The 144,179-nt window shown below is 38.1% G+C and overlaps 1 protein-coding gene, 1 long non-coding RNA gene and 1 pseudogene across 5 annotated transcripts in view; all 3 read right to left on the bottom strand.

Annotated features, from left to right (window-relative positions):
* Positions 1 to 12,709, bottom strand: part of LOC138806281 (uncharacterized) — a 14,993-nt gene extending 2,284 nt beyond the window's left edge. The window contains exons 1-3 of one of the 3 annotated variants that reach the window (XR_011365763.1): positions 12,549 to 12,709; positions 11,749 to 11,823; positions 1,467 to 1,882 (exon numbers count right to left, since the gene is read on the bottom strand). This is a non-coding gene — a long non-coding RNA (uncharacterized lncRNA). Of the gene's footprint in view, positions 1 to 1,201; positions 1,883 to 11,748; positions 11,870 to 12,548 lie in introns of those variants that run through there. The other 2 variants (XR_011365762.1, XR_011365761.1) reach the window with 2 other exon arrangements.
* Positions 12,710 to 50,323: 37,614 nt separating this feature from the next.
* Ripk2 (receptor interacting serine/threonine kinase 2) lies at positions 50,324 to 83,365 on the bottom strand. Of its 2 annotated transcripts, none has more exons than XM_069991022.1 (11): positions 82,913 to 83,365; positions 75,346 to 75,499; positions 72,644 to 72,799; positions 69,260 to 69,417; positions 67,100 to 67,149; positions 66,166 to 66,327; positions 63,108 to 63,193; positions 55,940 to 56,017; positions 54,517 to 54,610; positions 51,786 to 51,947; positions 50,324 to 50,851 (listed from the first exon to the last, which is right to left on the bottom strand). In XM_069991022.1, the coding sequence occupies exons 1-11, from the start codon at positions 83,083 to 83,085 to the stop codon at positions 50,514 to 50,516; spliced, it is 1,611 nt and encodes a 536-aa protein (XP_069847123.1). In that variant the 5' UTR covers positions 83,086 to 83,365; the 3' UTR covers positions 50,324 to 50,513. The 2 variants fall into 2 exon arrangements, with proteins under 2 accessions (XP_069847123.1, XP_069847124.1); XM_069991023.1 differs by lacking the exon at positions 82,913 to 83,365 and adding an exon at positions 74,504 to 74,580 and having other exon boundaries at positions 75,346 to 75,424.
* On the bottom strand, positions 83,323 to 86,728 carry LOC138806147 (survival motor neuron protein-like; annotated as a pseudogene).
* Between the last annotated feature and the right edge of the window lie 57,451 nt (positions 86,729 to 144,179).

The raw sequence follows: 144,179 nt of genomic DNA, 5'->3' as shown, positions 1-144,179 counted from the left end.
TGCCACATCATGGGCAGTTGTAATGCAAATATCTCAGTTTAGGATCATTTGAGCTAAACAGAATGAATTCAGACTCCATTTAAGAACCTAGATAGAGCTGGGTGCCAGTGGCTCACGCCTGTAATCCTAGCTACTCAGGAGGCTGAGATCTGAGGATCAGGGTTCAAAGCCAGCCTGGGCAGAAAAGTCCGTGAGACTCTGATCTCCAATAAACCACTAGAAAACCGGAAGTGGCGCTGTGGCTCGAGGTAGAGCGCTCCTTGAGCTGAAGAGCTGAGGAACAACGTCCAGGCCCAGAGTTCAAGCCCCACGACTGACAAAACAAAAAACAAACAAACAAAAAACCCCAGATAAAAGACAACCTTCCTTGTTTCCTAGGCAGAGCTTTTTCAATTTCATGGAATGATAAGCCCCTTATTACTTCTGCTCCCTTTTTTTTTTTTAAAGGATAATTAGACCTTTTGGATAGGACATTCTTTGTCCACATTTATTAGTATTCAGACCTCCTACTACTAAGCAAAATATCTGATTTTCAAAGGTCCAGTAATTAGGAGGCTGTTATAATTTATCATTGAAATCGGGGAACTGGAGTAGCAAGTTCACTGAAGACCCTCCTATGTCAGCTATTTCAATTTTGGTTCTTCCTCATTCATTGCTGCACACTATTTTCTGTTCCTTCTTTATTTCTGTGGTCTAGAAATTGTCCTATCAGTTTTCAGTTCGACAGGAAGGATTTCCCAATATTCTACTGTCATGTGTGTTCTGTGTGTTTGTCTTTCAAAAAGGAAGATTTCATCATCCTTTTCTCATTTGTTAATTTAAAATGTATTGATTTCTTTAAGATATGTCTTTAAGTCATTATTTCAATGCTTCTTAAATTGGGCGTAATTATTTCCTTATCATTATAATTCCATTTATAGCAAAAAAAAAAGAAAAGAAATTTTCATTTCTTTTCACCTTGAGACAACTGACTAAATTTTGTCTAATGGTATGTGATTTCTAAAGTTTTATCATATCTAGATAGTTCCTATGAAGGCAAGTCACAACAATGTAAAATCTTTTCTCTCTGGACTTTAATTCACTTCTGATATGTATAATACTTAACATTTTATTATTGCGTGGTGTCTAATTACAGCTATTAAAACTACTTTGGTAATAGAACATACAACTAATTTTTGCTATTCAAAATCAGGATTCTATTGCATAAGATGTAGAACCAGCAAAAGTGTAGATGGTTATAGAATGAAGTATCAGAAAACTGCAAATGACATTGACACATGGAATAAAATATCTGCTTTTAAATCTGACTTAGATCAATAAGTACAGTTTGGGCCTGCAATAGAAACTTATTGCCAGAATTAGAACACAAGGTGGACAAGCTGAATGTGCTAAGTATGCCACAAATGAAGTGGGTTATAAGCTCAGAAAAGAAATTACAACCTATTGGAGCCAATTCATTGTCTTACAGTTAGTCTTCCATCCCTTCATCGTTGTTGATTCCTTTACACGAAGATCCTATCCTTCTGCTATGATTGGGTCCTCTAGTTCTCTGGAGAAACTTGATTTAAAAAGAGACACTAGTTGTTGTATTGTGTTGTATTGTTGTATCCTGCTTTCATTGGAACTTTGTCTTGACTGCACCTTTTCTCTCCTCTGTTTTTTTTTTGCTTCCAAAAATGTCCTGATGACCATGTGTTTCTTCCTACTTTATATTTCTATCTGGGCCCTTGTAGGACAAAGCGTCTTGATAGGCTTTGTTCAATAAGGATTTTCCTTTTCCTTTTTCTTTAATGTATTGAAGAATAGTTTATAAACACTTGGGCTTATTTAAGTGATACATTTCTTGGCTTCTTCTTATGAAGATATACAGTAGAGCCAACACCTGGAGTAAAATAGAATTAAAATGTATTTATCCTGTTGATAGAAGAAAATTTTGTGCTCTTTTATCCTTTCATCACTTGAAAGAGTATTATACTTTTTATAATAATGTCAAGATAATCACTTCTTCTTTGGCTTTGATAATATGCTCATCTGGAACTGTAACGTCGCATGCAAATACACAGAAATTACTTAGCAACAATCTTGTGCCTTTCATCTGTCCTATATGTTTAAATCACATACCCTGCATAATTTTAATAAATAAAACTGTTCATTTCCCTGTTTTAACCTCCTGCATAGGTTATAATACCTTGAGACTATACCATTTCATCTATACCATTTCATTATGAACACATATTTCCCATTTAGTTTATCTCAGTACCTGTTGGACTTTTCTAGCCTAAATCTAATTGTAGAAAATGAATTCACTGAGAATCTAAATCTTAAGTCTCAGTGTAGTATACAAAATGTATAATTTGCCTGATAACAAAATCATCAAGATACACTCTCCCATGCCCCCCAACCCACTCCAAATACCAGTAATTACATCAATACATCAAGCTATTTCTTATCTTGAACCTTGGTGTTTGTTATTTTCTCTCTGGGATGACCTTTCATTTGTTAGAGGAGAATGCCATTATATGGACTAATATAATTTATTAACAGTTAGTAGGTATTAGAGTTGAGATTGCATGAGTAAAAATTTAAAAACAAAACTCTGAATGTACAGTACTTTGTATAGGCATGTTTTAATTTACTTGAGGAAATACCTAGTAATGGAATTGTTGAACCATAAGGCAAGAGTAGACTTATAAGACACATCCAACCTCTACTTTTGGTATCCCTATATGAAATGCACGAGAGTTTTGGTTGCTCATTTTCCTCACCAACACTTAGTGTTGCCAATCTTTTAAATTTTAGATAACCGGTGCTATGTAACGGCATCTCATTGTGGTTTTAAGTCTTTTCATGATACAGTTGAATGACATTTTGATGGCTTGCACTTATTATCTTCTTTAGTTAAGTACTTTTTCAAACCTTTTGCCCATTACTTTATCAGAGTTTTTGCTTTCATATCATTAAATTATGAGTTATTTCCTTTTTGGTTCTGAATATAAATTTTTTTATCAGAATGGGATTCCCTATATAAGGGTCCATTCAACTCATTCCTCTTATTAGTCACCAATACAATAAAAATAGAACAAGTTTGTACAGTCATAATACCAGTTCTTGAAACAGAGAATCATACCTTTAAATATAACCACCATTAATATTTTATTTATTCCTTTCTATAATAAATATGCTTACCTATATAAATATATAAATAGTATGAATATATTTAGTATGAATATATATATTTATACCTTAAAATTCTTCTTTCATTAATTTTTTTTGTCAGTTGTGGGGCTTGAACTCTGGGCCTGGGTCCTGTCCCTGAGCTCTTCAGCTCAAGGCAAGTGTTCTACCAATTGAGCCACAGCTCTATTTCCTCATTAAGTATTCTTTAAAAAACTATTTTGTTTCCTATGAGTACACATGCATTTTTGTATTTTAACATATTTAACTACCTTCTTGTTGAACATTAGGTGCAAAACATAAGATTTAGTAATTTAAATATTTAAATAAATGAAACTCATTTTTACACTGGTGTGTGTGTTATCAATTTAGAGACTATACCATATCAGCAATGAAGTCTTTTTGTATCAAATCCTGTTTTCTGTGGAGAAAGCTAGAAGATCATGCATGCATGGCCTTATTTCTTTGACAGCTCTTTCCTCTCCATGGTCTAGCAGAAAAATTTTCAGAAAAATGTACTGTATTCTAGTGGATACCACACATTCACATTCTAATAAACATTGGGCTGGATACTGTTCCAAGTAGGGAGTTCATGTAAGGTAATTGGCTTCTTACTAGAACAGGAAATTCTTTATCTAGAATCAATCAACTTGAAATAAGTTAAAGAACTTCAGATTGTGAAGTTATCTTACTTTTTACAGAGGATTTGTTAAGAAAAGCTGATTTGAAAATGTAGATTATAGAAACACCAGATAGAAAAAAATTGAGAGAGTATTTAAGAACCATATTTGTTGCTTGCAAGGGTTTTAGAACCAATTCCTCATTCATATGTATGGCAAAAGTATATAGCTCAGGATATAATGTGGGGAAATAACATAATTTACTCAAGATCACATAGCTCATAAAGGTTTAAATGTAGACTCCAGCTTCCAAGGACTACCCTCTAAGCTTCTGTATACTAAAAAACATTGGTTTTAGTCTTGCCCAGTCATATATGGCAGAACTACTTTTTGTTATCTCAATTCACCTGTTTTTCTTCTCTTAACTCACATATTTTAGAAAGTTGATTGTGAGAAATAACACGAGACAACAAATCTTGTGTGTTTTAAGTAGCAGGCTCTTCAGTTTTGAGATGACCTTTGAAAGATGACAAGTCAATATTTTTGCTAGTAATGGAACTCAGTGTTGAATTTTTTCCCTGCCTTTTTAGAGTTCATGTTTTAGGATTAAACTGGAGAGATGAACACTGAGCTGGACATCCTTTACTGTATGGTCCTGGTCTAAGCTGGACTTAAAAAAAAGTGACTGAGGTGCTGTAATAAAAGTTTAGCTGTTTTGGGTTTATGATCTGCCTCTCTGCTTTTGTTTGTTTTTGTTGTAGTTGTTTGAAGTCAATGACTGCTATTACAGTTTCTCTGGCTATTACATTTTCACTGCTAGGCTCCCTCCTGGGCCATGGATTAAGCCTAAATGTGGTGGTAAATTGTGGAAGCAAGAAAGGAAGGAGGAATAGAAGCAATGTATACACATAAAAGTAATGTCACAGCAGTAAAGATGTAAAATAGTAAATAGTAAAAAAAATTACTTTGATTCCTTCAAATATTTACTGAAAGCTGGGCACTGGTGGCTCACACTTGTAATCCTAGCTACTCAGGAGGCTCAGATATGAGGATGGTGGCTCAAAGCCAGCCCAGACAGGAAAGTCTGTGAGACTTTTACCTCCAATTAACCACCAAAAAGCCAGAAATGGAGCTGTGGCTCAAGTGGTTGAGGACTAGCTTTGATCTAAAACAGTTCAGGGACAGTGAGCAGACCCTTAGTTCAAGCCCCCTCCCCTCATGCCACCCACTCACCCACCCACACACATAAAATGTCTATTTACAGTAATACTATGTTGGAGATTTGCAGTTTATTCTAAGAGGTTATGCTGGAGTAGAAAATGCAAATACCAATGAACTATGCAAAGCTGAATACTGTAGAATTGCACCAAGGCAACACAACAAACAAAAAAGAGAGTTTATAGATTAACTAAGATTGAAAGGAGCCAAGTAAGTTATTAAGCAAAGGTTACTGAAATCAAGACACCTGAGCACAGAGAATTGGCATGCGCAATTAAATTGGGAACCAGTAGGCGGGAGATGAATGGGAATTCCAGTAGATAATTTATTTTCTGGAATCTGGGTATAAGTGTAGATTGTGGAGGCTGACTCATTCATGCTTATCTTGCTTTCATGAGTGACAAGGGCATAGCACAGGGGAAGTTATGTTTATATAAAATGCTGTGATAGCAGTAGAAACATAATAAGAAATTGAATTTGCTAAGTATTTTATCTCTTTAGTATAGCACATTTGAACAGACTTCTATTAAAGTGTACATATGCCTGAAAGGATGATCAGCTCTTGATCTCATAAGTTGAGCCTTAAAACAAAATGTTTGTTGTTGTGTCCACAGCTTGTAAAAACTTGTTGCATTTAAAACCAGTTTAATTTTGCTATAAGTATATCATGATTCAATGATTCTGATTAAAATTGAGTAAGTAAAAGGTAGCATACTTCCAGTTTTATATTGGGTTTTCATTTACAAAATAACTGGATTTGAATCGTTTCCAATTATGCTTAATTTGTACATCTCCTTGATATTTTCTTGTATCAAATTGTCTTAGGAATATTCTTCTGTCACATTAAGAATGTTTATCACCTTTTGACTTAAAATATTTTTAATTTAAGCCTGTAATTGTAGCACTCAGGAGGCTGAGGCAGGAAGATTTCAAATTCAAGGTCAACTTTGTTACATAGTGAATTCCAGACTGATCTGGACTATTTAAAAATCATTCCATTGAAAAAGTTGGAAATTATCAAATCTACTGAATGAAATTTGTGTTTCTTCGTCTATTTTGTGCTGAAACTTTACCTTCTTAGATGTTATCATATTGAATAATTTATCCTATCCTATTGCACATCTGTTTGTACTACAGACATATTTCTTCTAAAAAAAACTGTATCATGATTGACACAATATCTGCAACTTGCTTAAATTCAATGATACCTAACACAGATATCCTTCTACTACTTATATGTTTACTTCATGATTTTAAAAGTCTGAGTTGTATGCTGTTGAAACAATGTACCATAACTTATTTAATCAGTCCTCAGTTGTTCTGATGTGAATTTGCTCTAATTCTTTATGATTTCAAAAATACTATTAGAAATATTCTGAGCTAGTAATTGAGGAGCATGCCTGTATCCCAGCTTCTCAGGAGATTAAACTAGTAGGGCTGCCAGATTGAGACAATGGATTCAATACCAACCATGATCCCCTTCTCCCCCCCACCCCAAATCCCCATTTTCTTCAACATACATATCCTTACCCATTTAGGTGACTCTATTGGAGGGATTCTAAGATATGGACCTGCTATGTGAAAGGGTATGGAGATTTTTATTTTTTCTTTTAATAGATAATATATTACCTATCATTAAATGGCGTTAAAGGAGCATTCATTTCTGTCTTGTGATGTTTTCCTTTTTTCCTGTCTAAAAAGTAAAAATTATAGTTTGCTTTAAATCTAGTTTCCCATTCATTAATAAGGTTATATACTTTTAAATATGTTTATTGGCCATAGAAACATGTTTTTAGACTTGCCTAGACATATCTGTGACTATGAATGAAGTTGTAAGAGCAAATGCAATTTTTTTTCTGGATTTTTGTCTGTATTGCTGGAGGTCAAACCGAGGCCTCATGAATGCTAGGCAACCACTCTGCCACTGAGCCACATATGTTACCAGCCATTATTCTGTATCTCCATTTATCCTATTCTCCAGAACTTCCAAGTATGGCTTTCTCTTTTCTGTTGCTGTTATTGTTTTGTTTGTTTGAGACAATGTCTTGCTATAACCTAGGCTAGCCTCAAACTTAGGATCCTCTGATTTCTATCATGTGTGGTGGGATTGCAAGCATGTATCATCATGCCTGGTTATGGCTTATCTTCATTTGAATCAACTACTATTGCTTTGACAGTTAAAGAAGAATAATTTTAGAAAAACTGGGATGGATTAATGATAAAGAATGAAAAAGTACATCTATTTGATGTTTTCCTTTAAATTTTTAAAGAAGACTATTTTAAGTGTTAAAATAACTAAATGTTAAAATATTAATATAGTAGTACTGTATTCTAAATTACTCTCGGGGCAATAAGAAGTATATTATTATCAACAAATATTTACTGAATACCTTTTTGGATAAGGTGAAAGATATGTGAACATTAATCTTCAAGTAGTTTTTATAAATGTTAATGTTTTCATAAAGCTTATGTTGTGAACTACTCAGTATTTTGCTTCTTTTCGTTGTTGTTGCTCTTTGTGACAGATTTTACTACGTAGTTCAAATGTTAAATTCACCATCCTCCTGCTCCAGCCTCTGTGCACTGAGATTACAGGTACATAAGAACTACATTCAGCTTATTATTTTGTCTTTAAGATATTTTGTCTTTAATATTTTTTTAAATTTTTTTTTTGGTCCGGTCGTGGGGCCTGAACTCTGGCCCTGGGCGCTGTCCCTGAGCTCTTCAGCTCAAGGCTAGCGCTCTACCACTTGAGCCACAGCGCCACTTCTGGCTTTTTTCTTTTTGCTTATGTGGTGCTGAGGAATCGAACCCAGGGCCTCAGGCATGCAAGGCAAGCGCTCTACCACTGAGCCACCTTCCCAGCCCCTGTCTTTAATATTTTTGTCTTTAATAGATTTTTAAAACAAATTTTTAACTGGATACTATCACACATTGCTGGTTTGTAAACTGATAGAATACCTTTGAAAAGTACTTTAGCAAGCTAGGTAAGCAATGGTGGCTCATGGCTGTAATCTAGCTACCCAGGCTGAGGTCTGAGGATCCCGGTTTGAAGCCAACTTGAAGCCAGCCATACAGGAAAGTTTATGAGACTGTTATCTCCAATTAACCTGAAAAAAAAATTAAAAGCCAGAAGTGCAGCTGTGGCTAGGTAGTAGAGAGTCAGCCTTGAACAAAAAAGATAAGGAATAATACCCAGGCCCTGAGTTTAAGCCTCAGTACCAGCATAAACAAACAAACAAATTCAAAAAATAGCACATGATGAGCTTTTATTAACTTAAAAAATCTGTCCTGGTTACTTCTACCTCTGTCACCATAAATAAAATTGATGGAGAGATGAATAGGAGAAAGTCATATAAATGTATTTAATACAGGGTTTTGTGGCAATGAAATCTTCATAAAGGACAGTCCAAAGAGGCAGATAGAGTCAGTTGCTTTTATACCAAATTAGACAAAGAAAAATCAGTTGTGAAGAGGAGCAAATAAATTATGTGCAGAGGTTTAAAAGATATGGGTATTTTTGTGGCATGATTTCGGAATAGAATTCTCTTGGCCTTGGGTTGTCCTTGAGGATAAAGATATTGTGTCTTTCACATGAGAATCCTATCTTTTCCTTTGAAGCAAGCAACAAGATCAGAGTGAACTTTTGCACCTGTTGTTTTTCAAATGCCTTAAGCAATAATCAGATTAGTGTATTTTTAATCTTTCAACCTTAAGATGTACCTTCATTTTCTTTGTCACTAAGGAAGAAAAAAGAACTACCATTTATTTTGATACAATGATGAGTGACCATTTAAAATAATGTTTAGATTTTTTTCCAGATACAGATTATTATTATTTGTACTTCTAGTGCATGTATGAAAAGCAAAATACAAACAAACATCGTTATACTGAGAATCCAACTCTGTAGTTATAACTTTGAATTATGTTCATGTATTTTTTTTTTTTTTTTTGGTTCATCATGGGGCTGCAACTCAGGGGCCTAGGTACTGTTTTCAGATCTCAGAGTCCTGAGTAGCAAGGATTACAGGCTTGAGCCACCAGTGAGTGCTTGGCCCATGTTTTTCTATGCAATTCAATTTCTTCTATTGCGTATAAGTATTATTTTCCTTCCTCCAAACCCATTATACTTGAATTAAATTTTAAAACGTGAATTAAAAAAAAAATCATTCCAGGGCTGGGGAGGTGGCTTATTGGTAGAGTGTTTGCCTTGCATGAATGAGGCCCTGGGTTCAATTCCTCAGTACCACATAAGCAGAAAAAGCTGGATGTGGTGCTGTGGCTCAAGTGGTAGAGTGCTAGCCTTGAGTTGAAGAGCTCAGGGACAGCGTCCAGGCCCAGAGTCCCAGAGTTCAGGCTCCATGACTGATCGCCTTCCCCCACCTGCAAATTATCATTTCAAAAGGTATCATTAGAAGGTTTTCAGAGCACAATAAAGTCTTATTTCTTCTTGAGGACTGACTGAAATTTGGAGGGTTACAGTAATCCCCTTATTGTCACTAGGTGAGCCCTGAGTTTACATGGACACGGTCAACAACAGTTACTTCTTGGGATATAGTTGTTTCTGAGTCCATGAATTACATATCATGGTTGTGCTCCAATTTCAGAGCTGTAAAAATATTTTTAGTGTATTACAGAACATGAACTATGGCTATGATAAGAAAAGATTTACATGACACATACCTTGTATGTGTGTGTGTGTGTGTGTGTGTGTGTGTGTATGTGTGTGTGTATGTGTATGTTTGAACTAGGACCTTTAATTGAGAGATTGGATTTGTCTTTTTTATTTCTCAAGGATGGTGTTCTACCACTCATGGCACAGCTCCACTTCTGACTTTTTAGTGGTTAATTGGGAATAAAAGTCCTATAGACTTTCCTGCCTGGAGTGGATTCTCAGATCTCAGCCTCTTGAGTGGCTAGGATTACAGGTCTGAGCCATCAGTGCCTGGCTTCATGTGTAGCTTTTGGTCTTCTTGTTAACAATAATCCAGTTGCCAGAAATCATCCCTGAATAAATAACAATAAATGTAAAAATTCCATAAACAAAAAGGTTCACAACACTGATACTTATAATCATAAAATTAAAATATGATCTACTTCTGTCTATATTTAAAGCATCATAAGCTCTCACACAATGCAAAACAAGTGTAAGGTAGGATTTCAATTATATAGGTAAAAATGGCAAAATGTTTGGAAATGCGGTAGGAATAAAATGCAAAAACGTACAAAATGTTATTATTAGTGCTTGGAGACTCAATTTTGCTGTTTCCTTTTCAGTAAAGAGCAAAAGTAAATTTAATTTTAATTAAAAAATTATTTTAGATTCTCTACATGTATGTGTTGCTTTATTGCTGATTCAATATTTCATTGCCTTATTAATGAAAACCACATGTTGGACAAAATAGCTTCAATTATTCACCTTTTCCACTGTTACCACATGCTGTGGCCATGTTAGTAATTTTGAAACCCTACAGATAGAAAATATTTGTCAGAATATTAAATATATCTATTCTATTCCAAGATCACTAGCTGACTACTAAGAATATAACGTTTCAGGCTGAAAACACCACTGCAAATTAACTCAGCTGCTTTTTCATTTATAAGCTTTTTTTTTTCCCCGTCTCCTCGGTGATCTAGAATTAGCAGGACATGTTATCACTAAAATGCCACCTGCTCACTGCTGGGAATGAAGGATACAGACTTATCTAAAATAGATTTTGCCTTTAATTTTCCCCTGAAATTTTCAGTTGCTAAATTCTAGTGGTCTCTCTGGAGTCGTTAACTTTGCTATGTATACCCTTGAGTTATATTTTGCAGTGAAAGTAACTGTTTCTGACAACTCTGATTTTAAATCTGTTCTTTTAGTCTCAAAAATGTTTGCACTTTGTTTTGTGATTTGGAAATTTTGAACACCAAAGTCATTAAAAGGGAAAGAGTTGGGCACTAGTGGCTCATGCCTGTAATCTTCCCTACTTAGAAGCCTGAGATCTGAGGATTGTGATTCAAAGCCAGCCTGGACAGGAAGTCTGTCAAACTCTTATCTCCAATTAATCATTAGAAAACCAGAAGTGGAACTGTGGCTCAAAGTGGTAGAGCACTAGCCTTGGGCAAAAGAGCTCAGGGACAATGCCCAGGCCCCGAGTTCAAGTCCCATGACTGATGAAAAAAAAAAGGGGGGGGGAAACAAATAGGAATTTTGCTTCAAAATCTAGATAGCTAATTACTTTTGGCTTTAGTAGACAAGGTTGTATTATGCATCTTCAGATTCTTAACCCTTGTTCAAAAATGGATATGAAAAACCCCAAAGTTTAAGGAAACTTCTTCTATTTTCACTCTGTATTGTATATAGTAATATTGATTCCACACTCTGAAATAAGTAGTATTTTTCACATATATTCAAGTTAGAGTGTGATGATGTTTAATGTGGTTATTACTGAGTTTACCACTTTTGACTAGCTGATTTCAGAGAGGTACTTAAATATTCTGAATGTATTATTTCCTCATTTCTATAAAGGCCCCAAAGCTTCTTGATGAAACATTATCTTCATAGTCTTATCAGTCCATATTTCTTTGTTATTCTACCTCTGACCTAGAAATACAATAGGGTATAATCTTTCTGGTCTGGCAAATTATCACAATGCACATGCACTGTTATGAAAGGAAAACATGCCCCATGAGTAAGGCAAAGGCTTTCAGAGCTGTCTTTCAAAGCACGTGGGGAAGATTGGTTTGTTACCTGTGCTTGCAGATCTTGCAAAATCGAAACACTTGTTGGATGGTGACCAGGGCACTGCCTTGACTCTGAGAGTGTCTGTGGGAAGATTTTCGTTATTTCATAGCCCAGCATAGCGTGCTGCCTTTAAATGTGAACAAAGAGATTATAATCTACTGGCAATTAACCTTTTACATTGAGTTTCAAGTGTGAAACTTCTGTATAGCTTGTTAAGTTTGGTCAGTGGAAATATATAGTCACATTTCCTTTGTAATAGGTACTGTCATTACTTATACCTCTAGGTTTAACTTCTTTTCATGTTAACTTGTGTTTGCCTTTTTCTCAAATGTACCAATGTCAACAGCACATTAAAACAAAAGTAGCTTTAAATAAGTTACTACTGAATAAATTGTGTTCATGGTCAGAGTGTCTGAAACACCCTCTTATCTCTAACACCTGAAACAATATTTTTTCTTTCTTTTTTTCATTTTTTATTGTCAAGGTGATGTACAGAGGGGTCACAGTTGCATAAGTAAGGTAATAAGTACATTTCTTGACAATATTTTTTCAAGCCTATTTCTCTTCCCAGTAGAAAATATTTTAGGTGAGGATAAAAGAAAATATTTGGCTTTGCAGAGTTGTTTAATTTTGAAATCTTATTTTGGTTGTCTATATACACTGGCTTCCTGGTTCACATGAATCTTCTTTTATTTCAGTCTATGAACAGAGCAATGAATCTTCTTTTATTTCAGTCTATGAACAGAGCAGCACTTCCCCCCACACACACACCCAAAAAGAGAGGAAAATGAAAAGTGAAGGAATACCAGTCAGCGTGAATAGAGGTCCTGTTTGACTCTGGGAGTTGGTCCTCCAAGTCAGCAGAACCAAGGTCAATTATCTGGAAACGTTGCTGCCAGTGTTGGCAGCCTGAACGGAGAGGCCTGGACAAACTTCAGACTGATTATACCAAACACAAAGCCTATTTGGCATCATCAAATCCCTGAGCAAGCAACAAGTGGGCATTCCATTCCAGGGTGGAACTCGGTGACCTCATAAGCCCTTCTTCAACTGTGAGAAAGTTACATTGAGCTCAGCTGTTAGGAAACAAAAGAAGATTTATATTTTGGGTGAAGTGGAGCTTGACAAACATTCCTTTCTTTTGAGGCATTCTGTTGATTGAGAAAAACTAAATGTGTTTTAAAGTATGCTTTGTTTGGAATTTCATATTTCTTTTTTTACAGTTTTTTTTTTTATTGTACAGAGGGGTTACAGTTACATGAGCAAGGGAATGAGTACATTTCCTATCAAGCATTGTTATCCCCTCCTTTGTTTTTCCCCTACCATCCCTTCCTTCCCACCTCCACAACTACAATTCCCCACTTCTACCCCCCCCCAAGTTGTAAAGTTTATTTTTCAACACAATGTGTCAACCTATATCCCTATTTAAACATTTTGTTTTTTCCCTTCCCTTCCCCAAATTAAAAAAGTGTATATATAAGATGCAGAGCACCGACATCAAATACAGTGAAAACAGGGGTTTTACTGTGTGGGAGGGACATACTTGGCACAAAAAAAATTCACATGGTATGTTATAAATACGTTAGAAACAATAGCAGGAAAGAAAAAAACCTTGTGTCCCCATCTTGGGGTTCATTTCCCTTAACATCATCTTATATGGTCATATGTACATAGCTTTTGACCTTTTCTGCTTATCCCAGACATATACTAGTTATTGCAAATAAGGGAAACCATGGGACCTATGTTTCTTTGGGCCTGGATTACTTCACTTAATATAATTTTTTTCCAAGTCTTTCCATTTTCTAACAAATGGGCGATATCATTCTATGGAGGCATAGAATTCCATTGTGTGTATATATATGCATATACATATGCATATATATATCTCACATTTTCTTGATCCATTCATCTACTGAGGGGGCATCTGGGTTGGTTCCATATCTTAGCTATAGTAAATAATGCTGCAATAAACATAGTTGTGCTGGTAGCTTTAGTGTGGTCTTGTTTGTGATCATTTGGGTAAATGCCCAGAAGTGGGATTGCTGGGTCATGGGGGAGCTCTACGTGGAGTCTTTTGAGGAACCTCCATATTGCTTTCCAAAGTGGTTGAACAGTTTACACTCCCACCAACAATGCAGTAGGGTTCCCTTCTGGCCACATCCCCTCCAGCATCTGTTGTTATTAGAGTTCTTGATTATAGCCATTCTAACTGGGGTGAGGTGGCATCTCAATATTGTTTTGATTTGCGTTTCTTTTATGGCTAGTTAGGTTGAGCATTTCTTCATGTGTCTATGGGCCATTCTTATTTCCTCTTCACAGAAGTCTCTCTTTAAGTCTTTAGCCCACTTATTTATTGGGCAGTTGTTTCTTTGAGGATTTGTTGTTGGGAGATTTAATTTTTTGAGTTCTAAGTATATTTTAGATATGAGACCCTTCTCTGTTATATGGCTAGTGAAGATCTTCTTCCAATCTGTTGGCTTTCTATTGATCTTGCTAGCTATGACCTTTGTCATGCAGAAGCTCTGCAGCTTCATGCAATCCCATTTGTCCAAACTTTTCTTGATTTGTTGTGTTTCTCTCTTTATTAAGAAAATTTTGGCCTGTGCCCAGGAGACCTAGGGTTTCTCCTAATCCTTCCTGTGATGTTTTCAGGGTGTCTGCTTTGACTCGAAGTCTTTGATCCATTTGGAGTTGATTCTGGTGCAGGTTGATATATAAGGATCTAGTTTTAGTTTTCCAAAGGTGATTAACCAATTTTGCCAGCACCATTTACTGAAGAGGCTGTCTTCCTTCCATTCTATATTTTTAGCTCCTTTATTGAAGATTAGGTGGCTATAGGTCTGTGGGTTCATTTCTGTGTTTTCAATTGTGTTCTATTGGTCCTCAGGTCTGTTCTTGTGCCAGTACCAAGCTGTTTGGATTACTATGGCTTTGTAGTAGAGTTTGAAATTTGGTATTGATATTCCTCCAACATTGATCTTTCTGTTAAGGATTGCTTTTGCTATTCAGGGTCTTTTATAGTTCCATATGAATTTTTGGATTGCTTCTTCTATTGCATTGAAGAATAAGGTTGGAATATTGATAGATATCACATTGAATTTGTAGGTAGCCTTGGGCAGTATTGCCATTTTCACGATGTTGATTATTCCAATCCTGGAGCATGGGAGGTTTTTCTACTTCTTAAGTTCTGCTTTGATGTCCTTTTTCAGGTTTTTAAAGTTTTCATCATAGAGGTCCTTCACTTCTTTAGTTAAGTCATGGAATTTCATATTTTTATAAACTCAATACAATGAGAATAATTCTTTATTAAACATTTAATGAGGTCTCTCTATGTCAGGAGTTTTGTGTAGCATGAAAGCTCTAAGAGTGAATAAGGCCTGCTGTCATCAAGAAACATAGCATTTTTGTGGATGAGCACATATGTATTGTAGGTAAGGGACCTATTTAGTCTCATCAAGTCGGTAATGATGTCTAGATCCAGTATGCCAAGTGTACAGGACAACTCTCCTGGGCTTCCTGTTCTAAGTAGTAACTGTGAGAGTGGATTATGTAAACCTAACAAATTATTTAATCTAAATCCAAGTGTCTCATGTATAAAATAAAGATCCATCTGTGTATCTATAAGGAATAGAAATATGTAAAAGGTGTACATGGAACTAAACATCAGTAAACTTAATCTTGCATTAATATATGGCTTAGAAACCTGACACCAATATCTCATACTTGCAATTTTAGCAACTTGAGGGGCTGAGATCTGAGAGTCATGGTTGGAAGCCAGCCTGGGCAGGAAAGTCTGTGAGACTCCTATCTTCAATTAAACAACAAAAAGACAGAAGTGGCACTGTGGCTCAATTGGTAGAATGCTATCTTGAGTACAAAAAGCTCATGAACAGTGCCCAGGACCTATGTTCAAATCCCAGGACTGGTGTTCATGCACACACACACACACACACACACACACAAAACATAGCTTAGAACTAATACAAATGATATTAATTAAGGACTCCTACTATGGGAAAAGGTCTAGAATAAAAAATTCTTTAGCATTTAATTAAATACCCTTTTTTTAAAGAATGCATTACTTTCTTGATAAAGGCATAATATTACATGAAAAGATGTCAATAGACATGTGTTAAAAAATCCAAAAACAAACCTAGTGTCAATATGAGGCATTAATGGTCAAAGTGGTGGACCAGGAGTCCTGACTCTGGCTAGAATTCTGCAGCTAGTGACTAAGAGAAGCTGAGCAAATCCTGTTATGGGCTACAGTAAAGGTATAAGGTATAAACATCTTGATGGTGAACTGAGCAGTCTCAAACCACATTCAGTCTAAGTAAAATTAATGTCTCCACTCATGGAGACAATCAGCAGTGATCTTACTTTTAAAGTATATTAACTTCCTTTTAAAGTAACCAGTCAGACTGGTTTTCAGAAGAGATACAATTATTCATCTGCAGCTACTCATAAAAACAGCACCCTTTCCTCATAGATCTCAACTCCTAACCTACCTGGATCTACATTGCTGGACAGATGCCTGTAGAGCAGATTTCCGGGCCTACTCTAGGCCTTCTATCTTTGAATATCTGAGGATGAAGCCTGGCCTGCCACATGATTTTTATACCCACTGAGTTGGAGAAGTTTGTATTATTCTAATATATCATATAGTTATTGAACTATTGGCTTACCCATTGGGAAGGGAATATCTTCAGATCCTAAGTTTGAAAATTGCGAATGATCTTCCCAAGATGATGTACTATCTGGTGGATACAGAACTCTAAAAAATTGAACTCCCTTCATGAAGCATCAAGTTGCTTCTTGTAATAGGATTATATGAATGAGAAACTTTCTTCTTTTTCTTAGTGAGAAATTCTATGTCAAAAAATCAACATTCTAGCTAGGTGCTGGTGGCTCACTCCTATAATTCTAGCTACTCAGAGGCTGAGATCTGAGGATCTTGGTTTGAAGCCAGCCCCAGTAGAAAAGTCTCTGTGAAACTTTTTTTTTTAAATTTAATTTAATTTTATTTGTGAACATACTGTACAGAGGAGTTACAATTACATGGGCAGGATAATGTGTACATTTCTTACCAAGCATTGCAGCCTCCTCCTTTGTTTACCCTTCACATCCCTTCCCAGCCTCCCCCCTTCCCCCCAATCCCAATCAAACAAAATTCTTTTTTTTTTTTTTTGCCGGTCGTGGACCTGAACTCTGGGCCTAGGCGCTGTCTCTCAGCCCTTCAGCTCAAGGCAAGCACTCTATCACTTGAGCCACAGCGCCACTTCTGGCTTTTTCTGTTTATGTGGTGCTGAGGAATCGAACCCAGGGCCTCATGCATGCAAGGCAAGCACTCTACCACTGAGCCACCTTCCCAGCCCCTCTGTGAAACTTTTATCTCCAATGAACCACTCAAAAACCTGAAGTGGTACTGTGGCTCAAGTGGTAGAGCGCTAGTCTTGAGCACAAAGAGGCTCAGGGTCAGCACCCAGGTCCTGAGTTCAAGACCCATACCTGACATTCCCCCCCCTCCCCAACCAAAAAAAAATCAACATTCTGGGGTAAGAGATAGTGTTTCTGTTCTATGGAGTTGCCTGGGTAGATGCTAGAAAGTGGTGGATTCTGTAAGGTGCTGATCAAAAGAACAGCAGAGGTGAATCTTAGCATCTGGCTGCCATTCCAACCAGAGCCAGACAGGTTTTTCTGAAAAGAAAGTGGGAAGGAGCTTCCAGTTGACTTACTCTCTGAGAGTTAAAATTCTTGGCAGAAAAGGGATAATCTTACTGAAACTTTAAATTTCCTGCCACAAGTTTATTCAGACAAAAAGGTCTTCATTTGTTCAAGCCAATAAATTGATGACTAGACATTCAAGGTCCTCTGGGCTATGACAGAACTAAATAGGGCCACAAAACAGAGGTATTTCTTGTGTTATTTAAAAATGTTATCCATCACAAGAAGTGTACTTATGGGTGGCTCACATAAAATATGAATATAGATAGAAAGGTAGACATTTTTCTGAGGCCAGATCTTGTCCCTGTGGTTACTGGGCTGCTGGCACAGCATCATGTCAGATCTTTATCCCTACTTTGCATTTTGGATCACAGAGCCTGCGACATTTTGTAGCTTCAATCAAAGAAGCATTATGTTATTTTGACTGTGGCGCCACAGAGACCAAGGCGTTTATATTTGCCCCAAGTACCATGAAAAGCACAAGAGGCTAGTCCATTCAATCTCTTTTATTTTGTGGGAAAAAATAATGGTGTCAGTTTTATTTGGAGCCCCTGACACACAAGGAAATGTGATGCGGACTGCTCTGTGGATTGCCAGTGTACTGGACTCTTTCAGAATGCAAATTAAATGTTGAGCTCCCTCTAGTGACCATCACATAGATTTGAAAACTCAAGTCCTAAATAATTTTGCAATAAATATTTATTGAGAATATGTAATTTTTGATTGTTGGTCTGGACATTAGGAATAGGCTAAATGTAACAAGAAAACACAAGATATTACTATCTCATAGATATTTACAACTTTGAGAGAAAAGACAATTTTAAGTTTGTATACTACTTGTAGATTTCTATTAGTCTATGCTATCACTAAGTAGTGGGCTAGAATTTGTTTTCAGAGTATAATGTTCCAGAATAACTGCTTTAATTGCTTTCTGCAGACCAAATACATTAGCCAATTTGTGTTCCAGATCTACCAGGCTACTGACCTCTCAGAAAAAGAAATGCAGTTACTGAAGCATGACTTTTGCTTCAGGAGTTCATGCTGGCTTCAAGTGATCATTGCTTTCCTTTTTCATATTTTTGTTCCGACTATTTATTTATTAAGTGAATTGGTTGAACCCAGGGTCATGTAGACATGTGTTCTAAATCTGTGCTATATCCCTAGCCCGAGTATTAAAAAAAACTTAAGTGATCTTATTAATGTTTACTATTCATATTTCTTTTTTCTTTTCTGTTTTTTTTTTTTTTTCTGGTGCCGGTCCTGGGGCTTGAACTTAGAGCCTGGACGCTGTCCCTTTTGTGTTCTAGGCTAGGACTTCCAACTTTTTCATGATTAATTGGGAGTTTAAGAGTCTCATAGACTTTCCTGCCCAAGCTGGCTTTGAACCACAATCCTCAGATTCAGCCTCCAGAGTAGCTAGGAGTATAGGCATGAACCCCCAGCCATATTTCATTTTTGAGAAATTCAGAACTCTCTTTAAGAATCTCTTTATTTGGGGGCTGGGAAGGTGGCTCAGTGCTAGAGGGCTTGCCTTGCATGCCTGAGGCCCTGGGTTCGATTCCTCAGCACCACATAAGCAAAAAGAAAAAAGCTGGAAGTGGCTCTGTGGCTCAAGTGTTAGAGCACTAGCCTTGAGCTGAAGAGCTGAGGGACAGCACCCAAGCCCAGAGTTCAGGCCCCATGACTGGACCCTCCCCCCCAAAAAAATCTCTTTATTTGGTACATTAATTTGTGCATTTTTCAGGTTTTAATTCTACTTTATATTGTTTTTGTGCTTCTCTTTTTGTCTTGTGGTTGGTTGATGGCTCTTGATTAGTCATATTTGTAGACAAGGTATTAATTTGAATAGTGTTAATGAATGGAAAGTGTAAGGATTCTTGTTCACATGGCTATTAGCTCAAGTTTGGATTATATCAGCTCAAGTAATGGTGCTGTAGAGACTGGGTGGACTTTATACATACATACATACATACATGTATACATCTATCTATCTATCTATCTATCTATCTATCTATCTATCTATCTATCTATCTTCATGGTTTTACACAGCGCACTTGCTTGTGACAAGTCAATAGTTTTTTAAGTCAATATCTATTTCGAGTATATCTATGAGCATCATGTGCTGGTGTGAAATACAGCTCTGATTTTATTACTTATCTGGCCCCTGACCAAGGCTTGTGCCTTCTAACCAGACCCTGCTCATTTTGATTATGAGACAGTTGCAGATTTCTTCTGGGAATACTTTCATTTTCAGAAATTTCCTTCAGAGTCTGGATTTGTGCATCACTCATCTCTTACATTTTCTCATCAATGTATTTTGGAAATATCTCGCCACATTCCAAAAGCCCCTTAGAGTTTTGTTTTCACTCTTCTGACATATCTATAAAATTCTGACATTTTTGTAAGAGGATTGGTGAATGCATTTATTCAGTCAGCCAACTTTAGTAGGAATCCATGCACTCCTTTCTTTCTTTTAAATAAGTTTTTTATTGTGAAATGCTGAACAGAAGAGAGGTTACAGTTAGTTACATGAGCAAGGTAATGAGTACGTTTCTTATCAAGCATTGTTGTCTCCTCCTTTGTTTTTCCCCTACCATCAAGCATTGTTATCAAGCATTGTTGTCTCCTCCTTTGTTTTTCCCCTACCATCCCTTCCCTCCCATCTCCACAACTATACTCTCCCCCCACCCCCCCCACCCCCCCACCTCTCGTTTTTTGACATAGCGTCTTGTACATCTCATTGTTGCAATGGGTCAACCTGTATGGGGCCACAAGCTGAGTGCACGGCGTCATTCTGTCCCATGTCCCTGGGGAAAGTCTGAAACTAGGGCCAAGCGCAGACCCAACAGGTCTCTCCCTGACCCCAGAGAGCGGGTCTCCATTCAAGTGCACTCCTTTCTTATTGTAACCATTATTACTAAGTTCTACTGGGGATCTTGACAACTTTAAGGCAAGGTAGATAGATAGACTTGGAAATTTACATATGTATATAAACTTACATAAATACAAATATATGTATTTAAATTTACACACACACACACACACACACACACACACACACACACACACACACACACACACACACACAGAGCAGATTCAGGAATTAAGACCATTTGGAAGTAAAGGTGAAAATCACTAGGAAAGTAAGCATTCCTGCAATCACCTTTCTTGTTAGAGGTCAGTGAATTGTAATCTCATGAATAAGGAGACCCAAGAAAAGAAGGCATTTTTGGTGAACGGATTCTCTGACTGAGAAGAAACGTCCTGATTGTTACACCAGATTTGGAACAAGCACAGGTCATGCTAAGTCCCTTTCTCTGTGCTTTGAGTGATAGTAAGACTGCCCAAGTGAGGCCCATGTTCTTCATGTTTTAGTAACAACAAAATAAGCAAATAACAAAAAAAAAAAGCCACTAGAACTGATTGATAGTTTCTACTATCAATCTAGGTGGACCTATCAGGTGAGAATCCCTCTGCTTGGAGGGAGTGAACATACTTTAAGCCTAAATTGTAGCTCACTTCCTTTGTTCTATTTTAGCCCCTGTATTCCCACCTCTCACACGCTGTTTTCTGTTTGTCTGTACATTATCTGGCTTCACTAAATAAATCTCACTGAACTTCCTTTTGTGAGTTTCCTTTTTCTAAAGCCTCTCAAAATTCTTTTTATTGTGGATTTCAGGATGGTGTGATTTATGTGGAAATTGGGATTGTGAGCTGAGGATATTCCTTCTTCTTTCAGGAATCTTCCTCATTCTTTTCCTTTTTCCATTGACGTGTCCCACACAGTTGTCAGGAGAGAGAATTTTTTTTGTGTGTTCTTAAATTGGTGCTCTGTATGTGTGTTTCTCTTACATTTTTACAGTTATCTACTATTTTTCAAAGATTATGGACACCAGTCTAAATATTTCAACTGATCAGTGAAAATATCTAAGCCACCTTATCATTTTTGCTTATCCAGACTTGAATTCCTTTTTAAATGTACTTACTTATTTTATCTTTTGAAGTGTCTGAACTTGATGCTGAAGATCTCTTTCTTGATTAAAAGAGAAGTATTTTAACCAAGTGATAGCAGCTCATTACCTGTAATCCTAGCTCCTCAGGATGCTGAGATCTGAGGATTGGGGTTTGAAGCCAGTCTGGAAGAAAGTCCATGAGACTCTTAACTACAATTAAGCACCAGTTCAAGTGGTAGAGAGTGCTAGCTTTGAGCAACAAACCTTGGGTACAGTGCTCAGGCCCTGAGTTCAAGTCCTAGAATCAGTAGTAAAAATGAAAAAGTATTTTAGTAGTATTTCTTTCTTTCTTTCTTTCTTTCTTTCTTTCTTTCTTTCTTTCTTTCTTTCTTTCTTTCTTTCTTTCTTTCTTTCTTTCTTTCTTTCTTTCTTTCTTTCTTTCTTTCTTTCTTTCTTTCTTTCTTTTTGGGGGGGGGGTCCAGTCATGGACTCTGGGCCTGGGCGCTGTCCCTCAGCTCTTCAGCTCAAGGCTAGCGCTCTACCACTTGAGCCACAGTGCCACTTCCAGCTTTTTTCTTTTTGCTTATGTGGTGCTGAGGGTTAGAACCTAGGGCCTCAGGAATGCAAGGCAAGCGCTCTAGCACTGAGCTACCTTCCCAGCCCCTTTTAGCAGTATTTCTTTATTTTCTTCTGTTAAGCCACCATCATTCATGACAAGTGATCCTTTTGCTTAACATCTCTCAAAGGAGGAGGCTACAATGCTTGATAAGAAATGTACTCATTATCTTGCCCATGTAATTGTAACCCCTCTGTACAGTATTTTCACAATAAAAAATAAAATTAAATTAAAAAAATCTCTAACCTTTAATTGGTCTTCTGAAATCTAAATTCACATAATCTTCTAGCATTCCTTACATTATTCATAGTGGTATGGCCAGGACCCTAAACTTGTGCTTTTATTCTTTAAAAAAAATTTTTTTTGCCAGTCGTGGGGATTGAACTCAGGGCCTGGGTGAAGTCCTTGAGCTTGTTTGTGCTCAATGCTAGCACTATTCCATTTGAGCCACAGCACCACTTCCCTAAACTTATTTTTGGTTGTATTCCTCTGTTACTAATCTGTTTCCTGTCTTTTGAAAGTCTGAATCCCAAAGTACCTTGTTTGTAGCTTAGCCACATTAACACAGAAGGAGGAAACTAAAGGGCAGAGCATAAGGAGTGAATCAGTAATAATGAAATATAGGCAGTATGCTACAAATTCTGAAAATTTTCTGGTGAAGCTTCTCCATACAATGGCTCCTCCTGCTGAGGTCATCACTGACAGTGGTGGAGTTGTAACATTTGAGAAGGCACATCTGGGGAGAATTTTCTACCCATTTTTCATCAAATAAACAGTGTTTTACTGATCCCAAATCTCCTTCAGATATTCTGCTACACTTAAACTGCCTTCTCTCTGTCAGCATGTTTTGGAAGATACAAGGGAGTTAAGTAGCTAGGAGAAGTGTACTGTGTTTGGGGGAATAGAGGAAGCATCTAGAAGAGCTGGAGAGAATTACGTCATTGGGTGGGAACATACAAACAACAAACAAACAAACAAAGAAAAAACCCTCTCTTATTTTTCCATTTGTATGAAATGTCCCCAGTAGGAAAATCTGTGAGATAGGATGCACTGTGATAGTTACCAGGGACTGAGAGATAGAAGGATAGAGAACATTTTCTTAGATTGCTTTTGGGGCTGGGAATGTAGCTTAGTGTTAGAGCGTTTGCCTCATATGCATGAAGCCCTGGGTTCAATTCCCCAGTACCACATACACAGAAAAAGCAAGAGGTGGCCTTGTGGCTCAAGTGGTAGAGTGCTAGCCTTGAGCAAAAGAAGCTCAGGGACAGGCCCAGAGTTCAAGCCTCAGGACTGGCAAATAAATAAAGTTTGCTTTTTGGGGTGAGGAAAAGCTTCTCTGCCTCTACTTTGTATCTGTCTGTGTTTCTGGTGTGTGTGTGTGTGTGTGTGTGTGTGTGTGTGTGTGTGTGTGTGTGTGTGTGTGTGTGTTGGTCCTGGGACTTGAACTCAGAGCCTGGGCACTGTCCTTGGGCTTCTTTTGCTCAGGGTTAGCACTCTACCACTTGAGCCACAGCTCCACTTCCAGATTTTTGGGTAGTTGAGTGGGGAAAAGAATCTCAAAGACAGAGTACTCGCCTTGAGCTGAAATGCTGAGGGACAGTGCCCAGGCCCGGAGTTCAAGCCCCATGAGTGACCAAAAAGAAAAAAAGTTTGAAGCAAAAGGGTTGCAAGACAACAAAAATGAAAACTAATGCTTGTATAGCACCGTAATTTACAAATAATGTGACGTATATTTTATTGGTACTCTGGGTAATAATGCTATGATGTATGCGAATATTTTCCTGTTTTCTGATGTAGAAATTAAAAATATCAAGAGCCTAAAAAAAAAAAAAAAGAATCTCATGGACTTTCCTGCCTGGTCTGGCTCAAACTGTGAACCTCGGATCTCACCGTGCTGGGTAGCTAGGACTGGAGGGGCGAGTCAGCAGCTTAACTGGCTAGTGTGAGTAACATAGCATTAAGTTTCTTTGCCTCAAAACAGGATTAAGTGAAAATAGTGCATAAACGCACACAGATTTTTAAAATTTTTATTTAAAATTTAGTTTTTCATAAGAAGGCAAAAGTCTAACTGGTATGAAATTAAAACTGGGTTTTTATACCTTATGTCAAATCCAGGAGTCTCAATTTAGGTCCAGTCATTGACCTTCATATGCCAAATAAAGAGACATGACCAAGAGCAGACAAAGTAGATTTATTACATGGCAATCATAAGAAGATGATGCGCTAGTACATCTATGGCTGTTTTCCAGGGTGCAGATAATAATCTTAGGCTAAATAGGAAGAACTGGAGGCAGAGAATAAGAAAGATAGGCACAATTAAAACAGTCCCACATCAACAGTGTTTCTGGTTGATTGAAAGGTTGTTGCCATAGAACTTGAAAAGCAAAGAGACCCCATGTCTACATGACAATTTTTACTAAACCTAAATACTGATAAAAAAATTTTGAGTAAGACTGTTTTTAAAAATGTATATATTTGTGTATAGCTTACATATAAAAAGCTTGTCATAAAAGGCAAAGAAATGTTATTGGTAACTCTTTTTGTGCTTAATCTGCGAGCGTATTTTGTGATTATTTAAGCCTCTTAAAAATTGTGCTTTAAACTTTTTAATTATATATATATATATATATATATATATATATATATATACTTAATAAATATGCCGATGTCCATGATTCAGTATCTAACCTTCTTCTTGGTCATAGTCATCACATTCAAACTTTATTGAAGGTATCAGGGCAAGGACTTCCCACTACTTTCCTGGTGACACTCTGGGCACTTGTCTGCTTTTCAGTAATTCAGAATGTGTTCTTAAGCCAGCAGTGTGACACAGGCACCTTAGCAACCTGTGTGTGCTCTTGGGGAAAAGAGTAACAATGAAATAAGGACTCCAGGCCAGCCCATCACATTTCTCCCTTCATTAGCATATGCTTTTGTGTCTACTTTTGCACAGTGAAGTTTCCTGCTTATTCCTGACCCAGGCAATTCAAACTGATGTCTTCATATGAAGGAATTGTTCCTTTCTAAAGAATATATTTGGTTTTAAGATGTGTTAACTTTAATACTCCATATCTCTAAAGGTAGAAATTTGGGGTAATTTCAGAGTAAGACCTTGTGAATTAAGAAAAATTGTACAAAGTCACATCATTGAACAAAGTTGCATCCAGAACCCAGATTCTAATTCTGTTATTTATTTTTCTGTACCCCAATGCCATGCATATAAAGCCAAATTTGGGAACAATCTCTATGGTATACTTTTGATTTAGTAAGAGAAGTAAGGAAACACAACAATGCTCATGCCAGTTGTTCTATTTTGATGTACTGAGTTCCTCATTTTAAAGCGAATACTGGATGACAGCTAATAGTCAGGTGGTATGAATCACAAGATGATTTACAATGTTTTTACTGGGGAATTTTATAGAAATTTCTACTGTCCTGAAAGTCTTTTATTTCATCATCCGTTTGCTAAAATAAATGTTTAAGTCTCTTCATAAGAGAGAAGGAAGGCTCCAACTCTCCTTAAGGGTATTTGGCTAGAAGTTAAGCATTTAAAACATTTTTATTATTAAAATATTTTTATTATCTTTACGTAGTTGTACAAGGGAGTTGCCATTCCTCAAAGTGGTTTATGGATACAGTGCATCTTGATCCATGTCAACCTTATCACTATTCTCATCCATCTCTCCCAATTCACCTCTTCCCTCACATTTCTTAATTTTGTAGGACATGCATTGAATTTTTTTTACTACATCCTCTTCTCCTTTTTCTTTTCATTCTTTTTTTTTTTTGTCAGTCATGGGGCTTGAACTCAGCCTGGGTGCTGTTCCTCAGTTCTTCATCTCAAGGCTATTGCTCTACCCCTTAAGCCACAGCACCACTTTTGGTTTTCTGGTGGTTAATTGGAGATAAAAGTCTCATAGACTTTCCTGCCTGGGCTGGCTTTGAACTGTGATCCTCAGCTCTTGGCCTCCTGAGAAGCTAGGATTACAGGCATGAGCCACCAGCACCTGACCTCTTATTGCTTAAGCATTTTGAAATACAGTTAATGTAAATTTTCAGAGTAGGTCTTGATTACAAGCATCTTTTAATGTTTACTTTTCCTTCATATAAACTAATCTGCTGGGGACCAGGTTGATTTAACTTTTTGATTTACAGTTGTCAGCCTTCATTCATTTGTGCCCACTTGAATAGGGAGCTGCTAAGTAAAGCAAGCCTTCTGGTGGCTAGTTGGACTGTCATTACCGCAGTCTGGCTACTTGGAACACTTTTCAGATAGTTGAGGAAACTACTCCAGCTGTGAGCAGTACTTCAACCTGGCTTTGGAGACCCAAATCATCAGCTACAGGAGATTTTTGCAACCATTACTGTCATTCCACACAATCCACCACAGCCTTGGATGGTAATCCCAAAAGAAGCATGGGGGCCTAGATATGACTCTGCTCATTCTGTAACTATTTATTATCCCTAAGGCCAGGTGAGGTAGCAATTTGTAACAGAAAGCTTGCCAGTACTGTAGTGTGAGGCTTCTCGGACTGGCCCTTATGCAAGGCCAGTGATTGGTAAAATCGGGAGCTGTGAGGTGACTGGTGGGAATTTCAAGCCTCCATAATTATGCTGTGCACATTTTCTATCTATATAAGCGGTTTGCTTGCCACTTTTTGGGTTAGTATTGAAGGTCTCTCTCCCATGCATTACTCTACACACCCCTGTGTTGCAACAATTAGGTCTAAACATAGCCTTTGTCTAAGTGGTATTTCCCCCTTTTTATCCTTCCTTCCTTCCTTCCTTCCTTCCTTCCTTCCTTCCTTCCTTCCTTCCTTCCTTCCTTCCTTCCTTCCTTCCTTCTTTTTCTCTTTTTTTTCTGCATCCTGGTCTTATTGTACAAAGAATTGGCAAGACCTTGGGCTTTAAATCCTAGAGTTCTAGATCAGCAGCAGCATCTGTCGCCAAATGTTCTTAAGAGTCATAGCTTGCTGTGGTCTACAGTACTCAAAACTCAAAAACTTATCACCTAAAAGATGGCTAAGAGTTGCAAAGAAGAACCATCAAGATCTAAGCACCCTGATACTCAAGGATCAGGGTTGTAATGACAGGAGGCAGGGAGCTAGGGACTCGAACACCTGAAGCTCTGAGGGGTGACTGAAGAGTTCTGGAGATGGTCTGAGGTCAGCAGCTACAAGAAGATAGTAGATAGCCAAAGTACTTAGATGACAAGAGGTACTGGAGAAGCTGAAGCTACAAAAAATGGGAGAGGACATGAGGAACAAAAGGCAAAAACCAAGACTGTAAATGCTCTAAGCCATTGGTAGTTCAAAGAGCTCAAGAGAGAGACAATGAAAAAAGCCAAGAAACTTAGATACCCAGAACTCAGAAGCTGTACCAGTAGCTGCTGGGTGTTGGCACTCCATATTAGAGAAACAAGTCTCTTGTTTGAGCACTTAGAACAATAGGCTCTAAAATCTTGTCATAAGCCTCTAATTCTCAAGGATTAGAGTCATAAGACTCTGAGTTTGGAAACTTGGCCTGTGAGCCTCAGTAATATAGGGTGTACAATGCTGAGAGCTGCCCCTTGCCTGAATATCACTTTTTAAATTTTTTGTGCTTTTTTTAATAGTAAAAATGCTGTGCAGAGGGGTGATAGTTACGTGAGCAAGGTAATGAGTGCATTTCCTATTGAGCATTGTTGCCTCCTCCTTTGTTTTCCCCCTACCATCCCTTCCCTCCCATCTCTATACACTCCTCCCCCCCTCCCCGGCCAAAGCTGTAAAGTTCATTTTCAACATAGTGTTTGGTACATCTCATTGTTACAATGGGTCAACCTGTATCCTTATTCAAGCATTTACTTTTTTCCCTTCCCCTCTCCGAATTAGAGAAATGTATATAGAAGATACAGGGCACCGACATCAAATACATTGAAAACAGGGGTTATACTATGGGGGGGGAACATACAAAGAAACAAAAAAAATCACACGGTACATTATAAATACATTAGAAATAATGGAAAGAAAGAAAAAAGATATTTGTGTCCCTATCTTGGGGTTTATTTCACTTAGCATCATCTTATCTGGTCATATGTACATAGCTTTTGGCCTTTTCTGCTTGTCCTACACATGTACTAGTTGTTGCAAATAAGGGAAATCATGGGACCTATATTTCCTTGGGCCTGGATTACTTCACTTAATACCTTTTTTCCAAGTCTTTCCATTTCCTAGCAAATGGGGTAATGTCATTTTTTCTGATGGAGGCATAGAATTCCATTATGTATATATACCACATTTTCTTGATCCATTCATCTACTGAGGAGCATCTGGGTTGCTTCCATATCTTAGCTATGGCAAATAATTCTGCAATGAACATAGTTGTGCTGGTAGCTTCAGTATGGCCTTGTTTGTGATCATTTGGGTAAATGCTTAAAAGTGGGATTGCTGGGTCATAGGGGAGCTCTATGTGGAGTCTTTTGAGGAAACTCCATACTGCTTTCCAAAGTGGTTGAACAGTTTACACTCCCACCAAAAATGCAGTAGGGTTCCTTTCTGGCCACATCTCCTCTAGCATCTGTTGTTATTAGAGTTCTTGATTATAGCCATTCTAATTGGGGTGAGGTGGAATCTCAATGTTGTTTTGATTTGCATTTCTCTTATGGCTAGAGAGGTTGAACATTTCTTCATGTGTCTATGGGCCATTCTTATTTCCTCTTCACAGAAGTCTCTCTGTAAGTCTTTAGCCCACTTATTTATTGGGCAGTTGTTTCTTTGAGGATTTGTTGTTGGGAGATTTAATTTTTTGAGTTCTAAGTATATTTTAGATATGAGACCCTTGTGTGTTGTATGGCTAGTGAAGATCTTCTTCCAATCCATGGGCTTTCTATTGATCTTGCTAACTATGTCTTTTGCCATGCAGAAGCTCTGTAGCTTCATGCAATCCCATCTGTCCAACCTTTCTTTGATTTGTTGTGTTTCTGGGTCTCTATTAAGAAAATTTCAGCCTATGCCAAGGAGATCTAGGGTTGCTCCTATTCCTTCCTGTAATGTTTTCAGGGTCTGATTATGATTTTTTTTCTGGATAAAACCAATGGAACCCCTAAAGCCAGCCATCTGGAACAATCTTCCTTTCAGCACATTAGCAGCATATACTGAAGGGATAGTTAAATGGGAAGTGTCATAGTTGATAGGAATCAAGAAATTACCAAAGTAAGAACCAATGGAACAATTTCTTTATTGTTAATTTAGAGAATCCTAGCAAAAGAAAATGATGGCTTACTATAAGTAACATCACTTCATGGTACAGCTGTGCTTTAATTTACTTATTTCTTTTCATATGATATCAATTACTGACTTTTCTTTATTGGGCCCAGTAAGATCATAAGTGAGTACAGATGGTGTTAGGTATGAGTCTTGCAGCTCAAACTACAAACACCAGTTGAGCCTTCACTTGAGATAAAATACAACAGATACTGATCCAAAATATTTAAGAAATTTCAGTGAGCCAACTCCAACAGAAAAATGGTTATCTTAATGTAAGAAAAGAATCATATAAAAAACGAGGCTACAAAGAAGTTTGAATATTTTAGAATACTGCAAATGATGGGAACTATCCAATTAACTATACTTAAAATGTTCTTGTCTTTTGTTGCTAACCATCCCAATAAATTAGGTACGCCTATCAGAGTAAGTGAATGTACTTTGTGAGTGAAGCTATGGCATAGAAACATGGAGTCACAGGACTAAAAAAATGAGGAAATGTCAATTCTAAGTGTTGTAAACCATGACATTCAAATGGACATTTTCCACATCACTGTTTGAGTTACAAATACCCTATACTTAGAAGTTCCCATAGCTGGGCACTGATGGCTCACATCTTAATCCTAGCTACTTAGAAGGTTGAGATCTGAGGCTCACAGTTTAAAGCCAGCCCAGGCAAGAAAGTCCATAAGTAATCTTTAATTAGCTAGCAAAAACTCAGAAGCAGAGGTGGAGCTCAAGAGGTAGAGGATTAACTTTGAGCAAAAATGCTCAACGATAGCACCTAGGCCCTAAGCTCAAGCCCCAGAACTGGCAAGAAAAAAAAAAAAAGAAAAGAAAAGAAAAAGAAAAAAAAGAAAAGAAAAGAAAAAGAAAAAAAAACTTCCATGAAAAAAATTACTGTTTCCTTTTGAGAAAGAAAATTCATGATCATAGCAACCTTATTAGAAAGTTTTCTATTCTCTATTTTGCATCATGAAATTTCCTTCATCGTAAAATAATTTTATTACCTTTTGTAAATACAATATTTAAGATTGTCATTCAAAAGGAGGAAAAGAATGAATAGTATCACGTTCTTGAACTGTGATTCAAGGTATTTGTTCTTTAAAAACATTTAATTGTTTCCTTGTGTATATGAACCTTTTATTTATTACCTTTCATGCTCAAGGGGTAAGGATAAGTATCACATTTGCGTTTTGAAAATACAAATCATCTATCACTTTCCTGCACTGAATTAATACTGACATTCAAAAACAAGACTAACAATAGGTATCAAAAGAGTAATCAATATACTTGATGACTAGGAATGTAGAAGTTACTGCTTTTCCTTGTTGTGGTCTTAGCTAAAGTTTACTTATTTACAGAAATTATAAGTAATATATATATATGTATATTGAGATTCATATGATGTAAAGAACATTTCAAACATGGTATCTTGTGTTAATTTTTAAAGCATCTCTGTGAGAAAAGCATGATCATCCTTATAGGTACGGTTGAATAAAGTCATGGTTAGAGAGGATAATCAAATAGTAGAAAGAGGATTTGAATCCTCATCTTGATCCAGACTATTAGCTTTGTCACAACGCCTTCTTCTATCTTCCCCTCCTTCCTAAGTTTTATTTCCTTCCTTTCATTTCTTATTCTAATTTGGAGGCAAAGCATTTACACAAATACATTCACAATTGTTTTCCATGACAGATTGCTCAACTCTATTTTTTTTTTTTTTTTTGCTAGTCCTGGGGCTTGAACTCAGGGCCTGGGCACTGTCCCTGAGCCTCTCTGTGCTGGAGGCTAGTGCTCTGCCACTTGAGACACAGTGCTACTTCAGGTATTTTATGTGCTACTGAGGCTTCATACATGCTCATATATGTTAGTTAAGCACTCTACCACTAAAGCACATTCCTAGCCCCTCAACTCTCTTCTTTTGAAAACCCTTACTGATGAAAGAGAAAAGTGCTACAGATCAGCTTTTTCTACCTATTCGCAGATTTCCTCCTCTCTCCTTTTAAGGAACTATCAACAGAAACTAGTTCCTGGCTTTCTGTATCTCTCTTTTCAGTTTTCATTCTGGCTGTACAAAAGAACTGGAGCAAATATTCTTATAGCTTTCAACATTTTTAAAATTTCTCTATTAAAAATGTGATAAAACACTAACACTATATACACTGTTACCTATTTTGTAAAAGTTAGTAGTGTTAACTATATTCACATTATTGTGCAATTACTAGAAGTAATTCATGTTGCAAAACTGAAGCTCTTTACCCATCAATCAACGACTTTTCAGTTTACCCTTCCCCAAACCACAAGGAAACCACTACTCTGCTTTCAGCTTCCATTATATTGACAACTTGTTTTTGTATGTGTAGAATCAAATGATGTTTTTCCTTTTCTGACTGATTTAACAAAGTATTTTCTAGGTTCAGCATGTTACAGCACATGATAAAATTGACTACTATTTTAGAGGGCTGAATACTATTCCATCATATACATATGTCACATTCCCCTTCCTCATTTATTTGTCAGTAGGCCTTTGGGTTGCTTCCTGGCTATTGTGAATAAATCTGCAATAAACAAAAATACACAATTATCTCTGTGAGATCTTGCTTATATTCTTATTTTTTTTGGGTCTGGTCGTGGGGCCTGAACTCTGGGTCTGGGCGCTGTCCCTCAGCTCTTCAGCTCAAGGCTAGCGCTCTACCACTTGAGCCACAGCGCCACATCGGCTTTTTTTTCTTTTTGCTTATGTGGTGCTGAGGAATCGAACCCAGGGCCTCAGGCATGCAAGGCAAACGCTCTACCACTGAGCCACCTTCCCAGCCCCTTATATTCTTTTAAATACCGATCTAGAAGTGTGATGCTGAGTCATGTGGAGATCTCATTTTTAGTCTTTGTGGAATGCCCATAGGTTTTCTGTCACAGCTGCATAAACTTTATACTTGTACCACTACTGTACAGGATTTAGTTCTACCACATCCTCACGAACACATGTTATTTGAACACATGTTGTTTGTACCTGTATGTGCATGTTCATGGTGTTTATTCTAATGGATACAAGGGGATAGCAATCGTGGTTTTGATTTTCATTTTTTTAAATGATTTGTGAGAACACCCTTTAAAAATTTGAAAATAAATATTATATTTTAGGTACCATGTTAAATACTTTTCATGCACTAACTCATTACTTTGTCATTTATTTTTATCAGTTGCTAGAATTCAGGGCCTGGCACTATCCCTGAACTTTTTGCTCAGGGTTAGTGTTCACCACTTTGAGACACAGCTATACTTCTGGCTTTCTGGTGGCTAATAGGAGGTAAGACTCTCATAGACTTTCCTGCCGGGGTTAGCTTTGAACTGCCATCCTCAGATTTCAGCTTCCTGAGTTGCTAGGATTACAGGCATGAGCTTCGCTGTTACTGATTTTTTTTTTGAGACAATGTTGCTATAAAGCTCATACTGGCCTAGAGTTATCTCTCTGACTCTTCTCCCTTTCTTCTCTGCCTTTGTGTCTGTCTCTCCCTTTCTCTCTGCCTGTCTCTGTCTCTCTATTTCTTTCTCTGTCTTTTCTGAGACTGGATTTCCCTAAGTAACACAAGCTGACCTAGAATTCATTATGTAGCCAAGGCTGACTTTGAACTTATGATCATCCTATCTCAGTCTCCTGAGTGCAGTACTCCCTGCACTCAGGAGACTGAGATAGGATGATCATATTAACTGTCCTATGACCTAAGTGGTATTACCCTTACTTTAATCAAGGAACTTGACAATCAGGGTTTAAGAAATTTTTTTTTAAAGGAAATCTGGCTAGATGGCTGTTGCTTGTGCCTTAATCCTAGCAACTCAGGAGGCTGAGATACATGGATCGTGGTTCAAAGCCAACCTGTCAGGAAAATCTGTGAGACTGATCTACAATTGACTACCAAAAGGCCGAAAGTGGAGCTTGGCTCAAGTGGTAGAGTGCTATGTAGCCTTGAGTACAAAAGCTTAGGGGCAGTAGCTGAGCACAGAACCTGACAGGATCTGAGCTAAGCCCCAGGATTGATACAGATAAGTAAATACACAAATAAACAAACAAAAATAAAGAAGATATCTGCCAAATGGTAAAGCTCAGGGAGAATACAGAATTCAATTTATATACTATAAAATTGTACAGCTACTTAAAGATAACAAAATATTTAAGAAAATGGTAAAGCTGGCATTCAACTCCAATCTGATACCAAAGCTCTTATTTCTAACTACTAGAATGTTATTTGATGGCTAACACACTGTCCTGCCCAAAGCAGTGTAAATAGCAGTCAGTTTTGGACACATTGCTAAATGCTTTTGGATGTATGTAATCATGAGTTTTAAAGAGAAGTGAAAGTGTAAAATGTGAAATCAGAAACAGAACAAAATTATTGATTATTAAAAATAGGGCAAACTTTTCTCTAAAGAGAAAAACTTCAGGTTAATTATTAAAGGGAGATTCCAGAGGTAGAGATTCAAAGTAAATTAGGGAATGAAATAATAAACAAGTTAAACACCAGGTTACTGGAAGGCAGTAGCAGAACTCAGGAAGAGCCCAGAAACTCAGGAGGTGGTCTGGTCTTAGATTTGATAAATGGGAAGCTTGGAATGTGTTTTGTAAATATCAATTAAACCCTTATTAGGAATCAAAGGGAGAATCCAGAGTATGGTCTTTGCTTCCAGCTTACTGCTTTGTTTATTGGAAATTGCTATTTGCGATTATTGACTGCTGATTCTACTTCTATAAGACCTGCTTGCTATCCTGTATACCAGTTGCTGTACTCTAGTACCCGATGAGTGGAGTTGCTGAACAGCTAATAAAGACTCATTGTCCTTTTATTCTAAGTCAGTGGTCATATTTACAGGAACTGGGATTTTACAAAAGGGGGATACTTTTGATTGGCATATACAAGCATTTACTCCATTTGCATGCTTACCATTATAAGTTAGACAGTGCAATAGGAAAAAAGGTGAGCTTGGATTTATTACCACACAATCTTTGTAAACTTGTTTTTTCTTTTTTGAATTATAGATATACCCAAGAAGCATCCAGGAATTTCACATGGAGAACTTCTAATTCCAAGTAAGAAGTTAATTTTTTTTTTTTTTTGGTCCGGTCGTGGGGCCTGAACTCTGGGCCTGGGCGCTGTCCCTCAGCTCTTCAGCTCAAGGCTAGCGCTCTACCACTTGAGCCACAGCACCACTTCCGGCTTTTTTCTTTTTGCTTATGTGGTGCTGAGGAATCGAACCCAGGGCCTCAGGCATGCAAGGCAAGCGCTCTACCACTGAGCCAACTTCCCAGCCCCAAGAAGTTAATTTTTAACTGTGTGAAGACAGAATAAATAACACCAAGAGAAGTGTACCCAAGCAGTTAACACAGGAATAAAAAATTCCAGCTAAGGATAAGATGTAATAGTCAATTACATAAACAGGAGAGCTTCCTGATGGTCTGTTCTGTCAAGCTTTGCTCTAGAAAGGCCACACACTTATTTCATTAGCTTTAACTTTTAATTCAATATCAAATACTTACTGTGGTTAGTCATTTTACTCTTGCTGAGGTAGTGAGAGAATTTAGCTGATTATAATAATTGTGATGACGCTAAATCCAGGAAAATTGGGGCAATGGGAAGACATGATTACTGTCTGTGGGAGCGTTCTAACACTGACATTTTATCCTGCTCTCTACTTTGTCCTGGAAAGTAATCACTCAATGTGAAAATAACGATTTTATGTCTGACAACTAAAAATGTATCTACTCCACTTCTCAGTTACCTGGATGACAATAACGAGGATATATAACTTCATTTTTTTCTACTTTTTGCATCAATTGTAAGGAAAATCATCTCTGGGTAAAAGAATATAAATAACCTAACAAAATAATGGACATGAACATTGACATAGTATCCACTGAGGGTTACAAACGATGCCAGAACAAGTCCATGTTGTAGTCAGAGGTGCTATCATCCGCGGCTACTCTCACCAAAGCATTAAATACTAAATAGCATAGGAAGCTTGATAATATACTGTGTCATGTCCTTCACTGTCAAAACTGTGAGCCCGAGACAGCAGGTCGTAAGTATTTCTAAATTTTGTGGATTTAGAATTGCTGAACTGAACGAAAACTGTTGAGGTTATTAAATGCTGCTCACAAATACATCTGGAGTTACAGCCATCTGCAAGAAGTTGCTCACAAGCTGGGTGCTGATGTTTCACGCCTGTAATCCTAGCTATTCAGGAGGCTGAGATCTGAGGATCACATGGTTCAAAGCCCAGGCAGGAAAATATGTAAGACTCTTTTTGTTGTGGTGGTGGTTGTCGTTGTTGTTGCTCGTGGGGTCTGAACCCTGGGTGTCAGTAAGCACTGTCCCTGAGCTCTTTAGCTCAAGGCTAGTGCCCTACCACTTGAGCCACAGCGCCACTTCCGGCTCTTTTTTTGCTTATGTGGTGCTGAGGAATCGAACCCAGGGCCTCATGCATGCAAGGCAAGCACTTTACCACTGAGCCATCTTCCCTCTTATATCCAATAAACCACTAGAAAATCGGAAGTGGCACTGTGTCTCTAAGTGATAGAGCGCTCGCCTTGAGCTGAAGAGTGCAGGGACAGAGCCCAGGCCCAAAAAAGTTGCTCACAAGTCTGCTATTTAATTTCATCAACCCATTTTAGTGGTTTTCTTCACACTCACTCATTCACTGTATTTCTCCTCACCCCTTTAAAGGATATTTTTAGTATTTTCTTCATTCATATATTATAAATGATTTAACTTTTCTTTTGTATTATCTTTAAGTTATTGTACAAAGGGGTTTCAATGCAACTTGTCAGTTTGGTGAGTACAGTGCATCTTGATGAATATCATCCTCCTCCGACTCTCCCAACCCCACTCATCCTCTCAATTTACCTGGTTCCATTTTTACATATGCACATTGAATATTAGGACTGCCTTTACCCACGCTTCCTGTATTTGTTTACTCCCCTCCCCATGACCTCTGCCTCCCACACCTTGACAGCACATGTTCTAGCTTCCTGGTATTCATTTTGTTTAGTTGTTCAAAGGAGTTACACCATTGAAATCCACTGCCTGCAAGTTTCTTAGAGAGATTTCATTTGAGTCTTAAGAAAAATGGTTATGATGGTAAGCAATGAACCCAAGGCAAGAAAACAGAATGAGAGCTCTAACTTGCTTAAATGATGAACACTTCATTTTTAATTATCTAGTCTTAATTCTGAATTATTGTTCAACAGAGAGAATGTACAATTATCTAGATCTGCCTGCAAAACACCTACCATGAAAGTGGGTTTTAACAGTTACTTAAATTGTGACATATAAAAGTTAAATCTAAATTTTAAAGTGTGGCACAAAGAAAGTGACAGTTTTTTATTATGAAATGTATTTTTATTATCTTTAAATAGTTGTACGAAGGAGTTTCCATTCTACATGTCTATGAGTACAATGCATTTTGAACAGTGAAGGTGACAGTTTTGACAGTAAATGATTTCACCTGATTGTTAAGCTTTTTTTGGTTGTTTTAAATCTTATTTTAAGTAGCTTTTGAAATAGGGTTTCAACTCAACAAGTCAGATTACTAGTACAATGTATCTTGATCAGTATCACCCCTTCTATCACATGGTTGTTTTAATGGGGATAATCCAGTGAAACTCTTACAGCAAATAAATTATGTGATATGGAATTAATGTGATTTTTCTAGTTTACAAAGAAGAAAACGTATGTTTAATGAAGTTAAGGGACATGCTCAAGATCCTACAGTTCATAAGGAACTAAATGTGACTTGGATAAAAACTATTATATTCCAAAGTCTTTTGTTCACCCCCCTTACTCGCCCCCCCCCCCCCCCGCCGCCCGCTGGTCTTGGGGCTTGAACTCAGGGCTGGGCTCTGTCCCTGAGCTTCTTTTGCTCAAGGCTAATGCTCTACCACTTGAGCTCCAGCACCACTTCTGTCTTTTTCTGAGTAGTTTATTGGAGAGAAGAGTCTCATGGACTTTTCTGCCCATGCTGGCTTTGAACTGTGATCCTCAGATCTCAGCTTCCTGAGTAGCTAGAATTATAGACTCAAAGTCAATTTTTAACCTGACATAATATATACTAGTCTTCTCCAGATTTTTTCCAGATTTCAGTTACCAGTAGTTTGAAAATATTAAATAAAAATTCTAGACTAAAGATTTCCTAAGTTTTAAACGGTGTACTGTTCTGAGTAGCATTCTCTGAGAAGTTCCCCTGTTTCTTACACTCTTTCCCTCCCTCATTCTCTCCTACCTTAACAAAAAATTTGTTATCCTGAAATAGAAACAACTGATGTGGGCAAGCATAATTATGGCTACAGAAGATTCACTGAGCTCCCTGGTGCAGAGAAGGTATTTTCTGCTCTGTTTGTGAGAAAGGAAGGAATTTTGAGGCATTGACATTGCAATAGGCAGGATTTAGCCCACATCATATCCCCTATTTTTGTGTTCACAACAAGTCCTTAAATGAATGAACTGAGGTTGCAGGGAGACCTGTGAGTGCTTATCAGCCGACTTGGAAATAGTTTGATTATCTTACGGAAGAGGCAAAGTGATGGAAAGTGTGAAAGGAATTCTCTCTGCTCTTTCTGGCTTGGACCCTGGAGGTCTGGGGCTAGATGACAGCAATGTGGGCAGCCTTTACAAGTAGGGGTTCCCACTCAGCTGGCAGCAGTAGGAAAGAGGGGCCTCTAACCAGGACTGCAAGGAACTGAATCTTGGTCATAACCACAATGACCAAGGGAGAAGGATTCTCCCTTGAACTTCTATGAATCCCTGGCATACCTGAAGTTTAGCTTGGGAGACTTGTGCCAGACTTCTGACCTGCAGAAATGGGACATAACAAGTATGTGCTGTTTGAAGCTCGTGACACACTGTTAACTAGTGGCATCACCACAGGCAGCCTCCACCTGTGGGTTCCAGGCCCCCTCACTACATGTTTCCTGGCAGAGACATCAATGCATGCCTTAACCCTGAAAACGGCCTGCCATCTGCTCTCACCAGACCTGCACTGAATTCTTTCAGAAAATACTGAGGAATTTGTGACAGTGTAGCTGTGGGCTCTCGGTCTTGAAACAATGAGTCAGAGATAATTGGGGTTTACAGTTAAATGAACCTCAGTTCAACAGCACAAACATTTTATGACATAATAGAGGTAATGCCCAATTCTACAAGATTGTAGGAGAGTGGTTTGGATTGCTTCAAGATGTGGGCCTAGGAAATGCTCGCTGGATTAAGTAAAACCTGAACAACGAGTAGGAGAGTTAGTTACAGGCAGTGGGGTAGGTGGATACAGACAGTGGACATAGTGTGTGGGGTAGGTGGATACAGACAGTGGACATAGTGTGTGTGTAAGAGGCATGGGACACCTGTAGCCTCTCCCTGTTGCTCAGACACATAAAGCACACCATTTCTCACTTAACTCTATCCGGTGACTTCCATAACACATGGCACGAAAGTCTATCTCTACTATTTCATTCTGGCCTCTGGATACTATTCTGGCTTTTGTTCTTCTGTGCCCTCATTTTGTTCCTCTGTGCCTTCATTTACTACGTTTAAGAACACCAGTTTCCTTTGTGTATATAAACGTAGAGCACTCATTTCCCCTTTATAAAGGTTATTGACTCTTTTTCCAACTACGGGGCTCTCTTCCTTTTCAGCCTTCAGCTGGCTAGCTCCGTCTCTTTGGTTAAAGAATCTCCGTACAAAAGGACCTTCCCCTAACCATTTTGTAATCTTGCCATCATCCTTCTGAAGTTCATGATTTCACTTTAGTTTGTTACATGTCTAATGGGACCTTATCCTTTTAAATATATCCTTCCATTCCTTTCTAGTTTGGGTATTCTTTCTCACACTGAATATAAACACCTTGAAGACAAGAAATTAATCTTTTCATTGTTGAAGTCTTATTCTGTGAAATGATGTCTGATATGTGATCTGGTTTCACTAGCAACTTCTAAAATGAATGAACAGTATTTTGCCATCACATTCCTTGTAAGGCAAGGGGCATAACCCTTTTTGGTTGGCAGGAAATCACGACACCTAATAACATAGATAATGTCAACTAAGGAAATTGTGTATAGTCTATCTTATTTTTCCACAATGATGTTGGTGAAGCTACTCCTTCTGTTATCTTTTGGGATATTTCTGCAATGTTTTCTATTATTTCAAAGGATTGATTGGGTTTTGGAATAATTGTAAGACATCCTTTGGTGACTGAAAGTTTCCTGTGAGTTGCTAAATTCTAAATAATAGGTGAATAAATAAGTTTTTAAATTATTTTGCAGTTAAAAGACTATTTAGAGAAACATTTTTGTATACTTGCCATTGAATGTAAGTATAATTATGACAAAATGTAAATTCATCTGCGATTAAACATTTTAAACTTTTATCTGAGCCAGGCACAGTAGTTGCTCATAATTGTAATCCCAGCAACCTGGGGGGTAGAATCATAGTTCAGAAGAACCATTGTTCAAGGCCACCAGTCACAAAATGTTAGCAAGATACCATCTTGTTCTGGCATGCATCTGCCCTCTTAGCAATTTGGCCTGCTTAAATAGGATTGCAGTTTAGGCTAGCCCCAGAAAAGGCTCCAAACCTAATACATAATATCTGGAGAAAAAAAGAAAAGACTGGAGTATAGCTTAAGTAGAGAAGGGCAGACCAGACCAAGTCAGATAAAACTGTATGAGTTACTGCAGCAAACTCAATGAGCAGATAGTTAATGGAAGTCAATTGAAACACTGAGAGAAATTTCAAAGCAGTTATAGAAATGAAAAAGAAAGTGGTATATTTCATACTGTACTTTATGAAGCTAGAAGAGAGCCTTAATAAAACAGAATTGTTCTTGTGAAAAATCCAGAGCATGTAGTTGCTCTATTTTATCTTAATAAACCATATAAAATATACAAAGTCTACAAAAAGGAATATTATTTCTGATTGCTATAGTAGCAGAAAATATATTACATCTGATCTATTTATATCTTTATTGAACAATCAAAACATCTGACCATTTAAGCCACTTCCTTACTCTTCAACCATATCATTAATCAGTAGATGAAAGGTGACCAAATACAAATATGTTAGATATTCAACTTGACTTTTAAAGAGAAGCTTTTAGGTATTCCAAGAAAGAAAAGGTAGATTCTTGTACATTTCCTCTTTGTGCAAATGTTTGAGGCGTTACTGTGGTTGGTAACTAATAGATGCAAATTTCCTTCTGGGGAAATCCCAGTCCTGCCCCATTTAGTTGGAATGGGCTGACTCATATGGCAGTCTGTGTTCACAATAGAGATCTATGAATAGCTGAAGTGGACTGGTGTTCTTAGGTTTGATCCAAGAATATCACCAGGTCTGCTCCTGATGTGTTGTAAGATTTAAAAAATGTACAAAAGCGACAACATTGAGATATCACCTCACTCCAGTTAGAACAGCAAAAATCAAGAACTCTAACAACAACAGATGCTGGAGGGGATGTGGCAGAAAGGAACCTTACTTCATTGTTGGTGGGAATGTAAACTTGTTCAACCACTTTGGAAAGCAGTATGGAGGTTCCTCAAAAGACTTCACATAGATCTCCCCTATGATCCAGCAATCCCACTTTTGGGCATTTACCCAAATGTTTACAAACAAGACCACACTAAGGCTACCAGCACAACTATGTTTATTGCAGCATTATTTACCATAGCTAAGATATGGAACCAACCCAGATGCCCCTCACTAGATGAATGGATCAAGAAAATGTGGTATATATACACAATGGAATTCTATGCCTCCATCAGAAAGAATGACATTTCCCCATTTGTTAGGAAATGGAAAGGTTTGGAAAAAATTATATTAAGTGAAGTAAGCCAGGCCCAAAGAAGCATAGGTCCCATAGTTTCCCTTATTTGCAATATCTAGTATAGGTATGAGTCAAGTGGAAAAGGTCAGATAATGTGATGTTAGGAAAATGAACCCTTAAATATGTATTTTAATGTTTTCGTTTCTTTCATGCATGTGTTTCTAACGCATTTATAAGATTATTTCTTTGTTGCTTTGTATGTCCCTCCCCCACAATGTAACCCCCGCTTTCACTATATTTGATGTCAGTATAACATGTGGAGGAGATGGGGACAAACAAGTTGTTTAAGGATTCAGGTGGACCTGTTGCAACAATGAGAGGTACAAAATGTCATGTCAAAACCAACTTTACAATGTCGGTGTGGGGGGGAGGGGGGTATAATTGGGTGGGGGGAGGGGGGAGGCTAGGAAGGGAGGTGAAGGGTAAACAAAGGAGGAGGCTGCAATGCTTGGTAAGAAATGTATGCATTATCCTGCCCATGTAATTGTAGCCCCTCTATACAGTATGTTCTCAAATAAAATAAAATTTAAAAAAATGTACAAAAGCATATCCATCTATATACCTATCATCTATTAACAAAAATAATTAAAGTATCTATCAATAAGAAAAAAGTTTGCACATTGGTACATCTATATAATGAAATAACATATAATGGTTTAAAATTAAAGTGTAATTTATATGTTCCAACACATGAATGTCAAAGTAGCAAGTTACCAAGTTGCATGTGTAAATATTTTATGGAAAAACAAAATTTGCAAACCTAACCACCAAACTGCTATGAAGCGTGATTGTTTTGGTAAAGATTCATTTCACTTTGTATATTGCATATAAGTGTTATTTAACATTTCTACATTTATATTTTAGAAAGGAGAGGCAAGGGAAAAGGGAGAAAAGAAATCTGGCTGCAATGGAAATGAAGGAAAGAGAGAGAGATGGAAAGAGAAATGATGATGATAATGATGATGGGGAAGTCTCACATACTTCCAGCTCCTTTGGGAGGAGGTTGTGTGTTTCTAAGGAACCTGTGGTTGAAGTAAAGTGAGAAGCATTGCAACAGAAAGAAGAGAAAGGATTATCCTTAGAAGGAAAAGAAGTACCTCTGCCTACCCACCAGATTGAGGAGAAAAAATACTGGTCTTGATTCAGTTAATAGTTGTGGGGCTTCTCACTTATCAGTCTAGAGGGTAGTTTGATGATAGCACAATATATTTGAAATATTTTTTTTGGTTTCTTTGGTGTTTTAAGCTAGAGTTTCCAAAAGTATCACCCAGAGACTCCATGTGACTTTTTAAGGAGTTCATGAGGTCAAACTTATTTTCATAGCAATTATGTTAGTGTATTTCTCATGCTCATCCTTTCACAGTTGAACAACGGTATTTCCCATGAGTTATATGATGTGATTTTTTCTACATATGACAACACAACTTTATTTTCTACTTCTCCAAAGAGATCTGCTAAAATATGAAACAATGCTGTGTTCACCAATCTTTTTTCATTTGGAAAAATTTGGTTGTTTTTCACAAATATGTATTAACATGTAATGAGTCTCCCCCTGTTCCCCCCTCCTTCCCCGCCCTGCTCCTCTGTCTTATCAGTATTAATGCTTGAACTCAGGGCCTGGTGCTCCACTCAGCTTTTTTGGTTATGGCTGGTACTCTACCACTTGAACCATACTTTCAGTCCAGATATTTTGCTGGTTAATTGGAGATAGAGTCTCATGGCAGACAAATGTTCTAAAACATTGGGAAAACAATGTATTTCCTCTTTTAAGGCTTAACTTTCTAGAAAACAGTTGACTGGAAAACAAAAACAATCATAGACCGATCTTAAAAATACATTTTAAAAGTAAAGATGCCTTGCCTCTCCACAGATTCTCTTTTTTTGTTTCTTAGAGGTTGGAAATATAAATGCATCTAGACTGAGGAATTTAATCTAAATTTTATTATGATGTAAATTTTTTTTTAAATTTAATTTTATTTTATTTGAGAACATACTGTACAGAGGGGCTACAATTACATGGGCAGGATAATGCATACATTTCTTACCAAGCATTTCAGCCTCCTCCCTTGTTTACCCTTCACCTCCCTTCCCTGCCTCCCCCCTCCCCCCACCCAATTATACCCCCGCCCCCCCCCCCACTCCGACATTGTAAAGTTGGTTTTGACATGACATTTTGTACTTCTCACTGTTGCAACAGGTCCACCTGAATCCTTAAACGACTTGTTTGTCCCCATCTCCTCCACATGTTATACTGACATCAAATATAGTGAAAGCGGGGGTTACATTGTGGGGGAGGGACATACAAAGCAACAAAGAAATAATCTTATAAATGCGTTAGAAACAATTATTTGCACATTTTCTAATAAGCAAATTGGATAGTTGTTCAATGCATGAAAGAAACGAAAACATTAAAATACATATTTAAGGGTTCATTTTCCTAACTTCACATTATCTGACCTTTTCCGCTTGACTCATACCTATACTAGATATTGCAAATAAGGGAAACCATGGGACCTATGCTTCTTTGGGCCTGGCTTACTTCACTTAATATAATTTTTTCCAAACCTTTCCATTTCCTAACAAATGGGGAAATGTCATTCTTTCTGATGGAGGCATAGAATTCCATTGTGTATATATACCACATTTTCTTGATCCATTTATGATGTAAATTTACTGGGCTTTCTAAAGAAGTGCTTAAACTGTTTTTGGTTGGAAAACATTGATTTCTTACTAGAGTCCATGAGTAAATCAGGAGCAAGATGAAGGCTATGTACCTCAGACACCTACATTTTTATCTATGTCCTTTGTTCTGAGCCTCCCACAGTCACTTTGTAGCCCTACTGGGACCCAGGAAGGAACATGACTGAGACAATGGATTGTCTGACTACCACTGATACCATTTCTTACCATCTCAGAAAACACCTGTGGGTTGAGATTGTTTTAGTTATTCAGTCTTTACATATCCTCTGACCCAAATTCTTCCTATTTAATCCAAGGCAAATGACAGTACCCTGGAAGATGAGTGAAGATGTACTGAAGAGACTCAAGTGCTTTCTTCTGTGGCTGTCATGTAATAATCTTCCTTTCTCTGCCCTTCACATAGGTGGTCACATAGGCTGAGTGGCCAGTCCTGACCTGTGGGACACCTGGAGTACAAGCCTGGGGTCTAAAGTCCTGTTTCACTTGAGTAAGTACAATGTTATTCTCAAAGGGATAAAGCAGTTTAGAGATATTTCAACCTCCACAAACAATTTGTTGAAGAACACTAATTTCTCTCTCGCTGTGTGTGTGTGTGAGTGTGTGTGTGTGTGTGTGTGTGTGTGTGTGTGTGTGTGTGTGTAGGGTTGGGGGGGAACATAAGGCTTCAACTCAACTCAGGGTCTGGGCACTGGCCCTGAGCTTTTGTGCTCAACGCTAGTGCTCTACCACTTGAGCCACAGCTCTACTTCCAGCTTTTTGGTGATTAATTGGAGGTAGGAGTTTCACAGACTTTTCTGTCCATGCTTGCTTCAAATCTTGTTCCTTAGATCCCAGACTCCCACGTTGCTAGGATTATAGGTATGACCCACCGATGACAAGCTAAAAATTTTTTCACATTCTAAATTGTCAATGTTTGGAATATATTTAACATATTTACACACAGAAACTGATGATATACAAAATTTTATCATATTCAGTGATGTCTTTTTTCTCCCAAATAAGTTCACATAAAATATTTGTGCTTTAAATAAATAAACTCAGGATCAGGTTCAAATATTTCAAAGAACGAAAAAGTAAGTATTCCTCATGAACACAGATGACAAAGTTCTCAAACACTTAACAAATCAAGTTCATCAATACATAAAAAGATAATATACGGAGGGTATATTAGCTACTGAAGGTAATCCTGGGAACAGAACCAAAATTCAAAAGTAAATATACTTCATCATGATCACGTTAATAGACAAAAAATCATTTTAGTTGATACAAGAAAAATTGCATCAAAGAATTAAATGTAAGTCTTGAAGTTCTGAAACTAGTAGAAGAAAATAAGGAGAAAAGCAATGCATAGTCTTAATAAGAGAGATTCCTGATCTTCTATCATGATACTACTCATAATAGATGAGATATAGGAATACTGAGAGTGTTCAACAGCCACTGCATGGGCAGAAAATGTGGTGCGCGCGCACACACACACACACACACACACACACACAGAGGAATGTTATTCAGCCATAAGAATGAAATTCTGTTATCTGTGGTAAGCTTGATGTAAACCAGAAAAGATTATGCTAAAAGAGCTGTTAGGTACAGAAAGACTAATATGACATGTTCTCATATGTACAAGTTAATATCATTTTGTAGAAGTAGAGAGGACAGTGTTGACTAATCCAGGATTGTAAACATCTAGTGTGGTCAAGAAACACCTAATTGTTATGGCTAGAATAAAGAATATTGATTTTATTGGCTTATCTACTTAAAAAAATCTAAAATAAAAGTTAGTAAGCTGAAGGAAAGAAATAAAGATCAGGGCAGAAGTTAACAAAGTGGAGACAAACACAAAAAGAACAATACAAAGAATCAATGAAAGAACACCTTGGTTCTTTGAAAAGATAAATAAGTTAGCCAACCTAACCAAAAGAAAGGAGGAGTCCCAAATGAATACAATTAGAGATGAAGAGAAGAAAAAGTGTGAGCAGGAGGTGGCTGGAAAGGGAAAGCAGTGAAGACATACAGGCAGGCAGGGATCTCGAGGTTAGGACATTGTTTTGAAGAATGGAGGGCAGAAAGGATCAATGGGAACTCAGCAATTAACAGTGACCTAGGAGACAGGGTTGGGGAGTTAGCTTGGCGCAGGAACATTTGCCTGGCAAGCGTGAGGCCCTGAGTTCAGTTCTCAGCTCTGGGGAAAAAAATAAAAAGACCAGGAGGATATTAGGGGGCTGGCTACCAGGGTCAGGGACCCTGGAAGAAGTGGAAATGGGGAAACTGCATGAAAAGTACTGCCTGGAGATGGGAAATACCCTGCAAGTGATTTTCAAAATGAGAAAGCATGGGACAGAGCTGTGAAGTGACCGGGAAGGACTGTAAAGTGATATACTAGTCCTCACTGCCAGTTCCTCACCTACCTCCTTATTCCTGGGACACAGGCTCTCTAGGACAAGGAGGGCAGGTCAGTAGCACAGGAGGTCTAGAGCACTGGCTGGAGAGCAGCCTCTTAGGTCTACCAGGTCACTGTAATTCTTTGATGGAGAATTATACATTGAATGTAAAGCTGCATTAGCACCCAGAGAGCAAGGAAGAAACCGATAAGTGTCCTTTCCCTTTCCAGTGTCCCTCCCCTCACAATGTTGAAAATCACATAGCATCAGTTAATGACCCTGATGCTGACAACACCCAAAAAAACATAGCCAAAGTCAAGAGCCTGAAACACCTTGAGAACACATCTAATCAAGACAGAAAATTGCCCATGTTCTGAATTTGTCGATAATCTTGAGAATCTATATGAAAGACTGGTCAAAGCCTTAGACTCCTGTCATAAAACAAACCCACAACTCATCAAGAAGGTGGAAAATATTGGACAAACAAAACAGGCACTCTGAATAAACTACAGAAAAAGGAATAATAGAGTTGTTGGCAGAACTCAAGGAGCTGAATAAAGACCCTAAGCCAACAATTCTGGTACTAGTATTCCAGAAGACTGATTTCTACACAGCCCTAGCCCACATGCAGCAGGCTGCACCCATAATTCAGGGGGAGGTGCAGGGTCTTGTCACCTGCCTCCAATCTTCCCATCTGTATATGGCAGGGCTAGTGGTCCTGCCTTTCTGTCATTTCCACCCAGCACAAGCCTAAGCCTGAAAAAGTGAGGCTGGGGCTCTTCCCCACTCCAAATGCTGTCATTCCAGGTCTCTTCACCCCAATCCTGTCACTCTATTCCTGTCATTTCTTCCCAGTCCCTCTTTTATTCCCTACAGTAGCAAGATCTGACTCTTGTGTAGACTCTACGCCATCTTGGTTGGGCAGGACTGGGAATGACTTCATCCATTTCTGCTAATGAAGAGCAAGCATCATAATTATTGAGCAGATTGCCTCTCTAAACTCGCAGGCAATTCGTGTCTAACTCAGAGACCCTCTGGGCAAGAACAATTGGGCCACATTTTGTTCATAGCCTTTGCACGGATGGGCTCATTGGACAGATGAGAGCTTAGTTGTGTGGGGAAGTCCTTCCTTTTATAGGGCACATGTAGCATTTGTGCCTGGAATGGTGCTGGGGATGACACTTCTCAGACTAACTTCATCTTTGACCAGGATTAGCTGGCAAGCTTCCTAAGTCCTCTGGGCAGGAAGGGCAACTACCTGCTGTACAAGGGCAGAGGCAGCAGAGGCCACCCTCTTGGGGTTCCCACCCTCTTTTAGGCATCTTAGGGGCAATAAACTGAACATTGTTATCTCATGCTGTCAGACAAATGGGGTTAACAGAATCTCATACAAGAAAGAAGTTGCTGGGATTAAAATATTAGACATTAACAAATATTAGTCAAAACAAGATAAGGCATTGGAATAGCAGGGCCAGAGGTAAGAGTTATTTAGAGGAGCAAATTCTTTAGAAAGAAACCACCAATTACCAGCAAAAAGCCAGAGTAGAGGTGTGGCTCAGGTGATAGTATGCCAGCCTGGGTGTAAAAACCAAGCCTCAGGACCAGCATGTGCACACACATCTACATACATAAACACACATGCACACACAGATGACAGCATGAAGTGAAGATAATCTCCTTTCCTTAGATGATTTAGGGGAAAAACTAAATAAAAATCTTGCTTACTAAATAAGGGCTACTTAGTGCTGAGTCTGTGTCCAACTTGATTTGTTATTGCTACTGTACTTGTACACATTTTGGGAAGCCTAAGTTAAAAGTATCTTTTCTCCTTTGCCAGCTTTCCTTCCACTGAACTATGTACTCCATACCAGACAGTTCTATAAGTGGTCATATAGAACACAATGTGCCATATCAGGAACTAGGGTCATCATGAAAACCATCCACTGAGATGGAAACAATTCTAGAATGATGGCAACTCACTGCAGATCCATCTACCCAGAGCCATGACTCAACCTCCTTTATTTTTGCTTTAAAAAGCCCATTAACTTATTTATTCATTTATTCCATTCTGGTGTTTCAACACAGGGCTTCCTTTACCACTTGAGCCAAATGCTGGTTATTTTTGGTATGGTTTTACTTCCTGCCCAGACATGCACTGAGAATATGATCTTTCTACTTTAGGCTTTCTGATATAGCTGGGGTGACAGGAACATGCCACCATGCTCAGCTTCTTTAGTGGAGTACTTGTCTTGTTTTGTTGTTGTTGGTTGTGAGGCTTGAACTCTAGGCTTGGGCGCTGTTCCTCAGCTCTTCAGCTCAAGGCTAGCACTCCACTTGAGTCACAGCGCCACTTCCTTGGCTTCTTTCTTGAGTACTTTTTTCCCCCTGGGATGGCATGGAACTCAAATCTTTTGATCTCAGCTTTCCAAGGATACAGAATTAAAGGTGTGAGCTTCAGGTACCCACCTAAAGTTTTACATTTACACTTTCTTTAGTAGATAATAACTTATTCTTTTAGTTTTTTTCTAATTAAAAATAATGTTTATTATTTTTAAATAGCTGCATAAAGGCATTTCAATTCAACACATCAGTTTATGAGTAAAATGCATCTTGCTTGACCAATGTGACTCCTTCCATGGTTCTCCTCCAACTCTCCAACCCCACCTACCCTCTCAAGTAACCCTGTTCCATGTTCGCATACATCTGTTGAACATAATGGCTGTATCATCTCTATCAATTTCTGCATTTCTCAGAGGCACAGTTAGAGGTACTATAGCACTGGAGTTTCAATTCAGGGCCTTGTTCTTACTATTCATTTGAGCCATACATCAGTCCTTTCTTCCCTTATTTTTCTGAGAGGGTCTTGTGTTTCTTGCCTGGGGCTGGTCCTCTTACTCATGCTTTCTATAGAGTTGGGATCCCAGGTGGTGTGTGTTACATGACACACATGGTTGAGATTGGGATCTTGCTAACTTCTTGCTGAACTCCTAAACTGCCTTGAATATTTGCTTCCTGAGTAGCTGCGGTTACAGATTCAAGCCTCTGTGCCCAGCTTTTCTTCTTGATTTCTTTCTCTCTTTTTTTTTTCCTCAGGTTATGAATCCGGTGCTTCTTGGAAGTTTATACTTAGAAGTTTAGCATACACATCTCACTCTCCCTCCCCTAAACAGCTAAACAGCTTTCAGGAGAAAATCCTTATAGATTTATTTAGTGATATAACCCATTAACAACAATGACAACAATTTGGGGTAAAACTGGCATGAACCAATTGAGAAAATTAAAATTAGCCTGGATATTGTGTAGGAATGAAAAATAATGAGTTAGGTCTGGGCATGGAGGCTCACCCCTGGAATTTCAGTACTAAGGAGGCAGGATTGAGGAAGATGGGTGAAAAGCCAGCCAGTGGAAAAAGTGTGATGGGTTAAAAGATAATGGCTCTAAGAATACAGAAAAATTAAAGAGAAAACCTATGCTGCGGATGGAGCTCAGTGACAGAGCACTTTCCTAAACTGCACAAAGCCCTTGATTTAATCTTCAGCCCTATAAGGAAACAATCTAAACCTAAACCAAACCACAATAACAGCAAAACCTAAACTCACTCCAAAACCTCTCAAATCAAGTCAGCATGTACTTCGGATATGATCAGGAACAATGGCATAGAAAAATCCTCAAAGCCCTGGTGTCTTTGGTTAGCTTGGTTGTTGGTGAGAGAAAAGAGATGGCTGAAGTTAAAAATGGAATGACAACCATTGTTAATTTTAATTTTTCTTTATATATCCTTCGTGTTCCTTGAAACAACCTTGTAAAGAGTTTATAAATAAAAGTTAGAAATTCAATCTAGATAATGGAGTTTAAAAAGTAGTAATCCTTTAGAGAAAATTGTAGGCTAGGAATGCCTACTGGCCCTGACTTGCAAATAAGAGTAAACACTTCATAAAATTCAATTGATTTAGACAATTAATAAATAACCTATAGAAAAACAGAGTGAAAATGCATTCCATCAGAAACATGATGTCTCGAGACAATGTTACCTACAAGAAAAATGTAATTATTACACTAAAAACAGGCTCAGTTAATGAAAGACACAAGAAAATTTGAAGAATATATCAAAATGCAAACTTTTTACTTACATTATTTAACAAAATATTGCAATATTAGGGGAGAAGATTCTTTGCTCTCAACTCCCCCAAAACTTCAGAAAATCTTCTAATACTCACATTCTTTTGTAAAAACATTTTGAAGGTAACAGACATAAATAACCATCTATAAAGTTTCTTCTTCAAAAAAGACTCAGTTATATGCTTTTATTTTGAAGGAAGTTTAAAGATGGTGACCTAGAAACCACAAGTACTTCTGGGTAAGGCTGAAGACCCATTTGTTTGTTGTCTTTCAACTTTTGAACTATAACTTTGGCAACTTCTTCTCCTTGGATGTCAGTAGTATCCAGTAATTGTCTGACTTTTGATGTCCTTGTAGGTTTGGTACTAATCAGTTCATAGTCCTCCTTCATGATCAAGTCCCTGGCTAGTAAGGCATCCAGTGATTGGTTAAGGCAGGCTTCTGTCATTTGGCTCACAATATCTTCCCGTTTGCTCAAGATCCACTGCTGGGCTATACCAGGCTGTAGGCGCTCTGTGGTAGAGCAATGATGAACAATTAGAAAGGTGAGGGAGACACACAATAATGGAAAAGAAGATAACCTGAAAGCTGGGCTCCAGTGGCTTATGCTTATAACCCTAGTTACTCAGGAAACAGATCTGAGGATCAAAGTTCAAAACTAACCCAAGCAAACAAATCCCAGAGACTCCAGTTGCAAGTGTAGAAATGTGGTTCAAGTGGTAAACCACCAGCCTTGACTGCAAAAGCTGAATGAAAAAGTAATAGTCTAAGCAGGGTACCAGTGATTCATGCCTGTAATCCTAACTACTCAGGAGGCTGAGATCTGAGGATCATGGTTCAAAGCCAGCTAGGGCAGGAAAGTCCATGAGACTCTTATCTCCAATAAACCACTCAGAAAACTGGAAGTGGCGCTGTGGCTCAAGTGGTAGAATGTGTAGATAGCACCCAGGCCCAGAGTTCAAGCCCCATGACTGACAAAAAAAAAAAAAAGTAATAGTCTAACAATTAGTTCTATTAAGACGACAATATGAACAGTACTTTTGAGAATGCCCTTAGTTTTCAAGAAACATTCAGAGGTTTGGGTCATTGTCTCCTTTACTTTCCAGTATTCCCTTTCTATATACTGTATGTATACATGGGGCAAACACTGCTTTTTTTGTTTTTGCTTTGGGGTTTGTTTGTTTGCTTCAAATGTAGAAGCTATCAGTGTATTTGTTAAAAATAGGTTTATCTCTTTTCTTTTGCTGACTGGTTCTTGGGATACTATCTGTGACTATTTAATTATTCATCAGCACTGGGCCTGACAGTGCTTTCCAACTTAAGGAGATAGGTTTACCATATCAAGAAACTACAAGTAAAGAAATCCGATTTCATGGTGACTCTACTAGCCTTGAAAATGTGAGGCCAATGTACCATTTACAGCATATTGTATATACAAAGTATTTACCTGAACTTCCCACAGACAGGAGAGGGTTTATTATTGCTGAAGGGCATGGCATGGTCTTGTGATCACAGAATGTTGCCCTCTGAGAGGCAGTAACGGTGCTGTCCCAGCTGCGATGCACTGTGCAGTGATGTAGCTTCACGGTAGAACAGTCCTCAGCTTCCCCTTCCAAACAAAATGTCCTGGTTAGCAGTGGAATATTCCCTACATATTCCTGTCAGCAAAAACGTCAACATTTGGGTCATAGAGCAGGAAGACTCCAAGGTCTTCAGTTTTACACTGCTGTCAAAACTGCTTCAGAAACTTAATTCTGCAAATGAATGCTTTTTAGGACAAATAAGGGTACATACTGAACGTTCTTTACTATGTTCAAGTCTGAACTTGGCTGTCCTATAAATATAAATCATAGAATTTCACTTCCCATAACCCTACATTTATTTGTCATCTTCCTCCTTCTGCACTTGAAAGGTGTTCTGTATATGTCACAGTCTTTTAAGTGTGTTTGATCTTGTATGACATGTGTCTTCACTTTTCCCTCTATTCAATCTCAGGGCCTGAATTATTCATCTCTACCTTTGAATATAATCACATTTTTGTCATCATTGAGTATTATATTACTTTCTCAATGGCCCACTGGACATCTCTCTTATGGGTAGGGCTAGTGCCCCAAATAAAAACAAAACAAAGCAAAACAAGAAAAGAGGGGCAGGATCTTAATCATTTGCTTAGCTGTGAAATCTGTTTCAATTCTTTTTTCCCCCATTTTTAACTGTTATTGTACAGAGGGATTACAGTTACATAACTCAGGTAATGAGTACATTTCTTTTTTTGACAATGTCACCTCTTCCCTCCCTTCCTCCCTCCCAGTTTTCCCTCCCATCCACACCCACAAGTTATACAGTTCATTTTCAACACAGTGTCTACTGAGTTGTTCACCATTTGTCCCTCTATCTCTCAACTCTTAGTTTTGTTAATGGTACCAGTGTGCTCCCAGTGACCAGTCTCAAGAACTTACTCAGCTTGATCTTTTCTTGCTTAATTCCTTCAAGTGAAAAATTATAAAGTCCTCTCAATTTACCCAGTCCTCTGTAATATCTCTCATAACCCTCATGCTTTTGCACTGGACCAGTTACCTGGATTTGTACACAGTCTCCCCTCCCCAGGTCTCCTTTTCCATTCATAATATCTTACATATTTCAGGCAGGAATATATAAGCAAAATCTTATATTACATCATTGTTCAAAATTTAAGTAATTCCTTACTCAAGTTAAAAAACAACTAGTTAGCCAGGCAGCAGTGGCTCACACCTATAATCCTAGCTACTCAGGAGGCTGAGATCTGAGGATCACAGTTCAAAGCCAGCTTGGGTAGGACAGTCTGTGAAACTCTTATCTCCAGTTAATCACAGAAAAAGCTGGAAGTGGTGCTGTGGGTCAAGTGGTAGAGTGCTAACCTTGAGCAAAAGGAGCTCAGGGACAGTGCCCAGGTACAGAGTTCAAGCTCCAGGACTGGCAAAAAACAACAAAACAAAAATCCCCAAACAGGGCTGGGAAGGAGGCTCAGTGGTAGAGCACTTGCCTTGCATGCATGAGGCCCTGGGTTTGATTCTGCAGCACCACATAAGCAGAAAAAAAAAGCCGGAAGTGGAGCTGTGGCTCAAGTGGTAGAGCGCTAGCCTTGAGCTGAAGAGCTGAGGGACAGCTCCCAGACCCAGAGTTTAGGCCCCATGACCAGAACCCCCCCAAAAAAAATCCCCAAACAAACCCCCAAAACTCCCACAAAAAACCAACTAGCTGACTGTTAGAATCCCCTTTTCCTCTTTTTGTTTTCTTCAGTATTTAAGGCCTTGTACAAGCACTCTATGACTTGAACCCCCCCCCTTTTTTTTTTTTTTGCTTTAGTTAGACAGGACCTCCAGATTATTGTCTCAGTCAGTTCAGTGTTTGTGATACTCCCACCTATTTACCTCCCATGTGTGCATGAGGGGTGGGGATGACAGGCATGAACCACAATGCCTGGCTTGTTTGGTTTCTCTTACTTTTTGCATCAGCTTGTTTTAAAGTACCTTATCTCTACCTTCTGGGCAGTTGAGAATATAGGTATGAGCCACCAAGTTGAGCCCTGTCAGAATTCTTTATAGTATGACTCTCCTGATTTTATTTCCTTTATCTTCTCCATCAGCTAAACCAAACTACTCACTGCTTTCTAGCTTGTGGACCTCTGTGTTGCTCCTTTAGCCTGCAGTGTCTATCGCTCATAATTAGAGGTCCAGATTCGAGCCAGGAAAAAGGTCTTCATGATGACAATCTCATGTAGGAGAATGAGATGAACAATACTTATGTAAAGACCTGGCCTCAGCCATGTCTCAGGGTTGCCACCAAGCAGCTGTGTTACCCAGATTAACGCAGACTTCCCCCTCAGTAAGACTGTCAATAGTACATTTCAAACACTAAAACCCTTTTTCTGAACCACTAGATCTCTCTCCTAAAATATGACCACTTTTCATTTCTCCCTTCTATTGTGTCCAGTGTAATGCCTTCAGTTCTTAAGTGTGCTGAGCATTAGTGAACATGCCACTGCTATTTTTACCTAAGCACATCTTGACACTTTAAAAAAAGGTTATGAATGTAAATGAAATATATGTTCCATACAAACCATCACTGGTTGCCAAGAATATGATCGTAAAAGAAAACATAAAGCTTATACGTCAAAACTGACTGGAAAATTAAAGTACCAGATAAGAAGTTTTTGTCTTGTGTAGCAGCCAGGGGCCTCGAGGTTCTAGGAGAGCCACTACCTTGGTGGACTGCAGAGGACCCACACGATTCCTAGTGAACAAGGACACAGCAAAGCAGTCAGGGAAGCTTTATTCTTAAAGGTTAATAACAACTCTTAACTTTGATATAGCTTCAGTTTTTAAATAGTTCCTTGCTTTGGGGTTAATACAAATGAAGACAGAACTACTACAAAATCAGAGACTTAAAGAAAAATCAAATAAAATCACCAACTAATACATACTTCATTTCCTTACTAACTCAAATGGGGGAGATAGGGCATTACATATATATTAGAAATAATGTTGTTGTTTTTTTCAATATAGCCTACAGGATTCCATAGGCTTTGTCCAGGGGCAATAATAGTGGATGGGAAATTTGCAATCTGGACTCTATTTATTGCTTTAGAGTAAGTGCCTATTCTTGGGTTCTTTCAACCTAAAGAGAAGGGAAAGCCTGGAGAAAGTAGTAGGGAACTTGAATCTACTCCCAGTTTTGCCACGACTGATCTTCAATAAGCATCTTAGTTATCTGGTTCTTAGGTTCCTAGCTTTGTACTGGGTATGCATGGGCTCTGGGACCAAATTAGACAATGTAGATCAAATCAGATAATGCAGTAAGTAGAAAGCCAAGTAGTAAATTTTAGGCTTCTTTTGAAGGAATTATTACTTTTCTGTATCTATAAACAAGTCTACTCTGAAAAATATGGCTTATGAAATATGTCTGAATGGATGCTACTGCAGAAATAGTTCTTGGTGAGCAATAAAAAATGCTTTTTTTTCTTTTATTGGCTTCTATAAGAAATAAGGACAAGGTGGCATACATACAGTTGTGGTTATAATCAGTAACTTGCTACATACATTATTCATTGTATAAAACAATAACAAAGGCAGAAATCAATGCCAAAGAAGCAAGGGGTGATCTGATGGAATAAATATTAAAATGGGAATCAGAATGTCTGCATTTCACATTAGACATTGTCACAGGTACTAAAAACATTCTGAAAGCTCCCTGGGCTTTAATTTATCATTTAAGAAAGGAGTTAGAGCCAGGCGCTGATGGCTCACACCTGTAATCCCAGCTGCTCAGGAGGCTGAGCTCTGAGGATTATGGTTCAAAGCCAGCCCAGGCAGGAAGGTCCGTGAGACTCTTATCTCCAATAAACCACTAGAAAGTGGAAGTGGCACTGTGGCTCAAGCAGTAGAGTGCTCGCTTTGAGCTGAAGAGTGCAGGGACAGTGCCCAGGCCCAGAGTTCAAGCCCCAGGACCGACAAAAAACAAAAAAAGAAAGGAGTTAGACTAAATGATATTTCATATTCTTCTCACATTTCAGGTTTAAATATATACGCACAAACACACACATATATATGCATATTTTTTTACCTCCTGTGGACCATTATTTATAGGTATGTTCAGAGACAGCTCCATTTTCTTATCACATGAACTTGAAGCACTCTGTAACTGGAATGAGCAAAAATGTTCAATTTAGCTGAAATGATTCAAAAATTATCAAAGTAAACTGTAATTACTTGTATTTTATGTACTAAATTAATGGAAACAAAATCTAAACCAATTAAAAATACCCAACTTAAAGGCAGAATAGGGGAATGTCTTAGAGAAACAGATTTTGAATCCAACTGCACATTAATGGGTTGCCATAAGTGAATTATAGATCTCAGTCTTAGCACCGCATCATTGACATATGCTTATATGCAGAATTGTTCTAAAGATTGATATAATGAAAGTTTCTGGGCTGGAAAGGTGGCTCAGTGATAGAGTGCTTGCCTTGCATGTATGAGACCCTGGGTTTGATTCCTTAGCACCACATAAGCAGAAAAAGCCAGAAGTGGTGCTGTGGCTCAAGTGGTAGAGCACTAGCCTTGAGCTGAAGAGCTGAGGGACAGCGCCCAGGCCCAGAGTTCAGGCCCCATGACCACCACCACCAACAACAAAATTCTGTATTTTTTAAATAGGACTCTAGTAGCTCAGCAAATAAGAGCAAGAATGGACAAACAGAGATGCATGACATTAAATTACCCTTGTACAACAAAAGAAACAATCACTAGAATGAAGAAACAATGCACAGAATGGTAGAAAATCTTCATCATCAGTTATTCAATGGATAAAGGATTAATATCCAGAATATACAGAGAACTCAAAAATTAAACAGTAAATGAATAATCCAATTATCAAATGGCCAAATTAACTGGGTAGTTCTCAGAAAAAGAAATATAAATGGCTAATTAATAAATGAATGGCTGGGCGCTGGTGGCTCATACCTGTCATCTTAGCCTCTCAGAGGTCTGAGACCTAAAGATCATGGTTCAAAGCCAGACTGTGCAGGAAAGTTGGTGAGACTCTTATCTCCAATTCACTCCCCAGAAACTGGAAGTGGCAGTGTAGCTTGAAGTGACAGAGCACTAGCCTTGAGTGAAAAAGCCTAGGCCCTGAGCCCAATGTCCATGATTGCAAATGTGTGTGTATGTGTGTGTGTGTGTGTGTGTGTGTGTGTGTGTGTGTGTGTGTGTGTGTGTGAGTGTATGTTCAATATCATTAGCCATAAAAGAAATGTAAATCAAAACCACACTAAAATTCTACCTCACTTGAGTCACAATGGCAATCACTATAAAAACACGCAACAATTAGGTAAAGAATTCTACTTAATACACTGTTGCTGTGATATAAATTGGTGAAACCACTATAGAAATCGGTATGCAATTTCCTCAAAAAAACATAAAAATTGACCTTTCTTATGATTTTTTTTTGGGGGGTCCGGTTGTGGGACCTGAATTCTGGGCCTGGGTGCTGTCCCTCAGCTCTTCAGCTCAAGGCTAGCACTCTACCACTTGAGCCACAGCGCCACTTCCGGCTTTTTTCTTTTTGCTTATGTGGTGCTGGGGAATCAAACCCAGGGCCTCATGCATTGCAAGGCAAGCGCTCTACCACTGAGCCACCTTCCCAGCCCCCTTTCTTATGATTTTATCATACGACTCTTGGGCACATATCTATCTCAAGGACTGTAAGTCAATATACAAAAAAGATATTTGCATTCCAGCTTTGTTCACAAGAGCCAAACTGTGGAATCAGACCTATTGATGAATGGATAAGTAAAATACAGTGTGTACTGACACTCAGCCATACAGAAAAGTGAAATTATGTCATCTGCACCAAAATGGATGGATCTGGAGATTATCATGCAGATAGAGAAAGAAAAATCAAACTAAAACAAAACAAATATCATACTTTCATTTGTGGAGTATAAACCCAGAATGATGATGATAGTAATTATGATGATGATGATGATGATGATGATGATGATGATAGTAATGATAACAGAATATGAATGTCAAAAGGGAACAGTCTAGACTAGGAGGGAGAAATGGAAAAGGAGTGGAAATTGGACGGTGAAGAGGATTACAGGATCATATACACGTACACACACTAAAAAGGAACTCTAAGCTGGCTTCATTCTCCACACCAGTGTAATGTGGCTTTTCAGAACTTTAAAAATGGCTAACTTCTGCATCCAGTTATAGCTATCTGCTATGACGGAAAAAAAATTCACCTGAACATATGATGCATCTAGCCAAATATGGAGAAAACAATAGCTCAACAAACATTTGTAAATGCATTGTTTTCTGTGTCTTTTTAAAAGTTGCTCTTGGGTATGCCTCTACATGAGGCTTCTCTGTGCTCTGCTGCAACATTTCTTCTAAACAGTGTCTTTGCATGAACCATTGCTGTTCATAACTAGCATGTGTAATTCAAATTATCTATTATGAAATTATGAATTAGAAAGAAATAAAACAGAATATTAAAGAACATAATTGTGCAGTTTTTACTCTTCAAGACACCGGAAGTATTTACCTACAAAAATACAAGATATAGGGCTAGTGGAAAGAACTATAAAAACCATAGATGGTTGGGCGCCGGTGGCACACACCTGTAATCCTAGCTACTCAGGAGGCTGAGATCTGAGGATCACAGCTCAAAGCCAGCCCAGGCAGGAAAGTCCGTGAGACTCTTATCTCCAATAAACCGCTAGAAAACCTGAAGTGGCGCTGTGGCTCAAGTGGTAGAGTGCTCTCCTTGAGCTGAAGAACTGAGGGACAGTGCCCAAGCCCAGAATTCAAGCCCCACGACCAACATAAAAAACCAAAACCAACCAACCAAACAAAAAAAACCCCATAGATGATGCAACAAAGCAAGTCACTCTAAATAGCATTTTTTTCTAGAAATTTCTATATGAAAATGTTTACTATTTTTTAAAATGTTATTTCTTGTGAAAATACTGTACAGAGGGGTTACAGTTACATGAGCAAGGTAATGAGTACATTTCTTATCAAGCATTGTTGCTTCCTCCTTTGTTTCCCCTATCATCCCTTCCTTCCCACCTCCACAACTACACTTCCTCCTATCCCCCTGCCTAAATTGTAAAGTTCATTTTTCAACATAGTATCCTATACATCTCATTGTTAGGAAATGGAAAGACTTGGAAAAATTATGTTAAGTGAAGTAAGCCAGGCCCAAAGAAACATAGGTCCCATGTTTACTATTTTTTTGAGGCAAGTTTTCACTATGCTACCTATACTCTCTAGGCTGGTCTCAAAATCATGATTCTCTTGCCTCTGCATCAGAGTTGCTGGGACTACAGGCACATATCACCACATCCAACTTATAAATTTGTATTCTACTGTGGGCCACACCATTAGCTAGCTAGGTGAAATGTTATGTAAGAGATTAACCTCTGTATTCTAAATCATCTCACCAAAAGAATCAGATGCTATTGTTCCCTAGAAAGAATATGACAGAAGAATTTAAAAAGAATTGATACAATGATTTAAAATGTTTAAATAGAAAAACCACAACACAACAATTTAAGGAAAACCAAAATATAGCATAAGAACATGAGAGAATACATTAAATGGTATGAAAATAATGCTCTACTTAAAAATACCAACTAAAAGTTGTTTTGAGACAAAAGAGGAGGGAGTATGGTTCTTTCTCTTTATCAAGACAATAGACTCATTCATCTTGCTTTGAAAGAGAAGAGAATTAAAGAGAAAGTTGTGAGGAGATAAAGGGAACTAGAAAGATAAGGTAAAAGGAAATACTTTCAGGAGTTTGTATCTACTAAGTGGAATGTGGTATCTTTGGAAATAACTACCCCTATTCAGAAACCAAGCTCAGGGACTCAGTGAAATGCTATCAAAATAACCACAAATTTTCAGTTTGACTAAGTGGTTGATTCCTTTATGACACTTCCCATTAAACTGAAGGTTCTGCCAGGAACCAAAAAGAAAAACAAACAAACAAAGGGCTAAAGAAGTATCTAATCACCCAGTAACAAAGACATTGTAGGATGTGACTGTTCATAACCAAAATGTTTGATTAACTGGTGTTTTTATCACATACTATGTGCAGTTTAATGAAAGCAATTGAGTGCTACATAATGATATGTCTGACCTCAAGAATAGTGCTTGCTTTAGAAAGCGTAAATCACAGCACAACAAAGTAAATACTGGGAAATGGGTACTTGCAAGAGGTGGGGTGGGGCCAAGGGGAGAGGAGTAGAAGAATGAAGAGGAGGATGGGGAATAATACGGTTAAAAATTCATTGTATATATCATAAAATTAAGAAAAATAAGGGAAGGAGTAGGTTGAAGTGGGAGTAAAAATGTTGAAAGGGTATGTACACATCAAGATGCATTGTATTCTCTGGTCATAAGGGAAATAATCAAAACAACATCAAGATTCCACTGCACCCAAGTTAGAATGGCCAATATCAAGAAAACTAACAATAACAAATGCTGGTGTGGGCGTGGCCAAAGGAGAACTCTATTACACTGTTGGTGGGAATATAAACTTGTTCAACCATTCTGGAAGTATGGAAAACAAGGCTCCACTAAAGCTACCAGCACAACCATGTTCATTGCAGTACTATTCACCATAGCCAAGACATAGAATTAGCCCAGATCTTTCTTAATGGACAAATGGATCAAGAAAATGTAGTGTTACACACAATGGGATTCTACTCATCTATCAGAAAGAATGATATTGTACTATTTATAAGGAAATGGAAAAACAGAGAAGGTAAGCCAGACCCAACAGAAATAAAAGTCACATGGCTTCCCTCATTTGTGGTAGTTAGAATGTGCCTATAAGTCAACAAGTTCATACAATTGATGGCTAAAAAAAATACACTGGGACATGGGACTGGGAAGATGGCACAGTGGTAGAGTGCTTGCCTTGCATGCATGAAGCCTGGGTTCGATTCCTCAGCACCATTGTGGCATTGTGGCTTACGTGTAGAGCACTAGCCTTGAGCAGAAGAGCTGAGAGACAGTGCCCAGTCCCAGAGTTCAGGCCCCATGACCAGAAAAAAAAGAAACAAACTCTGGGACATGAAAAATTATACAGTTCTCTAGGCATTCACACACAGTGAGGATATTTTTAGGAGAGGAATACAAAGGTGCAATAGCTATGTGAATCTGATCATATAAAATAGTATTTTTTTTAAATGAACTCCAAAAAATGGAAACAAGAGTTTTTTTTTCCTTTGTGGCTATTTTGTTTTATTTTCTTTTTGTCAGATTTGTTCTTTTACCTCTCTTTGGGAGGATACAGGAAGCACAGAAATGGTGAAACAAAGGGTAAACAAATGCCACAGTGGTATTCACTAGATACTATGTTGAAAATGAACTTTAAAACTTGTGGGGGGGGATGGGAAGGAAAAATTGGGAGAGAGTGAGGGAAGGGGAGACATTATTAAAAAAGAAATATACTCTGACTTTTGTAACTGTAACCCCTGCTATACATCACCTTTATAATAACAATAAAATGCATGAAAAAAGATGCATTGTACACACAAATTGCTTTGTTAAATGGAAAAAGATGCAATCCATACCTTACAAAATTAGGAAAAGTGAATTAAAGGGTGGTTGGAAGGCTGGATAAAGAAGCACTGTATTCATAAACTGCTTTGGTGCATGGCAACTCCCTTGTGCAAGTAATTAAAGACAATAAAATATTTTTAATATATTTTTTATTGTAAAGATACTGTAAAAAAGGGTTACACTTACATGAGTAATGTAATTAGTACACTTCTTATCAAGCATTGTTACCCCCTCCTTTGTTTTTCCCCTACCATCCCTTCCCTCCACACCTCCCCAACTTCTCCCTACCTGGCCCTGCTCTGAAGCTGTAAAGTTTGTTTTCAACATAGTTTCAACACAGTGTCTTGTATATCTCATTGTTACAATGGGTCAACCTGTATCCTTATTTCACCATAATTTTTTGTTTTTAAAGAATTGTAAGGTTCCTGAGGCTAGAACTCAAGGCATGGGTGTTATCCTTGAGTTTTTTTTTTTGCTCAAGACTAGTACTCTAATATTTGAGCAATAGCTCAATTTCTGGCTCAACTTTTGGTGGTTAAGGGAAGATAAGAGTCTCACAGACTTACTATCCAGGCTGGCTTTGAACTGTGATCCTCAGATCTCAGCCTCCTGAGTACCTAGGATTACAGGTGTGAATGAATAGCACCTGGCCTTTAAAAGCAATAACAGGTCCCTTTAATTGTTTTCATCCAGAAGAGCCAGACTGAATAGACAGTTGTCTTAGGAAATTCATGTTAGCTTCTATTGCTACTGTTGTCCATGCGACATAAGTACTTTTTAAAAACAAACAAAAACAAGAAAAACTGGAACAAAATACCTAATAAAAAATAAATATAATTTTTGACTTCCATGATAAATTCTCATCTTAACTTGGCAATATAGCTCAGAAAAACCCAAGTCCATTCAACAGAAAGAGAACAAGCACTCAAACATCCCTTATGTAGGTGTTAGAACTTAACCAAGAGTGCATGAAGGAAGAGCTAACACTGTCCAAAAAGAAATGTGCTCATTACGTGACTTATATAACTGTAATCCCCTCTGTTCATCACCCTTCTAATAACAATAACACATTTAGAAAGAGGTCAGTGTAGGCTTAAAATGCATACACATCCGCTTTTGGTGATGTTAGCGCATGACATGCACCATATATCGGTGGCTTTCATTAGACAGGCTGAAGTTATACCTGAATCTCAAGGGCTCTGGAAAGGTTAAATCTGAAAGTAGCCATCTGTATGGCAAGGGAAAACCCTCTGGTAAGAAAGCAAACCAATGCAACAGTGATACTCACAAGACTATGTTAGAATGAACTGTGTAACTTGGGGGGATAGAGTGATCCAGGGGGAAAGGAAAGTGGGAGAAAAATGAGAGAGAGGCTAACAAGTCTGACAAGAAATGTACTCACTCCCTTACTTATATAACTGCAATCTCTCTGTACATCACCTTGACAATAAAATTAAATTTAAAAAATTCAACACAAAAAACAATTTAAAAAGAGAAAGCAAAGCAAAGCTTCTGGTAAACCTTTCCACCTCAAAGCTATAGCCTATGTCTGTGAAAATTATGCAGTAAGTGCACAGGTAAACTAAACTCAATTAAAAGCTTCCTGAGTAAATAGTTGAAAGTTCTAGTTTCTAACATTTCCACTGGAAATTTACCTTTGTTCTCTTTAGCTCAATAACAGCTTCAAGAAAAGTTATCTCTTCGAACGTTCTCAGCACTGGTTCAAGTTCTATTAAACATTCTAAATAAGCAAGAAAAAAATCAAGCAGTGTTAAGTTCAGATTTGCTTTTAACCATTATATTGAAATGTTAACACATAACTTAGAAAGTCTCAACTCAATCTTTCACTAAATTGATGATGAGATTCAGTTGTCTGAGAATTTTCACTAAAGAAAAAGTCCAAAAATATGCTCTTAAAAAATTATGGTCAAGTGATTTTTAACAAAAGGGCTATACTAATTCAGTGAGGAATGGTAATCTTTTTAACCAACTGGCACTAAGTTGGGGAATGACACAGAAACATGTAATTCAGTCTTATTTCACATCAAACATAAAAATTAACTTCAACAGGATAATATACTTTAAATACTAAAAAAGAAAAAAGCTTCATATCCTTCACTAAGGGTGATATAAAAAACAGGATTTATATAACAACACTAACTCGAGTTCAAAAAATTTAAAAAATTTGCATTTTAGAAAGACACTTCTAAGAAAAAAATGATCTGGGGATGAAACTCAGTGGTAGAACACTTTTCTACCACGTGAGAGGCTTTGGGTTCAACTTATAATCCTACTAAAAAAGAGAGAAATGAAAAGTTAAGAGATGAGCAAATACATTTGCATGTCATGTATCCACTTAAGTTATCTGTGCATAAAAAACTCAGACAAGGGCCTGGGAAGGTGGCTCAGTGGTAGAGCGCTTGCCTTGCATGCCTTAGGCCCTGGGTTCTATTCCTTAGCACCACATAAGCAAAAAGAAATAAGCCGAAAGTGGCGCTGTTGCTCTAGTGGTAAAGCACTAGACTTGAGCTGAAGAGCTGAGGGACAGTGCCCAGGCCCAGAGCTCAGGCCCCATGACTGGACTCCCCCACCCCCCCCAAAAAAAAAACTCAGACAACTCAATAATAGCACAGCGCAATTAAGAACATAATTAACCACACAATTAAGAAATGAGTAAAAGTCTTCAGTAAACTATACGTATTTGTCTACTTTCTAATTAGTTTTTAAATACTTGACAATTATATTTAGAAATATCTCTTTGGTTTCATGTCTCCACTAAGATTATATTTTTATGTGTTATCAATGATAATAAAAAAATTCTATATGTGTGTGGTGGTACCAGGATTTAAACTTAGGCCCTTGTACTTGCTAGACAGATACTATTTAATACATCAAACATATCCTAGCCCTTTTAAAAAAGGCTTTTGTTGTTTTTTTTAAAATGGGTCTTGTCTTTTTTTCCTCATGGCTAGCTTCATACTCTGTGCCTGCTGTGTAGATAGAGTTATAGGTGTAAACCACCATGCCTGGCTTTTTCTGTGGCAACAGAATATTGCTGTCATTTTGCCTGGGCTTCTTTCCATCTGGGATCCTCTTGAGTAGCCTTTTTTTCTTTTCCTTTTTAAAGCTAAGGTATTATATTGCCCTGGCTTTTGAGAAGGTTGTATGGTAAGCTCATTTTCCATTTTTATGAAACTGACAAACTATTTTCCAAATTGGCTGCACATTCCTATCAGCAATGAGTGAGGTCTTCATGTCATAGTTAACACACTGGTATTTTCTGCTTTTTTGAGCACAGCTATTTTAGTGGACATGAGGTAGTACCACCTCATTGTTACAATTTGCATTTTCTAATACTTTTTAACCATTTGATTAAAATCTACCATTTTAAAACTTTGCCCTTTGCACTGTTATTGAGTTGGCCAGAGTTCTTCGTTTCTAGACCCATGGCCTTAAGCAGACATAAGATATGAAAATATATTCTCCATGTCTGTGTGTGTTTTCTTATGCTTAGTAGTACATTATAAAATGCTAAAGTTCTCAACTTTTATAAGTGCAATGACCAAATCTAAGACCTCTGCATAAAACAAGGCCATAATGATTTTCTCCTATTCATATTTAGATGTGTCTGATCCATTCTGCTTTAGAGATATGATCTTAATTCTGTGCTCACCTCTTTTTTTTTTGGTCTGTTGTGGGACCTGAACTCTGGGCCCGGGCACTGCCCCTCAGCTCTTCAACTCAAGTCTAGTGCTCTACCACTTGAGCCACAGAACCCCTTCTGGCTTTTTCTGCTTATGTGGTGCTGAGGAATCGAACCCAGGGCCTCATGCATGCAAGGCAAGCACACTACCACTGAGCCACCTTCCCAGCCCATGATCTTAATTCTGTACAAACTTTTCTATCCACAGAATTATCAGTAGAATCAGACTATTGTTGAAAGAGTTTCCTAGCTGGCCTTTGTTTCTCATCTTACCTTCTTCTAGTTAGATTTCTCACAGAAATGAGAGCAAGTTTTACCTAAACTTAAATTAGATCATGTCACTTCCCTAAAAAAAACTTCAATGGCTTTCTGTTGAATTTGAAAGAAAACTAATTTGTAATGATTTTAAACAGCCCCTTCCTCAAAACCTGTTTAATCTTATCTCCTATTATCACCTTCATTGCTCACACTACAAGACACTACAAGCCAACTATGCAGACTTCTCTTTACCCTTTGTAAATTCTTCCTATCTTCTAGGCTCAGAACTCTTACTGTGGTTGAGCCAGGTTTTAATGATGGACTCTTTATTAATCTTCAGATCTGAGTTCAAGTATTTGCTCCTACAAATGATCTTTAGTCGCTCCCTTTCCTAGTGTTATCATGTTTATTTTCTCACAATCTGCATTTTGTTTTCTTCTGCTTTCTCAACAAGATGATGAGTTTACATTGTCTTTGTTGTACTTCTCTGTGCCCAGTGCTCATTCTGGAAAGTTTAAGGCACAGGCTAGGTGTTAATAAGTGAGCTCAGCTCTTCCTCCTGTGCTGTGGTCTCCCCTTGCTGTCCGTGATTCTCAGGTCTTCTCAACAGGCAATGAATAGCAAGGGCAAAAAAAATTTCTACAATTTTGAGCAAGTCAACTAACTGGCAAAAATTTTCAAGGAGAATTTTCTTCACAGCATCTTAGCTATTTCTGTTGTGCAAAAGGTGCAGGTTATAATTCTAGACTCACTTAAGAAAGAGGGTCTTTCATCTGGGTTCTGTGCCCATCCACTTTTGATTAGAGAGACCATGAGTGCCCGGTGTGGGATGTCATATGGTAAGCTTGCTCCCTCTGTGTCTGGGCGATGTCCCTGTGACACACTGTACATGATCTGCAAAGGATTGGTGACGTCTGTCAAAGAAAATACATTTCATTAAGAGCAGATATATTATGATCCAGCATATTAAGTACTCAAACCACATGAAAATAAACTTACATTTTTAGGACTAATTTATTGCATTCGTTTTGATTAAAAGGCACTATCTTCCAGCCAGGGTGAGACTCCCTGGAGAGGAGCCCACATCCTTCACTTGGTATCTCTGGCTGGGTCCTGTGACCTGATCAGGTCACAGAGATGTCAGGTCAGGTCAATGAGATGTCAGAAAAGCAGAGCTAGGCAGAGCTCAGAGAGCTAAGTGAGACCTAGCAGAAGGGGAAGGGCTGTAGCAACTAACATTTAATGTTCATGAGAAACAGGTGTTTACTTTGCAAGCTACCGAGATTTTGAGGATGTTTCTTATATTGTAAGAGAACTATACAAATGTGAAATAAAGCACGTAAACAAGATTGAAAAAGATTTAGTCTTCAATTTCTAGACTTTATAGAGGGAATACACATTAAAACAGTAATGTGAAGAGTTTTATTGCTAGATTGAAATGAATAAATCCCATGTAGCAGATGGCAAAAATGAAGACTTCTGCATGAGCTTTAGTGGCTTGTCCTTAATCCAATATACTAATTAGGTTATGGTAGATTCATAATTGATAAATAATTATGCTTCTCATTATTGTGTTTTATACAGAATGAAGTAGAGGAAGATCTAAAATAAGATGAGCTTTAGACAGTTGTGAGGATGTCCTAGCAATATGACATTACCTAGAATAAGGCAGCCAGAACTACTTACCTTCAAAAGGCTGTTTTCTCGATAACACCTCCCATGTGATCATTGCATAGCTGTTAAAGAGAAAGCATTATTATAAATGAACTTTGTGTGATAAACTAAGATAGCACTACTTTTTTTTTTTTTTTTTTTTTGGGTCTGGTAGTGGGGCCTGAACTCTGGGCCTGGGCGCTGTCCCTCAGCTCTTCAGCTCAAGGCTAGTGCTCTACCACTTGAGCCACAGCTCCACTTCCGGTTTTTTTCTTTTTGCTTATGTGGTGTTGAGGAATCGAACCCAGGGCCTCATGCATGCAAGGCAAGTGCTCTACCACTGAGCCACCTTCCCATCCCAATAGCACTACTTTTAAAGTTGAAGTTGGAGATGCCAATTTTGAAAGTTCTGTTAAGGTATCACTATATATAACCAAGAAGAAGAGTGCTCTTATACCATTAGAAGAAAAACAATAGTTGTTTTGAAGGAGATTGCTATAATAGCTTAAAGTTAAACATGAGGATAATTTGAACACCAAGCTATGCCTTCTATTTTTCTCTGTTCTTCTCCTTCTCTCTTTTCTTACTTTCTTTCTCCCTCTCTTTCCTTCCTTCCTTCTTTCTTTTCTTTTCTTTTTTGCCAATACTGCTTAGCTCATTTGTTAGTTTAGTACTACTCTACCACTCAAATCACATCTCCAGCCCTGCTTTTTGCTGGTTATTCTGTATATGGGAGTTTCAAGGACTTTTCTGCTCAAGCTGGCCTCATATTGTGATCATCTGGATTTTAGCTTCCTGAGGAGTTAAGATTAGAGGTGTGAGCCACTGGCATCTGTTTAAAATCTCTAATTTCATAATGCTATTTTTCATATGAAGTAAAAAACAATAAAAAGACTGCCTCATGTGGCTCTATTCTATTTTCTTGGGGGAGTCTTAGTACTGTCTTTTTTATAATAAAAATATTCTACTTACAATTATACTTCAGTTGTAAATCATCTGTCTATGCTGTATTGAATTTTTATTTGGGACACATGATTAAATAGGATATAGAAAATTTGCCACTACCAAATATGCATTCAAAAGGGACACAGAACTAAATAGGTACCAAGAAACATCTTTGTAGGACAGTGGGGATTACAGAGGAAATTCACCCAAATCTAGGAAAAATGGTTCCTCATTTTCTCTGACAGAGTATATTGAAATAGAAAATGAAGACATAATTCACAAAAAGAATGATAGGTTCAGTTTTGTCTGTTTTTACAAAATTAGATATTAATATTTTTGTTTCCTTTTGTTATTCAAAATAAATGAAAGTTATCAGAGAGCAGAATATCTAAAGGAACATTTATTCATATTCACATTTTTTCAGTGTAAATGCAGAAGAAACTTATTCTAGGTGTCTACCAAAATGGATTGGCTGTCAGTGGGTTTAATTAGAAGTGATAAGAATTAAAATCTTTAAAAAAGAGATATATAGTTTAATTACTGATATAACTTTTCTGTAGATAAATCATTCACATTGTGAAGCGTATGTTCATTTTTTTACCAAGTCAATTATTTATAAAAGATACCAAAAAGTTATTTGAAAGGACTACGAAATATGTTCATAATAATGTAGAAAGTCTTATTTCATATTTATTAGCATATTAAAGAAGTGCATGCCCCACCCCCTAATTCTACACATTATAAATGATCACCTTTCTTTTATATTGTCAAGTAGCCAATATTAACAACAATGCACTGTGCTTATTCCTATAAGATTATAACTGCCGCTGAGACATGAAAACATAGTAGCACCAAATACATTGATTCCCAGTTCAAAGAATTCACACTTATACAAATAGGAAGGATTTTTAAAATAGAAACATTTCCAGTATGTTCAAGAGTTTATTTTTCTAAGATAACAGGTAGCATAGTCTGAAAGGTTGCACAGAAAGAGAATATGGAAGCAAAAACATTGGTAACTACTGTGTGCTTTGCCTCCTAAATCATATATGATTTAAAAAAATCCTATATCACAACTTAATAGAAGATAAGATTCTAATAATTCTCAAGGGATGTAAAAGTATAGCCACCACAGCTTCTAATTTATTTTTCACTATAGTTATGACAAAAAATAATATGCAACTTTACAATTCTGATTGGCTATGTGCTTTCTACAAGGTTACTTTGATCAAAAGCAACATACAATACCTATATATATCATGCTTCACACTGGCCCTGGACTTCTGTCCGGGCTCGTAGTTTTCAGGTGGCATATAAATAATTGTTCCTCCTTCTGGTGCAGATTTGCTACTTCGTGATTGTGAGAGAGACATCATGCGCCATTTTGATAATCCAAAATCTGCAATCTATAAGAGGAAGGAGTAAATTTAAATAATTTTAATTAAAAAACTGAAAGTTTAGCTGAGTGCCGGTGGCTCATGCCTGAAATCCTAGCTACTCAGGAGGCTGAGATCTGAGGATCGAGGTTCAAAGCCCGTGAGACTCTTATCTCCAGTAAACCACCAGAAAACCGGAAGTGGCATGGTGGCTCAAGTGGTACAGCGCTAAACTTGAGCTGAAGAGCTGAGGGACAACTCCCAGGCCCAGAGTTCAAGCCCCACGACTGACAAGTTTAATTCAAAACATTTCTCCTAAAATGTCCAAGAAATGATTTTTTATTAGCATTTAGACAAATTTCATAAAAATTATAAACCCTTAGAAAACATGTTTCATAAACTTACTATTTATAAAAGAACAAGTCTTAAGAATAAAACAACAGAATATGTTCCATGTTGGTAACAAATGAGAAGCCAAGCTTGGATGATTTTGAAAAATAATATAGCTGTGGTTGAGGACATAGGTTCTAGAGACTAGAATATTTCATTATATTCCAATTATATCAGGTAATAAAATGTCTGGCCTTGAGGAAGTTGTTCAATTTCCCTGTAGAAAGATTGCTTATCTGTAAACTTGGTATACTTGTGATGAACTGAGAGCAAGTTTTAAATGAGTCATCCTAAGCAATATACTCAGAGCAATATATGGCACATAATATATGATGTTATGAATGTTTATATGTATTGTTATCTCACCACACTCCACATATATGTGTATGAAAACTGTTTGTCAGATAAAAAATTGAAAAAGTAAATGTCACTCTAACTTTTAAAAAGGAAAAACATTCTAGTTTTACATAAATATATATATATATATATATATATATGATACTATCCTTAAACTTTGCTTTAAAAGATTTAGAAGATTACAAAAAGGATATTATATAAGTAATCAGAACATGAAAGAATTCATGAGAAAGCAAATTATTATCAGACCAGTGCTCAGTTCATTTCTCATATGACACTGCTGCTCCACATACATTTACTAAACAAAAGACTAATTTTGGTCCTTTTTGGTCGGTTCTGGGGCCTGAACTCAGGGCCTGGGCACTGTCCTTCAACTCTTCAGCTCAAGGCTAGCACTCTACCACTTGAGCCACAGTGCCACTTCCAGCTTTTACTACTTATTTGATGCTGAAGAATGGAACCCAGGGCCTCATGCATGCAAGGCAAGCACTCTACAACTGAGCTACCTTCCCAGACAAAATTTTGGTCCTTTTTTTTTGACAGCTCTGCTAGCATCATACTTTATATATTCTAAAATATTTGTATGTACTCTTACAATAACACATTTGACCATTAAGTTAGCAGAAGTACTTAGTATATGCAGAAGATTGGGGAATTTTTTATTCACTTGTTTATACATCACACGACTGTGTAATGATTCTGTATGGCATGTTCTAGGCACATGGTAGTTAACCATACATACTTAAGTTTTGTCTTTAGGGAACTCTTACCTAACTGAAGATGGTCAATAATTACAACATTTGAAAAAAACAATTAGCTCAACTGGTAAAAAAAGAAAAAAAAACACAACTAAAGAGTGGTCTAGCTCACAGTTTGAGGAAAGGGAAGAAGTAGGTTGAAATAATAGAAGCGGCACTGCTGGGGTCTGGGACAGCAGTCAAGCAAAGGCTTGGCTGCATTATGGTAATTACAGTAGTAGTCCAAGCCAACAGATTGATCATTTTCTAAAAGTGTTCATTTGTTAACAAAAAAGTTGCTATTAAAGCGGAGGGAGATTTTATTTTTGAAAATTTTTGTCATCCTTAAGTGGTTGTACAAAGGAGTAGCCGTTCACCAAAGCAGTTTATGAGGACAGGGCATCTTGATAATATTGGAGGGAGATTCCGAGGGCCATGTTGTACAATTCTTATCCCAGTTCTCTATTAGTTAACATTTATCTAATTCTAACTTTGAAGATACAAAAAGTAGCTAATTTGAGGATGATATAAAGCATCATATACACTCCTGATATAATATAAAATGGTACGGCCACTGGTGTGGTAAATTTTATTACCAAATGGAATTAAGATATGCCTAGGTGGCCAACAAATTACAACTCTGGGGGTTTCTGTGATGGTGTTTTCAGCGACAATTAGATCATAAGCACTATGACCAAACGAATGAATTCCTTGATGACAGATTCATAAAACCACAGTATTATTGGGTAAAAGTGGTCAAAGGTAGGAGGTCGTGTTTACTTGGGGACAGTGGTCACTGAGAGTGTTTCCTTGGGGACTGGATCTGACTCTGGCTCCTTCCTGTTTCTTCAGCTCTCTTTCCTGTCTGCTTATAAAATAAAAGATACTAAATTGGCTAGGTAGAAGAAATAACTAAAACTACTATATAAAATAATTAAACTTAAGGACATAAATAATTTTTTTCCTCCAGTATTGGGACAGAAGTCTGAACTTAAAGACTTCAGCTTGCTTGGCTGGCTATACTCTATCTCTTGAGTCATACTAAAAGCCGGCTTTTTGCTGGTTATTTTAGAGATGCACTTTTCTACTCAGACTGGCTTTAAATCATGATCTTCTATATTTCAGCTTCCTGAGTAGCTATGTTATAGATCTGAGGCATGGGTGTCAGGTCACATAGCTTTTTTCTTTTTTGGTGCTGGTTTTAGGGCTTAAACTAAAGGCCTGGGTGTTGTCGCTGAGCTACTTTTACTCAATGCTAGTGCTCTACCACTTGAACCACAGATCCACCTCTGGCTTTCTTGGGTGTTTAATTGGAGATAAGAGCTTTTTGTTGCTGTATTTGTAGTACTTTCTTTTGGTCTCATTTGTTTGTCTTTGGGAGAGTAAGGGGAGAGTACAGAAGAGGTGAGGCAAAGGGTGAACAAATACAGCAGTAGTACTCACTAGACACTATGTGGAAAATGAACTACACAACTGTGGGTGGGATGGTAGGGAGAAATTGGGAGAGAGCAAGGGAAGGAGTGACATGCTCCAAAAAGAAATGTACTCATTACCTGACTTAGGTAACTGTAACCCCTCTGTATATCACCTCTACAATAACATATATATATTATATAAAATATATTACATATAAAAAGAAGTTATGAAAGAGTCTCACGGATGTTTTTGTCTAGGCTGGCTTTGAACCAGGAGCCTCAGATCTCAGCCCCTGAGTAGTTAGGATTATAGGTGTGAGCCACTGGCATCTGGACACATGACCGTTAAAAAATTACCTTAACATGAAATTCATTATCTAACAGGATATTCTGAGTCTTCAAGTCATGATGAAGAAGAGGAGGATTCATATTGTGTAGGTAATTTACACCAAGTGCAATTTCATGCAGGATGCGAAATCTCAGTGGCCAAGGAACACCAGGATATTCAGTTTTCTTTGAAGATATTGAAAGAAACAAAATGAAAAGTAGTGTTTAAATTTCACACTTAGAAAATTCTATTTCATGCAAAGATGGATTACAAACTAAGGTAAAATATGTGCAATTTATGACACGGTATTTAACATTGCTTAACATTTCTGCATCTCACTTTCTTCCAATTTTTAGAAACAATAATGGTAGCTATTATGCTGATATTTCTTTTTAGTTTATATTGGCCATGCAACTATGTGGGATTAACTCTTTTTTCTTCAACTGACAAAGACTCAATTATTTTGTATTTATGTAGAGCCAGACACATCCACAGCAAGGTTCTATGGCTAATTTAAGTAACTGTGGTCAGAAGTGCACACACACACACACACACACACACACACACACACACACACACACACACACACACACACACACACACACACACACACACACACACACACACACACACAGAAAATTACATACAATTTGTTTTTGATCCATACCAAATTATTTATTCAAAATTTTAAACTTTTCTATTAATATAAAGCCATATTTTATTGTAACTGTATAACAACTTATACCAATAAAAATTACGACTATATTATTGCTATTTAATGGTAAGGATTAATCTTATGCTTTTAATAATATAGTTTATGCATATTTTCTTTGAAAATTTAACCTTTAAGAGTTTTCTTTCTGTGAATGAGACAAAGATTTATTTTCTTTATTTTCTTTTAAATCTAGTGTCACATTTGCATAAAAAATCCACATTTCTTAGTAATTATATGGTAACTCTAAACGTATTCTGAATATAAAAGTTAATTTCGCTTCCCAGTACAATGTATATACTCAGAAAAACAAGACAATTTGACTAGTCAACATTTTTTTGGGGGGGTCCGGTTGTGGGGCCTGAACTCTGGGCCTGGGCGCTGTCCCTCAGCTCTTCAGCTCAAGGCTAGTGCTCTACCACTTGAGCCACAGCGCCACTTCCGGCTTTTTTCTTATGTGGTGCTAAGGAATCGAACCCAGGGCCTCAGGCATGCAAGGCAAGCACTCTACCACTGAGCCACCTTCCCAGCCCAGGCAGTATACTCTTGAAGATGTTTTCCTGAGTACTGTTAAAAAGTCTGCTTCTATTGTAAGCTTAAAACTGCCTTGATAATTATTTCTGAAAATAGACATATTTAAAGTTTAGTGATCAATGTGGCAGAAGAGTGGTTCAAAATACTTTAAGATGGTTTTCAGTACATTGCATTTTTTTCTTCTGTGGATATAACAGGATGCTACCCTCTCCTAGATAATATAAAATAGGAAACCAAAGGAAAGACCCAACACTAATGTATAACATTACTTTCTCTGGTATATAACATAATCCCATTCTCTGAAGTATCTGAATCCTTTAATTTGACAAAAGGCAAGTTTTTTCCTCCTGAAAAGCATGCAATTAAAAGGAATCACCAGGTTTCTCTACAGCATAGTTGTACAAGGAGGTCTATGGCTAAGGAGACAAGAGCAGAAGGCACTCACTCTATATTTCATGATACCTTCCAAGAGTTAGCATAACTCCTGGAGATGGCTACAGAAATTCCACTGGACTCCAAATTTGGGTGCCAGAATATCTATGAGGAGGTGGGGGAAGATACTATGTATCTTCCTTTCTCTAGAAAGGAGAAATTGTTCTTTATTGACAGATGTTATTTTGATTGCTATAGAGGTTACACAAACCTTACAGACTGACACCAGTTACTTCACTCCATCTTTGTTTCAGATGGTCACAAGTCATGAAAACAATGCGATGTGTTCTGAAACAAAGAGGAAGTGACTCCATGAGTATCTCACAGTGGTACCTACTTTCTTTGGTTGCACTGTGATGCACTGAAATCTAGGAGTGCCAGAAATTGGATGATACAATGCAATAACTAAACCAACCCTCATTAAATATTAATTGATTATTGAAGTGAAAATGCAGACTGGAGATTGTAAGAATGTAAGTTCAAGCAAGTAATAATAATGTATCACATATTTCAAGAATGAGGAACCATAACTTTGAGTCAAAAGGTAAATGGCTTATACTACTATCTATGATTGGACAAGTTAATGTGTCTGGTACTTGGAGATAATTTATTTGGACTTTAATTCAAAACTTTTGAACTGGTATTAGTAACATTTAATTTGAATCCTAGTCAATAACATAAATATGGCCTAACAGTGGATTGAGGAAAAGCTTATCTTCTTCTCATTCCTACCTTATACAAAATGCAAATGGATACTAGAATTTAGTCTGAATGTTAGGAGAGGAATCTGTGCAGGACAATCGAGGCCCTTTTGACTACAAAGCATGACTCTATCTATCTATCTATCTATCTATCTATCTATCTATCTATCTATCTATCTATCTATCTAGATATAACCTCAAAAAGTGGAACTTTACTACTGCAACTGTCCTTTTTATTCTTACTCAAATTCTTTTCTATACCCCAAATAATCTGATCTAATATAAAACTGAAGTATTGTATAGTGTGAAGACAAATGGTAATCATAGTCATTGAAAACTGTACTGTACTTACCCTGTGTAAGAGTTCATTTAATGATCCATTTGGCATGTATTCAGTAACTATTCCCAAAAATTCTGGCTCATTGCAAATTCCTAAAATTGGAAGAATATAACTAAATCTAGCTTTGTGTAGAATTTCAGCTTCTCTTAAGATGTCATTTCGTTCACTAAGAAAAAAAAAGAAGTAGAGTTATTTCAGAATGGAAAATAAACAGTTAGCATGCCTATAGGATTAATTATCTATATGATCTCATGAAAAAATTTCAACATTTTTGATCTTAGTTTCATAATATTTAAAGGATAAATAATTCTTACCCTAAGTATTCTACAAATCTGTTTAGAGACCAAAATAACTTCTATAAACCATTGACAGGTAAAGGTGTTGTACACAGGTTATTATTATTACTGTACTTTTCTTAGGAGAGAGGAGGAACAAAGTGTAAAAAAGAAGTTCATAAAGCCTATCAGTGTTAGAATGATTGGTACTAGAAGGAAATTATTAAGTTTATTTTGAGTTAGAACAAATAAATTTGATTAAAATATTATATTAAATTTTATAGTTGCAAATCATAATTTTTCCAATGTGTCCTGAATCTTAAAACACTGAAATGTTGAGATTTAAATGAGTAGATGCTAATGGCTGCATAAAGGTCACTAAAACTTAGGAAAAAAACACTGAAAATAGGTAAATGCTCACAACAGATCCTTGGTATATCACTATATCCTACTTTCTTATTTATAAAAACAAAAAACAAAACCCCAAAACAAAAAAGAAATTTACTTTTAGTATGAATGAAGAATAGTGCTAAGCAGCATGGAGACTATAAATAGAAAAAGATATATTTTCCTTCAAATTGCCCAGAAATTTTTAAGAAAAATAAACAAAAGTATAAGGCAGATTATAAAGATTATTAATAGAGGAGAAGTATATACATATAAATAAAAACCAAGAAAGACATGAAAAAATGTGCACATTATGGAGAGTTTAGAGAAATAAAAGCACACGATAAACAAAGAATTCCACAGTGTTCAGAGAAGTAGGAATTCAATCATATTAAGAATGGATAGTCTTTCTGATGGAGGCATAGAATTCCATTGTATATACCACATTTTCTTGATCCATTCATCTACTGAGGGGCATCTGGGTTGGTTCCATATCTTAGGTATGGTAAATAATGCTGTGATAAACATAGTTGTGCTGGTAACTTTAGTATGGCCTTGTTTGTGATCTTTTAATGCACAGAAGTGGGATTGTTGGGTCACAGGGGAGCTCTATGTGGAGTTTTTTGAAGAACCTTCATACTGCTTTCCCAAGTGGTTGAACAAATTTACACTCCCACCAACAATGCAGTAGGGTTCCCTTCTGGCCACATCCCCTCCAGCATCTGTTGTTATTAGATTTCTTGATTATAGCCATTCTAACTGAGGTGAGGTGGAATCTCAATGTTGTTTTTATTTGCATTTTTTTATGGCTAGAAAAGTTGAACATTTCTTCATGTGTCTATTGGTCATTCTTATTTCCTCTTCAGAGAAGTCTCTCTTTAAGTCTTTAGCCCACTTATTAATTGGGTGGTTGTTTCTTTGAGGATTTGTTATTGGGGGATTTAATTTTTTGAGCTCTTAAGTATATTTTAGATATGAGACCTTGTCTGTTGTATGTGAAGATCTTCTCCCAGTCTGTGGGCTTTCTATTCATCTTGCTAGCAATGTCCTTTGCCATGCAGAAGCTCTCCAATTTCATGCAATCCCATTAGTCCAACCTTTACTTTGATTTGTTGGGTTTCTGGGTCTCTATTCAGGAAATTTCAGCCTGTTCCAAGGAGCCATAGAGTTTCTCCTATTCCTTCCTGTAATGTTTTCAGGGTGTCTGCTTTGACTTCAAGGTATTTGGAGTTGATTCTGGTGCAGAGTGATATTAAGGATCTAGTAATTTTGCCAGCACCATTTACTGAAGAGTTGTGTTTCTTCCATTTTATCTTTTTAGCTCCCTTATCGACGATTAGGTGGCTATAGGTCTGTGGGTTCATTTCTGGGTCTTCAGTTTTATTCCACTGGTCCTCAGGTCTGTTCTTGTGCCAGTACCAAGCTGTTTTTACTACTATGGCTTTGTAGTAGTGTTTGTAATTTGGTATTGTTATTCTTCCAGTACTGCTCATTCTGCTACGGATTGTGTTTGCTATTCAGGGTCTTTTATTGTTCCGTGTAAATTTTTGGGTTGCTTCTTCTATTTCATTGATGAATAAGTTGATTCTATGTCGCCATCAGAAAGAATGACATTGCCGCATTTGTTAGGAAATGGAAAGACTTGGAAAAATTATATTAAGTGAAGTAAGCCAGGCCCAAAGAAACATAGGTCCCCTGGTTTTTTATCTGGAATAACTACTAGGACAAGCAGAAAAGGTCAAAAGCTATGTACAAATGACCATATAAGATGATGCTAAGCAAAATGAACCCCAAGATAAGGATACAAGAGGTTTTATCTTTGTTGTCATTGTTTTTAATGTACTTATAATATACTATGTGATTTTTTTTGTTTCTCTTGTATGTTCTTCCCTCATGGTATAACCCCCGTCTTCATTGTATTTGATTCTGGTGCCTTGCATATTGTATTTACATTTTTCTAAATTGGGGAGGGGAAGGGAAATAACAAAAAGCTAAAATAAGGACACAGGATGACCCATTGTAACAATGAGATGTACAAGACACTATGTTGAAAATGAACTTTACAACTTTGGTGGGGAGGAGGGAGGAGCTGCGGAGTTGGGGAGAGAGGGATGGTAGGGAAAAACAAAGGAGGGGATACCAATGCTTGATAGGAAATATACTCATTACCTTACTCATGTAACTGTAACCACTCTGAACAGTATCTTTACAATTAAAAATATATATAAAAGAATGGATAGGCTGGCGCCTGTGGCTCATGCCTGTAATCCTAGCTACTCAGGAGGCTGAGATCTGAGAATTGCGGCTCAAAGCCAGCCGGGGAAGGAAAGTCCGTGAGACTCTTATCTACAATGAACCACTAGAAAATTGGAAGTGGCGCTTTGGCTCAAGTGGTAGAGCGCTCACCTTGAGCTGAAGAGCGCAGGGATAACGCTCAAGCCCAGAGTTCAAGCCCCACGACTGACCCCCCCCCCCAAAAAAAAAAAAGAATGGATAGTTTATTTCAAGCATAGTGTCTAGTGAGTTTCACTGATAAATTGGTTATTGAACTACACAAGTTGGGGAGGGGTAAGGAAAGTGAGGAAAACTGGGAGAGATGAGGGCGGGGGTGACACTGATCAAAAGGAAATTACTTACTGTAAGTGACTGACTTACTGTAACTGTAACCCCTGCGTACATCACCTTTACAATAAAATTTAAAAATAAATAAAAGGATAGTATGTTGTCACTGGAACAAGGGCATATAATTTGGTTGAGGCATGCATATTTTATTTGATTTTCTACATGCATATTTTCAGAATTGAGAATGCTTAGCATATAGTAACATGGTAGGTGTCCAACAGTTGTGTCAAGTGAATTCAAGGAAGTGCTAATGAAAGTGAATTATTGAACCACTGGATGTGGGTCAGTTTATGTTAACAGATGGGAAGGCCAACGGGGAAAAAAAAAGATAAGACAGATCACCTCCAGTGTCAAAGCCATCATTATTTTTTTTGGTGGGAAGGGGGCCCGGTCGTGGGGCCTGAACTCTGGGCCTGGGCGCTGTCCCTCAGCTCTTCAACTCAAGGCCAGTGCTCTACCACTTGAGCCACAGCACCACTTCCGGCTTTTTTCTTTTTTTCTTATGTGGTGCTGAGGAATCGAACCCAGGGCCTCATTCATGCAAGGCAAGTGCTCTGCCACTGAGCCACCTTCCCAGCCCCCCCTCCCATCATTATTTTTTTTACTGGGCAATAGGTGTTAGCAGAAATAACAAAAATAAAGATGCTTCCAAAAGAAGCCAATTAGGTAGAGTTATATTTCATTTCATAGTCATTTGTGATGGAAGATTGTGTGTCTATGTGTACCAGTCCTGGAGCAGCAGGGCCTGGGCACTGTCCCTGAGCTTCTTTTGTTCAAGGCTAGTGCTCTACCACTTGAGCCACAGTGACACTTCCAGCTTTCTGAGTTTATTGGAGGTCAGGGTCTCAAGGACTTTCCTGCCCCAGCTAGCTTCGGATTGCCATCCTCAGATCTCATCCTCTTGACTAGTTAGGATTATAGGCATGAGCTATACCATAAGTGCTTGAGTTTGTGACTGAAGATTTTAAACAGGATAAATGTATGAGCAAATGCAAATTTTAGGCTGGTGAACTTGGAAGCAGATAACCAGAAAGGATCAGAAAATCAGGCATTAGGAGATTTTAGAGCTGGTTAAGAAGTGAAACAAGGAGAGATTAAAACTATAAAGGTAGTAGTGGAAATGGAAAAGAGAACACTAGCTTAATAGCTGTGTTGACAGACTAATCATGAGGGATTTTTTTTAAATGGAAGAGAATTGAAGATGTCATCAGTGTTTATCCTGGACAAGTAGGTGTTGGTAGCAATAACAAAATAGAAATGTTTCCAGGAGAAGCTGATTAGGTGAGTGGTGATAATTAGTTGTTCTTAAACCACCCAAACTCTGGATGAAGGGCTGTTACAGACACAACAGACATTCCTGACGAGACTATAAGACCTGCTAAAACCCAATCAACCAACCAACCTACCAAGTAACCATCCAAACAATCAACAAACCTACCAACCAACCAACCAGCCAACAAACCAAACATCCAAACAACAACAAAAACAATGTGTTGTCATTTATTTTTAAGTAGTATAGATTATGTTTTATAATTTAAAATTTAACAGTTGCAAGATGACAAAATGAAAAGCTTCTTCCTGTCTCTTAACCCCTACAAAACTGTTACAAAACTAATTGTATCAGTCTGTAAGACATGTTTAATTAAATGTATGTTCCTTAAGTTCAGATAAGTTCTGTATTTGCCCCAAGAGACATGGGCCGACAAGGCAGTTGCTGTTCAACATCCTTGTAGGAAGTCACAGGAGGAACATGAAGACTCCCGGATACTGAGAATGAATTATACAGAAAGCATGGTGTGGAAGTCCCAGTGACATGTGGCGTTTAACACTCTTCCCTCCTATTCCAATTATTGGAGGCATTCTTCCTTTTGCTATGATGTTATTATGTGTTAGTCACATGCACTCTCATTCTCATCTCAACCCTCTAAATTTGGTCCCCTTTCCATTCTCTCCATTTTATATATAAGAATATTGAGCTGAGCTCAGAAAACAGAACAATTTTCCAATAACCACATAGATCCAAACTGCAACTATGGTACACTAAAACCTATATTCTTTCTAGTCGATTACTTGATCAGAAAAGCAAGTAGACAGTTTGTGAACATAGAGTTCATGAAGATAGAGTAAGACAATAAAGTCAAATGAGTTTAAAGATAAAAATATCACTAAAATTACCCTACTTAAAATTTCAGTTGGGGAAAAGAAGCAGTTATGCTAGCTAAAGGGAACATGGATAGCCAATGAGAGACATCTACCCATAAGTGGTAGGAAGACATTTGAGAAAGGCCATCACTGGATAGAAATCAGGTAATAGAGAATGACTCAGCAGTCACTAAAATAACATGTAACACATTTATTTTCCCCAGGTGATCATACATAACAATGCAGGTATTATCTACACTGGAGCTTATGAAGTATATGTTCAGTATTTATTACTTAAATTTTATAATGTAAGTCAACTGCAGGTAGCCACAGGTGCAGACTACATAAACATTACTAATATTAAGTTAAAAAATAACAAGTGGAAAAAAGAATGACATGTGCTAAGGCCAGAATGTTTCACAGGCTTTATGGTTTCTTTGAAGACAGAATTGACTTCTGTATAGCAAAGCATTTTATATTATGAAAGTTGTTACTGTGTATAGAAGGGATTTCTCTCTATCCCATAGCCCTCAAATGGCACAAAGTTAAAATACTGAAAAAATGAGAGAATCATTCTGTTGAAATACTTAATAGTCTCAGTGCTACATTCCTATATAATATTTGTAGAGTTGGTTATAAAATATATTCATTCTTTCTAACTGAACACTACCCTTTTTTTGGGGGGGGGGTCTGGTCGTGGGGCCTGAACTCTGGGCCTGGGCGCTGTCCCTCAGCTCTTCAGCTCAAGGCTAGCGCTCTACCAATTGAACCACAGTGCCACTTCTGGCTTTTTTTCTTTTTGCTTATGTGGTGCTGAGGAATCGACCCCAGGGCCTCAGGCATGCAAGGCAAGCGCTCTACCACTGAGCCACCTTCCCAGCCCCTGAACACTACCCTTTTAAGTTGACTACATAAACCCGCTTGTCCACCATTTGCTCCACAAAATACAAGTCACTTGAAGGGAATTGTGGAATACAAAAATGGAAACTATCTCCAAAAGTGTCCAAAATCTACCATGTGATCTAGTCCACAATGAAAGAAGAGTCACACTCAGAAAGAAAGTCAAATCATTTTTGGCAGGGCCGAAGCCAAGAAATTTGTCTGGTATTGCCTGGAAGCTGCCTCTGTTCAATGAGGCCTTTATCATGATGTATTTTTATAGGAAGTGGAGAAGAGAATGTTGAAATCATGGATGTTAATTCACTAAGAACTAAATACAAGGCCTGGCCAAATTCCCTGTTGGAAGGAAAATACACATGTCTAGTGACTAATACATACAGTCACACTTCCACGGTATCTGGCAACTCTTTTTCTGGAAACAGAAACTAATGCTAGCTTTTTCTGACTATGGGAACCTCTTCGAGGATGTGAGAGAGTCACAATTTTTGGCCATTTAACAGCTTTGTAAATTCAATGTTACTGTTAGAACAAAAAAGAATGCACATTTCCTGTGTAGGGATAGTCTTCACTCTGAGAGAACTGAACTGTCAAGTATAGAGAGTTTGAGATTTAAACTTTCACAACAATACGTAACCAACCACAAACAAAACAAAAAGCCAGCAAAAACCTCAGACCAAAACATCCCAGACTCGAAAGCGGCAACTATCGAATAAAATTATAAAAACATGATGCACAGAGACAATTTTTTAAATGATCATTTTGGTATGCGATCAATATTGCATATTTCACACTTACTGAGGACTTCAGTTCGGCAACCACATTTCAGCTCTGTGGCTAAGAGCTAGCTACCTACAGCCCTAGAATCCGATTGCAAAGCCCAAGCCGAAGCCCACGATTATAAATACACGTCAACTTCAATCAACACCATTCGAGTGGGCTGTGATTGCGGATAGAAGTTTAGAGTAGGGAAAGAGGATAGGTAGCCAAGGAAAGAAGGGAGGAGAGGAAAGTCGGCAGGGAGAAGAGCGCAGGAAAGAGGTGGGTGATTTCCAGGGGTGCAGATGCCTCCCTCTTCCCCAAATGCGCCCCCTCCAAAGCTCGACCGACTTCCTAGAGAGATGGCTTGGGATGGGGGTGGTGGTGGTGGTGGCAAATGGCATTTGGACTCCAAGGCCAGCTCCCCCGATCGCGCGTGTTCTGGGAGGGGACGCGGGGTGCAGTAAAGATCGGGGCTCCTCCAGGGCCCGCCCTACCTGTCGAGCAGCGGCGTGTGGATGTGCAGGTGCTTCACGGCCACTTGGACGCGCCAGTCGGAGTGGCGGGCGGACGACACGGTGCCCGAGGCCCCGCGGCTCAGGTAGCGCAGGTCGGCGAGCTTGTGGTAGGGGATGGTGGGCAGGGCGCTGCAGATGGCGTCCCCGTGCATGGTCACCGGCGCGCCGGCCGCCCGCGGGCCCCGGGTGTGCGGAGATCGGCCCAGCAGGAGAGTGGGGAGTGGGACGACGCGCGGCCCCTTGGTGGTTGGACACTAGGTCACCAGGCCGCCCATGCTCCACGCGCCGCGCGCGCCCAGCGCCGGCACTGCTGGTGGCTGGAGACCCGGCTGGGAAGTGCGGGAAGTGGCGGCCTGGAGGAACTGGCAGCGCCCCGGCCTTTCCTAGGCTCATCCGTCCGGAGCCCGGGCGACTCCTCCTCCGCGAACTCCCCCGGCGACGTCAGCGGCGGACACCGCGTCGGGACCCGCCCCACTCGCCGCGCGAGCTCCCGCCCCGGCCTGCGGGGTGAGCGCGGCCCCTGTGCGCGCGAGGGCCCGGTGTGCGCGGCCCCGGTACGCGCCAGCTCCCTGGGCGGGCGGGCGAGCGGCCCGGTGCGCGCGGCCCCATGCGCGCGGCCGCCGTCCCCTTCCCTCTTCCCTCACCCATGCCCCCCTCTCCCCCCTCCCACTCAGGTCCCAGCACCGGCCATTGGCCTGAGGGCATTCGATGCCCTTCCCACCCCACCCCCCCCTCGCAGCCACACCCAGGTTCGGAAACCCGGCCTTTTGGGGAAAGTCCCCCTTGGAGGCCTGCTGGTGGCTGGGGTCTGAAGGGTCACTTGGCTCTGAACGCTGTGCTATGGAGGATTTCAATCCTTGGCCGGGGTGGGGTGGGGTGAGGAGGGAGACGTGGTGCGGGAGCCAGGCCGACTCTCGGGGTTGGAGTGACTCACTAATCTCTAAAATCACATGTAACATTACAGACACTTTTTTTTTTCTTTTCTCTCAAGTTGCCCAACTGAACCAGGCACATGTACCCACGGCAGAGAGCTGGTGAAGCGCACGCACACACAGTGTTTATTGGAAGAGGGAAGTGGAAGTGGTGGTGGTGTACCCCTGGGGTGCAGCCCTGACTCTCCACTGGTGATTTCCAAGGTCTCTTTCTTAATAAGGAAGCAGGTGTAAATCCACCTGCTTACCTATACACTCCAATCTTTCCCTCATGTCTCTTCAGAAGTGAGGGTTGAGTGACAAACTTTGTTTTAGTGGTACAAATTTAGGTAATTTTTCCTTGTCATTTGACTACTAGAGAATAGCATATTCCCTTCCTGTCGATTCTTTCTTACTCTTACAAGCATATGTAGACATCCAGGCACCTCAAGAGAATTCCCTCCCGAGGGATGACTCCAGGTAAGATTATAGATTTCTCTCTAAATAGGTTGACTGAACTAAACAAATGAAAAGGTTATGCAAATTAGGCTCAAATAAGCATCATATCTATAGATGCACTATTTGGAAATTCTGTGAAATTACATTAAACTGTGTTTGTGTACTGCAAATAAAACTTATTTGTACCCATAGTGTTATTTTAGGAAACAAGTGTTCTAAATCTCACTAATAGAAAATGGACAAAAAGTAGAAAAAAGTGGTTCACACACCTGTAATCCTAATTACTCAGGGAGCTAAGGTTTGGAAGATGGAGTCTCAAAGCCAGCCCAGGCAGGAAAGTCTGAGAGACTCCATCTCCAAAAGTAACCAGCAAAAAGCTGGATTGGAGGCATGGTTCAAGCAGTAGAGCTCCAGCTATGAGCAAGCAAGCTGATGGAGAGCATAAAAGCTCCTTCCCCCCCCCCCCCCCCAAACTAGGATAATACCTGTTAACATTTGATGATATGGAGGCTATTGTCATGGGGAATTAGAAAAATATCCATCATGCAGTTATTGAGTACAATCATCTCTTTTTTTTCCACAATTTTTTTATTTTGAAAGGTATTAACAGAAAGCTTAACATATTTACTAAGTTACAATTATGCAAAGTGCTGAATCACAATTTTGACAGACCAACTCATGTATTGAACGTAACCTTTGAGTTTCTTTCAAGCACTCACATTTCCTTGATTAGTCACTCACTGACTGCCCCAAGAACAACTCTGGTCCTAACACAGACACTCCAGGACAGGGGAAGATGCTGATGACGGTACCTCCAGCTCCTGTCTGTGAAGATAACCAGGAGACTTTTGTTCATATTGCCAGGGAATATCACCACCATTCTCTCCTTACTTGAAATGTGAGCTTCTCCCTCTTTTTTATTTTGTCTGAAACCCATGTAATGCCAGTATGGTAGCCACTCATGTACTATGAGATTAACATACTTTCCCAAAGCATCAGTGTCATTAAGAGAATCTGGACATATGGAAGGTGTGTGTGTGTGTGGGGGGGGGGGGATTATTGGTGGTCCAGAAGGAAATGGAGGGATCCACATAACAGGAAGTAGGGTGGGGAAGTGGTGGTGGTGAGCCATTGAATTTTACTTATTATTTATTTTTTTAAAAAAACCCTGCTGTAATCTCCTATATCTTTTTTATTTTTATTTTTATTGTGAAAATACCATTTCTTGTAGTAGATAGAATTTTTCCCTTTGATTTGATTTCCATGTTGCAGATCAACATCTTTTTTTTTTTTAATTGTGAAAATACCGTACAGAGGGGTTTCAATTACATGGGCAAGATAATGAGTACATTTCTTATCAAGCATTGTTGCCTCCTCCTTTGTTTCTCCTTCCCATTCTTTCCCATCCCCTCCCCCTGCCAAAGTTGTAAAGTTTGTTTTTCCACATAACATCTTGTACATCTCATTGTTGCAGTGGGCCCACTGTATCCCTATTTAAACAATTTGTTATTTCCTTCCTTTCTCTTCCCACAAATTATATCAACATCAAAAACAGTGAAAACAGTGCTTATACCGTGGGGGGAGGGACATACAAAGCAACAAAGAAATCATCTTATAAATATGTTAGAAACAATAGCAAGAAAGGAAAACCATTTGAGTCCTTATCTTGGGGTTCATTTTGCCTAACATCAACTTATCTGACCGTTTCTGCTTGTCTCAGACATATGCTAGTTATTGCAAATAAGGGAAACCATGGGACCTATGTTTCTTTGGGGCCATTGAATTTTAGACCTGGCTTTTCTGGTCCCAATCCTGATCCTGGCATTGGGGGTGGCAGAGGAAGAAAAGAGTTCCATGGAGCAGCTTTTGACTGTTATTCAGCTTATTTCCAGGAAACCTGGAGCTTTCACTTTCATCTGTTGAAATGTGACTTTCATTTTCATTCCCCTGAGCATTCGGTTCTCTATTATTTGCTCCTTCAGAGGTTGGGGAAAGAAAATCAGATAGGTTTGCTCCTCTCTATTTCCATATCCAGTGTATACAACCACGCAGGTTCCTTTCTTTAAATCAACTGAAGCAATGGTATCTGGTTAAATGCATCCATCTTCTGACCAAATGGCACAACATTTGTCACCAACCTTCCACCGTTTCAAAGGAGTTGTGTTATTCTTCCTTTGGCTTTGATTCTTCTTAATGGGTTTTCTTCTAGGGGTGCTTTTGGGCTTATCTGGAGTTTCACAAATGTCACCATTCTTTAAAGCATGCCTAAAGGAAGCCATGGCTTTACCATACGCTTTTTATCAATGCTGTATCATCCCAGATGTCAGATGTCAGATGTCAGAATCCTCACTCGGCCCTTTCCATGCAGGAACAGCACTGAATCTTCCTGCTTGGAGATGCCCCCACTGCCGCTGCCCAGCGCCATGGAGGGCCGCCAGCAGGAAGCTCCGCATGGCGCATGGCGCTCCACCCGCTTCTCATTTTGATATTTTATATTCAGTCCGAAAATTGAATATATTGTTAGGTTCCCCTGCCCCCCAGGGCATTTGAGCTCATCCGTTTGCTTGCTAGGCTAGCACTCTACTCCTTGAGCCACACCTCTAGCCTGGCTTTTCTGATTATTTTGGAGATGGATTTTCTCAGAGGTATCTTCCAAGGCTGGCTGCAACCCAAAATCGTCCAGATAACAGCCTCCCAAGTAGCTCGGATGCCTGGTGTTCACCTTTAAGTACTTTACTAAGAAAATTAAGCTAAATTGAACAAAATACTTCATATATCCGTTGGGAAAGAGTAAATATAATCTATTAATAAAGATTAGAATTAACCTGTCACTCATTAAAACAAATGTACTCTATGCTGATAAGGTCATTTTAAGCTACTTTTCAATCTAAAGCCACATCATTATTGTTTAGCATCCTGAAAAATAGTAATTTTTTAAAATTTCTAAAAAGGTTAACGTCTTTCTTCTCTGAAAGCACTGAAAAATTGAAAAAACAACGACAAAAAGCAGCCTGCAGACATTTAGCTGGTACGGTCTCCTCTACTACTAGAAGCCCTAATGAAGCATTGTGCAACTTGTGAATGTCTTCTTACAAAAAGGAATTCACTGAATTTTCAGCAATCCCTTTCTGCTTGTTAAAGAGTAAACTTCTCTCATATTCTAAGTGTTAGGATGTTCTTCTGATATTAATATTACCTGCTTGTGCTATAAAGTCCAGTCTTTTTCCAAGACAATTTGAGCTTTGTCATTTATTCATACCATTAAAAAAAAAGATTGGGGGTGGGTAGGATTTAAAGATAGATACTTTGAAGAGGGTTATCATGTCATCTTTGTCTTTGACATCATCATTAATTATAGCATGATCTGTTTCATCCCAATAAATCAGAAAACTGTATGAATTCTGATAGGTGAAAATGTGGTAGCTGTACCTGTCTTTGATCTGAATCTGTTAATGCAATGAAAACAATACTTATTTTTCAAAGAACTGTTTTCATTGAACTATTAAGTTGAACCTATGACCTAAAGCAGGGCTTTTGGTTCTTTTGCTTGTTTCTTTTTTAATTCTTGTTATATGAGCTATCTTTAAACTATACTTCAGCAATTGTTTTCAGACCAAGTGTTAAGGATAGAATTGAGTATTCCTTTCCAAATGTGGAAATTCTAACTTCTATGAATGTGACTGTATTTTGAAGGAGGATCTTTGTAGTTGATCAAGTTAAGGCCAGGATGATAAGCCTTGATCCTAGATGTCTGTGTTGGTAAGAAAGGGGAAATTTATCTCCATTCTTTTCTTTTTTTTTTTTTGTTTTGTTTTTTTTTGGTCAGTCGTGGGGCTTGAACTCTGCGCCTGGGCACTGTCCCTCAGCTCTTCAGCTCAAGGCAAGTGCTCTACCACTTGAGCTACAGCTGTCATGTCAAAACCAGCTTTACAATGTCGGTGTGGGGGGAGGAGGGGGGTATAATTGGGTGGGGGGAGGGGGGTATAATTGGGTGGGGGGAGGGGGGAGGCGGGGAAGGGAGGTGAAGGGTAAACAAAGGAGGAGGCTGCAATGCTTGGTAAGAAATGTATGCATTATCCTGCCCATGTAATTGTAGCACCTCTGTACAGTATGTTCTCAAATAAAATAAAATAAAATTCAAAAAAAAATATACAAAGATTTATCTCATAGTTTAAGTAAAATTGTATCTGTTGAAATTCTTTGTGTGAATGTCTCCTGAATAAATCTTGGCAAAGATTTAAAAAAAAAAAGGGGGGGGGAAATTTAGTTGGGTGTGGTAGCACATACCTGTAATCCCAGCATTAGGGAGGTTGAAGTAGGAGGATTGTGAGTTTAAAGCCAGCCTCAAGTACATGGGAAGGCTTGTCTCACTTGATAAGGAAGAGGAAGAAGAGGGGGAGGAGGAGAAGAAGAAAAAAATGACATCATGACGTGATATGTACACACAGGGATAAAATAGTGTGAAGACCCAGGATTAATGGTATCTAAAAGCCAAGAAATGAGTAAGACTACTAGATGCTAGGAGAGCACAATGAAACAGAATTATCATGGCTGTCAGAAGGAACCAACTCTGCTCGCATTTTGATTAGCTTCTAGAACTGTGAGAATAAATTCTATTTAAGCCATCCAGTTCTTTTTTGTTGTTGTTGTTGTTTTGTTGTTGTTGTGGTAGATCTAGGAAACAAATTCTCCCAAGTATAATCTAAAAAAGCCTTTTGATTTGAGATTAATAAAATCAATAGGAAATTGCTAAGATAATACACAGAGGTATTATATATCCAGCACCTAGCTCCATTCAACAATTACATCTTATATATTCATTCTTATATATTCAACGAGTGTGCATTACTCTTTGTCATTTGACTGCATAGAAAGATCCCTGTATCACTACTTCGTTCAGGATTCCAGAACTACTCCATCACCTCAAAGATCTCCCTCCTCTGTTCCCTTTCCAGTCACACTCACCTGCTTGCCCTTTATCTTCACTAACACCAGGTAACCACTGATGTGTTTTCTATCACTATAACTTTGTCACAACACTTTTTAGTGTTAGCTTTTTCATTGCTGTGACAGAAATACCTGAAAAAAATCATCCAGATGAGGATCATGTGATGAGCAGGACTGCTGCCCTCATTGACAGCCAGAGAAGAGAGACAGAGGGGGAAAGAGAGAGAGAGAGAGAGAGAGAGAGAGAGAGAGAGAGAGAGAGAGAGAGAGAGAGAGAGAGAGAGAGAGAGAGAGAGAGAGAGAGAGAGAGAGAGAGACTCTTCAAAGGCATGCCCCTAGTGACTTACAACCTTCAACTAGTTCTACTCCTATGACCCCTCTGATGAAGTTTGCTGCTATGACCTAATCATCTCTTACAACACCACCAGCTGGGGACTAAGCCTTCCACTCAGGAGACTTTTGGGGAGATTTCATGTCCACACTGTAACAATTATGTTAGAGGAACCATAAACTATGTGGCAGCTTTGTTTTCACGGCATATGTCCTTGAGATCTGTTTTTGCAAGTATTACTGGTTTTTTTTTTAATTGCTGAATAGCACATTCTATGGTGTGAGTGTACCATGGTTGTTCAATTACTTACCTGTTGAAGAGTATTTTAGTTGGGTTTGGGTGATAGTTTTAATTAGTGACTGAGAGCAGTATTATTCCTATGTGCTATTTATAATAAAAATTATCTAAATGAAATTGCACTTCTTCATTCTTTTGATTATGTATTTAGTGTATTATAGTGAAGAAATGTAGAAAATAAATTGCTTTAAAATCTTCCTTGATCAATGCTGTAAAGAAGAAAGGAAGTAAAAAGCACTATTTGCCTGTATATGGGCAAGAAACATTTTCTTCTTTTCAGCTAAATATAGTTTTTTTTTTTTTTTTTGGTCAAGTATGGGGCTTGAACTCTGGGCTTCAGCTCTGTCCCTGAGCTCTTTAGCTTAAGGATAGTGCTCTACCACTTGAGCCACAGCACCACTTCTGGTTTTCTGGTAGTTTGTTGGAGATAAGAGTCTCACAGTCTTTCCTGCCCAGGCTGGTTTTGAACCTCGATCCTCACATCTCAGCCTCCTGAGTAGCTAGGATTACAGGCATGAGCTACCGGCGCGTGGTCAAATATGGTTTTTAATGTGTACCAAATATGGCAAATCATTCAAACATTATTTAAAGACAATGAAAATTGAGCCTTCCTGATAATTCTGATCATCCATTCTATCAACCCTGAGTCAACAATTAAATTTAACAGGCATTTTATGTGCCTTTGTGCTTAATACTGGAAATAGAGATTACATGTCCTTGCCCTCAAAGTGCTTTGAGTGTTGTGAGATATACAGTAGACCATACAGTGTGATCATTGCTCTGATGGGGAAGTCCAGGCTACTACTCACAGTACAGGAGAGAAACTTTGGGAGTAATTTAATGAAAGTGAAGTTTATAGAGGTTAGGTACATTGCCAGAAGTCAGAGTTCATTAGTTATAAATGCAGGATTCCCAAACAACTCTGGATCAGAGTATTTTGTTTCTGGGAATGTGTTCAGTAATAATCCATTTTCAGTTTCACTTTATATAATGTCAAAGGAGAGAAATTTAGTGGTAAGAGGGAATTTCCCAGCTATAGAAAAGGTTGCTGGACAAAGATTGATTATAGAATTTTCCTGGGAAATTCCATATTCCTTTGGGATTTTGTTTGGCAGATTTCCTGGAGTAGGGAAAAAAATAAAATAGCTAAAAGTTCAGTGTGCATCTAAAGATTTCAGTCCCTGCATTTAGCAGAATTCAGTTTTTCAATGTTTATCATGTTTACCATCTATCACTCCCAGGTTGTAAGCAAAATGTACTAAGGTATATAAACTGTTTTGACACCATGTACATTTATTTTGGCTTTAGGAAGCTACTATGGGAAAGAGGATATAAATGTTTAGCATCTGGTTTGGGGCAGGTAGAGATGTAGCAGTGGGAAGAGGTGAATAGGGCTTGCTGAAGGGGCCTGTGAAGTTTACTTTATTACAGGGAAGGCTGGAAGTGGAAACTCTGATTCAATCAGCCATCCACCATCAGCTGCTGAACAGATTGCTAGAGAGAACTTGAAGTGTCAAAAGGAAGGCCTCTCCCAGGGCCTTATTGTGCAACTCCAGGGAGTGTCATTCAGATGAAGCATATTATGAATGAGGCCCCAGGAGTTGTGCAATCTGGAGGCCTACTGGCCTACTAATTACAGGGTTCTTTTGTGAGGTTCAATTTACTCAGCAACTGTAGAAGGGCTTTATGAATTGTAAATAATAACAATAGTAGTTACTATTTTTCCTCTCAAGCTCTGGCCTTTGAACACAATTTCCTTATCTAGTTTGAGAAATTGAAAAGTAACCTTGGAGAGGAGCTGCCAGGAGCAAGTTAGGTACTTACAATGAAGGTCTAGAGTATAAACCTTTCAAAAGACACTAACCTCAGACAACACTGAAATAGTGTGGAACAAAGCAAATAATAATGATAATGTCTGAATAGAAAAACTTTAAGAGTATGTCCAAACCATGAAAACACACAAACAGTTCAGTCAAGCTAATAATACGTGAGTATAGCTTGTTTTCCAGTTATAGCATTGTCCCTGCTTCATGTCTTTCAATGTTTAGATTTGAATGACTAAGATTAGAGAATTACTTCTGATTCTGGAAATCATCCAGTTGATGAGTGATTCCCATTTGCTTGAATGCTACCCAAGCACGAATCACTGTCGTTTTTGAGATGCTCAGTGGTTTCTCGTGATAACATTTGTTTCTCCTCTTTGCAGTAGAGCAAACAACCCAAATTAGCAGTCAAAGACCTGGTAGTGTTTGACTATAGGACATTGATAAGTTTGTAGGGTGATAGTTATTGTCTAGCCAGGAATCCTCATCATATTTAAAGCGGAGAACCAGCTCTTTGGACTTTTCTAGAAATTTGCCTATGGTGCTATTTTAGAATCCAGATATCATGAGAAAAAATTCTGTCTGATCATAATTCCTTTATGTTGCTTATGAATTATGTGAACATGAATCCAAGACACTAAATTTCTTAGAAGCAAGAAAAGTAGCAACAATAACTAATACTTTTATGATGCTAACTATGTGTCAGACATGGAATAAAACACAGTATGTCAAGAGCTGTTATTACTCTCAGTATACAGGTAAAAGAAACTGAAGCAGAGAGCAATTAATTGTTTGTGTAAATTTATACAATTAAGTGAGAAAGTCCAGATTTGAACAGATTTTGTGTACTGAGTCTGTTTAACTGTTCCCAGAAAATATTATTAGGCTATTGGGAGATGAATGTGAATGGTTTACTAGCACTTGACACTCTATTATGTGGTGAGTTGCTTTATCTTTAAGAAGTGTATCTCCTAAGGAAGTGCAATCCTGCAATTGTACTCTGTTAATTTACCTCTTTAGTAACAATTTACGATTAGGAGTGGTTTAAACTTTATGAAACTAATTCTGTGACTAATTTGATTTTTAAAAGTTATACATATATAAATTACTTTATTATATCTAAGATCTGAAAAGTCATGTAGGCTATGACCTTTGTGGTATATGAGATGGGCCTCTGGTATGGGACACATGCGGTATGTGATGCCACATTTCAGGATAAATAAGCTCTCTGCATGACTGCCTCAAATGCTGATAATTGAAGTTCTAATGTGTATCACTTAACAACTTTTTAATTAAAATGTCAACTTGACATAACAACTGTCATTAACTGACTTAGTTTAGCAGAAACTATAAGGGCTTTTGAATTGGATGAAAGTGAGTTAGTCTTTTTCTTCCTCAATATGTATACACTTATTGGTGAATCTCAGTGTCTTCATGTATGAAGGGTGATAACGTATTTCTTGAGTATAATGAGAACTGAGCGAGATTATGTGCTTAAGTTCATACCCAACAAAGATTAGTTTCACTTCCCCAAATAAATTGGTATTTTTTGTACTCACTGATTTTAATATGTGAATACTATTAACTTTATGATTGCCTTTGTGAAGACAGAGCTATATTTATTTAGTTTACCAAGTTTTTTTTTTTTTTTGCCAGTCATGGGGCCTGAACTCTGGGCCTGGGCACTGTCCCTCAGCTCTTCAGTTCAAGTCTAGCGCTCTACCACTTGAGCCACAGTGCCACTTCCAGCTTTTTCTGCTTATGTGGTGCTGAGGAATCAAACCCAGGGCCTCATGCATACAAGGCAAGCACTCTACCACTGAGCCATCTTCCCAGCCCAGTTTACCAAGTTTTTATTTTTTATTTTTTTATTTTTTTTGGTCTGTTGTGAGGCTTGAACTCTGGGCCTGGGCACTGTCCCTCAGCTCTTCAGCTCAAGGCTAGTGCTCTATCACTTGCGCTACAGCGCCACTTCCGGTTTTCTGGTGGTTTATTGGAGATAAAAGTTTCACGGAATTTCCTGCCCAGGCTGGCTTTGAACCGCGATCCTCAGATCTCAGCCTCCTGAGTAGCTAGGATTACAGGCGTGAGCCACTGGCGCCTGGCTACCGAGTGTTTTTGAAGTTTATGTTTAAAAATTATGAAAATTCATGGAGGTCACCTTTGAAAAAATATCAGATTAAAAAAAAATCTTTGCAGCCAATCTTTACATAGTTTTTCTTTTTTTTTTTTAAAACTCTAGACTGCATCGAAATGTGGAATATTTCTATACTTATTTAGGAAATTAAATTTGTACTAAATATCAGAAAATATAGCTTGTGAAATGGAAGACTTTGGATGAAATACTTTTACTTTAAATATAATTACATATTTAACTTAAGCTTGTTCTTGTGAATTTAATGAAAACTCAAGCTGATTATAAAACTGTCTTTTTTTACATTTTTATTTTTTGGGGGGGTCCAGTTGTGGGCCTGAACTCTGGGCCTGGGTGCTGTCCCTTAGCTCTTCACCTCAAGGCTAGCGCTCTACCACTTGAGCCACAGCACCACTTCTGGCATTTTTTCCTGCTTATGTGGTGCTGAGGAATCGAACCTAGGGCCTCATGCATGCAAGGCAAGCGCTGAGCCACCTTCCCAGCCCTAAAACTAAGTCTTTAAAATTTTACTCTGGGATAGATGCCTGAAAGAAATGATAAAATTGAAATATTATTTTTTTTACATATTAAAAGTGTTTCACATGCTACCAAAGACAGTGTTTTTAAGCGATCTTTTGTTTGTTTGGAGATAAGGTCTTTCTATGCACCCAGGCTGGCCTTGAACTTGTGACCCCACTGCCAGTTTTCTGAGAGCTGGAATTACTACTATGTCTACCTTTTATAGATGATTTCCTATTGTCTCTAGTGTTAGATGATAGATGAATAAATTCCATTCTTTACCCAAAGTTTATAACCAATAAAGCTATAAAAAATATTATTGGAGAATCTGAGCTTTACTAATGAATTTGGAAAACATGATTTAGATCTATTGGACAAATAGATTTGTTAATCCTATCCATACTTCATCACAGGAAGTAAAAACTCCAGCCTCTCTGTGGAAGTCTGATCCTGTCAAATGTGTTTCCTGGAGGAGCAAGGGAGAATGTGTTCTCTGAAGGCAGAGCAGATTCAAAAGAGAAAGGGGGTGAACTGGCATCTTTGGAAACTCACAAGTTAAGTAAGATCCTCTTCTTCATCTAAGACTACATACTGCAGTGGGGAATTGATGATGCAAAGAGAGGTAGGGAATGTTATTCCAATAAAAGAAATCTTGGGCTGGGAAGGTGGCTCAGTGGTAGAGCGCTCGCCTTGCAAGCATGAGGCCCTGGGTTTGATTCCTCAGCACCACATAAGCAAAAAGAAAAAAGCCAGAAATGGTGCTGTGGTTCAAGTGGTAGAGCGCTAGCCTTGAGCTGAAGAGCTGAGGGACAGCTGGCCAGGTCCAGAGTTCAGGCCTCCCAACTGGACCCCCCAAAAAAATAGAAAAATAAAAGAAATCTCCTCCTAGAAAAAATATGCAGAATGGAAGAATGATGTTGAGTTTTCTCCCCAACAAGTTCCAATTTAAAGAAGGTAAGCCTGAGTGTAAGAGTAGAAAGATCAGCTTCAAGTAATACAAGTCACAGGTGACAGAGATGAAAGTAAACCAAATTAACTCAGGTTCATTGTGTCAGAGAACCTTTGTGAATTAAGTTCAGTAAAATTTAGTTACAGTGATATGTAAAAATCAGAGACAGATATCAACTTCTGGTTTTCTCCTTGCTCTGTGGTAAGATGATGACTTCATTAGAATAAAGATATTGCTGTATTTCTCATTAGTAAGTAGTCTTATGATGCACACCTCAGAATTAAGTGACATCTCAGTGAGTGGGAAGTGTGTAAAGGAGCCAGGGCAGAGTGAACACATGTATAGGCACGTGCTTCAACAGAAGGGAGGCGAGAAGATTCAGTCATGTTCTTGCTAAAGTGAAAATACACTAGGGAGGTAGCGAATAAGGAATCAAATTCGTTGTGCTTTGTAAACTATAAATGATTGAGGCAAACTTGAGGAAAGAAGTGCTTTGAAGGTGCAGTTAAAGGTAAACACCAACATTGGTATCAAGGACAATAGAAAAAGTTCTTCTAGAATCTATATAGTATATTCCAGAGAGGCTTTCAAAGTCTAAGAATGAGAACCACATTCCCAGGCCTTTGTGTAGCAAGGGACACAAATAGTCAAACTGTACTCTACTACACTGTGGATAGCGAAATGGGTTAAGAGATGAGTACCATAATAAGAATCTACAGGTGAGTGGACAAAGACTCTAAAATCCTGCATATGTGCACAATCACCCATGCAAATGTGTCAGTAGGACTGAGCCCATTCTCTCTGTTGGTATCCATACTGCCTCTCCTTGCCGAAACTTGCTTTCATCAGTCATGAGTTATAGGAGGAGTGAGTCAAATAACACGTGTAAATACTTCTTAAACTATGAAACAATTTTTGTTTTGGATTGAGGCCCCACTCTGAAGTTTCCTTTAGTGTTTTTGTAGGAAAACACAGGGTAACCTATTTTTTAGAAGTCCCAAGAGAAGAGACAATAGTATTTTTTTTTAGAGGCACAGCAATTATTCCATCTTGGGTGTTTTCTTGCTGATAAAGCTTCTAAAATTATTCCTCTGTGGGAAGCTCGATATGTATTTATGTACTGACTATCATCTGACAAGCAGCTCAGGTAACTGGATGTGCTACTTTCATTCACACAGGGCAGCATGCTATCTTGTACATGGAACTTGGGAAAGTATTCAGAGAATAATCAGACTGGCTCTCAGGATCTAGTTATGCCAGTTAAGATTTGTTTTATCTTTGCTAAACCTGCTCTATCTTGTACTCATTTATATACTCTGATGTGGAATATTTAACTTTTTATTAAGAGAATTTAATGACACCATGGCTTAAGGAATCATTTCTTCTCTCCCTCCCTCCTTCCCTTCCTCCTTTCTTTCCTTCCTTCCCTCTTTCTCTCCTCTCTTCCCTCCCTCCCTCCCTCCCTCCCTCCCTCCCTCCCTCCCTCCCTCCCTCCCTTCCTCCCTCCCTCCCTCCCTCCCTCCCTCCCTCCCTTCCTCCCTCCCTTCCTCCCTCCCTTCCTTCCTCCCTTCCTTCCTTCCTTCCTTCCTTCCTTCCTTCCTTCCTTCCTTCCTTCCTTCCTTCCTTCCTTCCTTCCTTTGTTTCATTGTGTTGGTCCTGGGGCTAGAACTTCAGCCTGTGCATTGTCTCAGCTTGCATTGTCTCAGCTTTTAAAGTCAAGGCTAGACCTCTCCCATGAGCCATGACTCCACTACCGGCTTTTTGCTAGTTAATTGCTGATAAAGAGTCTCACAGATTTTGCTGCCTGGCCTAGCTGTGAACAATGATCCATTCTCTTCCAACAGAAGATTTCAATCTTATGAGTAGCTAGTATTATGGGCCTGAGCTACTGGTGCCTGGCTAGGAATCATTTTGTAGCGTGTTTCTTTCCCTAAATCTCTGAATATTCAAATAATGTGATAGCCTGACATTTGTCTTAGTGACTCTTCATAGTATTCACACACAGGTTGGCTGCCTTGTCAGTATGGGATGCTTGCTTTGACTGTTAGGCTTTTCAAAATTACAAATATCATGAGACAATAATGGTACAGATCATTAAAAAATGCACAGTTTCAATGTCTTCCCACAAAAAATAATGACTGAATTATTTTTTGGTAAATTCTTAAAGACAAATCAAAACAAGACAATAATTGGGTACCTGTTAACTTATATGATAAAAAATGCTTTGAATAGCAAAAGTCATTTGAAAAGGCAAATATTGATGCCAACCCACTAGTGAAGATGTTGAAGCATGGAGGGTGGATTAAACTAGCTGGCAGACAATGTTGAGCTAGGATGCTTGGCGGGGCTGGGTGAATTTCCCTGTGATTCTGTCACTGGCCGTGGTCTCTAGGGTATGACTGCATTCTATGAGATTTGAGTCACTTCTCACCCAAATTGGGCAACCATTTGAAAGTGCTATAAAAGACTTGGCATCATTCCAGTCTGGAGTTGGTGTTTAGGATGAGGTCAGTAGACAGAGACTGAAGGTATAATTTTTGCACAAATGAGAAAAAGTTAAATTAGTTTAAGTAAGGAGTAGAAGGGGAATAGATTGAGCTCTTGTTTATTTTGAGAGCTCAAGTGTACTGAGAACAAATGCCTAGTTTTACTCTGTTACTTTGTGTCAGGAAAGATAGCCTTATAAGTACAAATCTATATATTTCTGGCTAGCACATGTGCATTATATAAAGTTTAGAAAACTCAAAAGGCTGTATGGTGAAAACTTAGTCTCAACAGCCTTCATGTCTTCCATTGACCACATTTCCCTCCTGGAAGATTATGACAATTCCTTTCCTCCTTCATTCCTCCTTCTCAACTTCTCTTTCTTTTTCCCTCCCTCCTTTCCTCCCTTCCTTCCTCTCTCCTTCCCTTCCTTATTTCCTTGCTTCTGGGTATTAAACTCAGTTCTTACTGAGGAAAAGACATTATTTAAATCATGCCCCAGTCCTTTTGCTCTTAGTTTATTTTCCAGAGAAGGTTACAAGCTTTTTCCCAGGCTGGCTTTGGGCTGTTTTACTCTTACCTCTGCCTTTGAAGTAGCAAGGATTACATGAATGTACTCATCTGCCACTTCTGGCCACAGATGCTAGTTTCTAACCTCCTACTTTTTTCTTGATCTTTGTTCTAGTGCTAATTAACTACCTCCCCCACCCCCAGCCCAAATACCATCTAGAAACTTTCCAGATTAGGTGTTTTTTTTTGTTTTTTTTTGTTTTTTTTTTTTTGTCAGTCATGGGGCCTGAACTCTGGGCCTGGGCACTGTCCCTCAGCTCTTCAGCTCAAGGCGAGTGCTCTACCTTGAGCCACAGTGCCACTTCTGGCAGATTAGGTATTTTTTTGCCTGGTTAAAAAAATGAACCTTAGCAGTATGTCTTACAAAGCCTATATGCTTTATTTATTCTTTTAAAATTAATCTTCTTTTCTACTTCTACCTGATAAACTCTTTTTTCCCCATTATTGAGTAGTCTACTATTTGAGCCATGTCCTCAGTCAGCTGGGCAGGTACACTATTACTGGAGCCACTATCAGGCTTTTTTTTAGTAAACTACTTTTGAGATTGGACATTGGGTAGCCTGGGCTGTGATGTTGCTAATTGTGCTTCCCTGCATTTCTGAGATAACAGGTACATACCACTGTGCCTAGCTTTTCCCCTACAGTTGGAAACAGGATCATGTCATTATGCCCAGATTTGAATGAGATAAAACCTTGCCCATTTTTAATGACTGGGCTGGACTTGAACTGTGATCCCCTGATCTGTTGCCCAAGTAGCTAGGGTTTTAGGCTTGAACCCCCCGTGTTGGGGTTACTTAAATTATTTTTCATAGGATCTCATTTTTTTTCCCCCCAGGGAAGCCTTGAACTGTAATCCTCCTACTTATCAGTAGCCCTCCTATCTATGCCTCTGTGTTGAGAGTTGATATGGGATTTCATTAACATTTTCTTGCCCAGGTTGGCCTTGATCACCATAGCTTCATTATAGGCATATTTCATTACTAGACCTCTAAGAATTTTTTGTGTTTCTTAACCTTACATTACTAGTCCACTTTTTTTTTTAATGCTATGCTTGTTCTATGGTCTATCTGAAAATTCTGCTTCTTTGAGACTGAAATAAGACCTTAAATCATCCCACTCCATTTCCTTGTCTGAACTCTTAGTTTATTATTTTCATCTAGGACACCCATCAAAAATCTGCAGAGGTAGTCACTTGAATTCAGTATTCCAAATTGACACATCATGTATTAAATAAACTATTACGTTGCATATTTTATTTTATTTTTTATTTTTTTAATTTAATTTTATTTTATTTGAGAACATACTGTACAGTGGGGCTACAATTACATGGGCAGGATAATGCATACATTTCTTACCAAGCATTGCAGCCTCCTCCTTTGTTTACCCTTCACCTCCCTTCCCAGCCTCCCCCCTCCCCCTACCCAATTATACCCCCCTCCCCCCCCCACACCGACATTGTAAAGTTGGTTTTGACATGACATTTTGTACTTCTCATTGTCGTTGCATATTTTATTAAATAAACTATTACGTTGCATATTTTGGCTGGAACTGTATACATCTAAAATTATCAGATGTTATAATTGTTAATTTAGTCTGGTTCATTAGAAATTAAATAAGTGAATTTGTTCAAAACAATGTCTTTTGAGAGGAAAGAGTAAAGAAAAAATTTGTGATGGTGATAGTTTTTCAAATATTGCATAATACGTAGTAATACTTGTAACACTTAGTAGTTATATGCAATGTCATTTATAGTATGACCTTCCACACCCTGTAGGACTGAGTGCGCTACTTTCTATTTGTGTAAGTTTGGACAATTTTCATCTTCTTTCTGAACCTTGGTTTCTTACTAAGGAAATGACTAAAGGAAAGTAAACTATTGGGTAGGAAACTTGCCACACAGTAAATGTTAAATAAATTTTATATGTTATTCTTTTCATTACATCTTCTTACTATTTTATGTAGTTTGTCTCCTGTGTAAGAGAGAATGTTTACCTCACTCTCCCTTCCCCTACCCCACCAAATGCTCACATCCTAATCCCAGAGCTTCTGACATTATCTCAGATGGCAAAAGAGACTTTGGAACTGTGGAGCTATGATTAGTTAAGAATCTGGAAAAAAAGAACTTACCCACGAGGCAAACCCCACGTAATCACACAGGTCCTTAAAGATGGAAGTCAGAAGACTCAGAAGAGGAGATACTATCACAGTGTTATAGGATTTATCTCACAAGTGCTGACTTCCAAGTTGGAAGAAGGGGCCAGGAGCCAAGGAGTACAGGTATCCACCAGAAGGAAGCTAGAAAGGGTAAGAGAATCTCTTCTTTCCTAGAACTTCTAAAAAGAAACTCCGTGCTGATATCTTTATTTCATCTGAGTCAATTTCCCTTCAGATTCTCTAGAACTGTAAGGTAAGTTGTTCAATTTCAAACCATTGATTTTGTGGCATTTTGACAAAGTGTCAGTAAGAAATGAGTATTCTTAGCCATACATTTTTGAGCACCAATTTTGTATGTATATCATTGTATATCACATAGGGTTGGATGTAAACACAGATTAGCAAGTTGTAATTAGTGAGGTTCCAGAAGAAAGGTACAACAACTTGTAATTTTGGTTGAGAAGAGGAAGCCAGAGTTAACCATAAGTCATCTCTCTTCAGAAAGAGTTACAAGTTAAAAATAATAGGGAATTTCCCTATCTCACTGCCAAGGACAAAGCTGGCAACAGATGTCTCCATAGCGTCTCCAGGGATTTCCCCTTTGTGTCCCTGCATCCCATAGTTACAGCTCATTTCCAACATCAACAGGACCTGTCATGGACTGAGCACAAGGTACACAACAGGCGTTATGCTAAGTGCTTGACAAATATCATCTGTAATGGACACAAAATCCTGTAGTGGTGAAGAGAAAATGTAGTTTGTTTTGTTTACAAACTTCTTGTGGCTCAATAGCTATCATAATCAATAGCTGGGAGTGAGCAACAGTGTTTAAACAAAACATAGAGTATAACACATCAATACATATATTAAGTAAGAGTGGATCTAGTTTCATCAAATTTTTGGTTAAATTATATGTGTATGTATATATGTACCTGTATAATCTTCTGTATGTAATGTTCACATAAAATATTCATGTGATGGGCTGTGTAGCGAATGTATTTCTTTCTATAGGAAAAACTCAAAAAATACTTCTCACAGTGAATCATATTTAAAGACTTAAAAACTACTAAATGAGTTAGTTAAAAAAAAACAAACTCTAGCAACAGGGCTATCTGGGGTTAATCCTAGTTCTTGACTGTGTTCCATGTTCTTTCTATATCAGCTACCTCATTTTAAGATGATTATAGAGGTGTAAGTAAGCATGTCTAACTATAGCACATTGACCATTGCCTTAGTAACTAATGCCCAGTCAGCTATTTCCTTAGATTGACATGGCTTAGTAAGCAATAGAACCTGCTAGATACCGGTTCTGTCTGTCACAGCCAAGTAAGTCCCTTAGCTACCAGATGTCACAGTCAGAGATGGTAATCTAGAGTGATTCTATATGAACGTAGATGTTCTCTTAAACAACAGAAGCATAAGTGTCCCTTAAATATGTTACCAGCAGGTTACCTTCCCTCAGTTGGTTGGCCTGGTGGACATTCTCTCTTAGGTATTGTGCACATTCTCATCTGAATATCAAGAAGGAGCTATGTGAGAGGCCTTGGGGTTTGCAATATGTGGACCAAATTGTTGGCTAATTCAGGCCTTGCCAGTAGGGGATACCAAATAGCCTGTGACATCTGGAGGGATCCAGGATGAGTTGAAAATCCTGTGGGAAGCCTGCTGTGTAAAAGCGTGTCAAGTAACTGGGTTCAGGTTTTGTTACTTTTGCTTTTGTCTGCTCTGTTTCCTTCCTCTGCTTAGTGGAGCAGTTGTCAGTTTTCAGTGGGACATTTTGTTAGTGTCCTAAACCATACTTTGACTTTACCAAGTGAAGAAATACATAGACAGGACACGTTTTATCAGCTCTGAGAATTGAAGAAGTTAGAATGCTAATGTGTCTCTTAAATTACAGGTAAATTCAATTGAAAGTTATTCTGTGCTCTCAGACCATTGATTTTAATACTGAGCTAATATTGCATTTAAAAGGAATTCCAGGGCTGGGAATGTGGCTTATTGCTAGAATCTTTGCCTAGCTTGCATGAAGCCCAGGGTTTGATTCCTCAGTACCACATAAGCAGAAAAATCTGGAAGTGACACTGTGGCTAAGTGGTAGGGTGCTAGCCTTTGGCAAAAGAAGCTCAGGAACAGTGCCTAGGCCCTGAGGTCAAGCCCCAGGACTGGGAAATTTTTAAAAAATGAATTCCACACCACTTCAAAATTGTTTGATTAGAGTAACCTTATTACTAATTATAGTATTATTGGAGGATGTACTTTTTTTTTGAACCACAGTGTCACTTATGGCTTTTTCTGAATAGTTTATTGGAGATGAGAGTCTCACTGACTTTTCTGCCAGGGTTGGCTTTGAACCACAATTCTCAGATCTCATCCTCCTGAGTAGCTAGGATTACAGGCGTGAGCCACCAGCACCCAGCTGGAGGATGCCCTTTAAGCTTTGAGACTAGGGAAGAGTGTGGATCCAACCTTCCTACTAGGATTTAGCAAGCAGACATATGTTTTGAACCATGAAGGAAAAAAGGAAGGATAGTCATTTCCGTGTATCAATGAAAACCTTTCATTTGTTAGGTTGGTTTAAATATTGTTTGTGGCATGTGGCCACGATGCCATAGGGCTTTAAGTAGAAGGGAAATAGAGCTTGTGATTCTATCATACTGATATGCTTCTCTGTCTCTCTCTCTGTCTCTCTCTCTGTCTCTCTCTGTCTCTCTCTGTCTGTCTCTTTCTGTCTCTGTCTCTGTCTCTGTCTCTCTCTCTCTCATCTATGAAGACTTCTTGAGGTCATTAAGTGGGTGGACTTTTACAAGGCCCACTGTGGAGCCAGTTATTAACCCCCCATCATGAGGTTCCAGCAGCTAATCCCAGGACTCTATATCCCATTTAAGAGTTACTTATGAAAGTCCCAGAGGAGCCACACTGTGCATCTCATTGACCTCCAGGGTGCAGGTGCATAGAATTGTGTGAGGACGGGAGAAGTGGCCTCACAAGTATCCGTGTGGAAGTTTCTGGTGCTCTGAAGTATCAGGGGTGTGGGGGGGCATTGTCTCTGTTGAGACAAGAAAAAAACCAACATCATATTTTGCCTCTTATGAGAGCTGCTTTTTTTCCCCTGTCAGACACAGTACCTTTTCATACCAGTGTTTTGGGAACAGGCACATTTATTGGATCTCAGACATGGAGGAAGGAGTTAGATGTCAGAGCCTATGTTGGATGGTCTTGGGGACATGTCCTTTGAAGAACCTGGAGATGTGCCCACAGCACATGGATGTTACAACATTCATTCAGGATGTTGTAACAAAATCCCATCTATTATGTAGCTTATAAACAATGGATCTTTGTTTCTCACAGTTCTGGAGGAATTTTGCTGTGGTGGGGAATGCTTGTAAGCAGTAGAATGGTGTTCATTGTAAACGTTGAATCGGAGGTGAGGGCTACCAGTTAAAATATGTCAAGAAGTATGAAGTGGATATTATTTTTTAGTTTGTTGGAACAAAACAAGTGAACATAGAGAAATATCAGAAGCTGAATGATTCTTAGCATCTCGTTTGCCTATTTGAAGCCCTTTTGAATGTGAACTAAGAGAAACAACACTTCCTTTTCCCTTTCCAAAGACACTTTCACCGAAGTCTTCTGCCTATCTTGCCTGTAATTTGTTACTTCTTTTCTATGCCTGTTCCTATCTGATTGTGTAGCTTCATGTTTTTTATTATTTTACATTATGCAGTAGCTTTTTAAAATTATTTTATGTAACTTGCATATAGAAATGGATTTTACAAGTTGACAGGGGAGATTTGGGATTTCATGTTTTGATCTCCAAGTCATTGTACAAATGAGTTCCCATTCAAGATGCCAGTGTATCATGATCCATATCAGTGTATCTTGATCCATATCACCCCTTCCATCATTCTTCCTCATCCCTCCCAGCCCATCCCTCTTGTTAAGTTTCCTAGTTTCATGTATTTGAAAGCTGTTCCCTGAATGTTAACTTCTTATTCATTGCTCCCAGTGATTACGATTCCAATGATTGTGTTTAGCTCCCGCCATTCTGGTACCTCATTTTCAATTCAGTTACTTTTCTTACTGCTTCAATAAAAGGTTAATAGCTAAGATATGGAACCAACCCAGATGCCCCTCAGTAGATGAATGGATCAAGAAAATGTGGTATCTATACACAATGGAATTCTATGCCTCCATCAGAAAGAATGACATTTGTTAGGAAATGGAAAGACATGGAAAAAATTATATTAAGTGGAGTAAGTCAGGCCCAAAGAAACATAGGTTCCATGGTTTCCCTTATTTGCAATAACTAGTATATGTCTGAATCCAGCAGAAAAGGTCAGATAAGTTGATGTTAGGGAAATGAACCCCAAGATAAATATTCAAATGTTTTTCCTTCATGCGATTGTTTCTAACATATTTATAAGATGATTTCTTTGTTGTTTTGTATGTCCTTCCCCCACCGTATAACCCCTGCTTTCATTGTATTTGATGTTGGTATAATTTGTGGAGGGGAAGGGCAAAAACAAATGATTTAAATAGAGATACAGGTGGACCCATTGCAACAATGAGATGTACAAGTCATTATGTCGAAAAACAAACTTTACAACTTTGGTGGGGTGTGGGGGGGGTAGGGTGGGTGGGAGATGGCAAGGGATGGGAAAGGGAAACAAAGGAGGAGGCAACAATGCTTGATAAGAAATGTACTCATTATCTTGCCCATGTAACTGTAACCCCTCTGTAAGGTATTTTCACACACAAAAAAAGATTCCTAAAATAGTGTGTGCTTGTCTTATTTATTCTTGCTATCTGGTAGGAAATGAGTATTGGGGAAATATATATATATATATATATATATATATATATATATAAACACATATGCATATATATTTACAAAATTAAGATCTCTGATTACATCTCTTTTGTTACATGTCTAGGACTCTATGCAATAGGTACCCATAGAATGCCAGGGAGAAATTTTACTTAGACCACATTTTCCACTGGGGCACTTCAGAAATTCTATTTGTGCTTCTGCAACTGTGGTGTATGGACCTGCAGCATGGTATGTTCTTGAGGAGCTTGTGAGGATTCAGGATCTCAAGCCTTACCTGTTCTTATGGAATCAGAAGAGTCTTAAGAAATTCATGAGGTGTGAAAAGCACTGAGTTAGAGTACACACAGAAGCCTGTCACTTTTCTCTAAAGGGCTATCCATGTCCTGAATTTTATAACTAAGCCCCAATACAAAACAAATCAAAGAAAGGTTGGACAAATGGGATTGCATAAAGTTGCAGGGCAAATGACATAGCTAGCAAGATCAATAGAAAGCCCATGGATTGGGAGAAGATCTTTACTAGCCATACAACGGACAAGGGTCTCATATCTAAAATATACTTGGAACTCAAAAAATTAAACCACCCAACAACAAATCCTCAAAGAAACAACTGCCTAATAAATAAGTGGGCGAAAGACTTAAAGAGAAACTTCTCTGAAGAAGAAAGAAGGATGGCCAATAGACACATGAAGAAATGTTCAACATCCCTAGCCATAAAAGAAATGCAAATCAAAACAACATTGAGATATCACCTCACTCCAGTTAGAACGGCAAAAATCAAGAACTCTAACAACAACAGATGCTGGAGGGGATGTGGACAGAAAGGAACCTTACTTCATTGTTGGTGGGAATGTAAACTTGTTCAACCACTTTGGAAAGCAGTATGGAGGTTCCTCAAAAGACTTCACATAGAACTCCCCTATGACCTAGCAATCCCACTTTTGGGCATTTACCCAAATGTTTACAAACAAGACCACACTAAGGCTACCAGCACAACTATGTTTATTGCAGCATTATTTACCATAGCTAAGATATGGAACCAACCCAGATGCCCCTCAGTAGATGAATGGATCAAGAAAATGTGGTATATATACACAATGGAATTCTATGCCTCCATCAGAAAGAATGACATTTGTTAGGAAATGGAAAGACATGGAAAAAATTATATTAAGTGAAGTAAGCCAGGCCCAAAGAAACATAGGTCCCATGGTTTCCCTTATTTGCAATATCTAGTATATGTATGAGTCAAGAGGAAAAGGTCAGATAATGTGATGTCAGGAAAATGAACCCTTAGATATGTATTTTAATGTTTTTTTCTTTCATGCATGTGTTTCTAACGCATTTATAAGATTATCTCTTTGTTGCTTTGTATGTCCCTCCCCCACAGTATAACCCCTGCTTTCACTATATTTGATGTCAGTATAACTTGTGGAGGAGATGGGGAAAAACCAGTTGTTTAAGGATACAGGTGGACCTGTTGCAACAATGAGAAGTACAAGTTGTCATGCCCAAAACGAGCTTTACAATGTCTGTGCGGGGGGGGGGGGGGTAGGGGGGGACGGAGAAGGATTGGGATTGGGGGGGGAGGGGGGAGGCTGGGAAGGGACGTGAAGGGTAAACAAAGGAGGAGGCTGCAATGCTTGGTAAGAAATGTCCGCATTATCCCGCCCATGTAATTGTAACTCCTCTGTACAGTATGTTCACAAATAAAATAAAATCAAATTTAAAAAATATTAGAGTACAGAACTACTGATTTACCCTTGATGGCTTCAGAGAGGTCATATCCTATAGAATCAGAGGTGGAGCTTTATACACAGAATGGAATTTATTAAATGTTTGAGACTACCTTTTTCTGGGGGGGGCAATGAAGGTCATGAATATTTTATATTGATTTCAGTAAATAGTTGTTATGTAATCACTTTCAGCCCTGTGCATAAACAAACAGCACATTTTTGTATTGTCTTTATTTGAGTGTCTGACTGGTGGGACAAGCTAGACACGAGTAACTAGTTCAAGCTGAGCAATCAAGTATTGAAAACAATACTCAGACTTGCACCTAGCTTTATCTCAACACAAGGCCTCCTGGGATTGCATTCAAGCTACAGACTTCAGGAAGCTGGTAGCAGTCCAACATTCTCTGGGCTCCTGTGTGAATCACTTTGACTCATATATGTACCTTCTTAGGCTTTCAATATGGAGGGATATTAAGAGATGAAAAGATTAGAGTAATTAGGCCCATTAAATTACAGGCTGACATCTTTTATGATGATTTATTTTTCTAGTACAACGTGTTTCATCAGTAGTTTTTTTTATTTTATTTTACTTTTTTTTCTAGTGCTGGTCATGGGGCTTGAACTCAGGACCTGGTCATTGTCCCTGAGCTTTTTTTTGCTCAAGGTTAGTGTTCTATTGCTTTGAGCCACAGCTCCACTTCCTCTGTTTCTAGTTTATTGGAGATAAGTCTCATGGACTTTACTGCCTGGGCTGGCTTTGAACCATGATCCTCAGATCTCAGCCTCCTGAGTAGCTAAGAGTACAGGCATTTGCCACTGGTGCCAAGCTATTTTATTTAACTTAGTTTTGAACCTTCTTCATGAAAAATTTAATGTAGTTCTGTTAAGATATACTGCTTTGTAATTAGAAAGCACAATGACAATGCTAGAGACAGTCTTCCAGCTTAATCTCTATTAGTGAGTGAAGTATAGAATTCAGGCCAAAGATAAGTTGTTCACAAGTATAATTTTTGTGGAAAACAGAATGTTGAAAATGCAGAAACATTCCTTCAATCTTTTTTTTTTTTTGTCAGTCCTAAGGCTTGAACTCATGGCCTGGGCAGTGTCCCTGAGTGTCTTTTGCTCAAGGCTAGTGTTGTACCACTAGAGCCACAGCTCCATTTCCAGCTTTGTAATTTATTAGAGAGAAGAGTCTGATGCACTTTCCTGCCTGGGCTCGTTTTGAAACATGACCCTCAGATCTCAGCCTCCCGAATAGCTAGTATTACAGGCATGAGCCATTGGTGCCTGGCCATTGGCCCAATCTTTAAGAAATTTGTACAGGAAAGACACTATGTTGAAAACGAACTTTACAACTTTGGGTGGGGAGGGAGGAGTTGGGGAGGTGAGGGAAGGGATGGTAGGGGAAAAACAAAGGAGAGGGTAAACAATGCTCCATAGGAAATGGACTCATTACCTTGCTCATGTAACTGTAACTCCTCTGTACAGTATCTTTACAATAAAAGCTAAAAAAAAAAAAGGAATTTGTACAGGAGTGGAACACTGATGCCTCTTACAAGGATACTTACCAACTTCCTCACTTCCTCTTCCTCTCTCCTCCTCTTCCTCATAGCTGGTAGAAGAGTGAGGATCTGTGAGGGAAGAGATCCCTGGATCTTGCCACTAGGGTCTTGTGCTTTGCCCCTTGAGTCTCATCCATCTCTGCTTCCTCAGGATCAGCTAAGGCAGGCAACCTTTTTTCAGTTCCTCTCATCATTGAGGAAGCCACACTGTAGCCACTCCAAGCACTTACCAGCAGCTCAGGGACAACAGTCAATTGCAACACGATGTGGCTTGCATTTTATAGGTGCAGAAGATTCCAACCTCACTGATAGATGGGGAAGAAGGCCATGTGAGAAGGTCTATTTTAGTCTTCCTAGACTGCCCTTTTGGTCTGTCTTTGGCTCCTTCCCTCCTCTCATTTAGCAGGAAGTGGTTCTGACATGATTGACCAATCACTTCACAATCTTGAACTCAAGGGGAGAAGTTTAAGAAAGAAGATATCTTATGAACTCGTGAAACAAAGTGTTCAAGAAAATTAAGAGAGTTCCAATCGCCGCCATTCTTGAATAGGCTACAGATATTTAAGAAACAAGAAACCAACCAACCAAACAACAAAGTCTTGAAACATTTCAAGACTAACCTTTAAGCTATGTTTTCTTATGGGGAAAAAATGTTCAAGTCCGTTTAATAGAATGATACAGTATTTATGTATTTCTTCATACATCTTCTTACCTATGTTAAATTATCTGTAGATATAATAATTAACATAATACAAATGCTATGTAAATAATGTTGGGACTATTGATTAAGGAAAAATGATAAGAAAACCCATACATGTTCATCAGAGACATTATTCTTTTTCAAATAGATTTAATCTGTGGAGCCCACGGACCCAGAGGGCCAACTGTGGTTGTGTACATATATTCTACATACAGTGGAGTGGGTTTGTTTTTTTTGTTTTTTGTTTTGTTTTTATGCTAGTCCTGAGGCTTGAACTCAGGGCCTGTGCACTGTCCCCGAGCTTCCTTTGCTCAAGGCTAGCACTTGAGCCACAGCGCATCTTCCGGCTTTTTCTGCTTATGTGGCACTAAGGAATCAAACCCAGGGCTTCATGTGTGCTAGGCAAGCTCTCTACCACTGAGACACCTTCCCAGCCCAGTGTACAAATATTCTTATTTTTGGAATGGAGCATTATGAATGCCACCTTCTGGTCATTATTGAGAAGACACTAAAGATAAACTTGGGGAAATAGATCAGTCAGGCCAACTTGAACTCTGATTCTGCAACCGCACTGTAGAATTGTGAGTGGTGCTTACAGAGTGCACATTCCCCAGTCCACATTTACACAATTGGAATGTATGGACTTGGAACTGACTCAGAGTTTGTAATGAAAGCCAGATGATTTCTTTACTAACTAAAGTTGGAGAACTGCTGGCTGAGAGACGTGGTATAGTCTGTGGAACCAGAATGCTCACATTCTTTATTAATTATGTTACAGAAGAAAACCTAAGTAAATACTTTTATTTGGTTCTGATGAAGCATTTGTCCAAGGAGCGGGGGGAGGTGGTTAACATAGTTAATTGGAATGAAAAATGTTTGCCCTTCAAAATACATTTTTAAGAAAAAGAAAAGGTAGGGCTGGTGGCGTGGTTTAAATGATAGAGTCTTGCCTAGCAGGTGTAAGGTCATGAGTCAAACCCTAGTACTGCCCAAACTAAAGCAAATAGTCAACAACAATAGAAATCAGGCTTGTATCCATAATATAAAAAATTATTATGAATATTACAAAAAGTCACACAGTTGCTAAAAAAATAGGCTTCAAGTAAATTATCCAAATAGTGAACAAGGATATGAAAAGATGCTCAACATTATTTGTTATTAAGGGAACCAGAAACAAAATCAAAATTACAATAAAATGGGACACAGTGATATTTATTTTTAGCAGCTAAAATACAGAAAAATTAAAAATGTTCCTTAACGAAAAATGAATAAAAATGTAACACATCTATACACGAAGCTCTACTCAGAAATAAAAAGGAAAGAACTACTAGATGCGATGATATGAATACATCTGAAAAGGATACTGTTAAGTGAGAGAAGCCATTGTCAAAGTATGACTCAATTTACCTAAAATTCTAGAAAAGATCAAACTATAATGACAGAGAGATATCGGTAGCTTCAAAAAGACAAAAGCGAACTTTTGGGATGTTGGAAATGTTCTATATTTTGATTGTCAAGGTAGCTATGTGACTCTACTCATTTGTTAAAACTAAAATCTAATACTTCAAGTTGGTGAATTTTACTGTGTAAATTATACCTCATATAATTAAAGTATTCAGGGGAGAGATCTGGGATAGAATTATAAATTGGGGTTGCACCTGGTTTCTGAAACTCTGAAATAAGACAGTGTCACTGAGAAAATAATGAGTTTATATATGGAAGCCCAAACACTGAGTTTAAAGTGACCCCAAAATGCTTTACATTAACTGTGGAAAAAGATGATCCAGATATTTACTGAAAACAAAACTGTAATGTGTTCTTTGGGGAACTGCAGAGAAATAACCCATACCCACTCCAAGTGACCTTGCTTACATTTCTCTTCAAAGTGTGCATAGGACATTTTACCAATGCAATATTTTCATAGATTATTTTAATAGAATGTAGTAATTTTTGGCACACTTATTTTTCAATCAACAAGCTCTAAACTAATGAAGTATTATTGTGAATGCATTAAAGAAATACATTTTCAGCTTTAATACTTGTGTTTCCTAAAGCACATGTAAATGTTCTTTGGAAACTAAACAATGATGTAGGCCACTGAGGAACTTAAGACATTATTCCTACTAGAAAAAGACTTGATTATTACTGAGTAGGAACTGATAGAAATAGTTGCTGTGGAATTATACCTGAAATACGATTTCTAAATGTAATGCCATTGTCTTTGAAAACTTTTATAATGAACAGGGTCACTAGGAAGGTGGCAGAAGTAGATGCTGCTGCTGGTAATGAAATAAGATATGAAACACTTGAGTATATTCATACATTTGTACTTATTGTTAGGAAGATGTTAATATACATGCTAAAGAAAACCCATTCTGTTATATTATTTGAACACTTGCATTCAAATACAATTTTAATATGACTGGAAAGGTAATTTTTTAAGTCAATTTTTTAATTGTGAAAATACCGTACTGTACAGAGGGGTTACAATTACATGGGCAAGATAATGAGTACATTTCTTATCAAGCATTGTTGCCTCCTCCTTTGTATCCTCTTCTCATCCCTTCCCATACTCCCCCCACCACTAAAGTTGTAAAATTCGTTTTTCGACATAATGACTTGTACAGCTCATTGTTGCAATGGATCTACCTGTAACCCTATTAAAACGATTTGTTTTTGCCCTTCCCCTCCACAAATTATACCAACATCAAATACAGTGAAAGCAGGGGTTATACCGTGGGGGAGGGACATCAAAACAACAAAGAAATCATCTTATAAATATGTTAGAAACAAACACCTGAAAGAAAAAAAGATTTGAATACTTATCTTGGGGTTCATTTCCCTAACATCAACTTATCTGACCTTTTCTGCTTGACTCAGACATATACTAGTTATTGCAAATAAGGGAAACCATGGGACCTATGTTTCTTTGGGCCTGGCTTACTTTACTTAATATAATTTTTTCCCAGTCTTGGACAGGTAATTTTTATATGACTGAATACTGTGAAAGAAGATACCTTACAGTTAAAAGTTCACTTGTATCATTTTATAGTTAATCAGCCATGGATAACACATAAATAAAGAACATACCTGTTCTGGTAAACACTGGTTTAAATACATCACATTCGATTAATAAGGAGACTATTCTGGTGACAGAATTCCTTGGGAAAGTGGTAGCTTGTTTCAGTAACACTTTCAGGCACTAAATGGTTGTGAAAAGATGGGACTCAGGGTTTATTGGAGAAAGAATAGATGGATGAATGTATCTGCAACCAACAAGTTTTAATTTTCAGTTGCTTTATTTAAAACTTCTTCAGCAGGATACTTTACATCTTGGTGACACATAAATAGTGTTCCTCTCTAGAGTCCACTGTTGACATATACATACACACACACACACACACACACACACACACACACACACACACACACACACACACACACACACATATACATTTCTTTTTCTTTTTCTTTTTTATTGTGAAGATACCGTACCAAGGGGTTACAATTACATGGGAAAAATAACGAGGACAATTCTTTTTTGAGGGGGGTTCAGGTCGTGGGGCCTGAACTCTGGGCTTGGGCGCTGTCCCTCAGCTCTTCAGCTCAAGGCTAGCGCTCTACCACCTGAGCCACAGAGCCACTTCCGGCTTTTTTTCTTTTTGCTTATGTGGTGCTGAGGAATCAAACCCAGGGCCTCATGCATGCAAAGCCAGCGCTCTACCACTGAGCCACTTCCCAGCCCAACGAGGACAATTCTTATCAAGCATTGTTGCCTCCTGTTTGTTTCCCCTTCCCATGCCTTCCCATTACGGCCCCCCCTTCCATCCCCCCCCCAACCCCCTGGCTCAGTGGCTTTAAATGAGAAAAAGGAGAGTCTATGTGACTACTACCCTAGAGGGGAGTAGAAACCGTGAGAAGGGCTCCTGTTAAGTAGCTTAGAATTTAGCTGGAATGGGAATAAAAAGGACCGGCAGGTGCAGAGGAGCGAGCCTTCAGCAAAGGTGGCGTATGACTGCAGGACACGCGTGAGATGAATGGAAGTGTTTGCAAGGATCACTTGTGATGAAAGTCCAGTTAAAGCATACAAACAATAGTTCATTTCCTCACCTTTGTGGCTTGGAACATTGGGCCAGGTTTTAAACAGAAAAGATTTTCAGAGATCTGAGAACTCAGAGACTGCGGACCTTGGTGACACACAGGAATCCAAAACAGCCATTGCATCTCTGTAGTCTTTCTTGGTACTCACCCTCTCCCACCGCCCAGTGGCAAAGCATCGATGTCCTGTAAAATCTTGATTCAATTAAGGTTGGAAAGATGCCATTCGGGATGATTATGTTACAAGTGCATGTGGCTGAAACCCAACGCTCTTGCCTGGGACCACACTTTGGTGATTTAGTGCCACATTGATACTAATGCTTTAGAAATAGGATAGGACACCGATATGGTCTTCCATAACTTCACATGCACACCCGACATGTTGCAGTTGGGACAACATTGAAGCTTACGTTGTGCAGGGCTGGACTTGACCCTCTCACAGAGTAAGAAAAACTGTGCAGTAAAATTTCCCGTATAGATGTTAACGTGAGCCTACTTAAGACCAGCATAAGACAACGCATAGTGGAGTAGATTCTTGCAGAATGGCAGCTATAACCTGGGGTACTTATAGTGGGTGCTCAGCAACCTGTATGCATTCTTTATTGCTAATGGATGTCACTAAATATGGTGGTTTTATTTCTTCATTTTTGAAGAGAAAAATAATAATGAGGTGTGTAATCCAAAGTATTCACATATATGAATATTTGAAACACTGAATTGTAAAAGGAAATAAAAAATTTTGATTAAGTATTTCTCTACTTCAACAAATAGCAGCACTGGGTCAAAAATTCGAAATGTTTCAGCAGAAAGTGCTGACCTTAATAACTGCATGCTGGGTAAGCCAAATTAAGTTAAGTTTATGTCCAGAAATTCCCTAGTTTCCAACACATATTTGTCATAAGCAAATACAATGTAAATTTTAAAATATAGTTTATTTATTCACTCTACCTTTTTGAATTGTTATTGTATATCCTTGGTATTGTTATTCAATATATTGCATTGAATGGTACTAGAGATGACTTTTGGAAATGTTAAATGCAGAAAGTATTGCTTTTTAAAAAAGAACCATTATCAAGGTGATGTACAGAGAGGGTAGAGTTACAAATGTAAGGTAGTGAGTAGTGAGTACATTTCTTGTCAAACTTGTACCCCCTCCCTCATTTTTATCCCACTTTCCCCCTCCCCCCCAAGTTGTACAGTTCATTTCCAAAATACTGCCTTGTGAGTATCGCTGTTGCATTGGTTCCCCTTTGTCTTTAGCTCACCATTTTGTAAAGTATTGCTTTTGTAATGTCATTTTCAATTTTTCCCTGAAAATGCACTTTAACGAAGTAACCACTGGATGTCACTGTTGCAACACACAGCTGCAAAGATGGCTGCTTCCCAGAAGAGTTGAGGGAAGGGTAAAAAGACAGCTTCAGAAGGTAACAACATGTTGGTTCAAAAAGAAGCTGTGAATAAGACAGACTTCTTAATGTAATCTAATTATAGTTCTATCATTCAAAGAATTTAGGCTGAACTGAGTATATCTTGAAGGTTCTTATTTGGCTAATTTGGGGGATATTATCTTCCTAAGAATTTAGGCTAAAAAGCTAAAATAAACAAATGATACCACTTTAAAATATATATTTTATTGTAAAGATACTGTACAGAGGGGTTACAGTTACATGAGTAAGGTAATGAGTACATTTCCTATCGAGCATTATTACCCCTCCTTTGTTTTTCCCCTATCATCCCTTCCCGCCTACCTCCCCAAATTGTAAAATTCATTTTCAACATAGTGTCTTGTACTTCTCCTTGTTACAATGGGTCAACCTGTATCCTTGTGTCAGCATTTTGTTATTTCCCCTCCCCAAATTAGAAAACTGTATATACAAGATGTCGGGCACCAGAATCAAATACAGTGTAAACAGGAGTTATACCATAGGGGAAGAACATACAAAAGAAACAAAAAAAATCACATAATACATTAAAAACAACAGTGACAAAGATACAACCTCTTGTGTCCTTATGTTGGGGTTCATTTCACTTAGCATCATCTTATATGTACACATTATGTCCACAGCTTTTGACCTTTTCTGCTTATCCTAGACATATACTAGTTATTGCAAATAAAGGAAACCATGGGACCTATGTTTCTTTGGGACTGGCTTACTTCACTTAATATAATTTTTTCTCAACACTTTGTTTTGAGGTTCTTATTGTATCTTCTTTTTAAGACCTAAAAATGTCTGCATATTTCTATATTATCCTGTCTATGTGCCACCTTGGCTTTACCAAATGTCTTAAAAATCACAAAACTCACAAAATGCACACAACTATAGACACCTCTTTAATTTTTCAAAACTCACCTTCACAATGACTTGATCTTACAAATTTGTTATTTAGTAGATAAACTAAATCCGTTCTTTAATAATATCTCAGGTCACTTTTTAGGTCACGTAAGTTCTTAAGATTCATTATTATATACTTTAAAATTTCTGAGTTTCTATCTTGGTGGTTCTCAAACATTAGCAGGTTTCAGAGTCATCTGGAAGAAGGGATTCACTAATTGCTATTGACTGGGTCCTATGTACCAAAGGTCCTATATACCAAGGGTTTCTGATTCATGTCTAAAGAAGGGCCTGAGAATATACGTTTCTAGTAAGTTCCCAGTAGATGCTGTTACTGTTCTCTGGGGAGCCACTGTTTGTGGATGGCTTCCTTCCTATTTTTTCTAATATCTAATGCTCTAGCATCCAAAATGTTGGAGAGGAAAGAAGGGTAAGGAAAAAGCTGTTTTTTCTTTAATTGTTCATTACTACAGTCTACCCGCAGATAGTTGCTTTTCCCTAATACTTGCTACTACTCACTGTTGATGTCTTCTAATCTTTCAGGTATCCAAATGTTTGCTCTCTTTGAATGTCACAGGTATGGGTTCTTTGAGGGAATCTGCATTCTCCCCACCAATCACTTTCCTAATAGATTAGATCCAGCTATGCTTTGATTGCTTTTCCTTTCATCTGTTCTGGTTTTGAATCTGAAATGCTCCTATGGAAAAAGACATGACTTCCAGCTGATGAGCTTTTCAGAAGTGGTTAGGTCATAACAGCACTAACCTCCTCAATGTATTAATCCACTAATGAGTTGTTCACTGAACAAACTATTAGGAAGTGAGGCTTAGTTGGAGAAAATAAGTCATTGGTGGTGTGCTTTTGAATGGTAAACTTTGCTCCTGTTCTCCCTCCTCCTCTCTTCATGCTTTCCAGCTGCTTTGAGGTGAGCAGCCTCACCTGCCAAGTGCTGTGGCCACTTTGATATCTTGCTTGGTCTCAGGCACAGCACAATGGAGTCAGTTGACCTTGGTCTAAATCTCTGAAGTTGTGAGCCAAAGTAAGTCTTCCTTTTGCAAGTTGCTTTCTCTGTTATGTGTTCACAGTGATGATATACTAACACACCTGTGTTCCCCTGTTGGCAGTCTACCCTTCCTCTCCTTGCCATGAGATTATTTAAGTCTCTCCAGAGACAATCAGAGTTGTCTTTACAGATCCTAAGTTGGATCATATTCTTCCAAGCCTCCTTAATCTTATTATTCTCTCTCAGCCTCTGTTTAAATCTTCCAGTGACTTCATAAAGTGCTAACTCTTTACAAGGCCACTGAGTACCTAAATGACCGAATTTTGCCTGCCTCTCCAGCTAAGCCTTAGTTCTTGAGCCTCTCCCTCAGGATGCTTCCATCCCACAGCTCTTCCTCAGTGCAGACCTTCCTGTCTGTCCTTCCATTTGATTGTTCTTTCCACAAACTTCACATTATTGGTTCATTCTCTTCCTTTAGTCTCAGTTTAGCTATCTTCCCTTTGTAAAGGCTTTTGCCATCCAGTATTAAAATGGTTTCTTTTTTATTATACTCTCTCATGTCACTCTGTTTTTATTCTCCATAAGGTATTGTTTGTTTTTAACCCTATGTGTTTATATTATACTCCTCTCTCTCTACAGGTCACAAGCTGTATTAGATCAGAAACCTTGCTTACACTCAGAGCCTAAGGCAGAAATTCCTATATTTACTCCACTCAATATATATATATATATATATATATATATATATATATTTTTGCTTATGTGGTACAGAGGAATCAAACCCAGGGCCTCATGCATACAAGGCAAGCACTCTACCACTGAGCCACCTTCCCATCCCCAATTTTGTCAGAATGAATGACTAAATGGAGGAATGAGGGGAGAGTTACCTGGAATGGACTCGAGTTTACAAGCAATCTTCACTCTGGGCTGGAAGGTTATGCTCAGACAAGTCATAGTAGAGAAAATGATTGCTTTGAGGGAAGTCATAGGTAAGACCTAGTTTTTATTTTGTAGTCTTACATCTGTGTTAAAACTAGGGAACTATTACCTATCATTACAGATTTTAATGAAAGCTTATATATTACATTTACTAAAAGTTCAAACTTTTGACTCACCCATGATGTTAATTTGGGTCTTTTAAAGAGGTAGAAAAAGGAATTTATTGGGGATGAGGGAACAGCTATGAGGAAAATTCAGGAAAGCACCAGTGGAGGTGGGAGAGCTCTCAGTTCACAATGTAAGTATGATTTCTGTGAAGGGAAGAAGGAAGGACATTCGGATGAAAGGAGTCATAGATTGCAGTGCAGTTCCAACAGTGATTTGTTGAAACTTCTGGTCAGCCCTCAATCTTAGATACTCCATCAATCACATCTTGAGAAATGGGCCCTTTTCAGTATCCTGGCTTCATGGAGTCATTGGTCGTGACCTCTTATTCAGCACAAATTAACACAATTGTTATATTAGTGTTGAGATGTTACAGTGTTTGAAATATAGACAGTAGCATTTTGAGGCCTATAAAATACAACAAAATAACTTCTGTTGCTATTGCCTTGCCCAACATCTTTTGGGACTCTAAATTTGCTGTAATCATTTTAATAATTAATGAGAATAAATGAATTAATGAGAAACATCCTCTAAAACTGGGACTAAGGAGAAAGGAAGGATTTAAGGAAATATTTATTATAATTCCAGCTTGGATTAAATTCAGTCTTCTTTCTGAATATGAATAGGGCCAAAGACTGAACCCAGAAGCAGCAGTTAAATGAGACTTAGGCCAGTGTTAGTAGGTTGTTTAAATGTGTTGAGATTACCATATTTTTTATTTTATTTTTTTATTGTGAAAATACTGTACAGAGGGGTTACAATTACATGGGCAAGATAATGAGTACATTTCTTATCAAGCAATGTAGCCTCCTCCTTTTTTTTCCCCTTCCCATCCTTTCTTAGTAATAGCATAAAGGCTACCTGATGATCTGTCTACCATATACTTGTTATTCATTTATCTTTATTTTCTCAATCCCATTAATATATTAGAAACATTATCATTAAATTAAGATGACATTCTAGAATCATATTTGGTCATAAGCATCCTTCATCAGTCACAATTATATCATTTTAAGTGTATTATTCTCTTTAGGATTAAATAAATACTTTTTTTCTTTTCTTTCTTTTTATTGTACTAGTCCTGGAGCTTGAACTCAGGGCCTAGTGCTGTTCCTGAGTTTCTTTTTGCTCAAGGCTAGTGTACTGCTTGAACCACAGCTCCACCTCTGGCTTGTTTGTTTTTGTGGTTTATTGGAAATAAGAGGTTCATGGACTTTCCTGATTGGGCTGGCTCTAAACCACAATCTTCAGATCTCAGCCTCCTGAGTAGGATTTCAGTGGCTTGAGCCACTGGCATCTACCCTAAATCAATACCTTTTCAATAAAAAATGTTATTTGAAGTATTCATGCAAAGATATGTGAGCGTATGTACTGTTAATAGTAATATCCACATATACACCACCAAATTAAGAAACATTTATTGACTAGTTTCCTTGATTCTTTATCTTTTCTCTCAGAGGTCATCACTCCTGAATTGTCTGCTAAAAGTTCTTTTGTTATGACTTATTGTTTTATCAGCCATTTTTCTATCTGTAACTTTAAAATTTCATATTTCAACTCTTTTGGAAATGTATTCACTGTGACCTTCTCTTGTCTCCCTAGATATTATGATGTTATTCTTTTACATTGATATATCACTGAAGTTATATTTGTATTCTCTTATAATACCTGTTGTTTGAATACATTTGAATTTAGATCTCTATCCTATTGGTTCCATGAGCATAGATGCTTCAAGATTTCTATCAATGCCTGTAGTTGTACTTGATCAAAAGTAACGATCTGTCATTACTTAAAAGTAGAATGCCTGGATTATAGGACTTGTGGCCTTCTCCCAGTAATGTCTAACTCTGCACACAAAATGTTGCACAAGTTCCTCCCCCCTGCAACTGTTCCCCACTTTCCCCCCCGATAGGCAAAGATTCCCGAGTCAAATTTAAAGGCATTACCTCCTTAGAGGGGAGATTGGAATTAGTCACTTCTACGTTAAATACTTGAGAGTAGAAAGTAGAAGACTTCAGTAAATCTTCTTAACAAGTAGTTACCTTTAAAATAACATTTAAAATAAAATTTAAGAATTATAAATCTTGAGTTTAATTAAAGTGTAGAGAAGATTACAGTATAAATGCTTAGGAAATAAAATTTTCCTTTCATGTTCTATAGCAATTTCTTCTTCTTCTTCTTCTTCTTCTTCTTCTTCTTCTTCTTCTTCTTCTTCTTCTTCTTCTTCTTCTTCTTCTTCTTCTTCTTCTTCTTCTCCTCCTCCTCCTCCTCCTCCTCCTCCTCCTCCTCCTCCTCCTCCTCCTCCTCCTCCTCCTCCTCCTCCTCCTCCTCCTCCTCCTCCTCCTCCTCTTCCTCCTCCTCCTCCTCTTCCTCCTCCTCCTCCTGCATTTCTAATTTACCAGCCTATTTTGTTGATAGTGCTGCTACAATTTTCTGTTTGGTGGTGACTGGGACTCAAGTTGACACGTTTATCACATAGCAAATGTATGAATTGAGGCCTGCTTTGCTGTTTGTATTAATCAATTGAATTTCTCATGATGAATTAAGAGATAAAATAATAATGTTATTCTTGTAAAAGAATAACCTGGAGTTAAAAATGTATCCCATTTATCAAAGAGATAGTCTATTTCCTTATTAAAAAATAAGAACACATTGTGCTTTGAAAATAATAGTCAAATTTAGATTTATGTTTGATTAAAAGAATTTATGAAGATTTTTCTCAGATTTGTGCTCTACATGATTATGAGACTAAGGGGAATGTTAACCATGACTTGATTGGAAATCATGTAGAATTTAAATTATGTTTTTATTAGATCTGTTAAAATATTTTCATTTTATCTTGTGGTAACTATTGCAATCCTTCACATGAATTGGCTTAATTGAGAAAAAAAATTTTCTCTGCACACAACAAGTGAAGGAAAAGGTAGTTTAGAAGAGAGCAAATACAAAGTAGTGTGCTTATCACTGAGAAGCTGGCTGCAACTGTAGGTAACAGCACATTTCCTGGAAAGTCAGCTAGCTCTTTATCTTAAAGGAATTCATTAGATTTGAAAAGGAATCTGAGAAAGGAACTTTTCTGACAGCATCTTGTTATCTCCTTCATAGTTAATCATTTTTCTTAGGTCATTAATGTAAGGTAAATTAAATAGGTTTAATTAGGTAGCCAATGAAGAGAATACCATGGGATATTTAGGCAGGAAGAGGAGTTATATTGTGTTCCTGAACTGCTGCCCCTCTGTGCATGGTAGAGAGGCATGGCGGAAGGGGTGACCCACCCCGGGGACCCTCCCAGGTGATGGGAGGCATGCGATGGGGGGAGGTGACTGCTTCCAGGTGTTCCAGTTACCTAGGTAACCCAGGTACTGGGTGGAGACTTATGCAGGAGGTGGGACCAAGGCCTGCATATCCCAGGGTAGACTTTACAATTAATCAGGTAAACTGTATTAGTCAGCTTCAGGTTACTACCCCCAAAACACAGAAGGCTTATAAAGGCTTATTTAGCCAAAGTCCAAGATGGCCAGAGAGCTCTGGTGTTGATTACTGGTAGAGGCAGTGAATGGTGGCCCATTCTGACAGGAACATGCGAGAAGCAAATGGTCACACTGTAGCCAAGAGAGGACTTCCCAGTAGGTACCTATGCTATGTCTGTAGCATTTCCTAATACCACTGCTCTGGTAAACAGGCCTTCACATGCTTTTGGAGGACACTCAGTATCCAAACCCCATTCAAGCAGCTTTGGGTAAAGTTGGCTCCCATATTACAAGAACTTAGAAGTGTTGGAAAAAGCCAGAGCCTCCTATAATTCATGTAGCTTATTCCTGGACTTGGTCTCACACTAGGAAGAGGTTGGAAACAAGTAGCAGGTTTCTGAGGGAGGGAGGGAGAGAGAGAGAGAGAGAGAGAGAGAGAGAGAGAGAGAGAGAGAGAGAGAGAGAGAGAGAGAGAGAGAGAGAGAGAGAGAGAGAGAGAGAGAGAGAGAGAGAGAGAGATTGCATAGCCATGATCAACTGCTGGAGCATATTGCCTCTTTGATTTTGTACTCTTGGAGTTACTGAGGTGTGAACTCAGAGTCTCACACTTATTAAACAGGTGCTCTACTGTTTAAGGCATGGCCCATGTTCTTTGTATGAGATTTATTTTTCTTCTGAAGATCTCATACATTTCTTCCTGGGGCCAGCCTAAAACAAATTCTCCTGTATATGTCTACTTGACATTGTTGAGGTGGGAGTTTCCTTAACTTCCATGCTTGGGCTAGCCTTGAATCTGGATTCTCTTGATCTCTGCATCTGGAGTAGTTGGGATTACAGGTGTAAACAATTGTGCCTGGCTTTGGATTTCTTCTTTAGACTGACCTGCTTCAGCTGCTATGCTCTGGAACCTTCTGTGAGGGAATCTAAAGTGATACTTCAAGAATCTAGAGATTTCCCTAGTTAACTCAGTATCCCAAGCATCTCAGGGAAACTTGGATCAGAGTTGAATGGGTTTCTCTTTTGTACAACCACTACCCAGGGATGTGCTTGCACGTGTTTATATGAGTGGATTTCCTTTTCTTCAGGGGAGGCAGTTGGAATAATGGAATAGAAGAAAAGTGAGTAGCAGATTGATGATTGATAGCATAAATTTAACTTTTAGTTAAAGTCCTACTTCTCATTTTGGAGATATTCTTGCATAGGACAGAATATTCAGAGGTTAATGGGATCAGATAAGTCTCAAAAACTATAAAAATAGAAAATACTGAAATGGAGGTCATTATGGGCACTCATAACACAGTAGGGTTTGGCAGGGTGAGGTTCTGGCTTGTAGGACCTTTAAAGACCTAGCATGGACCTGGGAGCAAGATCCAGCCCTCATGACCATAGGCAAATGAAAGAGGACTTCAAGCCAGAAAATAATAGTTGAGCAGGAGGGTTTCCAAGCAGAAATGAAAGGATGAGAGATCCTGTGAGTCAAATATGACTCTAAAGATTGAAGGGAAGAAGCAGGGTGAGATCCAATCTATCAGGGATGACATGGACACCCTGGCTCATTGAAGCTTACTGCATGCTAAATACACCTAGAAAATGAGTATTTTAACAGGATAGCTTCAGACAAAAAAGAGAGGGGAAGATAAAAAATAAACATGTTATCTTTTGCTGTTTGAACCATTTTCTCAGATATGTTATAGAAAGTTGACATTTGTTTTGGAAAAATTGGTATTTAAAGATTAAATGTAAGAATTTGTTTAAAAATCAGCATTAAAAAACAAACAGTGTTGACTAGCTCAAAAACACAAGTCATTACACTCTGGAATTTGTGCTATTGAGATTTATTTAAAAACTACCCAACCTCTTTTTTTTTCAGTTTTGCGTACAATATGAAGAGTTTTTTGGTTCATTTTCTCTACAAACATTTGATATGAGTACCTTCATCATCTCTATCAGCTATTTTCATTTTGCACAAAACTTTTCCTTGTTAAGGTTAAGAATTTTGGTTCCATATACAACCCATGGACGAGAGAGGAACAAATACTTTTTAAAAGTCCTTTAACCCATTATAAAGCAAATTATTTATCAACTAGTTTTGCTTCCTTTTTTTTTTGTCAGTCCTGGGGCTTGAACTCAGGGCCTGGGCACTGTCCCTGAGCTTCTTTGGCTCAAGTCTAGCACCCTACCACCACTTTCAGCCTTTTCTGTTTATGTGGTACCGAGAAATCGATCCCAGGGCTTCATGAATGCTAGGCAGGCACTCTACCACTGAGCCACCTTCCCAGCCAGTTTTGTTGTTGATTTAATTTTAATAAAGACAGACAATAAAAAGTGACGTTTAAAAGACAGAACAAGAAATGTTTTCATTCTTGTTGCTTTTAAGGACTCATCTACCCACATTCCTGCCTGTCTCCTTGATGCTGTTCCCTGATGGAGACAGGAAGAGAGAGAGTAAAGCTTCTGATCCAGCTCAGAGGGTGGGCTCTTTCCCAAGACTACATTGGAGCTTACTTCCCTTGTTAAAAGTTTAACAGAATCTGACCAGGTATTTGCATGTTTGTGTCCAGCTCCCTTTGTTTTTCTTCTCCTTCCACTTGCTCCATTTTTATTCTAGGAAAAGGTCTTGGAAAAGTTTTCTGTCTCCAGTGTCTACTTCTCACACTTTGCAGCGACACATCTTCCTTTGGCAGCTGTTTTGCTCTGCTCTAGTGCCTTCTTCATCTTCTGTCTGGTCTCCCTCCTCTCAGATCACAGGCAGTCACAGTCAGAGCAGCTTAGAAACCAACAGAGTGGCAAAACAGAGCAGCTGTCAGGGGAACAGAGCATGGCACTGAGGAGATGAAGGGGTGAAACCAGCTGAGGTGCCGCTGCAGGTTGGAACATTGACCCCAAAATGGTTAGGCATGCAACTGATTTTTTGGATTGACAAATCCATTTAGCTTGATAGGGTAGATTCCACCCCTGATAATCTTCTCTCCCCATTCACCTACATGTATATTACATATATTATATTTGATAAGTATTAAAATGGTATATATGTATATATAATGTTTACTTTTCTTATTTTTGTAAAGGTGATGTACAGAAGAGTTACAGTGACATAGGTCAGGTAATGAGTGCATTTCTTTTTCAGCAGTGTAACCAGTTTCCCTGTTTTTGATTCCTGCCCCCCAGCACTTCCCTCTAAACCTCTCTCCACCACAAGTTGTATAGTTCATTTTCAACACAGAGTTTAGTGAGTGTCACTGCTGAATTTGTTCACCCTTTGTCCCACCATTTCTATGCTTCCCCTTACCCTGCCCCAAACAGATAAATTTATGTACAAGATGAAAGTTACAGAAATAAAAAAAAATAGCTACAAAGGAGACAAAAACCCAAGAAGCAAAATAATATAAAAATCTTTTGTTTCTATTTCTTGGAGTTTTGATAAACATCATTTTATAGGATCATATGCCTATAGCTATTGAACCTTTCTGATCCTCTCCTAAGAATATCCTCCTTTGGTCTCTCTAGAGACCTGTCTAGAGTCCTGAATAATTTGTCATTGTCATGTCCAAGTGTATTTTATTGTCGTTTACTATCCACGGGGTTCACTTGTAGATTTATAGGCACTTTCTAGTTACAACAAATGAGGGAAGCCAAGCAACCTATGTTTCTTTGCCGATCCTGGGGCTGAACTCTGGGTCTGGGTCCTATCCCTGAACTTTTGTCTTTAAGGTTAGTGCTCTACCACTTGAGACACAGTGCCACTTTCATTTTTTTTGCAGTTTAGTGGAGATAAGAATGTCACAGACTTTATTGTCCTGGCTTTGAACCATGATCCTCAGATCTCAGCCTCCTGAGTAGCCAGGAGTACAGGTATAAGCCTCCAATACGTTAAAATGACTTAAAAATGACTTTTCATCAGGATATTTTTAAATTACCTACTAAGTCAAATCAGAAAGAGATGGAGAAGGGATATAAGTAGGTGCCTTTAAACTCCTGCCTTTAACTCATTAAATGTTTTTGCCTTTGTGTGTCATTTGAGTCCTATGAGATTCACATTCCCTAAGACATTGTGGCGCTTAGCAGTCTCAGTCTGTGTCTTTTCTCTGGTGCATGCTTAGATCAATTGTATTTATTTGTTGGGATTTCAGCCAGGATCCCTCAGCATAATTCAGATTTCCTTCTCCAGTCTTCTTGCTCGGTGCAGTCATGTTTGCTTTAGTCAGGACTGCCCCTGGGCAAATTTCTCCTGACTGTAGCTTTGGAATTCACTTTTATGCATTGGTGACATTTCTGGAAACTCTAAGGAATACTATACTGCTATTAATTATCAGAGTGGAAAAGGCTGAGTATATCCTGCTCCATTTACAGATGATGCACCTGAGTCTCAGAGATGAACAATGTCATCTTCACAGTTTCCAGATTGCTAGGGCACAGGAGGGTTAAATAAGGCCATCACATATTTCACTCCATTACTGACCTTTGTCATCTTAAAAGGTACTTTTTAGTCTTCTATGTGCAATTTACTGTTTTATATGGTGCATTATGCAAATAAATGCATATCCACTTATTAGCTTAATCAATAAAGTAAAACTTTTAAATATTGAACAGCTTATTAGCATTCAGTTATGGTAGAGCCATAGATAAAAATTAAGTGAAATGACAGGACAAAGAATCCAAAGAATCAGTTGTTCCTTTTAGTTTTTGTTTCTGAGTTAGGGATAGGAAGGATAGAATAAATACTGAGCTTTATCTTGCTGTTCATCTGTTCATCACCACTTACATGCTATGACTGTCTGCCAAGTAACAAATAGTGTTCTAAACTCTGTGCAGATACAAGGATAATTAAGTCTCTTCTGGAAGAGTCCACTATTGAGTAGACAGACCTGGATGTGTCCACACTACAGGAGGTAGAACATGACTAACATTATAGTCAAAGCAGCTCTTCTCTCTCTATTTTTATGGAAACAGGAAAGAAGAAAGATTAACTACCAGCAATGCTTCAGTGAGGAGATGACATTGAAATTGTGCTTCGAAGAATGTGTAGACGGTTACCAGATGGTGAAAAGAGATGGTTATAAGTGAGAATCCCAGGCAGAGGAAATAGCATCTGCAAAGGCAAGAAGTTCTGAGGAAGAATAGAATACTTGCTTTTGAGGGCAGGAGCATGTGAGGAATGAGGCAGCAGAAGATGAGGGCTGAGAGATGGGAAGAGACATTAGCATCTTAACATGAAGGGCCATGCAGATGACTGTCAGAAGCTTAGCACTGTCTTTATCGACGTGCAGCAGAGACTTTGTTTAAGTTCATCATCATGTCTACAGTTCTAGAATGGCCCTCAAGTAAGAATGTGCTGCTATGATTAAAAACCCTCCACAAAGTTATTTTATAAGAATTAAGGAAAATATCTAAGAAGATTTTATAATACTGTGTAATAGATCAACAGCCCGATCCAAATGCTTAATGGTTGATTTCTTAACCTATTTTAGCTGCTATAACTAAATTCCATTGATTATGTGGCTTTTAAAAACAAACCAACATAATGAAAGAAAAACATAAAAATCCCAACCTATTTCCTTTAGTTCTGTCAGGAAAATGTATATATTTTGGACCTAGTTATGGCCTATTCTACACAGACGGTACCTCTGGTAGCTGTGCAGTTACATGGTAGGAAAGGTAAACAACTCCTTTTGGATATATTTTTTGAAGGGACTAATTTTACTTTATATATATGTATGCATATATTTTAATAACAGGACAATCTCATTTGTGAGGCCTCACAAATTAAAAAAAAAAACAACTCAAAATGTAACACTCGCTAAAACTAGCACCCTGGAGGTTATTATTTCAGCACAGGATTTGGGAACCACAGACATTCAGATCATAGCCATTAAGAACCCCAAGATAAGGACTCAAGTGGTTTTTCTTTCTTGCTATGGTTTCTAACAAATTTATAAGGTGATTTTTTTGTTGCTTTGTATGTCCCTCCCCCATGGTATAACCCCTGTTTTCACTGTATTTAATGTTGGTATAATTTGGGGAGGGGAAGGGAAAAAACAAATTGTTTACATAGGGATACAGGTGGACCCATTGCAACAATGAGATGTACAAGACATTATGTCGAAAAACAAACTTTACAACTTTTGGGGGGGAAGGAGGATTGGGGGGATGGGGCAGGGGAGATGGGAAGGGATGGTAAGGGGAAACAAAGGAGGAGGCAACAATGCTTGATAAGAAATATACTCATTACCTTGCTCATGTAATTGTAACACCTCTGTACAGTATTTTCATAATGAACTTTACAACTTTGGCCAGGGGTGGGGGTGGGGGGTGGGAGATGAGAAGGGATGGGAAGGGGAAACAAAGGAGGAGGCTACAATGTTTGATAAGAAATGTACTCACTATCTTGCCCATGTAATTGTAACCCCTCTGTATGGTATCTTCACACACAAAAAAAGAAGTAAAAATAGCCAACAATTATATGAAAAAATGTTCAAAAAAACTTATTAATAAAAAATAAGAGAAGAGGAATTTGGTGAATAGGTGACATCTGGTGAAACGTGTGTGTGTGTGTGTGTGTGTGTGTGTGTGTGTGTGTGTGTGTGTGTGTGTGTGTGTGTGTGTGTGTGTGTGTAGGGGATGAACAGTCTCATTCTAGTATATTTCTCTTTTTTTAAATCTTCTTCTGGAGAAGAAAGAAGCATTTATTTTCCCAATTGCCTATGCTTTTTGGTCCATTTTAGTGTTTGGTTCCCTGTAGAACTTTTTGCTCCTCTGGTTAATACGTGCTTGTCTTGGAGGTCTTTGTGGCAGGCATATGAATGCTGATTTGCTCATGGGGTGAATGGCTTGAAGAGTTCCACTGGACTTCTCTACCATACAGAGTTCCTCTTCCTGGGGTCTGCTCAAGGTCCTGATATTTGAGGACATTTATTGCAGCATGTAAAGCAAGCAAATCAATCATGAGGTGTAAATTATGCTGGGACTGTTAAGACTCCTGCATCTTCATGTGGCTTATACTATACTGCTGTGCAAAACTGCTGTCCCATAATGCTCCAACAATATTTGGCATGAATAATAGCAAAGTTAAATATATTATTTACTCCATCTGTTAAAAAGGTGGCAAATTTTTAGGTAAAATTATTCTCAAAGCACTTCCACACATCCATAGACCACCAAATGTTGTTTCAGTGTGAATTTGTAGTCTCTTAAGTAAAAACGATTCAGGTGGACCTGTTGCAACAATGAGAAGTACAAAATGTCATGTCAAAACCAGCTTTACAATGTCGGTGTGGGGGGGGGAGGGGGGTATAATTGGGTGGGGGGAGGGGGGTAAAATTGGGTGGGGGGAGGGGGGAGGCGGGGAAGGGAAGTGAAGGGTAAACAAAGGAGGAGGCTGCAATGCTTGGTAAGAAATGTATGCATTATCCTGCCCATGTAATTGTAGCCCCTCTGTACAGTATGTTCTCAAATAAAATAAAATACAATTAAAAAAAAAATTGAAAAGATACCGGTGGTGCATGCCTTAATCATAGCTACTCCGAAGGCTGAGATCTAAAGATTATGGTTTGAAGCTAGCATGGGCAGAAAAGTCTCTGTGAGAGTCTTATCTCCAATTAACTACTCAAAATCAGAAGTGGAGCTGTGGCTCTAAGTGATAGAGTGCTAGCCTTGAGTTGAAGAGCTCAGGGTCAGCACCCAGGCCTTGAGTTCAAGCCCCACGACTGAAATAAAAAATAGAAAAAACCCAAACAAGTAATTAAGTGATGGTTTGGGTATTCATAGTATCATATTTATATTAACAAACCCAAATATGACAGAAAGCTTCAGTTCTAGACAAAGTGGTACCAATACTGTGAAATGCTTGAGGTTGAAACATTTCCCTTTACAAATATGCTGTGAAAAATTACAGATTCATGTTTTCATTAGATACATTGGACAACTGAGGTAAAACTCATTGTAGAACAGACAAAAATTTGGTTAGATGGATGTAAAATTTCACTTACTATTGGGAGGTAGTAATGGTAATCAGGTGGGAGGGGGGTCAGATTGTCTTGGTGTGAATCCCAGACTTGTGTTCTGTTAATAGACTTATATCAGTAAAATTGTCTACCCATTCTTTAGCTCCTTTAGCTAACATCTTAAAATTTGAAAAGCATTAATGTCTACCTGTTGGAGTTACTATGGAAACAGTAAATGTAATAATCTATGTATGATGTTTGATATAGAGCCTAGTATACGGTAAGTACTCAAAGTTAAATATGTACTACTAATACAACCTAACATACTTCCTACTACAGAGGATCATCGTTATGGACTAGAATCTGAGCTACAGTTTTATGAGAGAGAATCAACCTCTTTGGGAAATTGCATTTTTAAATCTGTAAAAGTGGTTATGGTCAAATTGGTTCAAATGAGAAAGAACAAGTGAGCTATTTAATATGGTACCACTGAATATATAAACATTCAATTTTGTTTTTTAAAGCATGGAGACAGTTTCAGAATTTTCCTAGCTTTTTGAGGGATGGAAATTGAATAAAAGAAAACTCTGCAGGGAATGAGTAATACGGGCTATGAGTCATTACTAGTTTAGGCATAATGAGTGATAAAAAAAGGCATTACAGAGTGGAAGTGGGTTATTCAAACCCGACAGTTTTTAAAAGTGTCAGCCATTATTACTTGTCAAGGAAAATGACCATTTAGGTTTACTTTTTTAATGGTACCCACATAGTCTGTCTACAGAGTGTCCTGTTCATAGCTCCATTACTAAAATAAACTTGAAGACCTATGACTGGAGATAATATTTGAAACTATGGGCATCTTTGTAATGTATTTTCCATCTTCTTAAAAGTGAAAAAATGTATTGTTTTACTGGGCTTTGCTGTCATTATTTAGAATATACTAAAACAATTGCATGGGTTATATAATTGACCCAGAATATTGCATAAGGCTTTAGTAAAGACAGAGACATAAAACGGCAGAAAGAGAAAGAAAAAAGAGAGATGATGAAGAGGGGGAGGTTTGAGATATACTGGTGCATTTTTCAAGATACTCTCTTAGCTCCATAGGATACACTATCTCTGGACTTACTGAAACACATGAAACTAAATGCTATAGTTTGAACTCAGAATATCCCCCAAAAGCCATGTGTTAAAGGCTTAGTCCCTTGATTGGCTCTATTAGGTAATGGAATATTTTGGAGGTGAGATCTTATGGGAGTTCTTCCAGTTGTTGGATGGGTACCATTGGAGGGAATATTGATTAGATGATGGTCTTTGTACTCGGGCTTAAATTCAGGGCCTTGCATTTTTGCTCAGTATTCTTAGTTACGTCTTGATTTCTACCACTTGTACCACAGCTCCAGCCCTTAAGAGCTTATTGGATTCCTTTTTCTGTCTTTAGCTTCACGGGCATGAGATGGGCAATTTTGCTCTACCATGCACGGGTGCTACCTCACCACATGTCCCAAAGCAATAGGACAAATCAATCTGGGCTTCCCAAACCATGAGCATATCAGTCTTTTGTCTTTATAAGTTGATTATCATAGGTATACAGGGAGCAAAAGCTGAGTAACAAACCAGGGCACACGTTTATGATATGACACTGGTGTCATAGCTAGAAAGAGGCAGTGTTCCTAAGTCAGCAACACTATCAGTGTACAATATTTCAGTAACAGTGTAGACCAACTGCTTTCAAGTGCATCCAGGGGATTTTTTAACTTTAAAGAGAAAGTTGTAAGTCACCAACTAGTGAACTTCACTCTTTTCTTGGCCAGGGGTTAGAAGCATGTTTCCAAAAGTCTTTGAGAATAAGCAGAGTGCTGTCATAAACTGGTTGTAGGCTAATTCAGTTTGCTCATACACAAGAAAGAGGAATGATTTTAAAAAATGGGTAAAACATATCAAAGTTGGTCACCAATGAAGTCCACATAGAGTGAATCCATTTGCTCATAAGTTTTATTCCTCTTTTAAAGTTTAGCTATGGAACAGAGCAAAGAACCCACCATCTAATTAAATGTCTGGCAAGTTAATGCAGATTGAGAAATCTGCAAACTTTGACACTTTGGAGTGAAGCTCTGTAATTCCAGGCAGACGTCCAATTTCATTTTGTTCTATATAGGTATTATAGAGATAGAGCACATGAGTAGTCAGTCCCCAGGCAACCAACCACAGTGCAGGAAACAGGGCAAAGCAATTTTTCCTTATTGCTCTCAGTTTGATCTGCAGGAGCCTTCATGATTCCATAGGCAAATTGCTACCAAAAAAACCCCCTCCCTGATGTCTAGCCATGGCTGTATTCCTTAGACATGTGTTTCACCTTGGGCAAGTTACTTGAGTCTTCTGAATCACAGTTTTTCACTTACAAAAATGGGGAACAATGATAGTAACCCCATAGGGGTGTTAGGAGAATTAAGTGAAACAACGCACAGAAAAATCTGTACTACAGGCTTTAATTATAATTCCAAAATGGCTTTGTCCTTGGGGTAATCTTTTCTAAAAGTGTCAAAGTCCTAGGCAGTGAATCCTTTTAAAATTAAACAGTTAAATAACTGATGGCTGGACCTTTGGCCATAAGGTCACCTTCTTCCCTCAGACTTGAAATAATATACTACATACTGCTTCACAGCCGTAACTACTCACTGGAGTAGTTCCTCATTGCTGTCCTTACTACAAATGTAGCAACTCAAACCAAACCAAAACAGACTTATTTTCTGGATGGTTCTGGAGGTCAGAAGTCTAAAGCCATCCTCACTGGACCAAAGCGAAGTGTCAGAAGGCTGGTTCCTTCTGGTGGAAACTTCTCTCTTTGAAGGCTTTTCACAGCTTCTGGTGGTTGCCTGTATTCAGTGGTTTTGTGGCTACCTCTTCCTAAATCTTCTAGATGCATATTACATTTCTGCTCCCATAGCCCTGCGCCTCTTTGACTCATCTCTCTTCTTGCAAGGACTTTTGTGATTATATCAAGTCCATCAGAATCATCAAAGGTACTTTTCATATTTTAATTCCTTAACTTGATCAATCTGCAAAGGACTTTTTTCCACAGAATATGATAACACTCAGAGAGTCTGAAGAATAGGAGGACATTATTATATATACATTACTAGGTTTAATTCTCATATTAGGAGAAGGTTAGTTATCTTCTTTTTAATATACCCAGCTGTGGCATAATATAACTCGTTGGCAGTGCTACTAGTGTAGCATTTGTTAGTAGTTATAATGTAAAGATAGTAAGACTTCATTTTATGTTTTGTAGTGAATTTTCTTCATTGAAGTATTTAACTACTTAATGTCCTTTCTTGTTATGATGCATTACAGTTTACAGTGACAGTGGACACAAAATCATCTTATTTAATTCTTATGCATTAGATTTTATTTATAAGATCAAAATTATTATTATTTTTTAATTGTGAATATTTTTTTTAAATTTATGTTTTTATTGTGAGAATACCGTACAGAGGAGTTACAATTACATGGGCAAGATAACGAGTACATTTCTTATCAAGCATTGTTGCCTCCTCCTTTGTTTCCCCTTCCCATCCCTTTCCATACTCCTCCCCTTCCCCCACCCCTGGTACTCCCCCCACCTCCACCAAAGTTGTTAAGTTTGTTTTTTGACATAACGACTTGTACATCTCATTGTTGCAATGAGTCCACCTGTATCCCTAGTTAAACGATTTTTTTCCCCCTTCCTCTCCACAAATTATAAGAACATCAAATATAGTGAAAGTATAGATTATACTGTGGGGAGGGACATACAAAGCAACATAGAAATCATCATAGAAACAATTGCATGAAAGGAAAAAAAACAAAAAAAACCCACATTTGAATACTTATCTTGGGGTTCATTCCACGAACATCAACTTATCCGACCTTTTCTGCTTGTCTCAGACATATACTAGTTATTGCAAATAAGGGAAACCATGGGACCTATGTTTCTTTGAGCTTGGCTTACTTCACTTAATATAATTTTTTCCAAGTCTCTCCATTTCCTAACAAATGGGGCAATGTCATTCTTTCTGGTTTAAAAATGTTTTTATTGAGCTTCTACAGTCGGTTAAGCTCTTGTGCCTAGTGATAAGGCTATATCCAGGAGCCTTCCTATTGTGTAGTTTGTATATTCTATCAAGGGAGAGAATCAAAACACACAAAAAATTAGGTAATTTCAATTTGTGACCACCTGTTGCAAGATCATGGGTGACAACATGAAGCAGCAGGTCAGAGTAGTATATTGACTTCATACTATTGTTTAATAATGAATGGGACAATTGCATCTTGGGTTCTTTAAAAATGGCCTTAAATTTTTGCATACATGTTATTCTCTGCATACCTAGCAATTTTTTTTTGCCTAACTTTGGTTGAGGCATAGAATCTGTTCAGTGGGAACCACTGTTTTCATGGCCCAAGATTCAGACAATTGATGGTGACCAGTGTCAGTGCAGTTGGTTCTCTGTGAGGAGAGTGCTGCCAGCGCCCTGCTTTTCCATTTAATGCCTCGCAGACTTAGTTCATGCCAGAAGACACCTTTATGTTTCTTCCTAGACTCATGCACTTAGTAGTGTGTACCTGTCAAGAAGAAGACACACAGCTAAATTACCGACATAATGCTCATGTAAGCAAATTTTTATGAATTGTGCTTTCAGAATGATTTATTGCAGCTTTACAGCTTTTGCTGTGACATATTTTATCCACAGTTAATTTTTAAAAAAAATAGCAACATACCAGAATTCAACACTGGGAGAAGCTGCAGTCATTTAGCTAAGAAGCTACATTTTCCTATGTTCTCAGAGAGAGAGAGAGAGAGAGAGAGAGAGAGAGAGAGAGAGAGAGAGAGAGAGAGAGAGAGAGAGAGAGAGAGAGAGAGAGAGAGAGAGAGAGTCTTTAGAACTAAAGAAGGATGCGGTGTGTGGGTTCTGTTCTGGTGGTCTTGGGCAGGTGGTCAGTGCTAACAGCGTGCAGAACTTTTCATTGTTGGTTACTTTGCTGTACTTTACTTTCTATTTTTGTTTGTGTAGAGCTGCCATTTTTCAGAGAGTTTCTCTCTGTCCTGGTCTATTTTGAAACATAGGTGCCGTGCATATGTGCTGAGATCAGGCAGATGCACTAGAGTGACATGCATAGTCTGAGGTCAGGTCACCTCTGACAGGTACTTATGTAATAGGACTTCAGCACCCTGGGCAAGTCTCCAGCACTCCAGATTCCTCTTCCTCACACTCATCACAACACAAATTACTTAACAGATGTTATGTTTAATTCCATGAGGAGAAGACTTGTATCAGTTAAAAATGCTTTAGACTTTAAGAAACTGCCTTAAGAACAATGTCTTAAGTAACAAGATTTTCTTAAATCTTAAACCATTTCTGGCATTGCTTGGTGGTTTAACAACAACTGGGTGCTACAGAATCCTGGTGTTTCCTTACGTTCCTTCTCATGGTGGCAGAATGAAAAGCATTTGTAGTAGCTCCAGCATGATGGCAAAGCACAGAGCCTCTTCTCCATGATTCTGCCTCCCCCAGCCCTGAGCATAGTGTTTTGTGTCTTGTCAGTAATTTTCCTTTGGATTTAATAATTCCTAATCCTAAGATAATAAGAAAGAATGATTAATTTCTTCATTGTAGGATTTGGAGGATAATTAACATAGTTGGGAACGAAAGCAAGCAAAAACACCCTTTGAAAAACTTAAAAAAACTAAGCTATCATTGGCTTTACAGATAAATATTTAACATATATTTAATATATAACATATATATTTGTCTAATGATTGATGTTTTTTAGGAGAAAGACTTGTGGAAAGATGTACTGAGCATTGTAGATTAGTGGGGTGCCATTTATTGCACTTGAAAATGTTATAATATTAGCCATAGCAAAGGAACACTTTCTCAAGTGAAACACTTTCAAGGAGTTGATTATATGTTGGGACAATTTGCTTCAGTATAACTTTGGCTGTAAAAGATTAAGCTACAGTGTGAAAGCATAGAAGAGGGTCAGCATGTGGTGAAAAAAGTCTGTTTAGAATCCAAAGGGAAATTACAGATTATTTATTGCATTCTGATTTTGCTAAAGAAGAAGTTTAAAATTAATATTATGGCATTTCTTTTCTCTGAGAGTAATTAGAAAGGGGAATTGACTATTAGGAGGGGTGATTGAAGTTAGCAATATGTGTAAATTAAAAAGACTACACAAAGTCTACAGAATACCCTGGGTAGACGTGCTGAATTGTCAGCACTTCTTGCCAAGTGTCACGGGGGTGGACAAAACATATGGGAAGTAATTTTCATCATACGTTTCTATGCATTGGGGAGAAATTAGGAGCATGATTTCCCTAACAGAGCCTAAAAGTGAATGTGGACCAATGTGTGCTAAAATTTAATCTTCATCAGTACCCAGAAAAGATTTTTTTTAATTTAATTTTATTTATTTGAGAACATACTGTACAGAGGTGCTACAATTACATGGGCAGGATAATGCATACATTTCTTACCAAGCATTGCAGCCTCCTCCTTTGTTTACCCTTCACCTCCCTTCCCAGCCTCCCCCCTCCCCCCACCCAATCATATCCCCCTCCCCCCCACACCGACATTGTAAAGCTTGCTTTGACATGACATTTTGTAATTCTCCTTGTTGCAACAGGCCCAGAAAAGATTTTTGAGAAGATGTACATTTTATTTCATCTCTTTTATAATATGCCAAATGGAATCTTAGATGAATACTGTACCCTGCTGAGAAAAAAAAATGTGTTGTCATATTCATTTAGAAATAATCAGTAGCCTTGTAGATTATAAAGCAAATTTGAGTTACCTGGAAAGCTTTTATAGAGGCCATATTTCTTAGAAGCCTTCAAAACTTTTAATCACTTTATGAAATATCAAGAAAATGCTTCAATATTTCAAATGTGGCAATAGAGCTCCCTAAGAAGTCATATAAAAACACAACCTTCGAGGCATTTGACAAGATTGGAAGCAATGTTTTTCAGAGGCCTCTTTAATATAGTGCTGCCATACTGAGCTATGAGAAAGCATGTCAGCTGTTAGGGTAAAATGGAGGAAATTGCATCTGACAAGATTACTTTAGAAAAATTAATCAGATTCTCTATCAGAATTCTCCAAAGTGTTCCATAAGTTGTTTCTTAAAAAAGAAATTTGATTGCTCAGGTGTGAGATGCATGGCGTCGCATATTGCCATGCATATTAAATGCATAGAACAGGTCTGACTTCATATAACATGAGTTCTCCTAACTTTCCAAAACCCGATAAAATGTCCCTCGCCCATACAAGTAGAGTTTTCTGTCTGAACAGTCTTTGAGAGATGCTTTTCTACTCAACATTCATGTTCATCTGTACTGTGACAGCTTTAGTAGAAACTTGCAAATAGTTTTGGAAGTCTTAAGAAGTTCTTGAAAAACCAATGAGAGTGCCAAAACATCATTATAATGGAGATTGATATTTATAATCATATTTTTGATTGAACTATATTGATAGATGGTTTATATTAAAAATGTAATTGAACTCTGGAGTAATCCTACTTGATTGATTATTTTTATCCATTTATTTACTAGTATTTTACCTAGGATTTTTTGTTTGTTGTTGTTGTTGCCAGAACTGGGGCCTGAGTTTTTTCAAGGCTAGTGCTCTACCTCTTAAGCCTCAGCTCCACTTCTGGCTTTTTTAGTAATTTATGGGATATAAGAGTCTCATGGACTTTCCTGCCAGACTGGAATCCTACCACGATCTTCAGATCTCAGCCTCCTGAGTTAGTAGCCACCAGCACCTGGCTTTACTTAGGAATTTGATAGATATATTCCTTAGGAATTTGGACTAGAGTGGTAACGGATTACAGTGTGGTCATTCAGTTGGGGTTAAGATGTCAAGATGCTGAAACTGCAGAGCTTCTGCATGGCAAAGGACATAGCAAGCAAGATCAATAGAAAGCCCATGGATTGGGAGATCTTCACTAGCCATAAAGCAGACCAAGGTCTCATATATAAAATATACTTAGAACTCAAAAAATTAAATCCCCCAACACCAAATCCTCAAAGAAACAACAACCTGATTAATAACTGGGCTAAACACTTAAAGAGAGACTTCACTGATGGCAAAGGACATAGCAAGCAAGATCAATAGAAAGCCCATGGATTGGGAGATCTTCACTAGCCATAAAGCAGACCAAGGTCTCATATATAAAATATACTTAGAACTCAAAAAATTAAATCCCCCAACACCAAAGCCTCAAAGAAACAACAACCTGATTAATAACTGGGCTAAACACTTAAAGAGAGACTTCACTGAAGAGGAAATAAGACTGGCCAATAGAATTGCTATAATCAAGAAATCTAATAACAACAGATGCTGGAGGGGGTGTGGCCAAAAGGAAATCCTACTGTATTGTTGGGGGAGTGTAAACTTGTTCAACCACTTTGGAAAGTAGTATGGAGGTTCCTCAAAAGACTCCACATAGACCTCCTCTAATACCCAGCAATCCCACTTTTGGGCACTTACCCAAATGATCACAAACAAGGCCATACTAAAGCTACCAGCACAACATTCTTCACCATAGCTAAGATATGGAACCAACCTAGATGCCCCTCAGTAGATGAATGGATCAAGAAAATGTGGTGTGTGTGTGTGTGTGTGTGTGTGTGTGTGTGTGTGTGTGTGTGTGTGTGTGTGTAATGAAATTCTATTCCTCAGTCAGAAAGAATGATACCACCCCAGTTGTTTGGAAATGGAAAGGCTTGGAAAAAATTATATTAAGTGAAGTAAGCCAGACTCAAAGAAACATAGGTCCCATGGTTTCCCTGATCTGAAATAACTAGTAAATGTCTAGGACAAGCAGAAGAGGTCAAAAGCTATGTACATATGACTATATAAGCTGATGCTAAGTGAAATGAACCCCAAGATAGTGACACTAGAAATTTTATCTTTCTTGTTTTTCTTTTTAATGTACTTATAATGTACTATGTGATTTTTTTGTTTCTTTGTATGTTCTTCCCTCATGGTACTACCCCGTTGTCACTGTATTTGATTTTGGTGTCTTGCATCTTGTGTATGCATTTTTCCAATTTGGGGAGGGGAAGGGAAATAACAAAATGCTGAAATAAGGATACAGGATGACCCATTGTAACAATGAGATGTACAACACACTATGTTGAAAATGAACTTTACAACTTTGTGGGGTTGGGGGTGGGTCGAGGGAGGAATTGGGGAGGTGGGGAGGAAAGGAATGGTAGGGCAAAAACAAAGGAGGGGGTAATAACGCTTGATAGGAAATGTACTCATTACCTTGCTCATGTAACTGTAACCCCTCTGTACAGTATCTTTACAATAAAAATATATATATTTAATAAAAAAGATGTCAAGATGCTGAGAGCATCTTTGCTTTTTGTTCTCTTACACAGTATTACAAGATTCCATAAATGGGTGAACTATGCTTTGTTTTTTGTTTTTGCTTTTTGATACATGTTTAAGGTTTTCACTTCTTGCATGATTTAGTCATTCACATTTTCCCAGAAATAGCTCACTTTAAATCAGTGATTCTCAAAGTGCACTATTCAGGCTAGGAAGATCTATATACTGATCTTAATAGACGTGGGAATTTTTTGAGGTATTTCATCTTAAACATACTGAGTCAGAAACTCTCAGTGGGTATGGTTATTGGGATATAAGTTAAAATCTTAGATCTTCAAATATATTGGATCACATTTTTATAATCTTATCTAGTGCTTTAAAAGTGGTGAATTTTCTTCCCTATTTTAAAATATATTTCATTCTCTTTCTAATTCTTAGTTTTGGGGTCTTTTTATGATTAGTGTAGTAAGAATGTAATCTACTTGTTTTTCACATTTTTTTTTGTCAGTTGTGGGTCCTGAACTCAATCTGGGCACTGTCCTTTAGCTCTTCAGCTCAAAGCTAGCACTCTACCATTTGAGCCAGATTTCCTGCTTATTTTGCTTATTTGGTCTGAGTCATCGAACCCAGAGCCTCATGCATGCAAGGTAAGCACTCTACCACTGAGCTACCTTCCCAACCCTACATTTTTTTAAAAATAGTCAACACAGATTTATTTATCAGTTGGTCTTATTATCTGAGGTTACACTTCAGGATCGTTAATATCAACATTAACTAAAAAGTTTAATTAAGCAATGATGGCTATTACAATAATTTTCTGCAATTGTGGTAATTAATTCAGATCTATAAAATTTCTAGAAACAAATTTGTAGAAACAAAGGTTTTCCTACAGCATACTTTTAGTTTAAATGTCTGGGGCACAGGTGAATAGATGCTGATCCTCTGGAGCATATGCTATAGAATTACCCACCTGGAGAGAAAAACCGATTGCAAATCACTTTGTACTGTTTGGCAAGCCTGCTCTCATTTTCTTGGGTTTATATTTTTTGAAATTTTAAAAGTGTTCACTACATATTAACTTAAAAGGCAGCCACATGGACTTGCCATCATATTTCATTTCTGCTGCTGTGAAGGTCTGCACATTACCCCACTCATATACCAGATGAATTTATGCCCTGGGCCCTCGCCTGTATTTTAAGAGACTATCCCAAACACACACCTCCATCCACATTTAGTAAGAACAGAGTTAACTCTTTTGCACAATATACCAACAGAGGGAATGATAACAGGTTAACTTTATGAATTTTTGTTTCTGTTTTTGTAATGAATTGATTGTGGCTTTGGCTTTTATTTTTCCTATTCTCTCACTTTCCTTAGCATGCCTTAGTGATTAATTTTATAATTTCATGAGATTAACATAGAGTTTATCATATTTTCCTTCCTTGTACTTTTTGACGTTTTGCTCTTATCCTTCTATTGCTATTGTTAATTAGTAGTTTTTAGAGGCCTCTGCTCCTTGCACCTTAAGAGTGCTATGTCCTATTTCACTTCAGCTTACTGATATTTTATATAGTCACAAACTTGTTGCATCCTAAAGATTTTGAATCTTCAGTATCGCATTGCTCTCCCTATCTTTTCCAGCATTTTTACCAAACTATTTTTTTTACTATGGGTTTCAATTTCTTTCTTCAGAAAGTAAGGGATTCACATGGATTCATGTTTACCAATAATAATATTGCCTTTGGCTCTTCTGCTCATTTGTGTGTTGGAAAGATACCCTTTCCAGGCACCCATTAGGATGGAGGTAGTTGTGATTCTTGTTTTTAACCTTTGGTAAACATTTATGTGGCATGGCCCTTCTGCTCTAGGGTAAGCACTTCAATATCTAATTCTTAGACAATGAAAACTATGGAATGCCCAAAAATTTTATGTCCCCAGTGAGTACACACAGTATAATAACTTCTGCCTGCATACACCATTTGTAGGAGTTGAGGCTGATATCTTATCTTGTGAGTTAAGATGAATCACAAAAGTAATCCTTTTCCAAGACTTCTTTTCTTTATCTTGAGCTCCACTCATCCTAATTTGCCAGAGTGAGGCAAGCCCAGGTGTCTTTGGCAATACAGTTTAATCAAGTTCATGGTAATTTAACATCTCAGTTTACTTAGGACTTTTAGTGCTAAAACTGGAAAAGTTCTAGATAAACAGGAACAAATTGGCCATGCTAAGGGTAGGAACTTCAAAGAAATGGTGTAATAAGAGTATACATCCTTATAAGAATATTCTATGTGTAAGTAAGTGCCTTGGCCATGTCTACATTGCGCTGGATCTATCTATCTATCTATCTATCTATCTATCTATCTATCTATCTATCTATCTATCTATCTATCTATCTATCTATCTATCTATCTATCTATCTATCTATCTATCTATCTATCTGTCTATCTGTCTATCTGTCTATCTGTCTATCTGTCTGTCTGTCTGTCTGTCTGTCTGTCTGTCTGTCTGTCTGTCTACCTACCTATCTCTATACCTGTCATCACATATTGTCCTAAATATTGTATATATCTCTACCTGGAAACAGGTGAAGGGATGGGCAAATTGTTTGCTACCTGTGTAGATTATTTCTTCTTTTAGATGTCAAAAAACCATTTCCACTTTCTTTTCTTTCTTTCTTTCTTTCTTTCTTTCTTTCTTTCTTTCTTTCTTTCTTTCTTTCTTTCTTTCTTTCTTTCTTTCTTTCTTTCTTTCTTTCTTTTTCTTTCTTTCTTTCTTTTTCTTTGTTAGTCATGGGGCTTGAACTCTGGGCCTAGGTGCTGTCCCTGAGCTCTTCAGCTCAAGGCTAGCACTCTATCTTGAGCCACAGCGCCACTTCTGCTTTTCTGGTGGTTTAGTGGAGGTAAAAGTCTCATGGGCTTTCCTGCCCAGGTTGGCTTAGAACTGCAATCATCAGATCTCAGCCTCCCAAGTAGCTAAGATTAAAGGTGTGAGCCACTGGTGCCTGGCATTTCCCCCGTCTTTAGGACTTAAAAAAAGAGTTTGGGTAGAAGTGTGCAGTAACAGTACCTGTATATCCTAAGATTTTTCTAAGGCTCTTTTTTTCATAGGGTGGAGTCGGATGTCTGTGACTGGACTATGCTATACCACTTGGCAGTGATATAGGAGAGACAATTTACTTAATTACTTCATGCATCACTTTCCTAACCTACAAATGGGAATAGCGATAGGTCCTATCTCTAAAGTAAATGAAATAGTCTCTAATAGATAGTAAGCACTCAGTAATGTAATAGTATTCATTTTTCTTTAGGCTTGATTTGACTTTTCATTCTTTTCTTGACTACAGATTAGAGTTTATGGAACTAAACTCAAATTCTACACTGGATGAAGACTTATTAAAGTTTATAAGTTTTGTTTGGATGAGCTTGACATAGTTATGATGGGCCTAGAATTTGTCCATACTTTAAAGTTCATAGAGAACCTTAGACATTTCTTACTGCTTTATTACAGATGTTGGTGAGGGGTTACAGAAATGCTGTCATGAACTGTACTATGAAATCTTGCCTTGCAAAGTTTCTGGTTTCTCTGGATCTTGGGTGATAGATTACCCAAGATATCAATATCTGAAATATCTGGAAACAGATATTGATATCTGTTTAGGGTTTCTTTTTACCTAAAGTATTACATGTTAATTCTTTCAGTTTTAATTTCAACTAAAAAAAAAAGAATGTTAGGGTAAGAAAAATACCTGAAATGAACTAAACCAAAAATCTTTGCACTCAAACTCTTCCTACTCCAAGGCTATTCTGCTCTGGTCCTAGAAGTGAGTTCCAGTGAGGACCAATTTCAGTTTCCTTTATGTATATTTTCAACAAGATCCAGGGCTTCACTGTTATTTGCAGTATTCCCAGTGAACCTGCTTTGACTTTCAAGATGGATTCCTTTGCCTTTTAGTTCTTGATAAATATTGCTAGCAGAGATGAAACCCTCTCCAGTTCAGGAGCGAGGCCTTACACAGAGGATTTTGCTCACAGGAAGGACGGTTTCCGTCAGTGGATTCCTGCACTGACTGGGCTGACATTTCTCAGCACACATTCTTACCGTGTTCTGGTGCTCTACATGGAATGAAGAGGTGTTAGTCATCTCTAAGTGAGGGAAGAACAGTTGGCTTCCTGGATCTCTGAATCACAAATCCTGTCCTGCTGTCAGTCTGCAGGATTGGGGACTGAGAAAGAGGTTAGCCAGAGCTTTACCTTCCTGAATTGGCATTAAATTCCTGAGAATTATTTAAGTGGGCGAAAGCTAAGGAAAAAAAATGGTATTTTCTTGCTCGCAAAAAATTTGGCCTCAAATCCCTACCTGCAATGGGCCCTTTACTAAGTTCAAGGCAGGTCATGGGCATTATTCTTCCATGCTGAGGTAAGGATGTGTGAACCTCATTATACCTTTTGTGGACAACTTTCTTCCCTAGTAAGATTGTACAGTCCAGTATTTTTCATATTGATTCAGATCAGCCTTTGCGTTCACCTTAAAGAATATAAATCAACATCATTTTCTGCTGTTCACATCACATTATCGGCAAAGGGATAGAGTTACATGAGTATTAGGTTTATCCCAGGGAGCACCATTGACAGAGTTATCAAATCTTTCTTGGAAACATTCTTATTCCCCCTAATATATATATATATATATATATATATATATATATATATATATATATATATATATATATGAAAAGTGACCCTGACAGATTAAGATTCTATACAAGGCTCCATACTTTCTTCATCCCTATCAGGATTGCCTGCACCAAAGCTTTATGAGTTTAATTAGTTTTCCTTTTAGCAAATATTTTATACTTTGCAGTCTAGTGATTAACCTCATTGATCGTCTTTTCTTTTTCCCCTTTCAACTGCAGCAACTTATTAGAGATTTTTATTATTATCCTGTAAATTCCTCAGACTTTCATTCTATGGCATTAGCTGTGTAGTCTACATTTTGTGAGCTCTTTTAATTGCTTCTCTGAAGTGTGGACTTATTTTGAGAGAAGGTCACAGTAGTTGTCATTAATCCAATGTTACTTTTAGAATCTCTTGGCTTTCATTTAAATTCAGAATCCATTAGGTTTTCATTAATTATTTCATCAAATAAGTCTGGTTTTCATTTTGTAAAGAATCTTTCCTTTACAAAAGGTCAACCTTGTTGACATATTTTAAGTTATATTATCCTTATGGGCCATAGATGATAATTTCATAGTCAGATAAGGGAAGAATGGGGTGAAGAGAGTCTCTAAGACATGCTGCCCATTGACTTCTTTTCTTTTTTGTTTCTTTTCTATTGGACATTTTATTCATCTCCTTTTTGAAAAAAAATTTAAAAAGGATCAGGCTTTGGAGATTTGAGTAATATTTCCAGTAGTTGACTTCGCTTTGATAGAGTTGATATTTTACGCTAAAATGGAAAAAAATGATGAAAAAATTGATTTGTTTTGGAATATAGACAATGCTTGTTTCAAAAGTAT

This window comes from Dipodomys merriami, unplaced genomic scaffold (assembly GCF_024711535.1).
Source record: "Dipodomys merriami isolate MVZ:Mamm:240054 unplaced genomic scaffold, mDipMer1.0.p SCAF_4, whole genome shotgun sequence".
Lineage (NCBI taxonomy): Eukaryota > Metazoa > Chordata > Mammalia > Rodentia > Heteromyidae > Dipodomys > Dipodomys merriami.
Note: the sequence above shows the minus strand (reverse complement) of the source record. Positions and strands in the feature narration are given on the sequence as shown.

Bases quoted from the DNA above. Each gene is read 5' to 3' on its own strand.
- Ripk2 (XM_069991022.1), bottom strand. From the start codon at position 83,085: ATGCACGGGGACGCCATCTGCAGCGCCCTGCCCACCATCCCCTACCAC. The intron at 63,194-66,165 runs GTGAGTCTAGAA...TTGCTTATTTAG, and splicing joins TGAAAGACCCTCTTTCTTAA to AATGTTTAATAGAACTTGAA. The intron at 50,852-51,785 runs GTAAATACTTTG...GCTCTACCACAG, and splicing joins CCTGTCTGTGGGAAGTTCAG to AGCGCCTACAGCCTGGTATA.